Source organism: Sphaeramia orbicularis, chromosome 21 (assembly GCF_902148855.1).
Source record: "Sphaeramia orbicularis chromosome 21, fSphaOr1.1, whole genome shotgun sequence".
Taxonomy (NCBI): domain Eukaryota; kingdom Metazoa; phylum Chordata; class Actinopteri; order Kurtiformes; family Apogonidae; genus Sphaeramia; species Sphaeramia orbicularis.
In genome coordinates, this window is record NC_043977.1 from 8,124,744 (window position 1) to 8,263,236 (window position 138,493).

Below are 138,493 nucleotides of genomic sequence, written 5' to 3' on the forward strand. Positions count from 1 at the left end.
TGACATCCTTGCTTTAACTTCATCTTCAGTCATGTTTAAATTTGAATTTTGTGGATTTTTTAGTCACATACTTCTTTTGGACAGAATCTGCAGCCTCTCCACATCCTGATTGGCTCTGATAAGGTTGGCGTTGAGCTGGTCTCGGCCTCTAGTCAGGTCTGATATCTGGTCTCTGCTGGTCTGGAGCTGCCCGTTCAGGTCTGATATCTGGTCTCTGCTGGTCTGGAGCTGCCCGTTCAGGTCTGATATCTGGTCTCTGCTGGTCTGGAGCTGCCCGTTCAGGTCTGATATCTGGTCTTTGCTGGTCTGGAGCTGCCGTTCAGGTCTGATATCTGGTCTTTGCTGGTCTGGAGCTGCCCGTTCAGGTCTGATATCTGGTCTCTGCTGGTCTGGAGCTGCCCGTTCAGGTCTGATATCTGGTCTCTTGCTGGTCTGGAGCTGCCCGTTCAGGTCTGATATCTGGTCTTTGCTGGTCTGGAGCTGCCCGTTCAGGTCTGATATCTGGTCTCTGCTGGTCTGGAGCTGCCCGTTCAGGTCTGATATCTGGTCGTCACTGGTCTGGACATGGTCTGTCACATTGGCTTTTACTGAGGTCAGTTCTGCAGCTGAGATGTGTACTGTAACAATATAAAAAAAAAAGTTGTTTCCATCCACTACTAACCCTCAAAGACCTAAACAGCCACCATCAACCAAAACCATCTACTGATCTAAACTGTTTAATATCTGTCGATCCACTAATCCTATCAATACATGCAAATAATTGGTGTAAAATAGTTTGTGTCTTTTCATAGTCATCGGATATGACCCATTTGGATGTTCAGAGGCTCTGTAGTTACCATGGAAACACTGTCATGTTCTACAAGATTGATTCACCAGTAAAACCCATGGAGTTAATTAAATGGCAGTTTTGAATCCATTTTCACTTTAAAAATGTGGTGTTTCTCCACATTCCAGCTACTGTTTGCTTCATAATGAAAGTCCCAAAAACTGGTAGACTTGGAGTCTTTAATGTGTAGATATGCACAAACAAAGCTCAACTCAATCAATCAAATGCTTATGCTTTGTTGTATTTTACATCTATAACACAATCAACTTAAACAAGTTTGATTGATGTCACTAGAGTCATTTGTTTATAAGTCAAAGCTGTCAAACTTGTTTTAGTTCAGGGGCCACATACTGACCAATATGATCTACAGTAAAACAAAAACAGAACAACCTATAAATAATGACGCCAAAAAAACCCAAAAACATATGTGTGTGTGTGTGTGTGTGTGTGTGTGTGTGTGTGTGTGTGTGTGTGTGTGTATATATGTCAGGGTAGAGACTGCGATCTGGTAGGATCGGCGATTCTACCAGTAGAGACTCCGATCGTAGTCTCTTCTGGTAGAAACTCCAATCCGAACCCTAACCCTTCTACTGGCAGGATCGGAGTTTCTACCAGTAGAGACTACGATCGGAGTCTCTACTGGTAGAATCGCCGATCCTACCAGATCGCAGTCTCTACCCTTACATACATATATACATATATATATACATATATACATATATATATATATACATATATACATATATATATATATATATATATATACATATATACATATATATATATATATATACATATATATATATATATATACATATACATATATATATATATATATATATATATATATACATATATATATATATATATATATACATATATACATATATATACATATATATATATATATATATATATACATATATACATATATACATATATATACATATATACATATATATACATATATATATATATATATATATATATATATATATATATATATATATATATATATATATATATATATATATATATATATATACATAATACATACACACACACACATGCCCTGCTCCATGAATGTCTTGTTCCAGTAGCCAATTTCACATCAGGTTCAGCGTTGTACCTCATCCACAGTACAAAGATGCTACGGCAAGGGGGAGGAGCCAGGACGAAAGGCCAGCTTGGGGGTGGTTTCACCATCGCCCCCAAATATTGAGACTGGGTACGAAGCCCCAAAGACAGACAGACTGAATGCAAGGGCAGCTGACCTGAGAGAGAGAATCATGAAGTCCTGGTGGAGCTCAACTACCTTCTGCTTGCCAAGGCTAAACACAGTACCAGACCAGTCTGTACTGGAAGACTTGAGCACCGCACTCCTAACTATCCCTACCAATACCATCACTGAGACCAATCAGCTGATGTATGCAGCAGCAACAGTCATCCTAAAGATGCTTGGCTACAAGATGAACAGCATAAGTAGTAGCCAGAAGGAGTGAATTGCCCCATGGAGGAGAAGGCTAGAGGCAAAGATTGTGGCGGCACAGAGAGAAGTCAGCCTTCTAACAGAACTAAGCAGAGGTGTGAATCTAAGGAAAGAGCTGCCCAGGAAATATAACAAACTGTCCACAGCTGAGAAACTGGAGACTGCTAAGCAAAGGCTCACAGCCCTAGCTACCCACCTACAGAGGTATACAAGAGAAGTAGAGGCAAGGAGAAGAAACAATGTGTTCTCCACCAACCCAGCTAAGGTCTACTCTCAATGGCAGGGTAACAAGGTGACAACAGACCCACCCAGGGCTGAGACTGAGCAATACCGGAAGAGTATCTGGGAGAAAGAGGCAGCACATAACACTAACACCCAATGGCTGATAGACTTACAGGCAGAGTACAGCCAACTTCCAGAACAAGATCCAGTAGTCATCACCCTAGCAGACACCCAAACAAGAGTGTCCAAAATGAAGAGCTGGACAGCACCAGGGCCCAACATGATTCACGCCTACTGGCTTAAGAAGCTGACTGCACTCCATGAACGCCTAGCAGCACAGATGAACCAGCTGCTAAAGCTGGGAAACCACCCAGAGTGGCTGACCCAGGGCCGGTGTAACAGCTGATTTTTACCCCCCAGCTGATTTTTACCCCGGGGTAAAAACCAACTAGTTGGTTCATACCCCCTCTGGTTGGTTTTTACTACCCCCCCAACATACAACCACTTTAAATATACAACAAGAAAACAAGGTTATATTTCATTTTTTCATTGCAAGCGCTCTATATGAAATATGACTCTCTTTGATTTTAATAAGTAAAAAAAAGAATGCGAAATGACGTGGCTTTTTGTGAAATATTTTATTTGAACTTTAATTCGATGTAATGGAAATGAGTTGGCTTTGTTTGCATAATAGTTTGTGCAAAATGTGAACACATAAAAAATTTACCAAAATTAAAATTATGCGAATGCAAATAAAAATTTTTGCTCACTTCATAACAACACATATTCCTCAAATCCAGTGATACATGGAGTACACAGATTCTTCAAAACAAACAAAATTTCTTGATCGAGTCTCATTCGAGTAAGGTGCTATCTGATCACAACAACACCTTTACGTATTCACCGGTATTCACCGGACAGTGTATATATATATATATATATACTGTCCGGTGAAGATTATCCAATTTTACCTATATATAGGTAAATTGGATAATCTTCACTCATTCCATCATGGACGACGATCTGTATACTCAGCTTCTTAACTTCTTCTCGGCTACTGATCGGCGATATCCTGACGCCATCTATGACCTACCACCCCAACAACGTGCCAATGCCAAAGCCAACTTCCGCCACACTGCCAAGCCCTACCACGTGGCCAATGGCATCCTGATGTTTGATGACAAAGAGGTAAGCTCAGACATTCTTATTAGAATTTAAACTGTTGTGAGTTAAAACACTTAGCATTACGCTACGAGCCTGCGTGTCTGTTCGTCTGTCTGTCTGTAGATATTTTGTCCGAGCGATAACTTAGAAAGTATTTGACCGATCCATTTCAAATTTAGAATATGAGTTACTTAACTAAAAACAAAGGCTGAGTTTGTTATTCAGCTTTGCAGCTCATCAAGTATGCGCATAATTAAAAATTTTCCCACACACCTATTTTTCACAATTTTGGCTCTTAAACGCTCAATTTTTAAGCTAGGTTCATCAAATTTGCACCAAATATGTGGCTTAAAGACCTGTACATCTGTATCAAATATAATGTTGACGTTGAATTTCAAGGTCATTTCTGGGAAAATGTCTTAAAATCGAGAATTTTCTTAATTCCTTGCATTGGGATATAACTCATCACGTATTTAAGCTAGAAATTTCAAAATTACAGGAAACATGCACCTAGTCAACCTCGAATTTTTTGTTGAAAATGGTGTTGATTGACCTTGACCTTCAATGTGAATGTAAATCAATATAGCATAATAAGGCAATAAAACAAGGAGCAATAAATATAGGGATGCAATACATTGCTAAACTATTTCAAAACATATCTAGGAAGGCATATGTAAAATTTCCCTAAAATATTGCTTTAATCACATCCAACCCATAAACAATCTATATTTTCCTCACAAAATCCAAACGATAGACTTTTAGACTGCTTTTCATATATTTTCATTTACGTGGCAGTTTCTAGAGGGAGGGGTAAGAACCAACTAGTTGATTTTTACCTCCGGGGGTAGAAACCAACCAAAGGGGTAAGAACCAACTAGTTGGTTTTTACCCCCGGGGGTAAGAACCAACTAGTTGGTTTTTACCCCCGGGGGTAAGAACCAACTAGTTGGTTTTTACCCCCGGGGGTAAGAACCAACTAGTTGATTTTTACCCCGGGGTAAGAATGGGAGGGGGGTAAAAACTGACTGCTACACCTGACAGTCCTCATAATGAAGGACCCCCAAAAGGGAACAATACCATCCAACGACCGGCCTATAACCTGCCTCAGCACCACATGGAAGCTCCTAACAGGCATCATAGCAGCTAAGATGTGTAGGCACATGGAGCAATACATGAGCAGAGCACAGAAAGGAATAGGCAATAACACCAGAGGAGCCAAACACCAGCTACTGGTTGACAGGGAAATTGCCCGAGACTGTAAGACGAGGGACACCAACCTGTGCACTGCCTGGATTGACTACAAGAAAGCCTATGACTCAATGCCACACACATGGATGCTGGAGTGCCTAAAGCTGGAGAACATCAACAGGACACTAAGAGTGTTCATCCAGAACTTGATGAGGCTATGGAACATGACTCTGGAGGAAAACTCAAAACCAATTGCGCAGGTGAGCATCAGATGCGGTGTATATCAAGGAGATGATCTGTCCCCCCTGCTGTTCTGCATAGGCCTAAACCCCCTCAGCCAGATCATCTCAAAGAGTGGCTTTGGGTACCGGTTCTGAAGTGGAACAACCATCAGCCACCTCCTCTATATGGATGACATCAAGCTGTATGCCAAGAATGAGCATGACATTGACTCCCTGATCCACCTCACTTGGATCTACAGCAAAGACATTGGGATGTCATTCGGACTAGATAAATGTGGGCGGATGATATCTAGAAGAGGACAGGTGATCACAACTGAAGGGGTTGAGCTACCTGAAGGGAACGTTACAGATGTGCAGGAAAGCTACAAATACCTGGGGATCCCACAGGCAAATGGTAATCATGAGGAGGCAGCTCAGAGGTCAGAGGTCACAGCCAAATACCTCCAGAGGGTAAGGCAGGTCCTGAAAAGTCAGCTGAACGGCAAAAATAAGATCCAAGCCATTAACACTTACGCCCTGCCAGTGATCAGATACCCCGCTGGCAAAATATCCTGGATATCCACTGGAAGAGATACAAGCCACTGATATCAAGACAAGAAAACTCCTTACCATGCATGGAGGGTTTCATCATAAGTCCAGCGTCCTGAGGCTGTACACAAAGTGAAAGGAAGGGGGCCGAGGACTAGTGTCAGAACTACTGTCCAGGAGGAAACGGCAAACCTCCAGGAATATGTCAAGAAAATGGCCCCCAGTGACCAAGTGATAAGTGAATGCCTCAGGCAACAAAAGCCCAGTAAGGACGAGGAGCCCGAGGGGCAATCATGGAAGGACACGCCCTTGTGTGGCATGTACCACCGACAAACTGAAGAAGTGGCTGATATCGAGAAAACATACCAGTGGATGGAAAAGGTCTACCACACCAGACAAGACCCCAGGTGAAGGTCTACCACACCAGACAAGACCCCAGGTGTCGGTCTACCACACCAGACAAGACCCCAGGTGTAGGTCTACCACACCAGACTAGATCCCAGGTGTCGGTCTACCACACCAGACTAGACCCCAGGTGTAGGTCTACCACACCAGACTAGACCCCAGGTGTAGGCTGTGTGAAGAAGCGCCTGAGACAGTCCAGCTCATCACAGCAGGGTGTAAGATGCTGGCAGGTAAGGCATACATGGAACGGCATAACCAGGTAGAGGACATAGTGTACAGGAACATCTGTACCCAGTATGGACTGGAGGTCCCAGGGTCCAGACGGGAGACACCCCCGAAGGTGACAGAGAACAAACAGGCCAAGATCCTGTGGGACTTCCAGATCCAGACCGACAAGATGGTGATGGCCAATCAGCCTGACATAGTGGAGGTGGATAAACATCAGAAGACAGTGGTAGAGATAGATGGAGCAATCCCAAGTGATAGCAACATCAGAAAGAAAGAGTATGAGAAGCTTGAGAAATACCAAGGGCTGAAAGAGGAGATAGAGAAAATGTGGGGTGTGAAGGCAACAGTGGTACCAGTAGTGATGGGGGGGGCGCTAGGGGCAGTGACCCCCCAAGCTGAGAGGATGGAACCAGCAGAAGGAGATGCCGCCCAGGTGGGTGAGAAGAAGAATTTATATATATATACATATGTATGTATTTGTATTTGTGTGTGTGTGCGTGTGTGTGTAATAGCAACAATGGGATATTTATAATATAATTCATGAGCAAACTTTAATCAGTTTTTGCTAGGTGGCTGCCTTGGTCCCTGTTTTTGTCTGTTTGTATGCACTGTGTGCTGTTACTTGTTTTTCTTTTTGTATGTCTTTCTTCAGTTATGGTATTATGTTGTCTGTAAGCTGTTTGGCTTTTTTTTTTTTTTTTTTTTTTTTACTTGCCGATGGGACTTGAGATATAATCAGCCATATTTACATATAAGTGTTCATTAACACAAATTGTCCCATTTTAAAAAATAAATCATTCATTCATTCATTCATTCATTCATATATAATGCAAATAATAAAAATATTATCCTCTGAATAAAATGTGAATAACCTGAACAAATATGAACTGAAAAAAGGACACAAGTGCACACACACAGCAGCTTTTATGATACTTGTACAGCTAGAATAATAAAGTAATTCCGAGCATCCGGTTTCACTGAAATATTTTCTCCAGGGTTATGGGTGCATATTTACATAAGTCAATAGAGTCAATAAATATTTGGTCAGTGATGGATGTTTGGGTCTTTAAGGGTGAAGTGAACAACAATGCTATTACATTGTTGTAATAACATTGTGGATTTTTTTTTCATTTGGTGCAGTTACTTTTGTACAAAACAGTATCCAAATGGTTAGATTCTGTTCGACTAAAACAAACAAAAAGGCAAAAAAAACAACTGTGTATATGGAAGGAAGGTGTGATTTTATGTTGATAGCATCTGCAAAAACTACTAAACTACCTTTATACATGAGACTTATTCAGGATATGACTTTACTTCAGTCATAAAGAGATGAAACTCTACGTTTTACACCAATGATTTACATGTATTGATAGAATTAGAGGACCACCAGGTATAGATACTTTAGGCCATTGGCTGTTTAGGTCTTTGGAGTTAAATAGAATACATCATCAGACCTAAAATAATAATAAAACCAGTTGTAAAAGTCCAAAAAGAACACATATTAGACTGAATCTATGTAAATAAAGTCCTGTTCTTTGTGCAGTGTTTGATCCAGACTCACCGTAGACCCCAAGGCCAATGAGTCCAAACATCAGGAAACCACAGAAGAACCCCAGAAAGACAACAGCTCCACGTAAGCCCCTGTTTGAGACCTGAGGAGCTGAGGAGAGGAAACAGACCAGAGAATAAAACAACAGTAACACTGAGACCAGTCTGGAAAACACTTCTATGAATCCAGGATCTATACTAGGGGTGGGCAATCCTGGTCCTTGAAGGCCGGTATCCTGCATGTTTTAGATGCGTCCCTCTTCCAACACACCTGGTTCATATGATAAGCCTATCATCAAGCCCTGTAGAAGCCCTCTTCCAGCACACCTTCAGGTGTGCTGGAAGAGGGCTTCAGGTGTGCCAGCACACCAGGTGTTTCCAGCACACCTGAAGGTGTGCTGGAAAAGAGAAACATCTAAAACATGCAGGATACCGGCCCTCGAGGACCAGGATTGCCCACCCCTGATCTATACTCTCACCTGAAGATCCTGTGTTGACAGGTTGGACCTCAAGGGTCATGCACTGTTCCTCCATCCTGGGTTTGTAAATTCAGTTCTGCAGTGATGGGCAAGTTACATGTGAATGTCCAAACACTTCAGCTGTGTCAACTCTAGAGGAACTCATGAGTGTTTCAAATACTGAACTGTCTGTTGCATTATGGGATTTAGTTGAGGTTTCCGCATATTTTCAGCTGTTAGTGGTTTGGTTTTTCTAGACCAGAGAGCAGTGAATACGTGTGTCATGAGTCACTATTGGTATTTGGGTTGTAAAAGCAGTATTTTGAAAACATCCAAACATCCTGTATCATACATACATGTCTGATGTTTTTAACAAATCAAACCGTTTGGAAATTGGCCACTGTTGGTCTCATCCATATGTTGGCGAGGTTTTATATCACAAAACTGAGAATTTAACATTTTCCGGTGTATATTTTCTAAACTGTAGTTTGTGTATGTTTGTGTGCTCAGGGTAAAAATAGATTTTGTTAAATGAAAGTGTCTCATCCCATTTTACTCGTGTCTATTACACCGGTCTGTTTAAAATAATATCCATGTTAGGGCCTGATTTACAAAAGGTAGTAAAAATGTGTCAAACTTGACCACGCATACAAAAACCCGCAGAAGCTGATCTACTCACAGGACGCACCAAGGGTTGCGTCTCTCAAATGGGCAAAACGGCTCACGCAACCCATTTAGCATGTTTGCCTTGATGAATATGCAATATAGATGTTTCTGCCAGAACGCACAAAATTATAGGGAGTAGATGCAAATATTTATTTAGCGCAAAATGTGATTTACCAAACCTGAAACTGATCGCAGTGCCTTATTTTGTGTCTGTATTTAGCATCTGAGAGGTAGGTTTTAACTGGCATAGCTTCATGTAAAACTGGCTGCAGTTGTTGTGGCGAGGAGGCGACATAGGCCCATCCAAAGGGCAACGTCGAGAACCAATGTTTCCTGCTTGTGTCAACATTTTTGGAATGACAGAAGAAAAAATAATTGAGATGTATCACCCAGGCGTGCCTGCAGATCTGAATTCGGGGGGTCCGTGCCCTACCGCAAGACTAGTACACACAAACCATACAGCCATAAAACTGAAAATGAAACTTAAGACGCTTGTAAGACGGAGGTCAATAAATCGTAAGACGGGGGGCTTAATACAATGGGGAGTATAATACATAAGTGCGGGGGGGTGGGGGGTGGGGGTTGTAAGAGCAGGGGGAGGGATGTACACCTGCAGGGGCCAATGTTATGTCCTACCCACAATGCCATTGTAGAACTTCTAGATGAACTAGGGGATGATTTGGGTCCAGAATCTTAAAGATAAAACATGCTTTGAGTTATGTCACACTTTTTTCACAACATAATTCCATATATGTTCATTTATAGTTTTGATGCCTTCAGGGAGAATCTACAACGTAAACAGTCATGAAAATAAAGAAAAACCAGGTGAGTCCAAACTTCGGACTACCTCCTACCCACAATGCCATTGTAGAACTTCTAGATGAACGAGGGGATGATTTGGGTCCAGTCATAAGGAGGAGTCATGCAATACCTTCTGTGACTAAACTCCTCCATCGTTACATTTCCTTGCGTCTGGATCATTCCAGCGCACTGTTCCATTAGTGCTGGTGTATCCCAGAGCAGTTTTTCCAGCGTACTGTCTCCATGACAACAACCAGTAGTGCACGCAAAATCCTCATTTAAATAATGCGGTCTCCAAGACTTTGAACCTGTTGTCATTTACACAGGAAATCTGAGTCGATCACCCCTGACACACAAATTGATAACGGCACATTTTTTCGTGCAAGCAAGCAAATTTGCACATGTTATTTGTGATCTTTGTAAATCAGGCCCTTAGTTTGAACAGTGAACAGGACATAAGTCACATAATCTTAAACTGAACTTCTTCATCATATTCCTGTTTTTCAGTGATCACCACACGCTGCTTTTACCAGGAATCAATTTAAGGTGAGATTCAAAAGAACATCTTTGATTCTGAAGGAAACATGATATTTTATCACAGCTGACTATTGGTGAAGATACAAACTAATTCTATAAAATAATATCAATAATAGAAAAAAAAATGAGTGACTAGATAAATATTTTGAGGTCCAACCAAATAGTGCTTCAGTCGTCTCACAACCAGTGAGTTTGGAATCACCTGAGGACAATCTGATTCAGTCTGTAATACAATTATAACTTGAACAAAACAATGACCTGAAACACGAGAGCAGAGGAACTGAGGGATTCATTCCTCTTTAACATTAAGAAGAAAAAAAGAAGTGGCAAAACAGTCCTCTTATCTCACAGTGAAATAACTTTGTGTTCTGCAGTAACAAGTTCCTTGATCTTTAAATGACTACCCTCCATGTTACTGAATAACTTAATAAGCACAGGGTCAAAGCTTAACAGAGGTGGAGGAGGGATTTCATTGAACCCTCAGTGACTGTGACCACCTTCTGTGACCAACTTTTCAATGATTAAACCTACCAATATGCTTTAAAAAGTAAGGAATAGTGGAGTTTCTCAGCTTTCTAGGGGTTCCACATGTGTATTACCTGGGCCCACTGACGATCTGTGGTGAATGTGTTTAAGTATTAGTATCGATTCATTATTATTTCTTCATTTTAGTCAATAAACGGATGTAACTTAAGAAAGGTTAGATGCAGATCATGGTCTGAAATTGCGTAAAAATGTACAAAACTGTGAAATTTCTCTTGCCTGGCCAGCCAGCACTCTGGGCGTTCAGCACCCCCAAAAACTCTGATTCTAGAATCTCCCCTGCCAGATAATCACACATTTTGAAGTTATTTAATTCAAACACAGAGAAGATTTGACACATTGTGGGTCTACCAATGGTTCAGTCTGTCAGGGATGTAATGATGTTCTTTCCTATCTCCAGGTCCATCTAATGTGGTGTTCTCAGCTTCACTGGTCACCACTACTGACTTGACGTACCGTTTACCACTTACGTTACACTGATCTTTAAGAGAGTGGTAACTAATGTTGGCAATAGATACAACTCCAGCACAGGTATGACCCCCCCCCCCCCCCCACACACACACACACACACACACACACACACACACACACTTATGTCTTCACACTTATGAGTAACGGAAAATTTAAGTTTGACAAAAATAGTGATTTGATTCATATCATGACACATATTGATATCGTCTGACATGAAAAAAATTATTGTGATGTGATTTTTTTTCTCGATATCACCCAGCCCTATGTTATAATGCACCTATAGGCTGTAAAGCAGGGCTGTTCAACTATATTTTCCATAACCATCACATTTTCAACATTTTTAACTGTTAGCCTGTTGTGTTAAATTTTAACATATCACACCATCACAGTCACAGTAACTGTTAGTTTTTAGTGCAAGTAAGAAATGTAAACATTACATTTAAAGCAATTTATGACCATCCATATTGTTTTGGTCTCTGACCAAGACTAATCAAATTTTGTTAAATTTTCAATTTTCACCATCAACTTTGCATCTCTTCTCCATTGAATGCACCATGTTTTCATGTTGTTTCATGTTGTAGCCAGTCTCTTTTGCCTTCCCTAAACAGTGGCAGGGCTGCAAAATGGCGTTAAGTGTCACTAACAGCCATTTTTACTGTTCAGCACAGGGGTCTCCAGCCTTTTATCCTCTGAGCTACTTTTACATACTGAAGCTGCCGGAGAGCTACTCAAATTTAGCAACATGTATTTACATAGCTATTTTTCATGCATACACATATTTGTATAATATAAAACTAAATTCCCTTATCCTGTCAAAACATATCAATTAAAAACAGAACACCTTTGTGCACATAAATCCAGCATCACCCTATCACTTCTACAGACTCATCACACTGGACTGAAACCCAGAGGCACCTGTTCAGGTCCAACTGCAGCTGTCTGAGCACATGCACAGATAGCACACACACCAAACTGGGCATCAGTAATAGCAGATAAAGTCTCCGTCTTATGTATATGGTCCCTGTCAGAATAATGATTCCACCACCGCAGTCACAGACTCTTTAATTCTACCTCCATCAGTGAGGAGCTGTTTGTGCTTGTCCAGGATGTGAACCACTTTGAATGATGCCTCGGTTTAAAGGAGTGATATTATGCATTTTCCAACATTTCCCTGTGGTCTACATAAACTCTGCTCTGCTTGGGTCTGAATTCTTCATTAATTCACCTCCACAGGTCCATCTTCAACCCTTTTTCTGAGTAATGACACAAGAAAGGTGGTTTGGAGCGCTGGCCCTTTAAATGCAACCACTTGTGTTCGTTAATACAGCCAACAGCTGAACATCAGCACAAAGTTTGGACATATTTTCAGTTTTTACTGCAGCCACTGCTGCAAACAAACAATTATGGCGTACTCGGAGAAATGTTCGTTGGAAATCTGGACCTTATATGTGCAAATGTCATGATGTAACTAGTTATAGACGTAACAAATTAAGAAGGAATTAAAACAGGCTGTAGAAATCCACTCGATTTTTGCCAAAATGAATATAAAGACAGCTTTGTAGCACCTGGAGGGTTCAAATTCAAACTGTATGAAATATTAGGGTCCAAATACACAAATAAATGTGTTGTTATATTATTGACCCATGATGAGATACTGGAAAGGGCCTGGTGAGCCACCAGCAGCTCACGAGTGACGTGTTGGAGACACCTGGTTTAGCGGCTGTTAAACTATTTATTTACTTTTTGTGGGTAGAGGGGCTGCGGGCTGGTTCTGGCCCACGAGCCGCCTGTTGAATAGCCCTGCTGTAAAGTCATAGCCATAATGATTTACATTTTACATGAATCACAACTCCTTATGCAAATGTTTAGAATCAATTATGAGCATACCTATATAATGAGCTTTAATGTGCATATATGTATAAGTCTTCAGACATATTTACAGTGTTCTACAAGTATCAGAGCACATTAACACAATATTTTAAACTCAAATATTTTTTACTTTATTCCTGTAGGTATGACTTTCTTCTTGCACCATGATTTTTTTTCTTCAAATATGTGGTGTTCTTCCCTCAGTGTGGTCCTAATCCTCCATTTTACATTCTGAGTTTGTTAATCCCACTCCCCTCTCTTTCCTCCTGTCCACTGACCATCCTTTAGTGACCCATCATGTTCTCATTACATGTGTAATATCATTGTCCAGTGGATACATTATTGTCTGAAGTTGTAATTGTCTGTATTGGATTTTAGATTTGGGTTTGAGTATTTTCTGTTCTTTGTCTGCAGGCATCTTCACAGCCCCCACAAAGGGCGTCTACTACTTCTCTTTCACCGGCTGCGTGGGAAGATCAGGTACATTGGATGCAACATTGGTGAAGAACAGCGAACTCATCTCTGAGATCCACGACAGACGGGGATCAACCGGCTGTAGCTCTAACAGCGTGACGGTGCAGCTGGAGGTCGGCGACACTATCTTCATCCGTCTCTGGAATCGCCACAGCATCTTCGACCAGGGCAAACTCAGCACCTTCACCGGGTTCCTCCTCTTCGCCGTGTAGACCCACATGTCTGCAGAGTCCACAAACACAGAAGTGAAATGTTTTTTAATGGATGTGTACAAGGTGTTTAATACATTTCATCAAGGGAGTAGGTTTGATTTTGACATTGGTGGGGACACAAAAGTGCTCCAAGGCAGCACTCCTGAAAGTTAATATTTTTTTGCCTTTGCGATCATAATTTCACATCACGTAGAGCTGATCAAATGAGCAAACAATCATAGTCAGAAAAACATTCTGTAATTAACATGTTTATAATGCATATCTGAATATCTAAAGACAATACAAGCATTTAATGCATTCTGCAAAGTTATTCTCATGACTAACATATCCATCATTATTTAACCTCACCTGTGAATTTACAGCCTTTCCTCCTCTGCCTCATCCCTCCTCTCTACTGTCTGTCACCTGACATAAATATGTTGATGCATGACATATGAACAGATTATGAATACAATAATCATAGAGTTTGATGGTACAGTTACTGCCTGAGCAAAAAAAGGCTTTTACTTTCAATTATTATTATTATTCCCCAAAAATATGGATAAAATCACATGAGCATCAAGAATCTGACATTTTATTGTATTTTCCCCACAAATTTTCTTTGTGTTTTTTAAACAGTTGTCTTCCATTCAAATATGTGAAAATAAGTAAAAAATAACTTTAAAAAAGTGTATCTGTTTGGCATTAAATAGTGTCTTTTATTCAGTATCTGTATTGTTGAGCCTCTACAGTTCTATGCCCTTGAACTTACACTTTGACTCCTAAAGAAGTGTCTTATGTTTAGTTTTCTTTTCTTTGACATTCTTCAAATCCTAATTACAAAGTACACTCGCACATAGGGCCAGTTCTAGCCATTTTGGCACCCTAGGCGAGATATGAATTTGGCGCCCCCGCTTAAAAAACACACACATGCTCACAAACACACACACACACGGAGGGGCACGAAGAGGAGATACATGAAGCATGAGAGGCGATGCATAAAGCAGCCAGCAGTAAACCACATAGAAGCATATATAAACCAGCCAACCATCAGTAAACCACAAAGAAACATAAATAAATCAGACAGAAACATATATAAACCATATAGAAACATATAGAAACCAGCCAACTAGCAGTAAACCATATAGAAACATATGGAAACCAGATAGAAACATATGTAAACTAGCCAACCAACAGTAAACCAGATATAAACATGTATAACCCAGTTCAGCAGTAAACCACACACTTTAGCAGATATCGCATATCTTAATCATCTACAGTTCCATTGATTGCCAGCTTTGCTTCATTTCAGTTCAGCTAGCTGTAGCTAGTAACATCAAATATTTTTTAACATTAAACTCAAATCAGCATGGGATGTGAAAAATTAGATAATTCTGGGGTGGTTTAAGACAAAACTCATAACACACAGGCCCTTGTGAAATGACTATATGCTGTACTCGTTCCAACAGCTTGGTTAAGAAACAGTTAGTTACACTGAAAACTGTAAACATATACTTGAACCTGTTAACTATTTCTCAGTCTGGTAGACGATGGAAACCTGCTTTGTTTCTCATTTCGTAATTAACTTAAAATTACCATTTATACTGAGGTACCGTACAAGTAAGTGTAACTAAAGAATATTAACCGTCTGGCTGCAAACTGCCTCGAAGGGGTATTATGGTGTTCCCGAGCCATCTACTGATGTCTTCTGATATTACTCTTACATGGAAAAGATATGAGCACAATGTTTGTTGTTGTTGTAATTATAGTTTTTTTAATGCTTATTATTACCTACTTTTAATAATTATTATTATTGTAATAACTAATACAGTATCTGATGTGCTATCTCCTTCTTCTGTTTCTCTATTCTTGTTATTAATTTCTTCTATTTTTTCTTATTCGTTTGGTAATTATTCTGCAAATACAGTGTTGTGCTGCTGCTAGAACCTTATTTTCCTTAAAGGCCCTGCCCAAGCCCTGATCAGTAAACTTCTATCTACACTGAACTAATGTAATCCAATCAATCAAAAAAAAAAAAAAAAAAAAAAAAAAGGCTGAAAAAATATAGAGGTTTAACTTGGTTATTTACATAATGTATACATCTACTTTTTAACTGTTTATTTAGACTTCTACATATTCTTGGTGAATTTTACCAGTGTTTTCATGTATTTTAACCCTTAACACTAACTTGAATAGACTGCTAAAAGGGATGCATGGGGATTTTTTTTATCAGTCTATTCTGATATTTATATATTTTCTTCACAGTCCTTTACATTTAACAGGGTTTCATCACAGGGCTCAAGATCGCCTGTTGGATCGGTTTGACTGATGGTGAACATGAAGGAACCTGGAAATGGGTTGATGGATCTGCAGTCACTCTGTCGTAAGGACAAATGTTCACCACTTTGGTTAATCTCAACATAATTTCTTGGTATTTCTATGGTAAAATTCAAGTTCATTAATATGACACCTGCCTCACTTCTTACTAGAAATGAACCAAACTAGGAACATTTGTCCTGTTCTACCGTTCCTCGTCCAGATTCTGGGATGGAAAACAGCCTGACAATGGTAATGGCATTCCAGCTTATGGTGAAGAGGACTGTGCACACACCTTTTCATCAGGAGAGTGGAATGATTGGAATTGTAACCAAAACTTTCAATGGTCTGTGAGAAATAGCTGCACTGTGTAATGAGTTTTACACTGATGACTTTGAAAAGACTGTGAAGTATATTGAGCTTCACAACATTTGCTGAAATCACAAAACTGAAATGCAAAATCTATTAATATAAAATAATGTTAAGGAATGAACATAAATATCACAGCTTAAAGAGGAAAGTCAAAAATCATCACAAACCTCCCAGGTTGTGTGGATTTTAACAGACTCACTCTTTGGAACAGGCCATTAATGTATGCCTCGAACTAAAATGGCCATTGTAGATGAAGGTTTAATTCAAAGCTTGTGTCACTGATGAGAAAATCCTGTTACCAATGACAAACGAGGGCTCGGTTCTTTCAAGACACTGCTTCTTCATAAAAATGCTTCACATCTTGCATCACACTGAGGGTGTCTTGAGTGTTTGTAGGGAGGTGTCAGTCAGTTAAATAGAGGAAGTAGCTGGAGATATAGCTGGTGGTGTAGGAGAACCAGTAATGTGGATTATTTTCCCCATTGTAGCCTTTGCTTTTCAATAAAAATAAATAAAAATGCAAATGTTCTTCTTTTATTACAGTTTCAATGATAAACAAACTGATAAACTGTGTGAGTGTTCATATATGTATTAATGCACATTTCATAGAAATATCCATTGTATATTGTTACTATATACAAATATAATTCATATTTTAGCTCATGTCATGTTTGATAAGTCAGCATTGCCTGTCCTTCTGTCATTTGCCCAAAAGATGGCAGTATTGAACAATGCTTAATGAGGCCTCTGGTCATGAACTCTTTGGTGAAGCAACGGGCTGGACAGAGTCTGTGATTCATTTGACCATCACCACATCTCACATGAAACACCAGCATCAACACCACAGAACTACAGATAACAACACAAGTACTCATGCTGAGTACAAGAATTCTAAAATACCATTTACAATTATTCATTCATTTTCTGAACCCTCTTTATCCTCACTAGGGTGACGGGGGTCGCTTGGAGCCTATCCCAGCTACATAGGGGCGAAGGCGGGGTACACCCTGGACAAGTCGCCAGTTCATCACATGGCTGAACATATAGAGACAAACAATCACTCTCACATTCACACCTATGGGCAATTTAGATTAACGATGGTGGGAGGAAGCCAGAGTACCCGGAGAGAACCCACGCAGACACGGGGAGAACATGCAAACTCCACACAGAAAGGTCCCACCCCCTGTCGACTGGTGTTGGAATCAAACCCAGGACCTTCTTGCTGTGAGGCACGAGTGCTAACCACTGCACCACCCTGTCGCCCCCATTTACAATTAATCGTTTCATTTTATAAGGAAAATTTCATATTCATAAACATAAATTTAAGTTTAAAAATTATGTGCAAGTCCATAATTTGTTGACATTTTTTGCACCTGGTACACTCACAAAAAGCAATAAAATTTAAAGGTATGTACCAAAGATTCTTTAACCCTTTCATGCACGAATTATGAGAACCTTAATTATATTTTTTTCCTGAGTGTTTTTATTCCTCTTTAGGCATGAAAAAAACAATGTGATTGAATTTTTTCTTCTGAAAAATATAATTAATTAATTAATTAATTAATTAATTAAAAATAATTGAAAAATATTTTTAAAATACATACAAAAAATAATGAAAAAAAAAAAATTCTTATGAACCTATTTTTCATGAAGTTGCAAAACTGTCCACTCAGCTGGACACCACATGTTTAATTTTTGACGCACAGAAACATGTATTTATTGATAAATTGTGTGAAAACTATGAGGAGGGCTTGTGATTCTGGGAGTTTTTGCTCAGGAGAGATCTACATAATGTTACCAATTCATGTCAGAAAAGATATGTATTGTGTTAAAACTTTAATAAAGATATGTGTTAAAAAAAAAAAAAAAAAAAAAAAAAAAGGAACAGAATCCATGAATACACAAGAGAACAGCTGTCGAATAGTTGTCCACTGTAGTGACCAGTATGCATGAAAGGGTTAAATTCTTTAAATTGTAACGAACTGTAGAGTTCATTAAAATGCAGGATCAGTGTCACTGCAGATCTAAGAACAGGACATTTTAAGCTAAAGTTATTTTTAACCGTTGTTCAGCTAATTAGCCGCGCGTGCTACTAGCATTAACCTTTTTGCATATTACCAAACATATTGTCGACTCTTTAACTCACCGAATGCAGTCAGCGGTTCAATCCAAAGAGCTGAGGTTTTTCTGTCTTCTAAAATATTATGACATATTTTCGTCAAATTTCTGAAAACTCTTCCTTCTCCCTCTTGCTCAAGCAGGTCTCGTGCACTTTAGTACAGACGCACAGAAGGGGTGGAGCTTTCTGTCATAACCTTTGACCCCCACCTACAGGATTTATCTGGAATACTTTTTTTTTTTTTTTTTTTTTGAATGAACAAGTAACTACAATATAAACAGTAAAATTAACACTTTCATATTATGTTTCTGAATGGTGACTAAATATTTATACACAGTAACCAGAAATATTAGTTATACACAAAACACACAAACAGGACACACAAAGGGGTGTTGATTGGTGGAAATCAAAGCCATGCTGACTGGAGCTTCAGGGCCAGCGAATAGTGAAGCCTGACTGGTTTACAGGACCAGAGCACTGGTCCAGTCAGTCAGCTGGAGGCCAGAGATGGACGTCAGAGTGGACACCGATCACACAGGAGCGCTCACACAGTGCATTTTCCATATTCATAAGCACAGATAAAAAGTGCTTCTCCATCTCTAGGAACCTTCCATGGTCCTCACATCCTTCATAGACCAGACCAGAATAGTTATTTGAGATCCATTCCCTCATGAATGGATCAGTCAGATCAGATCAGGAAAGGACCAGTAACACACTGACTCACATGAGAATAGGATTTAACAGAAAACTAAGAACAGCAACAGGAGGAGAAGCAGCATTTATATGAAAAAGATTTCATTTAATTTATCATTTACACATGTGCATTACAATGTACAGATCACAGTGGATCTACAAAGACACAGAACATTCAGTAACAGGCAGAAAATTAATAAAATTGCACTTAGTTTTCTTAACTCATCTCATGTTGTTCATATTTTTTCAGGTTATTCACATTTTTTGTGAAAGCACTGTTGGTAAATTTAAATGTTTTCATGGAATTGTACTTTTTTACACTAAAACAAAGAGAAAAATTTGGAGGTGTCATTATTTATAGGTTATTATAATAGTATTTTCCTGGTCTGACCCACTTGAGATCATATTGGTCTGAATGTGGAACCTGAACTAAAATGAGTTTGACATCATTAATTGAAATTATCTTCAGGGTCATTTTTACTTTTCACAAATTCATCCCATGGGTCTAGATCAGGGCTCACCAACACGGTGCCCACGGGCACCAGGTCGCCCGCAGGGACCACGCGAGTCGCCCGCAGGCCTGTTCTAAAAGTAGAACTAGTTCAGGGTTCTCCAACACGTTGCTCGTGATCTACCGGTGGTTCGCCAAGGGTCACTAATACAAGAACACAAAGTTGATTCGTCATTTGGTAGAACAGGTCTAAATTTCCACCCAATCAAAACTACAAGTGTCCTGTCCCCCCCCTCCCGAGATGAAACGGTCAACTAGCTGTCAATCAAACTTTAGCGCTGCTTTGCTGCCTGTCATTGGAGAGGGGCGGGGCCCAGGATGAGCCAGATGCCAGGCAGGTAGTGGGTTCAGCCCCCAGCGATGTCGGCCAAATATAGTCAGGGAATTATTTTCACCAACGATGAGGCAGGGACTTCTGTTTGACTAATGTGAAAGACGAGTGTGTGTGTCTGATCTGTGGTGCGTTTTGGAAGTCAGTAAAAGATGCAACGTGGAGCGGAACTTCACCAAAGTTCACAGCAACTTTTCTGGAGATTCCCCAGTGGGAATCAGCCTCCGTGAAGAGAAGGTAAAAGAGCTGAAAACTAAAGTCCAAAAACAACAGTCCATGTTCACTAAACTGACCAAGGCCAGCGCTTCAGCAGAGGCATCAGTAAAGTGGGTCACATCCTGGACCAGCGCAAACATATGTGCACTATCTGCGCATGCGCTCAGACAGCTGGAGTCGGACCTGAACAGGTGCCTCTGCGTTTGACTCCAGTGTGATGACTGTAGAAGTGACGGGGATGGTGGATTTATGTACACAAAGTTCTGGTTTTAATTAATATGTTTTGACAGCATATGTGAATTTAGAAAAGGTCAAATCCTTCAGAAATACAGCAGCACATGCTGGTGAAGTTTTATTGTGTGAGTGACAACATTCCTTTTCACAGTTTCAAAGTATTAAAAATGCACATACAGGTGTGTATTATTTGTTTTTAGTAATTCTATAAAAATATGCAGGATTGTTCCATTTCATAATATTTGACATAGTATTAAAATATTTAGGAATACAGCAGCAAATGGTTGTATTTGTTTTTTTCTACTTTTGATTTTCTTAAAGTAAAATAATAGTTTCATATTAACACTTTTTAAGTATTGTAAATGTTAAAACAAAGATATATAAATAAATAAATAAAATAAATGAAGAGCACAATGTTACAAACGTATGATACAAAATATGTGTATGTATGAAGAATAGCTATGTAAATAAATGTTGCTAAATTAGAGTAGCCCTCCGGCAACTTCATTAGGTAAAAGTAGCCCACAGAAGAGAAAAGGTTGGTGACCCCTGGTCTAGATTGAACCCATTGGTGGGTCAGTTTTGACCTGGTATTACACCGGTTTTGGTGTAATACATGATGTTTTCCATAGAGCTGGAACCCTCCCCAGCTCAGACTCAAGCTACAGATCTTAGAGGTTCACACAGTTGTCCATCACAGTCCTTCAGCAGAGACAAGAGCAGAGCTGCCTCCAATACACCTCAGTCTGATTTCATGTCTTAATTTTACTTTTATTTGGCTTCATTTTAGGGGATAAATAAAGTCCATCTGTATCTTTAAAATGACTTTTGCCACAAACCACAAAACACAAACCTAAGGCACTGCAAAATGCACATATAGTGGTTCTGTAGCCTCTATTTTTTGCAATGCAAAAGACAGCAGCAACACATCTTACATTACTATGCAAATGCAATGCAAAAACAAACAGAGTAACATGACAGCTACATGCTAAATTGTTCATGGTGTTTAACTGAAGGGCTGGCGGTTGTCACCAGTGTCACTCACACTGGTGTGTGAATGTGTGTGAATATTCAGAGGTGGTCGGAGGGGCTGTTCGGCACAAAGTGGCAGCCACACTTCCGTTGGCCTGCTCTAGGGCAGCTGTGGATACAAATGTACTTTAACACCACCAGAGTGTGAATGTGAGAGTGAATGAATAATGGATCAATAATGTAAAGTGCTTTGGGTGCCTGGAAAAGAACTATAGAAGTCCATTCCATTATTATTATTATTATTATTATTATTATTATTATTATTATTATTATTATTATTATTATTATTATTATATAGAGAGTGTGACCAAAACATCATGAAAGACCATGACATGCATCTGCCACTAGAATCCAACTGTAACCCTATTGCTGATCCATCTTGTCTTCTGGACTTACAGTTCTTTTATCTTGAATCTTGGCCTTTCTTTATCCACCATATTGTAAAATAGAAAAGAACAGAGTGTATAAAAGCAGTGAACATATCCACAGAGACATTATCCATTGTTTTCTTGCTTCCATTTGACTGTCATTATCTTGGATTTTTGGGGCCAGAATTGATCAGATTTGCTCAACAGGGAAGAACTAAATTAAGAAAAAGCTTCTTCATGACTCATAAACCAATTATAAACAAGAATAATCTATTTGGGATGTTACATCATTTTGCCTTTAAACGTATACACTTCAATGTTAAAATGAACACTTTTGTGTAGCAAGGCTGAAACAGTAAATAGTGAACAACCTTTTTGCCTGAATCAGAATAATTTCTCATTTCTTTTCATGTTTTGCAGCAACAGAAATCCACTGAGAACAGGTGACTGGACTGTGAAAAGCAGGCATCATCATATTTAACATCTTTTTCTTCTTTTCCATTTGCAGCTGATTTGAAGAATGGAGAAAAGCCAAATCTTATTAGTTTTCTTATATTTTGTCTCCTTGAATTGTTTTATATTAATATGATACAAGGTTAGTTGACACCTTGAATGCAAATGTGTGTTAGAAATGTCCTTATGTTAATACTTTGTGTACATTTTTGAGCCTGTACCTTTTTTGATACATTAATCTGGACTTGGACAGGAAAAAAGAATGAGCGCTTTTGCCATCTTTGTCAATAAATACAAAGCCTAAAGCAAGTGAATCAGTGTTAAAATAACATAACGTGTGTAAGTTTTATTCCCCCTCGGCCGAATATAGTGTAAGATTCTGTTGAAAGTTACTGCCCTATAATTTAGACTAGACTGTCTTTGTGTAAAACTTATTTCATACACATTTTTATGTGAAAGTACACTAAGTACTCTAAAATACTAGTATATTATGACTGCACAATGCTGTTTGACCTTCAAAAAGTAGGTCAAGGTCACCTATTTTCAATATTCTTCTGCTCCATGCCAAGATGCATCTACAGTATAAATTTGGTGCAGATATCGCAATGCATTCTTCAGATAATGCGATTATGTCTTTGAACGGACAGACAAACAAACAGACGGACAGACGACAAAACATTGACAACACCCCTCAGCCAAAGGGTAAAAACTGTTCCAACTTCACTTAAAGGTTCAATATACAGTATAAGGGTGTATTCACACCAGGAAAGTCCGATAGTTCACTTGCTTTGGTCCAGACCAAATTTTTTTTTTTTTTTTTTTAATTTGGTGCGGTTCGTATTCACACTGTACATTTTTGTAAGTGGACCAAAATCTGTAAACAAAACCACGTGTGCTGAGGTCGTTCATCCATTGGACAGAAATGAGCAGTGTCCATTAAAGCGCTCAGTCCAAAGTGAAAGGACAGAATCACGGAAATTTTGAGTGCTGTTTTTGTTATCGTCATAGTGGTTTTTACAGATGCAGACGTCTGCACAAGTGTTTGAGCAGCAAGAGCGTTTGATGCAACGTCAGGTTTACAGTATTGTAGAATTCATTTCTCAACTAGAAGCACTCGGAGAGCGCAGACCTCCGCCAAGGCTGATCAGTGCCCCCCCCCCCCCATGGCCCCCCCACCCCTGATCACCACCAAAATTTAATCATTTCTTCCTTATCCCATTTCCAACAAACCCTGAAAATTTCATCCAAATCTGTCCATAACTTTTTGAGTTATGTTGCACACTAACGGACAGACAAACAAACAAACAAACAGACAAACAAACAAACAAACAAACAAACAAACAAACAGACAAACAAACAAACAGACAAACAAACAAACCCTGGCAAAAACATAACCTCCTTGGCGGAGGTAATGACGAAGACACAGGGCAAGACAGCTATGGAGGACAGCGCTCATGTGTGCACATCATGTTGTGACTGTTGGTCTGATTCACACAGACAGAACAGGTCTGAAGTGTGAATTCTACTAGTATATGAAAAGACTGTTCTCCAAAAGCATTAGTGCTCCGTACTGCTGACCTATGCGTATTTATCCTATATCACCGTTGAGTTTAGCCAGGGACAGAATTCCTTAACGCAGGTAAAGTTTGCTGGGGGTGATGAAGTCATTTATTATTTTTTATTTCAAGCACAACAGACAGATCTAACCGTCATCCTAATCATTCTCTCGCTGAACAAGCTGAAAACGTCGGAGTTTTTCTGTGTCCTTTCTAGCAGCTGTGTTATATGCACATCTGCCCAGATGTCCAAAAGGCACCGTGTCCCTTCCGAGCTCCAAGTTTGACCACGGCTCATTTTCAGCTCCGTAGCCTATCCTCACTCTGAGCGCTTCTCTGGTAAAACTCTGTTGTCCATAATGCTCGACGCACGACAGGAGCTCGTTAGGTACAAAAAACCCAACTGTGTCGGATCGGGTCCGGCCTGCTTTCACACCTCAGACGAACCGCACCAGGGTTCGTATGGAACCGCACCGAGACCACCTCTTCAACTGGGTCTCGGTTCGCTTGTTTGGTCCGGAACAGAGTTCGGGGGTTTTTATTCACACCAGCCAAAAAGGTCCGAACCAAGGGAGCAAACGAACTCTGGTCCGTTTTAAACGGACCAAACAAGGCAGGTGTGAATACACCCTAAGACTTGTGTTCATGTGCTCATATGATGTTGGACTCTGCTGTTAGCCAAGTTTGTCTTGCTGTTATCTTACTATATTTCTAAGCTTACATTACCTAGCATTGTTCTGTGGCTGCTGTAGAAGAGCAGAAGAGTTTTCCAGAGTTCTCCTTAACCATTCCTAAGCTATGACTTATTACTAGTAGTTGAAACTTTATGAAAATGGTGCTGGGTTGTTATCGTGGATATGTGCAAGCTGGGGCGCCGCTATGAATTGTAGGCCCCATGACAGGTAAACGCTGTGGTCCCTTCATAAAATTCAGTATGTTGTCGATCTGTCGGAGCGGGGATGGGGGGGTGGAATGTACGTGGGGTAGGGGCAGGAGGTATATACGCAGGGGTCCCATCTAAACATACTGTAACTTACGCTGGCGTGGAAGGAAAGTGAAACTTCACATGCTTTCAGCGTCCGACTCCCGACCTCTGTTCCTCTATTATTCAGTGAATCTTACACAAAATTTTCACAACTTCTAACCTGTATCCATTGGACCCCCCCATTGCTCTATGGGCCCCCTGCTAACAACCCCCCCCAACGCTGCCCCAGTGTGCGAGAGCTGAGTCAGTTACAAACATGGGCATATAGAACCTTTCATATGGGTCGAATCCTACTATAATGGACGATTCTGTGTCCGACGCGTGTCCCGATGTTGCACCACGGAAGGGCGTACGGGTGCAATGCCACTGTTTCACCACGGGAGGGCGCTATTGTACAATGGCACCACAGGTGCAATGTTGCTAGTTAGAATAACATGGCGTTTACACTTTACAAAAACACATCTTGTCGACGACTGTTCCCAGTTCACTCCAATACTCCACTGGTTTTTTAATGAACTGTGGTTGAATATTCATGTTACCTCGTTATCTATGGTCCCTGACATTTATTGATTCATTTAAACAACCTGTTTCTATACAATGTTATTAATTTCACATTCTATTGATTTTTGGATTGTTTTTGTTTTGTTTGAATTGTTGACTGGAATAAGATTAGATAAAATGTACTGAACTGATCAATAATAGCATCAATAAAATATTCTACAAACCTGAGAGTGGAAAATTTGTTTTATTACTTCTATAACAATTATGCCAATTATGTCTAATGTCACTAGTTTGTGTCAAGAGTTACTGTAGCTGCTATATTCAAATTGACAACCTCCACTTAATTTAGGATCTGTGTCACAGCAACAACACATTTTTTTTCTTTAATTGTAAATGAATTTAGGCAGAAAGGGGCTAAAATGCATCAGTCAAAGTGTACAAATATGTTTCCTATGACATTTTCTTTCAATTCAAATTGTTTAACCTCAAGCAATACATGCAAACAAGGATGCAAAACATCCACCTTCCACCACAGTAATGCAACAATTGTTATTCAGTATTTTTAGCACCACGTCACATGTCGTTAGGATAATAAACATCTGAAACCTGTAAGAGTTTGGTCATTTACACAGAACTCTGATGATCCTGCAGAGCTGAGGACCTTAATGAAACCACTAACATGGAGATGGAGGAAGTCTATGAAAACGCTGAAGCTGTCAAAGCCTCCAGCTCAAGATCTTCAGAAAATCTCATAGGTGAGAGAATAGACCCCGGGTTTATAAATGTGTTTTTCCAGACTGGTCTCAGTGTTACTGTTGTTTTATTCTCTGGTCTGTTTCCTGTCCTCAGCTCCTCAGGTCTCAAACAGATGGTTACATGGAGCTGTTGTCTTTCTGGGGTTCTTCTGTGGTTTCCTGTTGGTTGGACTCATTGTCCTTGGGGTCCATTGTGAGTCTGGATCAGACACTGCACAATTCTTATTATTTTAGGCCTGATGACGTATTATATTTAAGCCTCAAAAACTTGAACATCTACTGATGTAAACTGTTTAATACCTGTTGATCCACTAATCCTGTGTTTTTCAACCTTGGGGTCGGGACCTCACGTGGGGTCACCTGGAATTCAAATGGGGTTGCCTGAAATTTCTAGAAATAGATTAAAAAAAAAAATTACTAATAAAAAATACATGGTGAGTTGACAGAGACAATCCCAATCCATAACACACATGACCAACTGTGAAGCTGAAACTGCAGCACTGTGGTTCTGTTTATCTGTCAAATGTTCTTTGTGGTCAGTTTCAGATGCTGCAGCTCTTTCATAATTCATAGTTTGAGTTCTTGTTTGTTCAGTATTAATTGTCCTCCTTGTAAATCACAGCTGGACTGACTGTACATATCCTGACCAAGGAAAATAAAATTCTCCCTTTGTGCAGTAATCTACACCTGGATTTACTGCCTCTGTCCATAATAATAGACATTATATAGACTAAATATCCACTAAAATTAATGTTTACTTACAGCATAGTATAGCAAACTATTACATGATCAAAAACAAATTCATTTAGCAAAAAAAAAAAAAAAAGTCTTTGTTTTGAATGTCTGGGGTCGCCAGAAATTTGTGATGTTAAAATGGGGTCACGAGCCAAAAAAGGTTGGAAACCACTGCACTAATCCTATCAATACATGTAAATAATTGGTGTAAAATACAGTTTGTAGCCATCAGATATCACCCATTTGAACGTTCAGTTAAGGAAATATTTGACTGAAAAAGTATCTTTCTCTGTTTTGATATAATAACCTTTGAATTTACTCTGAGCTTTTAAGAACATCTATATGATCAGTGAATGAAATATAAGAAATTACCTGGTTGTCAGTAAAAAAAAATTAAATGCAGAGGATAAGATTGTAATAAATGGCTGTAAATCACTTAGGAAAAGCTAAATAGACAAAAAAAAGTTGTAGATCTGTTAGGATTAATAGTGATGTAGTTCTCCAGACCGCTCTTGGTCTCAAGACCAATTTTTTGTGGTCTCGGTCTTGTCTTGGTCTTGACTCTCTTTGGTCTCGATGGGATTTGTACAAAAACCACATCATCACAGAATAGTATCACTATTTATTACACACCCTCTTCAAGACATAAGGACAATATAATAGAAAAGATAATATGAATTTGATTTAAATAGTCATGACACTTTACAGCAGTGCCTTTTGCTCTACAATTGATTTGAGTAATCATGTCGTATCGATTCCAACTCTAGTCTGTTTTCGGTCTCGGCCTCAATAAGGCTTGGTGCTGGTCTCGCCTCATAGTCTTGGTCTTGGTCTAGATACCCTTTGGTCTCAGTAGTGTCTTGGTCTTGGTCTAGTTAGTCTTGACTACCACACTAAGGGTTAATCTAATCAACATAAATTCAGTATCTGCAGCAACAAGCACATCTTTTATTTAATCCTGCACTGAAAAAGCTCTACATTCTGCAAAATTATCAAAGTATCATCAGCAAAATGTGTTTGATGTAGTCACGGTGCAGTAAACAGTCCATATTCAAAACTCATTTTAATGACTTTATAAACTGTAGCCGGTTTAATCTACAGGAAAGCATCATACTCTTGAAGGGAGAAAAGTCTGTTTTGCATATATAACAATGCATTTTCCAGTGAATCTAAGAGTTTATTAAACTTAAGAAGGAGAAGTTTAATCTCAGTCTTGTAGTTTGTAATATTTAGAATCTAAAGATTTAGAAATGCATAGTTTTCCTGAACAGAAATGAGATGGTAAAACTGTAAAAGGATCTAAAACTGATGTAGGAGATGCATGAAACCTGCATAAATTGTTCATTCACCAAAAACCTGGAGGACCAGATCCACAACAGACCATGAAATGGGTGCAAATGAGTCCAAAATATTGTGTATAATTAACAAAGCACTAACAAAGGGTTGAATTCACGACATACTATGCTGCCATGAAGATAGCAGCAAAGATATGCCTGTCCATTTGCATAGATGCAAATTAGGAAATGCCACATTTGGAGAAGAATTGGCCTCTTTTTATGCAAAGGGGTGTCGATGCAAAAACATCTAATTACATCTAATCACACAATACCGGTGTAACACTGGAAAAATCTAAATTTTACCAAGTGCATTTTTCTCATTTCTAGTTCAAATATCTCATCACACTTAAAATAAGACAGAATCACCTAAAGAGGAACTTTTCAGTGAGATGGAAAAGCTTGTTTTAGACAAAAGATCTGGAAAATCTTATTTCAAGAAATCTTACCAAGATAATTTTCACTTGTTCCATTGGCAGATTTTTTTTTTTTTTTTTTTTGCTTGAGTCAAGCAAAAAAAATAAAATAAAAAAAAGTCTTGAATTAAGCAAAAAAAATCTGCCAATGGAACAAGAGAACATTATTTATTTATTTATTTAATTTTTATTTATTTCGAACATGCAAAGAAACAAAATTAAACAAAACAAAGTAAAACATTTAAATGGACAGAATCTTTCTTCAGCCACATACAAGTCTGAATTTTGCATATGGTCGAAAAGGAATAGGAAGAAGTATAAACTTATCTAATCCAACCCCTCAGTGCTTTTACACCTTTATCACTAATGGAAGAACCAAACAATACAATTTTCCTAATTTTAGCATTTAACCACAACTAATACATAATGCAGTAATTGAATTATACACAACAGTATGTTCATGTCAGTACAGCCATACAAACAGACTCAACAGTTTTCTTCAATAATTACAGCAGATTCATCAGTACAACATCATCCATAAACAAACAGGCCTCATTGTCATTATTAAATACTGTACCTCAAGAATCAATTCTTTATATCGTTTTTTAAACTAAATTATGTTAGATATTTGTTTTATCTCCTCTAACAATTTGTTCCACAATTTTCCTCCACAGATGGCGATAGAGAAACTTTTTAACATAGTGTGCACTTTATGAATCTTGAAATTTCACTTTCCCCGTAAATCATAGACTCCCTCTCTTTCACAAAACATTTCTTGAATATTTCCCAGCAGGAAGTTTTTCTTTGCTTCATACATTATTTGAATAGTTTTGAATTCCACAAGGTCAACGTTATGATCTGAGTATGAGGACTGAACCCAAATGCAAGACCCAGAAGCAGACGTAAAAGTTTACAGTGTTTATTAAACACAGGTTTAACTGACAAGTCTTGGATAGTGAAAGAATACAGATTCTTGAGGTCACAGAGTTCAGGGTTCTTCACCAGGTTTGTGAGGCGGACCGGAGACGGACCTTCACAGCCCAGACCGAAAACACACGTCGGGTATCCGACTAGGAGAGAGCAGAGGGATGTCAGTAAACAGACCAGGTCATACACGGTGAGGCAAACGGATAGGCAGCAGTACATTGGGATAAGACTAGCTCATGTACCAGTAAAACAGGCAAAAGGTCGAACACACGTTGAAGCAACAGCAGCTGAGGAACAGACAGGGGTCGGGCGAAAGGCAGAGGTCTTGAGAAACAATCCAGGTCAAAAAAACAGGCAGACAGACAAACAGGATCCAAAAACCGCTGGTAAGTAACACACTAGACGATACAAACTGGCACAGGACAGGGGAAAACACAGGGCTTAAATACACAAGAGGGAGGGAAGACAATGAGACACAGGTGGAACAAATCAGGGCGGGGACAGGTAATCACACACAGGTGGAAATGATTAGGGAAAGGAAGCAAAGACAACGGACATGACACATGAGGAGAACTTAACAAAACAAAACAGGAAGTGACAGACAAAACACACAAGACAGACAAAACCAGACTAATGTCTGGTGGCAGATGTGACAGTCAATGAGTTTTAAAGTTTTGACTGTAAAAATAGTGGATTTGTGAGTTCACGTAAGATTTCTTGAAATCAGATTTTCCAGATCTTTTGTCTAAAAACAAGTTCTTCTATCTCACTGAAAAGTTCCTCTTTAGGTGATTCTGTCTTATTTTAAGTGTGATGAGATATTTGGACTAGAAATGAGAAAAATGCACTTGGTAAAATTTAGATTTTTGCAGTGGAGTAACCCCAAACAGTGTGACTGGAGCTGAAACCGTCTTCAGTCACATATTGGATGGATCATGTTCGTGTTTGTGTTGTATGTTCAGTACTTCAATATGATGATCAGACTGCTTTATTACATATATACTATTTTATTTTCTGCTGTTCTCCAGTGTAACAGTTGCAGAAACACATTAATGCCTGTCAGATCTTGGCTGTTCTTTTAACCTTTAACCCTTCGGTCCTCCTCAGGTATTTTTACATATCACTAGTTTTCTTCAAAATAAAATGTTGACATTAGAGAATGTACACTTATATAGTGTAATGGCAATGAGATTAATAAATGTGCTTATAATGAAAGTCAATGGGGCCTTTTTGTCTGTGTGGATAACCAGGGGGATTATCTGACACTACAGAAAAAATACTCATGCAATCAAATCAATTTTGTTCCTAATCTTTGACACATCCAATGTTCTGATTACATCCAATGTTCCATCCTCCTACTATTTATTATATGGAAAATATTGGATTTTTTGCATGTGTTTTGTTTTTAAAATAATAAATCATTCAGAATTCAAATAGTTAAACTTGTATTTAAAGGTTTAAAGCCTGCAAAAAATGTTGAATGTTTGGTAGTTGTGAGCAGGGCTGAAGTTGTTTAAAAGATTTAATTAAAAAAATATATTGATGTATGATGATTTTATACTAGTTTTTTTTTTGTGTGTGTGTGTGTGCATTTTTGCCATGAAGGTAACAAGAGGGTAGTGAATTTGAGGAGGGCATAAGGGTTAAGACCTACTACCATTTTTGTGAAGACTTCCAAATAAAGTTTTCTGTCCATTCAATGTTTCCAAAGTCACTCACCACCTTTTATTATATTATCTTGTGCATTTTGCATTTTTTCAGCCAAAATGAGGTATTTAACTCTATTTACTGAACAAGTTGATGTTTATAAAAGCTCAGAGCAAATTCAAAGATTGTTCTATCAAAACTATTAAATACAAAAGGACCTTTTTTTGACTATTATTGTTTTGACTTCTTTGTCCTTCGGGACTAGTCTAAGAAGCAGTATTTGTGATGTGTTTTTATATTTTTATCCGTCTTATAATGTGTATTTATATTCTAATTAATGTATGTATTTATGTGTATGTGCACGTCTATCTATCTGTCCCTCCCTCCCTCCCTCCATCTATCTATCTATCTATCTATCTATCTATCTATCTATCTATCTATCTATCTATCTATCTATCTATCTATCTATCTATCTATCTATCTATCTATCTATCTATCTATCTATCTATCTATCTATCTATCTATCTATCTATCTATCTATCTATCTATCTATCTATCTATCTATCCTACTCATCCATCCATCCATCCATCCATCCATCCATCATGTCTAGGTTGTAATTATTCTTAAGATAAGTGGCAGAATGTAAATTCTGAGTTTGTGAATATTTTTCTAGTTACTGGGGGAAAAATCAAAGGTAAATACAATGCACAGGTGTATTTATTTGTGTCTCAGTTACCAGACAGTCCTCTAAATTGACTGAGGAGAGAGACCAGCTTAACGAAACACTCATCGAAACGACTGGCGGACTTCACGAGCTTTCTATAGGTGAGTCCAACCCTAAACAGCTGTAAACTAGAAAAGCACTCACAGAGCGCAGACCTCCGCCAAGGCAGATCTGCCCCCCCGATCACCACCAAAATTTAATCACTGATTCCTTGTGCCAGTATCAACATTTCCTGTAAATTTCATGAAAATCCGTCCATAACTTTTTGAGTTATCTTGCTAACAAACAAACAAACTAGAAGCACTCGGAGAGCGCAGACCTCCGCCAAGGCTGATCAGTGGGCCCCCCCGTGGGCCCCCCCACCCCCGATCACCCCCAAAAGTTAATCATTTCTTCCTTATCCCATTTCCAACAAACCCTGAAAATTTCATCAAAATCTGTCCATAACTTTTTGAGTTATGTTGCACACTAATGGACAGACAAACAAACAGACAAACAAACCCTGGCAAAAACATAACCTCCATGGCGGAGGTACAAACCCACACAACACACAGTCAAATGCATGTCGGTCACACACTACCACACTAAACTGATCAGCTGAGACTTCATTTGAACTAAACATGTCAAGTAAAATTGACACTTATTCTCTGAATGTATGATATTTTTACTGCTTTTGCTGAAAAAAACTAAACACATCAAATCAACTGGACCTGTCCTGGATGCTGCTTTGGAACCAAATCATTACGATCATCTATTTCAATTAATTATTATTATTATTATTTCTAATTCTTGTAACTCAGTCTCGTCCCACGTTGCACGAACTTTTTCTTGAATGTGTCACAGTTTGAATGCAAGGAATGGATGTACAGTATAAGTGGAACATGTTGGGTTCACACTGTGAACAATGAAATATAAAACAAAGTATATTTATTACCGCTGGGTTATTTTTACATTTTTGACATTATTGGATATATATTTTCTTATGTAATGGAAATATGGACACTCCTTATAATATGTAGTACTATATTACTACACTGAGCATTAAGCATTAAATTAATAGTGCTTGTTTGAAATCATTAGACCACACTGGAAAAAATCAAAATTTTACGAGGTGTATTTTTCTTATTTCTTGTCAAAATATCTCATCACACTTAAAATAAGACATAATCACCTAAAGAGTAACTTTTCAGTGAGATATTAGAACTTATTTTTAGATAATAGTTTTTGAAAATCTTATTTCAAGAAATCTTACCAAGATAAATTTTACTTGTTCCATTGGCAGATTCTTTTTTTTGCTTAATTTGAGATTTTTTTATTTATTCATTTATTTTTTGCTTAACTCAAGCAAAAAAGATTTGTCAATGGAGCAGAAAAAAATTATCCTGTAAAATTTCTTGAAATAAGATTTTCAAGATGTATAGTCTAAAAATAAGTTCTTCTGTCTCACTGAAAAGTTACTCTGTAGGTGATTCTGTCTTATTTTAAGTGTGATGAGATATTTGAACAAGAAATGAGAAAAATGCACTTGGTAAAATTTAGATTTTTCATGTGTATAATGAGAAAATAACATCATGTCTCGTATCTTCAGTGACAAAAACTTAAACAATGTCTGTTACTCCAACTTTTTTCCATTTCAAATCCTTTTAGCATTTATGTTTAGTGTTGAATGACTTTGTAAATTACACCATAGTCTTCATCAACTCCATCTTCCATCTGTATCTTCCATTAACATTATCTGTGGTTCATGTTTTACTGTTAGGAGGTTCAACAGTGAGGCTGGTCAACTCCACCACCAACTGCTCCGGCAGAGTGGAGGTTTTCCACAGTGGACAGTGGGGAACGGTGTGTGACGATGAGTGGGACCTGTCTGATGCTGAGGTGGTGTGTCGACAGCTGGGCTGTGGTTTGGCCCTGTCGGCTCCAAGACGTGCACAATTTGGACGAGGTTCAGGTGTGATTTGGTTAGATAACGTCATGTGCACAGGTACAGAGTCAAACCTCACTGAGTGTCGACACCAAGGGTTTGGAAATCACGACTGTGGACATCAAGAGGATGCAGGTGTCGTCTGTGAAGGTAAACACGTGTACAAATGGAAAAAATAACTGAGGCATGACATTGTGTCTACTGTAAAAAAAAATACATCATTTCTTTTGAGAAAAATAGAAAAGTGTCAAATGACATAAATAAATGAATAGTTCATCTGCTGCCCTCAACATGCTTAGACAAGATCACATAGTCTGGATTCTGTGGATCCCATCACACTGCAACATGCATAGCAGTGAAACTATATACTGGCAAAGACAGGATCCAGACTAGAGCAGGAAAACAAAGCAACTTCTTTTCAGGAAGCAAAAACAATCATCAATACTAAGCAACACAACAAGTGGAATTTTCAGCACCATCAACAAAACTAACACGACCCATAATACCTGCTGACACGACCTGAGCAGGTAATTATCTTCCAACTGCGTACTGTTCACAACACGCTCAATCATCACCAATGCAACAAACTTAAGACTGGCCAGACGGACCAGCGCCCATGCCAGACTGGCAGTCAGACACTGTCCCAAATATCATGACCTAAGGCCAAAACTGGGGACAGAGGAGACCACTCTAAAACACAAACTCTACGGTGCGTTGGAGGACCTTCGACAGATGACAACTTCCATCACAGAGACTGAAGTGTCCATTTAGAGCGAAACATCTGGTTGAACTTATGGTTCTTGCTTTATTAATGGACATCACAGTCCATCTTTCATCTGTATCTTCCATTAACATTATGTGTGGTTCATGTTTTACTGTTAGGTCGTTCAACGGTGAGGCTGGTCAACTCCACCACCCGCTGCTCCGGCAGAGTGGAGGTTTTCCACAGCGGACAGTGGGGGACGGTGTGTGACAATGACTGGGACCTGTCTGATGCTGAGGTGGTGTGTCGACAACTGGACTGTCGTGAGGCGCTGTCGGCTCCAGGAGATGCACATTTTGGACAGGGTTCAGGTGTGATTTGGTTAGATAACGTCATGTGCACAGGTACAGAGTCAAACCTCACTGAGTGTCGCTACCGAGGGTTTGGAATTCACAACTGTGGACATCAGGACGATGCAGGTGTCGTGTGTGAAGGTAAAATCATGTGTATAATGAGAAAATAACATCATGTCTCCTGTCTTCAGTGACAAAAACCTAAACTGTTTTTTTACACCAACTTTTTCAATCAGTAATTGGTTTAGCATTTATGTTTAGTGTTGAATGACTTTTTAAATTACACCATAGTCTTCATCAAGTCCATCTTCCATCTGTATCTTCCATTAACATTATCTGTGGTTCATGTTTTACTGTTAGGAGGTTCAACAGTGAGGCTGGTAGGCTCCACCACCCGCTGCTCCGGCAGAGTGGAGGTTTTCCACAGTGAGCGGTGGGGAACGGTGTGTGACGATGAGTGGCACCTGTCTGATGCTGAGGTGGTGTGTCGACAGCTGGGCTGTGGTTTGGCCCTGTCGGCTCCAAGACGTGCACAATTTGGACGAGGTTCAGGTGTGATTTGGTTAGATAACGTCATGTGCACAGGTACAGAGTCAAACCTCACTGAGTGTCGACACCAAGGGTTTGGAAATCACGACTGTGGACATCAAGAGGATGCAGGTGTCGTCTGTGAAGGTAAACACATGTGTACAAATGGAAAAAATAATTGAGGCATGACATTGTGTCTACTGTAAAAAAAATACATCATTTCTTTTGAGAAAAATAGAAAAGTGTCAAATGACATAAATAAATGAATAGTTCATCTGCTGCCCTCAACATGCTTAGACAAGATCACATAGTCTGGATTCTGTGGATCCCATCACACTGCAACATGCATAGCAGTGAAACTATATACTGGCAAAGACAGGATCCAGACTAGAGCAGGAAAACAAAGCAACTTCTTTTCAGGAAGCAAAAACAATCATCAATACTAAGCAACACAACAAGTGGAATTTTCAGCACCATCAACAAAACTAACACGACCCATAATACCTGCTGACACGACCTGAGCAGGTAATTATCTTCCAACTGCGTACTGTTCACAACACGCTCAATCATCACCAGTGCAACAAACTTAAGACTGGCCAGACGGACCAGCACCCATGCCAGACTGGCAGTCAGACACTGTCCCAAATATCATGACCTAAGGCCAAAACTGGGGACAGAGGAGACCACTCTAAAACACAAACTCTACGGTGCGTTGGAGGACCTTCGACAGATGACAACTTCCATCACAGAGACTGGAGTGTCCATTTAGAGCGAAACATCTGGTTGAACTTATGGTTCTTGCTTTATTAATGGACATCACAGTCCATCTTTCATCTGTATCTTCCATTAACATTATGTGTGGTTCATGTTTTACTGTTAGGTCGTTCAACGGTGAGGCTGGTCAACTCCACCACCCGCTGCTCCGGCAGAGTGGAGGTTTTCCACAGTGGACAGTGGGGGACGGTGTGTGACAATGACTGGGACCTGTCTGATGCTGAGGTGGTGTGTCGACAACTGGACTGTCGTGAGGCGCTGTCGGCTCCAGGAGATGCACATTTTGGACAGGGTTCAGGTGTGATTTGGTTAGATAACGTCATGTGCACAGGTACAGAGTCAAACCTCACTGAGTGTCGCTACCGAGGGTTTGGAATTCACAACTGTGGACATCAGGACGATGCAGGTGTCGTGTGTGAAGGTAAAATCATGTGTATAATGAGAAAATAACATCATGTCTCCTGTCTTCAGTGACAAAAACCTAAACTGTTTTTTTACACCAACTTTTTCAATCAGTAATTGGTTTAGCATTTATGTTTAGTGTTGAATGACTTTTTAAATTACACCATAGTCTTCATCAAGTCCATCTTCCATCTGTATCTTCCATTAACATTATCTGTGGTTCATGTTTTACTGTTAGGAGGTTCAACAGTGAGGCTGGTAGGCTCCACCACCCGCTGCTCCGGCAGAGTGGAGGTTTTCCACAGTGGACAGTGGGGAACGGTGTGTGACGATGAGTGGCACCTGTCTGATGCTGAGGTGGTATGTCGACAGCTGGGCTGTGGCAGGGCCCTGTCAGCTCCAAGACATGCACATTTTGGACAGGGTTCAGGTGTGATTTGGTTAGATAACGTCATGTGCACAGGTACAGAGTCAAACCTCATGGAGTGTCAACACCAAGGGTTTGGAATTCACGACTGTGATCATCAAGAGGATGCAGGTGTCGTCTGTGAAGGTAAACACAAATCACCAGAAATAAGTGGAAAACATGTTTGATGTGGAGAATTAGGTTTACTTTTTCAGAATTGTTTTCCCATCTTGATAGAAAAATGACTGTGTGTCAGTTGTGTTCTTATTACTGGGTAGTCTTACATAAATGGCCTAATCTGTTATGGTTTTTATGCCTCGGTCAACTCTGGCCAGAGGGGTATTGGGATCATTTTGTTGTCTGTTTGTCTGTCCATTCAACAATGTAATCGCATTATCTGAAGAATGCTTTGAGATATCCGCACCAAATCTAGACTGTGGATGGATGTTAGTATAGAGCAGAAGCCTCTGAAAATAGGTGACCTATAGGGCCTATAAGGCAGGAACTGTCAACACAATCTGACACCATATTTGGCTGAGGAGTATTAAAAGTGTGCAGCAGGTTATGTTTGTATGTGCTGTAATGTGATTGTTCTTTGTATCAAGAACAGGTAATTCTCATCTTACAATGTCATTGTGTACGCTAAACATCATCCTGTGTGTGAACTGTTAAGTTTTCTTATCATGTGTGTAATGGGTGCAGTAATTGACTGACACAGGAACTTTTAGGTGTAGAAGTGTCTTCCTTTTGAATGGTTAGCAGAGATCTCTCCTCACACCTCACAAAATTCACTGCAGTATTCCTCTGTTTTTGTACTGAGATGTTCAACACTTTTTCTGAATGTTTGTTACCTGGTCATCTATGATTCCTGATGTTTATGGATCAATTTCATTTCATTTCACGTGTTTATTTCAAACCTGCTACCACATTTATACACTTAACAGATGACAAATGGACAACACATGGTTTGAAAAGGGGATGGAAGAAGGATTGCTTTTAAAAGTCCAACCCCTCACACCACACAACCCATCACATTTCACTACACCAACGAAGAACAATACAGAACATTATAGAACAATATAGAACAAAACAGAACATTACAATATCACATCCTCACAAGACAGGGACATAAACAGGCCTGGACACACTCTGACCCCATACCCACTCCCTCTAATGGCACCCACACTGTTTAGAGCACAGGTGTCAAACATGTGGCCCAGGGGCCAAAACCGGCCCCTCAAAGGTTCCAATCCGGCCCATGGGATGAATTTGCAAAGTGCAAGTTAGGGCATCAAACTCAAAAATAATACCATAATAACCTACAAATAATGACAACACCATTGTTTTCTCTTTGATTTAGTGCAAAAAACATTAAATTATGAAAATGTTTACATTAACAAACTATCCTTTAACAAAAAAATGTGAATAACCTGAAATGACTGAAGTAAATTAAGTGCAATTTTAACAATATTCTGCCTGTTACTGAATGTTTTGTGCCTTTGTAGATCTGATCTGTAATGCATATGTATAAATGATAAGTCAAGGCAGAATATTGACAAAATTGTACTTATATTTCTTTACAAATTTCATTTTGTTCAGGTTATTCACATCCTTTTTGTTTGGATAGTTTGTAAATGTAAATATTGGCATAACTGGATTTGGATTTTTGTGCTAAAACAATATGGAGTTGACATTATTTATTGGCTATCATGCTATTATTGTACTGGTTCAGCCCACTTCAGATTAAATTAGGTTGAATGTGACCCCCGGAAGAAAATGAGTTTGACACCACTGGTTTAGAGCATCAGTGTCACTGTATCTCCTCCAAGTACTTCTTCATTATTTGTTTTTTAAACATTCTTTTAAACTGAAAAATATTTGCACACTCTTTTAATCTGCTAAACCATTCCACAGTACTACTCCCCTTACTGAGATGCACATTGATTTTAAGGTAGTTCTTACCTTTGGTTGGCACCATTTATTATTACCTCTGAGATTGAATTTATGTTGAGAATCTCTGTCCTCAAATAATTTTTGAATATTACCTGGAAGACGTTTTGTTGATGCCCTAAACAGGAGTTGTGCTGTTTTGTAATTCACCAAATCTATTCATTTGAAGTCTACTGACTGGAGAAAAAGTGGGTTGGTGTGGTCATTATAATGAGCTTTATGAACCCTTCTAAGAGCTTTTTGTTGAAGGCAAATCAATGGCAACAGCCTGTTTCAGTAACAGTGGTATTAGTTTCATGATTTTTGTATCATTTTTGTTTTTGAAATGTTGACTGGAATAACTGATCAATAACAGCATCAATAAATAATCTACATACCTGAGATTGAAAAAAAAAAGCAAAATTATTTAATTATTTAATTATTATTAAATCAAAATTATTCAATTACCACAATTATGCCTTGCTTCATAGCTTTTGTATGAGCTATATTCAAATGATCTCCACTTAATTTAGCATCGATAGGATTGATAGTTGGCTTAAGTGGTAGAAGAAGTCCTCAGATCTTTGAAGATACTACAAAAACACAGGTAAAATATTCCGCTACATGAAAAGTTCTACATTAAAATCATCCTTAAGTAAACATGAATTATCAGCTGCTAAGAATAATAATAGTAGTTAAGTGCAACCGATTCCTTGACCCTCAATAGTGTTTAGAATAAAATAATAATGTTTAACTGTATTTAGTTATGGATAGAATCTAAATAAATAGTAACATGAATTTAATTACATTCTTAAACTCTTTCCATCTTTTTCTATCTGCATTATTTACTCGTGTTGTAAATGTAAACGTATACTTTCCCTGTTTGATATTATAACTCACAGAAAGCCCATGTGCAGCCGGATGGCAGCTGTTCAACAGCAGCTGTTACTTCTTTTCACGTGTGACTGGATCCTGGGAAACCGGCAGAAGAGACTGCAGAATCAACGGAACAGATCTGGTGATCGTAAACAGCACAGAAGAACAGGTATTACAAAAGTAAACCTAGAACGGAATCATTAAGCCTTAGTTGAATTCTTACAGCTGATGTCAAGCCCCAAACAAAACTCAAAGATATGTTTTTTGACAAATGTCCATCAAAGAAATCTCAAATATGGAATTAACTTCTTCCCTCAGAGTCAGTGGCTCATCTTGGCTTTAGAGGGAGTGCAGTTCTGTCTGAAACTGAACTTTGCTTTGGTTCTGTTTCCCTCTGACATCCCCATAGAGTTCTGTGATGGTAATTCAGAGGGAAATTGGTGCAAAAACAGAAACAAATCAGAAAATAACATTAACCTGTTAAACTCTAGGCCGCTTGTTTCCAGTCAGAATCATTTCAATGTAACACAAATCAATGGATTAACCAATAACTGATCATTTTTTTCGCAACTGTATGTAACAGGATCTGGGCCTGTCCCCCGTCACCTTTCCTCAACTCCCAGCCCCGTTTGTCTATTTATTTATTTATTCATTTATTTATTTGTTTAATTACAGGACAGTGTGTATTGGCATTAGTTACAAAGAACAAGATGTGTGCACCAGATTTAGCAGAGAAGCTAATTTCCATCTGTTGTCCTGGACAAACGACTAACACAACAAACATCACTTAGATTACCAAACCATAATATACTGGAAGAAAACTGTTAAACATGACAGATATAGAAAAGTCTGCTCAGATTGAACGGCTTCATCCAAACACAAAAAATACATTCAATACATACAATACATTCTAAAAATACACTAACTTTACTAGAGCAAGAATAAGATAGAAAGGATAGAATGAGAAGAAGAGACAGAAGAAAAAGAAAAAAAGAGCAAGAAGAATAAATAAATAAATAAATAAATAAATAAATAAATAAATAAGCTAATTGTGCAATTGCAAACCAGACATAGAAAAAAGTGCAAGTAAAAACTATTGGGCTAAAATCTTCAGTAGAACTAACCCAGACAGTTTATCTAATGCATGTGTGCACAGATGAGTCCAGTCCAGTCCAGTAGGACAGGACTGGATTTGTTTGTTTGATTTGTTGGTGGATGCAGCAGTAGGGGTGGGCTGCCCGATTCTTTGTCTCGGTTTCTCCTGTTTTGTCATAAGTAGGAAGGTTTGACTGTATTTTGGTTACTCTTTCTTTTGCAGGTCAGCCTTGGTTCCTCAGATAGTTGACTTATGTTTGTTAAGATAAAGCTGCAGCTATGCTTAATTTATGCATCACATTTATTCATGTGATTTGTAAATAAATCATAGGTCTGTTTAAGTGCACAAAGCTGCATCCTGGGGGTTTCTCTGTGGCTTGGGAGTGAGGGAAGGTGTCCACTTATTCATGTCATGTCCTGGGGTCTCCTAGCCGGAGCGTAACACCCACATGACGTCCTTCAGAAAGTCGTTCATTCCATCCCTGGCTGTTTGACGCCCCCGGTGTTTACACTGAAATAAGAAGATTTACTTTGATTTTCCCATGTAATAAAGAACATGTATCATTTGTTTCAATAAATTTGTTATAGGAATATGGATTTTATTACCAATATTTAACGCCTAGTTACTTTTCACCCACCCTATAGATCTGGTAGCTGACACTAATATTCCTTTGGAGTTAAACTTATTCTCTGGTTAATTCTCAAATTTCACATTTTGACCCCAGACTGTATCTTAGAAACTTCAGCCAACCAGCATTTTCAACTTGATTTTTCTTTATCAGTGACTCACACGTGGTAAAATTTCACTTCTTTTATTCTGGAAGCATTTTACTTGTAGACCAGTGGCATGAGCAATGACATACTTTGCCTGTGGGTGCTTCTATGAAACTGGTCCTAAAAACAGGACATGGGGCTAAAAATTCAAACCAGATGTAGAGTAACGTTATAAAGCAAGTGTGGAAGTACTTTGGGTCTATTTTAAAAATAAGTACTGAGATAAAACAGAAACTATTTTTCAGATAAAACACATTTTTATATTATTTTTACATTATTTTTAATAAAAAAAAACAAACAAAAAACGCATGTAACATGGTCAAAAGGACACAAAAATTATGCTCTACTATTTTTTTGAATATCTCTTTATTCTCTCACAGGTACATTTTGGGAATCGAAGTAAATATTCAAGGCAGAGTGTTTCACAAAAATGGCCCCTGTTGCAAAATCATTCACGATTTGTATGCGTTTAACTGGGCAGGTTCTGTATGTAACACCAGTGGACACGAATGGTTACGTACAAAACCTGGGATGAGACTGAGATTGATGAAAAACCCGCAGGTCTGGATTAGAAAAACCACTGGGATCGACGCTTTTAACAGTGTCTTTATTTAGAGTTGATATAAGACCATTTACAGACAAGTTTTCAGATCTAATGCACTGACACCTATAGGTAGCTTTTACTGTCCATATTTGGGTCCTATTTTTGGCCCCAATATTATATTAAAAATTCATTAATTATGGGATGGCTCAGAGCAAGAGTATAATTTATTTTGCATTTATCTGAGGTCATCATCAGGTCCATCCTGGAGGGAAATATGCCTACATTTACCTTTTATTATTGGGTGTTAAAAGCTGGTTCCAAAATGAACCCAGTTTCATAGAAGCACCCCTGTATGTACACCTTTTTTTTTTTTTATTGCATCCACAACAGAACTTCATCTCACGGTTCAACAAGAACTCTTGGATTGGTCTGAGTGATCTTGAAGAGGAAGGAACCTGGAAATGGGTGGATGGATCTCCATTAACTCAGCAGTAAGGAAGAAAAGTTCCCCTCTTTGGTTCAATTCAGACATTATTAGAGGGATGTTTCCCAATAGTGTTTCTGTGTGTTTTATTTAGGTACTGGAGTCAAGGGGAGCCGAACCATGTCCATGATGAGGACTGTGTGCACATGCATTCCTCAACAGGCCTGTGGGCTGATGTGAGCTGTGATAACAGCCTGTACTGGATCTGCGAGAAAATGGGAATGGATTAGAGATATCGATAATAGAGCCAGAATCGCTTCATTCTTATCAAATCCCATCCATACAAATAACTTCAGTGAAATCCTTTCCTCACATGTAGTAAAATTAAAAAAAAAAAAAAATCGGTTATTGTCCGAGCTAGGGTTGGGTGAAAAACGTTATCAATCCAATATCCATAATGATCACTATAAATGTCACATCGCTGTGTCTTAATGGCAAAGTTTTGGTCCTGAGTGACAATTTATGGAAACACATTATTATTTGTAGTTTTACATTATTTGTCAAAAAAACACCAACACCACACCATGTAAAAATAAGACAGAAGGGACATAAAAGGGTCAGATATTGCCTCTGATGTCGTGATTTAATGCTAATTTTGCTGATTTCTGTGCATTTTAAGATGTTAAAAATCAGTTATTCCTGATGCTAAACTCTTCTATCATACAATGTTCATCAACAAAATAGACATGAATAAAACTGAGCAACAGTAAAACATTTTTGATATTGTAGTTAGTTTAGAAAGTGTGTACAAACTAAACCCTAAAAACAGAAGGAACTGCATTACGATAATTATATTTATTGCACGATTGTAATGATTTGAATGTTATCACCTAACCCTAGTCCGAGCATCATCTAAATAGGATAACGTGTTTTTGATTATTATTTCTCTTGGTTTATTGTGTGTACTACTACATTTGTGTAGACATTACATGTGGTTGTTGGGTGGTGGGATTGACTACTACAAGTGTGTTATACTTTTGTGACGTAATTGGAGATTGTGGTGGAAGGAAATAAACAAACTGATGTTTGGACACCACTTTGCAGAGTGTGATGTGGTCAGTCTGTAAAGTCAATGGGATATCTGTGTCTTATATGCAGCTTAAATGGGCTATATGCAGTATTTCTCTTATCAACTATAAAGAAAGTAACACAAATTCATCATTAGAAAAGAAGGGATAAAAATAAAAGGCATTGTTTTCACCAGTGGGCGCAGCTCTGAATGAAAAGAATGGAGTTCGATGGTGAAATGGCAGTGTTTCTTCTTCATGGGTGAGTTTGATTCGAAGGCTTATGAAGGTGTAAAGTTTAAATGCAAATTGCATAAAATAAGAGAATATTTGTTCGTGTATGGTTTCTTGCATGAGGAACTTTAATGCTGCAGTGGTTCCTTTTACAGGTTCACAGAGAAAATACATCATCCACACATGAAGCATTTTACCAAGGCATGCATGTTTCATTTTAAATTTACAGATTTAGGATTCCAGTTTATAACCAACAAAAGGACAAAACTGAACAGAATAATCAACAAAATGACCAAAGTCATTGATAAAATGAATAAAATAATCAACAAATTGAACAAAAATGAAAATACTCAACAAAATAAGCTAAATAATCAACAAATTGAACCAAATACCAAAATGAACAAAAAATGAGGAAAATTATAAACAAAATGAAGAAAATAAGTAACAAAATGAACAAAGTAACCTACAAAATGAACTAAATAATCAACAAATTGAACAAAAATAATAATAATAATAATAAAAAAGTGAAGAATAACCAACAAAATAATCAATAAAATGAACAACCCCAGAGCCTGCAGTGATAAGTGCAGTGAATCTGAACATATTCCATAAGAACTGATGGAGCTTTAAAATGAGTGTCTCCAGTGTCATACATCATCACAGCTGAAGGCGTTCCAATGAAATACTGTGAGTGATTTGACTTTTGGTCAGATTCTAAACATTGCAGCTATTTCTCACAGATCCAACGTCTCAGGGTGTTACAGGACAGATCATTCCATTTACCCTTCGCCGGTTTTTCTGCACAGTCCTCTTCACCGAGATTCACACCGTTACTCCCCATACCATTGTTCGGTTCCCCTTTATCCCAGAACCTGCAAAAATAATCAACAAAATTACCAGAATTATCAAGAAAATGAACAAACGTAACAAAATTATTAACAAAATGAACAGAAATGAACAAAGTAATCCATGAACTCAACAAAATAGGCAGTAAAAATTACAAAATAAGCAAAATGAGCAAAAACAAAGAAAATAAAAGAACAAACTAGTCAACTAATTGAACAAAATGAACAAAATAATCAATACAATTGACAGCCTGCACAGATGCAAAAAGCTTTAAACACTGGTGAGAAATGCTTGAAATTCAGCGTATCCCATAATAACTGATGGAGATATGAAATGAGTAAACTCAAATGGTACCAAACACATGGTCAAATATGACGCTGCATGAATTTAATTAAAGTAAATCACATTTTTTTCCCCTTACGTCAGTGTGACTGGAGATCCATCGACCCATTTCCAAGTTCCCTCATTGACACGATCAGTCAAACCGATCCAATAATAATCTTTGAACCCTTGGATGAACTCCTGTTGGAGTGAAAGAAATAGATCATTATCTATTCATGAAAAATCCAACTGAAAGAAATATTTTTCTGACAGAAAAGACTACTGCTTATTTAAGGGCGTAAAAATGACCTGAGGGTGTGATCAGTATTTATTGAATCATAACTGTGTAGATAAAAATACAGCAGGAACAAAAATGGAAAACATAATCACCAAAATGAAGAAAATAATCAACAAAAAGAACAAAATAATCAAGAAAATGAGTACAAATGACCAAAATAATGAAAAAAAGAGAACAAAAATGATCTAAATAATCAACAAAATGGCCAAAAAAATCAACAAAACGAACAGAATAATCAAGAAAATCAGCGAAAATGACCAAAACAATGAAAAAACTGAGAAGAAACTGACCAAAATAATCAACAAAAAGAACAGAATAATCCAAAATTAACAAAATAATCCATAAAATGAAGAAACATATCAAAATATCAGAAAAAAAGAAAAATTGACAGAATGACCAAAAAAAAGAAAAATTGATGAAATGACCAAAATAATCAACAAAGAGAACCAAATAAGTAATAAAATGAGTAAAAATGACCAAAATAATGATAGAATTAAAAAAATTTTTTAAAAAAAGTACAAAATAATCGCCACAATGAACAAAAACTAAACAAATAACCAGATCTGATTAAACTCATATCAGATGTTTCTAATGTCAGGAAGCTAAACCCTGCCCCCCCCCCGCCCACCACACACACACACACACACACACACTCACTCTCATGTGAAGAAAAGACAATGGGAAATAAATGTGTATGTTTACACAGATGAAGGTGTGTTTGATATCTCCACCTGTTCCTCTGTGCTGTCTATCACCACCAGATCTGCGTCTCTGTTTTTGCAGTCGTTTCTTCCTGCTTCCCAGGGTCCAGCTGTACTGGAAAAGAAGTAACAGCTGCAAAAGGACATCCTCCATCCTGCAGGACACGTTGTCTTCTGCTCTGCAAGACATGAAACCAAAACCAAATATTTCCATTGTACAAAAGAGCTGACATGAAACCACCAGAAAAATCTGAAGACAAAAACACATTTCTACCAAACTTTCATCATCGTATTCATATGAAATGTTTGACATGTTTGACGTTCCTGTCCTAGAAGGTCTTAGAAGGTTAGCTGCTATTACATTTATGGGCAGAAGGTGACAGTAGTTATAAAAGTACAACAGCACCTAGCATTAGTGGTTAGCATTAGCCCTCACCTGCTGATGAAGGATAGTTTGTGAATGTAAACATTTTCATCATGTAATTCTACTTTTTTCACATTAAAGTAAGGAAAATAAACTTTGAAGTTGTCGTGATTTACAGATTAAAATCCTATTACACTGTTGTCCATAAAGTTGGAATAAAATATGTTTTACCTCTTTTCATAAAATGAAATGTGATTTAGTCTTGATTGTAACTGGGACTCAGTTTGTAATCATTGTACTGGGTCAAAGATTATTACTGATGTGAAGAAATAGGAACAAGAAGAGAAATGTGTCTTAAAAACTTATTCCAACTTTACAGGCAACAGTGCAGTTATAGATTGCAATAAATATCATTGTACGATGCATTTTTAGGGTTCGTTTCATTTATTCATATGACGTTGTCACTAAAACACTTGCAAATTGTTTGTTTTTACTGAGTTTTACTCAACATTTAATTTTATTTTTAATCATTATTATTGTTATAATTATTATAAATGTTTATCTCTATATATTTATAATGTTCTGACCACAAATAATCATTTTAATCTGGTTTCTTCATCTCTAATTAAAAAAAAGTGGTCTGAAAACAAAATTATTCCAACTTTATGGGTAACAGTGAATTTTTACTGATGCACTCAAGATTAAAATACCCCTGAAATTAGTTTGACTGATTGTCAGTAACTTCAGTGTAATTTTTGTATTTCACAAATGAATTTATTCCTTAGGCTGCATTGGATCTTTTGGCCGGCCAGCTTTGGTCTTTGGGCTGTATGTTTCATCTTCAGTCTTGTTTTAAATTGAGTTTTATAGATTTTTTTAGTCACTCACTTTTGGGCAGAGTCTGCAGCCTCTCCACTTCCTGGTTGGCTCTGATGAGGCTGGTGTTGAGCTGGTCTCGGTCTCTAATCAGGTCTGATATCTGGTCTCTGCTGGTCTGGAGCTGCCCGTTCAGGTCTGACATCTGGTCTTTGCTGGTCTGTAGATGGTCCGTCATGTTGGCTTTGATTGAGGTCAGTTCTGCAGCTGAGATGTTTACTGCAACAATATAAAAAAAACTACTAACCCTCAAAGACCTAAACAGCTGCTATCGACCAAAACCATCTACTGATCCAAACAGTTTAATACCAGTTGATCCACTAATCCTATCAATACATGTAAATAATTGGTGTAAAATACAGTTCTTCATCTTTTCATGGTCATCAGATATGACCCATTTGGACGTTCAGATCCTCCGTAGTTACCGTGGAAACACCATCACCTTCTACAACATTGATTCACCAGTAAAACCCATGAGTTCAATTGCATCCATGTGTCTCCCCCTACTTCCCCTCTCCCCCAGTCTCTCTCTCTCTCTCTCTCTTTTTCTCCTCCTTTACTCTCTCTCTTTAACCCCAACTGGTCCTGTCAGTCGTCCATCCTCCAGGACTCTGGGTCTGCTCCAGGTTTCTGCTGTTAAAAGGACGTTTTTCTTCACCACTGTCACCGAGCGTTTGCTCCTGGAGGATTCTGTTGGGTTTCTGTAAAGAGTCTGGTTTTGACCAGCTCTATATATGGAGTAAGTGTCAGGAGATAACTTCTGTTATGACTTGGCGCTATATAAATAAATTTGATTGATTGATTTGATTGATCATTGATTGATTGATTTGAGTTAAATAAATGGCAGTTTTGCATCAGTTTTCACTCTAAAAATGTGGTGTTTCTCCACATTCCAGCTACTGTTTGCTTCATAATGAAAGTCCCAAAAACCGCCCATCCAGCATGTCCATGTGGGCCCCAGAAGGGTTCCATTTGGGCTGCATATAAGGGTCCCATGTGGGTTTGTCCACAGTTTCCATGGTGACCCCACATGTGTTTGCCCAGATCAGAATCAGAATTTCTTTATTGTCATTGTACCAAGTACAACGAAACTGAGGCAAAGCTCTCAGGTTCAGTGCAAGAATTTACAGACAGACAACAAATATCAGTAAAAGGCACAGTTATTTATATTAAAAAATAAAAAGTATTGCGAACTAAGATATTTGTAAAACATAGAATTTAAGTAGTTTGAATAACACGAGAAGTAGTGCAAATGACAAGAAAGATAAATACAGTGGGATAAATAGTGTGAAGAATAAATAATATGAGATATTCACATCTCTGATTCTTATCTGGGCAAACACATGTGGGGTCACCATGGAAACTGTGGACAAATGCAAATGGGACCCTTATATGCAGCCCAGATGGAACCCTTCTGGGCCCACATGGACACACTGGCTGTGAGTCTTTAATGAGTAGAAATGCACAAACGGAGATCAACACAGTCAATCAAATGCTTATGCTTTTGTTGTATTTCACATCTATAACACAATCTGCTTAAACAGGTTTGACTGATGTCACTAGGGTTTGTTACTGATGTTCTCTTGGATGTTCTCTTGGACAGCGTCTCTGAACTCCATAAGAGGCTGTGTGCACAGCTCAGAAACTGTAACTACACTGACCTTCACTGATGGTGGATGTTTAGTCTTAACAGTGCTATTAACTTTACGTTTGGCACACTTGCTTCTGTTCAAATATATGGAAACAATAAGGTTATTTTTCCCCTAAAACAAACAAAAAAAAAGCAAAAAATCAACTGTTTATCTGGATGGAATGTGTGATTGTACATTATTAAGCGTTGATAAATATTTAAGATCAGTAAATGCTTTTGGTTGACAGTGGATGTTTGGGTCTTTAAGGGGGAAGTGAACAATCCTATACATTTATATTTGGTGCAGCTACTTTTGTGCAAAACAATATCCAAACAGCTAGGTTCTGATCCACTAAAACAAACAAAAAGGCAAAAAAAAACAAACAAAAAAAAACCTGCTTATATGGAAGGACGGTGTGATTTTACATTGATAGCATCTGCAAAAACTACTAAACCACCTTTGTACATGAGATTTATTCAGGATATGACTTTACTTCAGTCATAAAGAGATGACACTCTGCGTTTTACACCAATGATTTACATGTATTGATAGAATTAGAGGACCATCAGGTATAGATACTTTAGGCCATTGGCTGTTTAGGTCTTTGGAGTTAAATATAATACATCACCAGACCTAAAATAATAATAAAACCAGTTGTAAAAGTCCAAAAAGAACCCATGTGAGACTGAATCTATGTGAATAAAGTCCTGTTCTTTGTGCAGTGTTTGATCCAGACTCACTGTAGACCCCGAGGCCGATGAGTCCAAACATCAGGGAACCACAGAAGAACCCCAGAAAGACAACAGCTCTACGTAAGCCCCTGTTTGAGACCTGAGGAGCTGAGGAGAGGAAACAGACCAGAGAATAAAACAGTAACACTGAGAGCAGTCTGGAAAACACTTCTATGAATCCAGGATCTATACTCTCACCTGAAGATCCCGTGTTGACATGTTTAACCTCCTCAATGTTCATGTACAGATCCTCCATCCTGGGTTTGTAAATTCAGTTCTGCAGCGATGGCCAGGTTACATGGGAGTGTCCTAACACTTCAGCTGTTTCATCTATAGAGGAAGTTATGAGTGTTTAAAATACTGAATTATCTGTTGCATTATGGGATTTAGTTGAGGTTTCTGCATATTTTCAGCTGCTTGTGGTTTGGCATTTTTAGACCTGAGAGCAGTGAATACGTGTCATGAGTCACTAATGCTTAGTTAACAGTAAAGTATATCCTACAGTCTGCTTACAGGAAGGGTGTTAGTGCGGATTTTTTTTAATTTAACCTTTATTTAACCAGGAAAAAAGATCCCATTGAGATTAAGAACCTCTGTTCCAAGGGAGTCCTGGCCAAGAGGCAGCAACACACAGTTACAACATACAATAATTTACAGGACAAGTCAAACTATGAAAAACAAGTGCAAATAATTGAGTTATTCTCTAGCACTTTGAGTTTGGATTTAAAAGTATTCAAGGAGGTCAATTCAATCCGTTTCCAGTCTTTTAGCAACACATTCCATGTGCAAGGAGCAGAGTAGACAAATGCCTTACTGCATGTGCTCTACTACCTACCAACACCTGGAAACGACTGGTAGCTCTGTTTGAATCATGTTTTTTTTTCCCTCTAGTGTTTTTAATACATTACAGCCACATATTTTATCACATAAGTTACTGATTTTTAAGTTGCACAACACCACGGTCGCCTGGATTTTAGACTCTTTTGTTAAGACTGGAAGTACGAAGTCTGAACCCAGATGCAAGACCCACAGACAAAAATACAATGTAATTGTGTTTATTAAACACAGTCAGAAAATACAGTTCACACAAAAGGATTATGGGTGAGTCTTCAGTGAAACTGCTTGGTGGATTCGTCACGGCGTCCGAACCCGAATGAGTAAGCCCATGGCCCGGGTCGGGAGCACACGAGGGGAACCCGACTAGGGGAAAACAGAGGAGAGTCAGGAGACAGACCAGGTCATGCACAGAGAGGCTAGCAGACAGGCAACAGGACACTGGGAAAAGGCAAAGTCACATACCGTTAATCCAGGCAAAAAGGTCGAACACAGGAGTGGACACTGAGGCTGAAGCACAGACAGGGGACAGGCAAAAACTCTGGTGTCAAGGAAACAATCTGGGTCAAAAACAGACAGGCAGGCAGACAAACAGGATCCGAAGAAACGCTGGTAAGTAGACACACAAGGAGAATTCGAACTGGCAACAAACATACAGAAACACAGGGCTTATATACACAGGAGGGAGGGAAGACAATGAGACATAGGTGGAACAAATCAGGGCGGGGACAGGTAATCAGACACAGGTGACACAATCAGGGAAGGGAAGTAAAAACACCAGACATGACACAAGAGGAGAACTTAACAAAATAAAACAGGAAATGACAGACAAGACAGACAAAACAGGCAGAAGTCCGGGGACTGATATGACATCTTTTAACCATCCTCAATTTGTGAGACTCGGTGACAGATGTTCTGAAATGATCTAGATTAAAACTGGAGTTCCGCAGGCCACTGTTTTACCCCCCTCCTTATTCACACTGTACACGGCTGACTATAGGCACAGTTCTGCTTTTTGTCATCTGCAAAAATGTCCTCATTTCTCAGGGTGATGACTGGGCTTACAGAGAGGAGATTGGCTTTTTTGTTAATTGCTGTGTTTCTCATTTTACAGCTCAGTGTGGAGAAAACTACAATGGTCAACAAGGGCCAAACACATTGCAACGACCCAATGCATCTCAGTTCGAGAAAACTGCGCAAATTCACAAACTCAAACACAGTCTAAACGAGGTACAAAAAGAGGAACGAGGTGCACATGAAAAAATGCACCACAAGAAACAAAAACACATGCATCATCACAAAGAAACGATGCAAAGCACAAAACTATTCAAACCAAGAAAACATCTGCAAACAAAAAACGCTGCATAACCGGTCAGTCCAACAGAAGTGCTCCAGACCTGTAGGGGGCGCTGTCAGCAGAACAGCTCAATGCACAGACACACAGGATGGAGAGAACAGCTGACTGAGTGTTTCAAACTACAGTGGGAACTGATTGAAGTTACGGCGTAGAGCTGTCATGTGACTTTTATTTGATTCCATTTGACAGTAGTCTGTTGTCTATAAACTCTGCCCCCTACAGGTTTGGAGCACTTCTGTTGGACTGACCGGTTATGCAGCGTTTGTCGTTTGCAGATATTTTCTTGGTTTGCATCGTTTCTCTATTTGCAGAGCATTTGATGGTTATGCATTTGTTTTTGTTTCTTGCAGTGCAGTTTTTCATTTGCTCCACGTTCCTCTTTTTGTACCTCGTGTAGACTTTGTTTGAGTCGGTGAATTTGCATCGTTTCTGTACTTGCAGCTGTTTTCTCTTAACTGAGGGCCTTTGCATTGTGTTTGGCCCTTGTCAGCCACCGTAGAAAACACACAATCTAATTGTAAGAGAGAAAATGGAATAAGTAACTTGACTTCCATACATTTCTGGAAGGAAATGTAACCTGTGTGCTTGCCTCTTGCCAGATCGGTGGACTTGTGGTTAGGTGCGACATAAAAGCAAGAAATATCTGCCATTCACTTCATCTGTGAATGTGTGGACTGACGCCACCACAGACTTTCTGTAGACCTGTATTCAGATGAGAAGCCCCTCCCACAGCCTGTGTCAGTCCTGTTAAAGCAGTGTTTAAATAGGCTCCTTTAATTGAATAGTTCCATGTGTCTGTGTATGTGATCCCAGGTCAGCGCATTCATTTCATAGAGAGAATTTATGGGAAGTTTTTCAGCGTCATTATTACCTCCGCCAAGCAGGTTCTGTTTTTGCTGGCATTCGTTTGTCTGTCTGTCTGTCTGTCTGTCTGTGTACAAGATAACTCAAAAAGTTATGGATGGATTTGGATGAAAATTTCAGGAAATGTTGATATTGGCACAAGGAACAAATGATGAAATTTTGGTGGTGATCGGGGGTGGGGTTGGGGGGAGACTGATCTGCCTTGGCGGAGGTCTGCGCTCTCTGAGTGCTTTTCCAGTATTAGTAGTTTTTTATATTTATTTTTATTGCATTCATTATTTATTATTTCAATTTATTTGTACTTTTAGTGTATCTGTATTAGTGTACCTTTTTTGTGTGGAGCCTTAATTATCTTAATTGTCTGCAGCTGTGCCACACAGACCACATGTGCTGTTACCATGACAACAAGCACTGCAGGCACTGAGGACACAGAGACAAGCACACTCATTTATGACTGAGACACTGTGAAACAGCTCCCGAACAGCTGCTAATTATGGGAAAACTGTAAATGATAGGTGAAAACTAACAGGATCATGAGCGTCAGACAGACCTGGGGAACACACAGATGTATGTTTTTTGTCTGTACTGTGAGAAATGACCGAGTTGTGCCATTTCACTTTAAAAAGAGCTTAGGTCTTCAAACATGGGTTCATATGGAGCTCAGGAACTGTGGCTACATTTCTGGAAAAGATCATTCACCCCCTATGTATCGTTTGGCCAGGAGGGTGAGTTGTTCAGAAAATTTTCAGGTGAATTTTCGCTGTTCCTCCACTCTAACTGATGACATCACACACTCTAACAGATGAGATTTTCAGTCAACCTAAGGGTTTTTGAAGACTCGCCAAATGAAAGGCGTAAACCCCATCCTCAAACCACAGATATTTTTGGAGAGATGACAAAAATGCATGCGTTTTACAGTTTAACTGAAGTCTATTCTGCAGTAAACATAAGCACAGTAGGAGTGAAGACATATGTTTATTGTGATGTTATGCAGACATGGTTTTGGTGTGTTCTTAGATAAAGGAAAGTGTACACTTACAGTAATGTTAAGCTGATATTCTGTTATCAGGGAGTCTGCCTAGGGGGCGCTGTTCTGGGAGTTCTGAGAGTTAAGGTGGGTGAGAGGAGTTGTCTGTAGCTACTGTGCGTTGGAACTCACTAAAAAGTTCTGAGAAAGACCCTGTACCTGTTTTGACTGATTTATTCCTTCACACACACCCATGCTGCTTACATAATCATTAATTATAGAAAGAAAAAACAAACGGTCACTCCAGTGGTCATCAAAGGTCAGCCTATTGAAACTGTGGAAACATGCAAGTACCTAGGAGTACATGTGGACAGTAAACTGAAGTGAAAGAGGAACAGTAGGCTGGGTTTAAAAAGGCTCGGTCCAGATTGTTTTTCCCAACAAAGCTCAGATGTTTTGATGTGGGCAGGAGGTTCCTAAGGGCATTGTGGCCAGTGTGTTGTTTTATGCTGTACTGTGTTGGGGCTAGGGTTAGGGTTAGGGTTAAGAGCATCACTGATAAAAAATTGAGCTGGAAATGCCGTATTGATCTTGTCTGTAAAAAAAAAAATAATAATAATAATACATAATAATTCCATATATGTTCATTTATAGTTTTGATGCCTTCAGGGAGAATCTACAACGTAAACAGTCATGAAAAAAAAGAAAAACCAGGTGAGTCCAAACTTCGGACTACCTCCTACCCACAATGCCATTGTAGAACTTCTAGATGAACGAGGGGATGATTTGGGTCCAGTCATAAGGAGGAGTCATGCAATACCTTCTATGACTAAACTCCTCCATCGTTACATTTCCTTGCATCTGGATCATTCCAGTGCACTGTTCCATTAGTGCTGGTGTATCCCAGAGCAGTTTTTCCAGCGTACTGTCTCCATGACAACAACCAGGAGCGCACACAAAATCCTCATTTAAATAAGGCGGTCTCCAAGACTTTGCACCTGTTGTCATTTACACAGGAGATCTGAGTCGATCACCCATGACACGCAAATTGATAGCGGCGCATTTTTAGCGCAAGCAAGCAAATTTGCACATGTTATTTGTGATCTTAGTAAATCAGGCCCTTAGGTTGAACAGTGAACAGGACATAAGTCACATAATCTTAAACTGAACTTCTTCATCATATTCCTGTTTTTCAGTGATCACCACACGCTGCTTTTACCAGGAATCAATTAAAGGTGAGATTCAACAGAACGTTTTTGATTCTGCAGGAAACATGATATTTTACCACAGCTGACTGTTAGTGAAGATACAAACTAATTCTATAAAATATTAATAATGAAAAAAAAAAGTAACAAGTGACTGGATAAATATTCAACAGAGGTCCAACTAACGGTGCTTCAGTCGTCTCACAACCAGTGAGTTTGGAATCACCTGAGGACAATCTGATTCAGTCTGTAACAGAATTATAGAAACTTGAAAGCAGAGGAGCTGAGGGCTCCCTTCCTCTTTTATAATAATAATTTTTAAAAAACAAAGAAGAAGTGGTGTGACAGTCTTCTTATCTCACAGTGAAATAACTTCTTGTTCTGCTTTTATAAGTTCCTGGATCTTTAAATGTCTACCCTCCATGTTACAGAACCACGTCTCCCTTTAAGAATAAGCACAGGGTCAAAGGTTAACAGGTGGAGGAGGAATTTCATTGAACCCTCAGTGACTGTGACCACCTTCTGTGACCAACTTTTCAATGATTAAACCTACCAATATGCTTTAAAAAGTAAGGAAAAGGGGACTTTCTCAGCTTTTCAGGGATACTGCGGTGTCCTGAAAACCAGTATTTTAATCAAAAGTATTCAACCTGTATTCATTTGCATGCCAGAAGTTATTTTTAGTGTAATGGGAAGATTGTACCAGAGTAACTGACTTTTTTCTCGGGAGCACCACCACAAAAAAGAACACACCCATGGAAAGTTTTGAAAACGTGGAGAAAAAAAAAAAAAAAAACCTGAATGGAAATTTTGAACATTCTGGGAAATAATTTACATATTCTGGGGAAAAAGTTACATATTTATATATCATAAACTAATACTGGGAAATAGTTGCATATGCATACACTACCAGTCCAAAGTTTGGACTCACCTGTTTTTTCTTTATTTTCATGACTGTTTACACTGGAGATTCTCACTGAAGGCATCAAAACTATAAATGAACACATATGGAATTAAGTGTGACATAACTCAAAGCATGTTTTAATTTTTAGATTCTTCAAAATAACCACATTTTGCTTTTATTTCTGCTTTGCACATTCTTGTCATTCTCTCGATGAGCCTCATGAGGTAGTCACCTGAAATGTTTTCCAAGAGTCTGGAAGGAGTTCCCAGTGATGCTGAGCACTTGTTGGTCCATCTGAGGTCCATTTTCATGTCATTTAAATGAGGAGGTGAGTCCAAACGTTGGACTGGTAGTGTATATGCTGTCCAATCCAGACAGACACCAGTAAAAACTTACCCTATCCGGGATGAAGCCAAGAAGAGAGTCTTCTGATCCAACTAGAATAATGTTCAAAATTTGTCTTAAAAAAAAAAAGAAAAGGAAAAAAAGGAAAAAGAAATATTTTGTCATATAAAAAGTGGGAAAAAAATCCACTTGTTTCTGCAGATATCAACTCAGTGTTTATTTTGTGTATGAATAAACACTTTATGCGGCTCGAATTCTGCTCGATGTCTGAGTTTGTCTTTGACTCCACTATCTAGATGGGAGTACAGAGACATAAATTCAACATTCCAGAGCACAGTGTGGAAAAACGTCATAGAGACCAGAGATGTCCACCACCTGCGGCCGTAAAACTTCCACAACAATACCACATGTGTATTACCTGGGCCCACTGACGATCTATGGTGAATGTGTTTAAGCATTAGTGCTGATTCATTATTATTACTTCATTTCAAGATAAGATAAGATAAACTTTATCGATTCCCCCACGGGGGAAATTCAACTGTACAGCAGCACAAGACAATAAACATCAAATACAATAGAAAATAAAGAGAAGATAAAAATAAAAAATAAAATAAATTTGTTAAAGTGACTAATTTGTTAAAGTGACTGAGTGACACAAATTTTGATGTATAGGTGGAGAATTTTGGACCCAAAATGTGGAACAGGGAGCAGAGGTAGATTTAAAGAACAAAAACAGGACTGGCTGGATGAAAACAGGATTTTACAAAGGCATGCATGTTTTATTTTGAATTTACAGATTTAGGATTCTAGTTTATAACCAACAAAATGACAAAACTGAATAAAATTGACAAGTTGTTCTGGTTTTGTTTGGTTTTGCTGTTTGCCCCAACTTGAATAAAGGCACAAACGTCTGCTGGAGGTTTGGGCAACTGGACTTCACTTGAAAGATAAAGATTCCCAGGATGACTTTTTCCTCTTTTTTTTTTTTTTTTTTTTAAATTAAAGCTCAGAGGCACAGGTTGTTTGGTGCACATGCACTGAACGCAGTCACATTCTTTAGTCTTTAGGTGGAAAACCTTTCAACAATAAACAACACAGAAACAAACAACAATTAATTGACCAACAAATGCAAAATGCTATAAATACAAAATCACCATCATATAGAAAAATAGATATTTACATGTAGATAAAATACAGTACAAAAATTGTTTAATTTAAATTGATAAACAGGAAGTGTATATTTAACATGTCTGAATAAACAGAATAAGTAGAAGTAGAAAATCCAATTAGTTGCACTCAATTAACATTATTTAAACCCAACAAACTCACTACTATGACTATAATTAACTGACATAGTTAAACAACTGGAATCCTGTGCCCAGGCGAATTACTTTTACGATACATGATTATTTTTAATATAAAACACAAATAACCCAACTGTTTAACAAAAACCACCCACCGCTGCAGTTACAAACAGGCAGCTTTAAGTTTAACCCTTCAATCACCATTTTGCGCTCCGGTGCGCTCACACACAACCTTTCACCAATCAAGAAATTTAACAAAAGGAACAAAACACTCAACAAAATAAACAAAATAATCAAGAAATGAACAAAAACAATAAAAAAGTGAAGAATAACCAACAAAATCATCAATAAAATGACCAACCCCAGAACCTGCAGTGATAAGAACAGCGATATTGAACATATTCCATAATAACTGGTGTAGCTTTAAAAGGAGTATCTCCAATGTCATACACCATCACAGCTAAAGGCGTTCTAATAAAATCCTGTGTGTGACTTTTGGTCAGATTCTAAACACTGCAGCTATTTCTCACAGATCCAACGCATCGGGACGCCACAGTGCCGATCATTCCATTTACCCTTCGCAGTTTTTTGTCCACAGTCCTCCTCATACAAATGCATACCATTACGCGCCTTACCGTTGTTCGGTTCCCCCGGATTCCAGAACCTGCAAAATAATTAACAAAATGAACAAATGTAACAAAATTATCAACAATATTCATAAAATTGAACGAAATGAGAGACAATATGCACATTAAATGATGAAAAAAATCAATAAAATGAAAAAACAAAAAACAACAAAATAACAAAATGAGTGAAAATAACCAACTTGATCAACAAACTGAATAAAAATGAACAAACCAATGGACAAAACGAACAATAATTTTAAATTTTTTTTTCACAAAATTAACAAAAACAAAGAACATAATTAACAAAATGAACAAAACTAATCATTTAACTGAACAAAATAATCCACAAAACGAACAAAACAAGCAAAACACTAAGAAAATAAGTGAAAATGACCAAATTAATCAACAAAATGAACAAAAAAGAATGAAACAATTGACAAAATGAACAATAATAAAGTAATTCACAAAATAAACAAAAAACAAACAAAATGAACCAACTAATCAAATAATTGAACGAAAATGAACTCAATAATAGACAAAATGAACAGAGTGATCAACAAATTGAACAAAAACTGACATAATAATTCACAAAATGAATAATAATACAGAAAATAATCAACAAAATGAACAGCCTGCACAGATAAGAACAGCTTTTAACACTGGTGAGAAATGCCTGAAATTCAACGTATCCCATAATAACTGATGGAGAAATGAAATGAGTAAACTCCAGGGATACCAAACAAATGGTCAAATATGACGCTGCATGAATTTAACCAAAATAAAAAACATTTTTTTCCTTACTTCAGTGTGACTGAAGATCCATCGACCCATTTCCAGGTTCCCTCGCTGACAAGATCGTTCAAACCGATCCAATATTCCTGTTTGAACCCTTGGATGAACTCCTGTTGGAGTAGAAAAATAGATCATTATTCATTAATAAAAAAATCCAACTAAAAGTATTTCTCCGACAGAACATACTACTGTTTATTTAAAGGTGTAAAAATGACCTGGTGGCATGATCAGTATTTACTGTAAAATAACTGTGAGGGAGAATGCACTGATAAATCCATTGATAACAAAACAAAATGAACAAAAAAGAATGAAATAATCAACAAAATAAAAATAGAAAAATCAAGAAATTGAACAAATATTAACAAAATATTAATTTCAACCCTGTAAAACCAACACAGATGAAGGTGTGTTTGATATCTCCACCTGTTCCTCTGTGCTGTCTATCACCACCAGATCTGCGTCTCTGTTTTTGCAGTCGTTTCTTCCTGTTTCCCAGGGTCCAGTTGAACTGGAAAAGAAGTAACACCTGCAAAAGGACATCCTCCAACCTGCAGGACATGTTTTCTCTGTAAGACATGACACCAGAATAAAATATTAGAAGAACATCCTGGAACAACCAGACTCAGGAACTCGTTCTTTCTCTCCTCCATCAGGCTCCTTTACAGCTGACAGGAGTCTACAATTACGCATTGTCTGTTTTATCTTGTACTATGTCCTTGGGTATCCTAAAAGGCGCTTATAAACAACATTTCTTATTATTATCAGCCATACTGACTGTTAACAGTGTTTACACCTCAACTGTGATACTGTTTATGCACCTTTTATATATATTTATATATATATACTGTAATTTTAATCTGGTTTCTTCATCTCAGTCAAAATGAAAAAACAAAAAAACCCAGAAAAACTCAACAATAAAAACAGCAAAAAGAAAAAAAAAAGGTATATGTCTGAAAACAAATTTATTTCAACTCTATGGGTAACAGTGAATTTTTACTGACTCTGAGCTGTAATGAGTTTTCACTTCAAAAAGCTCAAAATTCATCCTGTTGGGTGGGACTGGACTCTACAGAAGCGTATTGCATTCACACAAAAACATAAATTTGGCTCCGTTTTTCTGAATTAACAAGATAATTATCTCGTAATTACAAGAAAAAATAAGTTACAAAAAAATCGGCTCTGTTTTTCTGAATTAATAAGATACTGTTTTCTGAAAAACTGTAAATTGGGCTGTGTTTATCTGTGTCAGTGGGACAGTAGTGCTTCTGTCCAAGCAGAAGTTCTCTGTTGTTGGAAGTGTCTGATCCAGGATGGAGCTCCTTCTACCTGTGCTGCTGCTGAAAACCCTTCAGGGGAGCGTGAAGTTGGTTCCATTTTTGTAACCGGTTCCGTTTAAAGATCATGGAACTAGTTTTGTTCACAGAACACAGAACCAAGCTGTGCTCCGACCTCCAAGCCCCGCTGAGCGCCCTCAGGGACCGGCGCTCAGAGCCTGTAGTCCGTCTTCCTGCAGGGCACGACGCAGCGATGTGGGAGTTGGAGTTGGTATTAATGAAGTCAAATAAAATGACATTCACCAGCATTACAGAAAATATAAAGAGCAGAAGAGTGCAAATGTGTTTTAATGTATTTGTCGGACCTGATGGAGAGCTTTACTCAGAACTAGATCTGTGGAGGAGCGGCTTGGTGTCCCGGTCCACTGCGGTTTAGAGCCCCTCCCAGACCCACAGGAGGCGGGGCTTTGAGGGCACTCAGCGGGGCTTGGAGGTCGGACCACAGCTTGGTTCTGAGTTCTGTTAACGAAACTAGTTCCATGATCTTTAAACGGAACTGGTTCCATAAACGAAACCGGTTACAAAAACGGAACCAACTTCACGCTCCCCCGAAGGGTTTTCAGCAGCAGCACAGGTAGAAGGAGCTCCTGCCTGGATCAGACACTTCCAACAACGGAGAACTTCTGCTTGGACAGAAGCACCACTGTCCCACTGACGCAGATAAACACAGCCCAGTTTACAGTTTTTCAGAAAACACTATCTTGTTAATTCAGAAAAACAGCCGAATGTATTGTTTTATGTGAATGCAATACACTTCCATAGGACTCTGACATCCTTGCTTTAACTTCATCTTCAGTCATGTTTAAATTTGAATTTTGTGGATTTTTTAGTCACATACTTCTTTTGGACAGAATCTGCAGCCTCTCCACATCCTGATTGGCTCTGATAAGGTTGGCGTTGAGCTGGTCTCGGCCTCTAGTCAGGTCTGATATCTGGTCTCTGCTGGTCTGGAGCTGCCCGTTCAGGTCTGATATCTGGTCTCTGCTGGTCTGGAGCTGCCCGTTCAGGTCTGATATCTGGTCTCTGCTGGTCTGGAGCTGCCCGTTCAGGTCTGATATCTGGTCTTTGCTGGTCTGGAGCTGCCCGTTCAGGTCTGATATCTGGTCTTTGCTGGTCTGGAGCTGCCCGTTCAGGTCTGATATCTGGTCTCTGCTGGTCTGGAGCTGCCCGTTCAGGTCTGATATCTGGTCTCTGCTGGTCTGGAGCTGCCCGTTCAGGTCTGATATCTGGTCTTTGCTGGTCTGGAGCTGCCCGTTCAGGTCTGATATCTGGTCTCTGCTGGTCTGGAGCTGCCCGTTCAGGTCTGATATCTGGTCGTCACTGGTCTGGACATGGTCTGTCACATTGGCTTTTACTGAGGTCAGTTCTGCAGCTGAGATGTGTACTGTAACAATATAAAAAAAAAAGTTGTTTCCATCCACTACTAACCCTCAAAGACCTAAACAGCCACCATCAACCAAAACCATCTACTGATCTAAACTGTTTAATATCTGTCGATCCACTAATCCTATCAATACATGCAAATAATTGGTGTAAAATAGTTTGTGTCTTTTCATAGTCATCGGATATGACCCATTTGGATGTTCAGAGGCTCTGTAGTTACCATGGAAACACTGTCATGTTCTACAAGATTGATTCACCAGTAAAACCCATGGAGTTAATTAAATGGCAGTTTTGAATCCATTTTCACTTTAAAAATGTGGTGTTTCTCCACATTCCAGCTACTGTTTGCTTCATAATGAAAGTCCCAAAAACTGGTAGACTTGGAGTCTTTAATGTGTAGAGATGCACAAACAAAGCTCAACTCAATCAATCAAATGCTTATGCTTTGTTGTATTTTACATCTATAACACAATCAACTTAAACAAGTTTGATTGATGTCACTAGAGTCATTTGTTTATAAGTCAAAGCTGTCAAACTTGTTTTAGTTCAGGGGCCACATACTGACCAATATGATCTACAGTAAAACAAAAACAGAACAACCTATAAATAATGACGCCAAAAAAACCCAAAAACATATGTGTGTGTGTGTGTGTGTGTGTGTGTGTGTATATATGTCAGGGTAGAGACTGCGATCTGGTAGGATCGGCGATTCTACCAGTAGAGACTCCGATCGTAGTCTCTTCTGGTAGAAACTCCAATCCGAACCCTAACCCTTCTACTGGCAGGATCGGAGTTTCTACCAGTAGAGACTACGATCGGAGTCTCTACTGGTAGAATCGCCGATCCTACCAGATCGCAGTCTCTACCCTTACATACATATATATATATATATATATATATATATATATATATATATATATATATATACACATATATATATATACATATATATATATATATATATATATATATATATATATATATATATATATATATATACATACACACACACACATGCCCTGCTCCATGAATGTCTTGTTCCAGTAGCCAATTTCACATCAGGTTCAGCGTTGTACCTCATCCACAGTACAAAGATGCTACGGCAAGGGGGAGGAGCCAGGACGAAAGGCCAGCTTGGGGGTGGTTTCACCATCGCCCCCAAATATTGAGACTGGGTACGAAGCCCCAAAGACAGACAGACTGAATGCAAGGGCAGCTGACCTGAGAGAGAGAATCATGAAGTCCTGGGGGAGCTCAACTACCTTCTGCTTGCCAAGGCTAAACACAGTACCAGACCAGTCTGTACTGGAAGACTTGAGCACCGCACTCCTAACTATCCCTACCAATACCATCACTGAGACCAATCAGCTGATGTATGCAGCAGCAACAGTCATCCTAAAGATGCTTGGCTACAAGATGAACAGCATAAGTAGTAGCCAGAAGGAGTGAATTGCCCCATGGAGGAGAAGGCTAGAGGCAAAGATTGTGGCGGCACAGAGAGAAGTCAGCCTTCTAACAGAACTAAGCAGAGGTGTGAATCTAAGGAAAGAGCTGCCCAGGAAATATAACAAACTGTCCACAGCTGAGAAACTGGAGACTGCTAAGCAAAGGCTCACAGCCCTAGCTACCCACCTACAGAGGTATACAAGAGAAGTAGAGGCAAGGAGAAGAAACAATGTGTTCTCCACCAACCCAGCTAAGGTCTACTCTCAATGGCAGGGTAACAAGGTGACAACAGACCCACCCAGGGCTGAGACTGAGCAATACCGGAAGAGTATCTGGGAGAAAGAGGCAGCACATAACACTAACACCCAATGGCTGATAGACTTACAGGCAGAGTACAGCCAACTTCCAGAACAAGATCCAGTAGTCATCACCCTAGCAGACACCCAAACAAGAGTGTCCAAAATGAAGAGCTGGACAGCACCAGGGCCCAACATGATTCACGCCTACTGGCTTAAGAAGCTGACTGCACTCCATGAACGCCTAGCAGCACAGATGAACCAGCTGCTAAAGCTGGGAAACCACCCAGAGTGGCTGACCCAGGGCCGGTGTAACAGCTGATTTTTACCCCCCAGCTGATTTTTACCCCGGGGTAAAAACCAACTAGTTGGTTCATACCCCCTCTGGTTGGTTTTTACTCCCCCCCAACATACAACCACTTTAAATATACAACAAGAAAACAAGGTTATATTTCATTTTTTCATTGCAAGCGCTCTATATGAAATATGACTCTCTTTGATTTTAATAAGTAAAAAAAAGAATGCGAAATGACGTGGCTTTTTGTGAAATATTTTATTTGAACTTTAATTCGATGTAATGGAAATGAGTTGGCTTTGTTTGCATAATAGTTTGTGCAAAATGTGAACACATAAAAAATTTACCAAAATTAAAATTATGCGAATGCAAATAAAAATTTTTGCTCACTTCATAACAACACATATTCCTCAAATCCAGTGATACATGGAGTACACAGATTCTTCAAAACAAACAAAATTTCTTGATCGAGTCTCATTCGAGTAAGGTGCTATCTGATCACAACAACACCTTTACGTATTCACCGGTATTCACCGGACAGTGTATATATATATATATATATATATATATATACTGTCCGGTGAAGATTATCCAATTTTACCTATATATAGGTAAATTGGATAATCTTCACTCATTCCATCATGGACGACGATCTGTATACTCAGCTTCTTAACTTCTTCTCGGCTACTGATCGGCAATATCCTGACGCCATCTATGACCTACCACCCCAACAACGTGCCAATGCCAAAGCCAACTTCCGCCACACTGCCAAGCCCTACCACGTGGCCAATGGCATCCTGATGTTTGATGACAAAGAGGTAAGCTCAGACATTCTTATTAGAATTTAAACTGTTGTGAGTTAAAACACTTAGCATTACGCTACGAGCCTGCGTGTCTGTTCGTCTGTCTGTCTGTAGATATTTTGTCCGAGCGATAACTTAGAAAGTATTTGACCGATCCATTTCAAATTTAGAATATGAGTTACTTAACTAAAAACAAAGGCTGAGTTTGTTATTCAGCTTTGCAGCTCATCAAGTATGCGCATAATTAAAAATTTTCCCACACACCTATTTTTCACAATTTTGGCTCTTAAACGCTCAATTTTTAAGCTAGGTTCATCAAATTTGCACCAAATATGTGGCTTAAAGACCTGTACATCTGTATCAAATATAATGTTGACGTTGAATTTCAAGGTCATTTCTGGGAAAATGTCTTAAAATCGAGAATTTTCTTAATTCCTTGCATTGGGATATAACTCATCACGTATTTAAGCTAGAAATTTCAAAATTACAGGAAACATGCACCTAGTCAACCTCGAATTTTGTGTTGAAAATGGTGTTGATTGACCTTGACCTTCAATGTGAATGTAAATCAATATAGCATAATAAGGCAATAAAACAAGGAGCAATAAATATAGGGATGCAATACATTGCTAAACTATTTCAAAACATATCTAGGAAGGCATATGTAAAATTTCCCTAAAACATTGCTTTAATCACATCCAACCCATAAACAATCTATATTTTCCTCACAAAATCCAAACGATAGACTTTTAGACTGCTTTTCATATATTTTCATTTACGTGGCAGTTTCTAGAGGGAGGGGTAAGAACCAACTAGTTGATTTTTACCTCCGGGGGTAGAAACCAACCAAAGGGGTAAGAACCAACTAGTTGGTTTTTACCCCCGGGGGTAAGAACCAACTAGTTGGTTTTTACCCCCGGGGGTAAGAACCAACTAGTTGATTTTTACCCCGGGGTAAGAATGGGAGGGGGGTAAAAACTGACTGCTACACCTGACAGTCCTCATAATGAAGGACCCCCAAAAGGGAACAATACCATCCAACGACCGGCCTATAACCTGCCTCAGCACCACATGGAAGCTCCTAACAGGCATCATAGCAGCTAAGATGTGTAGGCACATGGAGCAATACATGAGCAGAGCACAGAAAGGAATAGGCAATAACACCAGAGGAGCCAAACACCAGCTACTGGTTGACAGGGAAATTGCCCGAGACTGTAAGACGAGGGACACCAACCTGTGCACTGCCTGGATTGACTACAAGAAAGCCTATGACTCAATGCCACACACATGGATGCTGGAGTGCCTAAAGCTGGAGAACATCAACAGGACACTAAGAGTGTTCATCCAGAACTTGATGAGGCTATGGAACATGACTCTGGAGGAAAACTCAAAACCAATTGCGCAGGTGAGCATCAGATGCGGTGTATATCAAGGAGATGATCTGTCCCCCCTGCTGTTCTGCATAGGCTTAAACCCCCTCAGCCAGATCATCTCAAAGAGTGGCTTTGGGTACCGGTTCTGAAGTGGAACAACCATCAGCCACCTCCTCTATATGGATGACATCAAGCTGTATGCCAAGAATGAGCATGACATTGACTCCCTGATCCACCTCACTTGGATCTACAGCAAAGACATTGGGATGTCATTCGGACTAGATAAATGTGGGCGGATGATATCTAGAAGAGGACAGGTGATCACAACTGAAGGGGTTGAGCTACCTGAAGGGAACGTTACAGATGTGCAGGAAAGCTACAAATACCTGGGGATCCCACAGGCAAATGGTAATCATGAGGAGGCAGCTCAGAGGTCAGAGGTCACAGCCAAATACCTCCAGAGGGTAAGGCAGGTCCTGAAAAGTCAGCTGAACGGCAAAAATAAGATCCAAGCCATTAACACTTATGCCCTGCCAGTGATCAGATACCCCGCTGGCAAAATATCCTGGATATCCACTGGAAGAGATACAAGCCACTGATATCAAGACAAGAAAACTCCTTACCATGCATGGAGGGTTTCATCATAAGTCCAGCGTCCTGAGGCTGTACACAAAGTGAAAGGAAGGGGGCCGAGGACTAGTGTCAGAACTACTGTCCAGGAGGAAACGGCAAACCTCCAGGAATATGTCAAGAAAATGGCCCCCAGTGACCAAGTGATAAGTGAATGCCTCAGGCAACAAAAGCCCAGTAAGGACGAGGAGCCCGAGGGGCAATCATGGAAGGACACGCCCTTGTGTGGCATGTACCACCGACAAACTGAAGAAGTGGCTGATATCGAGAAAACATACCAGTGGATGGAAAAGGTCTACCACACCAGACAAGACCCCAGGTGAAGGTCTACCACACCAGACAAGACCCCAGGTGTCGGTCTACCACACCAGACAAGACCCCAGGTGTAGGTCTACCACACCAGACTAGATCCCAGGTGTCGGTCTACCACACCAGACTAGACCCCAGGTGTAGGTCTACCACACCAGACTAGACCCCAGGTGTAGGTCTACCACACCAGACTAGACCCCAGGTGTAGGCTGTGTGAAGAAGCGCCTGAGACAGTCCAGCTCATCACAGCAGGGTGTAAGATGCTGGCAGGTAAGGCATACATGGAACGGCATAACCAGGTAGAGGACATAGTGTACAGGAACATCTGTACCCAGTATGGACTGGAGGTCCCAGGGTCCAGACGGGAGACACCCCCGAAGGTGACAGAGAACAAACAGGCCAAGATCCTGTGGGACTTCCAGATCCAGACCGACAAGATGGTGATGGCCAATCAGCCTGACATAGTGGAGGTGGATAAACATCAGAAGACAGTGGTAGAGATAGATGGAGCAATCCCAAGTGATAGCAACATCAGAAAGAAAGAGTATGAGAAGCTTGAGAAATACCAAGGGCTGAAAGAGGAGATAGAGAAAATGTGGGGTGTGAAGGCAACAGTGGTACCAGTAGTGATGGGGGGGGCGCTAGGGGCAGTGACCCCCCAAGCTGAGAGGATGGAACCAGCAGAAGGAGATGCCGCCCAGGTGGGTGAGAAGAAGAATTTATATATATATACATATGTATGTATTTGTATTTGTGTGTGTGTGCGTGTGTGTGTAATAGCAACAATGGGATATTTATAATATAATTCATGAGCAAACTTTAATCAGTTTTTGCTAGGTGGCTGCCTTGGTCCCTGTTTTTGTCTGTTTGTATGCACTGTGTGCTGTTACTTGTTTTTCTTTTTGTATGTCTTTCTTCAGTTATGGTATTATGTTGTCTGTAAGCTGTTTGGCTTTTTTTTTTTTTTTTTTTTTACTTGCCGATGGGACTTGAGATATAATCAGCCATATTTACATATAAGTGTTCATTAACACAAATTGTCCCATTTTAAAAAATAAATCATTCATTCATTCATTCATTCATTCATATATAATGCAAATAATAAAAATATTATCCTCTGAATAAAATGTGAATAACCTGAACAAATATGAACTGAAAAAAGGACACAAGTGCACACACACAGCAGCTTTTATGATACTTGTACAGCTAGAATAATAAAGTAATTCCGAGCATCCGGTTTCACTGAAATATTTTCTCCAGGGTTATGGGTGCATATTTACATAAGTCAATAGAGTCAATAAATATTTGGTCAGTGATGGATGTTTGGGTCTTTAAGGGTGAAGTGAACAACAATGCTATTACATTGTTGTAATAACATTGTGGATTTTTTTTTCATTTGGTGCAGTTACTTTTGTACAAAACAGTATCCAAATGGTTAGATTCTGTTCGACTAAAACAAACAAAAAGGCAAAAAAAACAACTGTGTATATGGAAGGAAGGTGTGATTTTATGTTGATAGCATCTGCAAAAACTACTAAACTACCTTTATACATGAGACTTATTCAGGATATGACTTTACTTCAGTCATAAAGAGATGAAACTCTACGTTTTACACCAATGATTTACATGTATTGATAGAATTAGAGGACCACCAGGTATAGATACTTTAGGCCATTGGCTGTTTAGGTCTTTGGAGTTAAATAGAATACATCATCAGACCTAAAATAATAATAAAACCAGTTGTAAAAGTCCAAAAAGAACACATATTAGACTGAATCTATGTAAATAAAGTCCTGTTCTTTGTGCAGTGTTTGATCCAGACTCACCGTAGACCCCAAGGCCAATGAGTCCAAACATCAGGAAACCACAGAAGAACCCCAGAAAGACAACAGCTCCACGTAAGCCCCTGTTTGAGACCTGAGGAGCTGAGGAGAGGAAACAGACCAGAGAATAAAACAACAGTAACACTGAGACCAGCCTGGAAAACACTTCTATGAATCCAGGATCTATACTAGGGGTGGGCAATCCTGGTCCTTGAAGGCCGGTATCCTGCATGTTTTAGATGCGTCCCTCTTCCAACACACCTGGTTCATATGATAAGCCTATCATCAAGCCCTGCAGAAGCCCTCTTCCAGCACACCTGAAGGTGTGCTGGAAGAGGGCTTCAGGTGTGCCAGCACACCAGGTGTTTCCAGCACACCTGAAGGTGTGCTGGAAAAGAGAAACATCTAAAACATGCAGGATACCGGCCCTCGAGGACCAGGATTGCCCACCCCTGATCTATACTCTCACCTGAAGATCCTGTGTTGACAGGTTGGACCTCAAGGGTCATGCACTGTTCCTCCATCCTGGGTTTGTAAATTCAGTTCTGCAGTGATGGGCAAGTTACATGTGAATGTCCAAACACTTCAGCTGTGTCAACTCTAGAGGAACTCATGAGTGTTTCAAATACTGAACTGTCTGTTGCATTATGGGATTTAGTTGAGGTTTCCGCATATTTTCAGCTGTTAGTGGTTTGGTTTTTCTAGACCAGAGAGCAGTGAATACGTGTGTCATGAGTCACTATTGGTATTTGGGTTGTAAAAGCAGTATTTGAAAACATCCAAACATCCTGTATCATACATACATGTCTGATGTTTTTAACAAATCAAACCGTTTGGAAATTGGCCACTGTTGGTCTCATCCATATGTTGGCGAGGTTTTATATCACAAAACTGAGAATTTAACATTTTCCGGTGTATATTTTCTAAACTGTAGTTTGTGTATGTTTGTGTGCTCAGGGTAAAAATAGATTTTGTTAAATGAAAGTGTCTCATCCCATTTTACTCGTGTCTATTACACCGGTCTGTTTAAAATAATATCCATGTTAGGGCCTGATTTACAAAAGGTAGTAAAAATGTGTCAAACTTGACCACGCATACAAAAACCCGCAGAAGCTGATCTACTCACAGGACGCACCAAGGGTTGCGTCTCTCAAATGGGCAAAACGGCTCACGCAACCCATTTAGCATGTTTGCCTTGATGAATATGCAATATAGATGTTTCTGCCAGAACGCACAAAATTATAGGGAGTAGATGCAAATATTTATTTAGCGCAAAATGTGATTTACCAAACCTGAAACTGATCGCAGTGCCTTATTTTGTGTCTGTATTTAGCATCTGAGAGGTAGGTTTTAACTGGCATAGCTTCATGTAAAACTGGCTGCAGTTGTTGTGGCGAGGAGGCGACATAGGCCCATCCAAAGGGCAACGTCGAGAACCAATGTTTCCTGCTTGTGTCAACATTTTTGGAATGACAGAAGAAAAAATAATTGAGATGTATCACCCAGGCGTGCCTGCAGATCTGAATTCGGGGGGTCCGTGCCCTACCGCAAGACTAGTACACACAAACCATACAGCCATAAAACTGAAAATGAAACTTAAGACGCTTGTAAGACGGAGGTCAATAAATCGTAAGACGGGGGGCTTAATACAATGGGGAGTATAATACATAAGTGCGGGGGGGTGGGGGGGGGGGGGTTGTAAGAGCAGGGGGAGGGATGTACACCTGCAGGGGCCAATGTTATGTCCTACCCACAATGCCATTGTAGAACTTCTAGATGAACGAGGGGATGATTTGGGTCCAGTCATAAGGAGGAGTCATGCAATACCTTCTGTGACTAAACTCCTCCATCGTTACATTTCCTTGCGTCTAGATCATTCCAGCGCACTGTTCCATTAGTGCTGGTGTATCCCAGAGCAGTTTTTCCAGCGTACTGTCTCCATGACAACAACCAGTAGTGCACGCAAAATCCTCATTTAAATAATGCGGTCTCCAAGACTTTGAACCTGTTGTCATTTACACAGGAAATCTGAGTCGATCACCCCTGACACACAAATTGATAACGGCACATTTTTTCGTGCAAGCAAGCAAATTTGCACATGTTATTTGTGATCTTTGTAAATCAGGCCCTTAGTTTGAACAGTGAACAGGACATAAGTCACATAATCTTAAACTGAACTTCTTCATCATATTCCTGTTTTTCAGTGATCACCACACGCTGCTTTTACCAGGAATCAATTTAAGGTGAGATTCAAAAGAACATCTTTGATTCTGAAGGAAACATGATATTTTATCACAGCTGACTATTGGTGAAGATACAAACTAATTCTATAAAATAATATCAATAATAGAAAAAAAAATGAGTGACTAGATAAATATTTTGAGGTCCAACCAAATAGTGCTTCAGTCGTCTCACAACCAGTGAGTTTGGAATCACCTGAGGACAATCTGATTCAGTCTGTAATACAATTATAACTTGAACAAAACAATGACCTGAAACACGAGAGCAGAGGAACTGAGGGATTCATTCCTCTTTAACATTAAGAAGAAAAAAAGAAGTGGCAAAACAGTCCTCTTATCTCACAGTGAAATAACTTTGTGTTCTGCAGTAACAAGTTCCTTGATCTTTAAATGACTACCCTCCATGTTACTGAATAACTTAATAAGCACAGGGTCAAAGGTTAACAGAGGTGGAGGAGGGATTTCATTGAACCCTCAGTGACTGTGACCACCTTCTGTGACCAACTTTTCAATGATTAAACCTACCAATATGCTTTAAAAAGTAAGGAATAGTGGAGTTTCTCAGCTTTCTAGGGGTTCCACATGTGTATTACCTGGGCCCACTGACGATCTGTGGTGAATGTGTTTAAGTATTAGTATCGATTCATTATTATTTCTTCATTTTAGTCAATAAACGGATGTAACTTAAGAAAGGTTAGATGCAGATCATGGTCTGAAATTGCGTAAAAATGTACAAAACTGTGAAATTTCTCTTGCCTGGCCAGCCAGCACTCTGGGCGTTCAGCACCCCCAAAAACTCTGATTCTAGAATCTCCCCTGCCAGATAATCACACATTTTGAAGTTATTTAATTCAAACACAGAGAAGATTTGACACATTGTGGGTCTACCAATGGTTCAGTCTGTCAGGGATGTAATGATGTTCTTTCCTATCTCCAGGTCCATCTAATGTGGTGTTCTCAGCTTCACTGGTCACCACTTCTGACTTGACGTACCGTTTACCACTTACGTTACACTGATCTTTAAGAGAGTGGTAACTAATGTTGGCAATAGATACAACTCCAGCACAGGTATGACACCCCCCCCCCCCCCCCCCCCCCACACACACACACACACACACACACACACTTATGTCTTCACACTTATGAGTAACGGAAAATTTAAGTTTGACAAAAATAGTGATTTGATTCATATCATGACACATATTGATATCGTCTGACATGAAAAAAATTATTGTGATGTGATTTTTTTTCTCGATATCACCCAGCCCTATGTTATAATGCACCTATAGGCTGTAAAGCAGGGCTGTTCAACTATATTTTCCATAACCATCACATTTTCAACATTTTTAACTGTTAGCCTGTTGTGTTAAATTTTAACATATCACACCATCACAGTCACAGTAACTGTTAGTTTTTAGTGCAAGTAAGAAATGTAAACATTACATTTAAAGCAATTTATGACCATCCATATTGTTTTGGTCTCTGACCAAGACTAATCAAATTTTGTTAAATTTTCAATTTTCACCATCAACTTTGCATCTCTTCTCCATTGAATGCACCATGTTTTCATGTTGTTTCATGTTGTAGCCAGTCTCTTTTGCCTTCCCTAAACAGTGGCAGGGCTGCAAAATGGTGTTAAGTGTCACTCATAGCCATTTTTACTGTTCAGCACAGGGGTCTCCAGCCTTTTATCCTCTGAGCTACTTTTACATACTGAAGCTGCCGGAGAGCTACTCAAATTTAGCAACATGTATTTACATAGCTATTTTTCATGCATACACATATTTGTATAATATAAAACTAAATTCCCTTATCCTGTCAAAACATATCAATTAAAAACAGAACACCTTTGTGCACATAAATCCAGCATCACCCTATCACTTCTACAGACTCATCACACTGGACTGAAACCCAGAGGCACCTGTTCAGGTCCAACTGCAGCTGTCTGAGCACATGCACAGATAGCACACACACCAAACTGGGCATCAATAATGGTGGATAAAGTCTCCGTCTTATGTATATGGTCCCTGTCAGAATAATGATTCCACCACCGCAGTCACAGACTCTTTCATTCTACCTCCATCAGTGAGGAGCTGTTTGTGCTTGTCCAGGATGTGAACCACTTTGAATGATGCCTCGGTTTAAAGGAGTGATATTATGCATTTTCCAACATTTCCCTGTGGTCTACATAAACTCTGCTCTGCTTGGGTCTGAATTCTTCATTAATTCACCTCCACAGGTCCATCTTCAACCCTTTTTCTGAGTAATGACACAAGAAAGGTGGTTTGGAGCGCTGGCCCTTTAAATGCAACCACTTGTGTTCGTTAATACAGCCAACAACTGAACATCAGCACAAAGTTTGGACATATTTTCAGTTTTTACTGCAGCCACTGCTGCAAACAAACAATTATGGCGTACTCGGAGAAATGTTCGTTGGAAATCTGGACCTTATATGTGCAAATGTCATGATGTAACTAGTTATAGACGTAACAAATTAAGAAGGAATTAAAACAGGCTGTAGAAATCCACTCGATTTTTGCCAAAATGAATATAAAGACAGCTTTGTAGCACCTGGAGGGTTCAAATTCAAACTGTATGAAATATTAGGGTCCAAATACACAAATAAATGTGTTGTTATATTATTGACCCATGATGAGATACTGGAAAGGGCCTGGTGAGCCACCAGCAGCTCACGAGTGACGTGTTGGAGACACCTGGTTTAGCGGCTGTTAAACTATTTATTTACTTTTTGTGGGTAGAGGGGCTGCGGGCTGGTTCTGGCCCACGAGCCGCCTGTTGAATAGCCCTGCTGTAAAGTCATAGCCATAATGATTTACATTTTACATGAATCACAACTCCTTATGCAAATGTTTAGAATCAATTATGAGCATACCTATATAATGAGCTTTAATATGCATATATGTATAAGTCTTCAGACATATTTACAGTGTTCTACAAGTATCAGAGCACATTAACACAATATTTTAAACTCAAATATTTTTTACTTTATTCCTGTAGGTATGACTTTCTTCTTGCACCATGATTTTTTTTCTTCAAATATGTGGTGTTCTTCCCTCAGTGTGGTCCTAATCCTCCATTTTACATTCTGAGTTTGTTAATCCCACTCCCCTCTCTTTCCTCCTGTCCACTGACCATCCTTTAATGACCCATCATGTTCTCATTACATGTGTAATATCATTGTCCAGTGGATACATTATTGTCTGAAGTTGTAATTGTCTGTATTGGATTTTAGATTTGGGTTTGAGTATTTTCTGTTCTTTGTCTGCAGGCATCTTCACAGCCCCCACAAAGGGCGTCTACTACTTCTCTTTCACCGGCTGCGTGGGAAGATCAGGTACATTGGATGCAACATTGGTGAAGAACAGCGAACTCATCTCTGAGATCCACGACAGACGGGGATCAACCGGCTGTAGCTCTAACAGCGTGACGGTGCAGCTGGAGGTCGGCGACACTATCTTCATCCGTCTCTGGAATCGCCACAGCATCTTTGACCAGAGCAAACTCAGCACCTTCACCGGGTTCCTCCTCTTCGCCGTGTAGACCCACATGTCTGCAGAGTCCACAAACACAGAAGTGAAATGTTTTTTAATGGATGTGTACAAGGTGTTTAATACATTTCATCAAGGGAGTAGGTTTGATTTTGACATTGGTGGGGACACAAAAGTGCTCCAAGGCAGCACTCCTGAAAGTTAATATTTTTTTGCCTTTGCGATCATAATTTCACATCACGTAGAGCTGATCAAATGAGCAAACAATCATAGTCAGAAAAACATTCTGTAATTAACATGTTTATAATGCATATCTGAATATCTAAAGACAATACAAGCATTTAATGCATTCTGCAAAGTTATTCTCATGACTAACATATCCATCATTATTTAACCTCACCTGTGAATTTACAGCCTTTCCTCCTCTGCCTCATCCCTCCTCTCTACTGTCTGTCACCTGACATAAATATGTTGATGCATGACATATGAACAGATTATGAATACAATAATCATAGAGTTTGATGGTACAGTTACTGCCTGAGCAAAAAAAGGCTTTTACTTTCAATTATTATTATTATTCCCCAAAAATATGGATAAAATCACATGAGCATCAAGAATCTGACATTTTATTGTATTTTCCCCACAAATTTTCTTTGTGTTTTTTAAACAGTTGTCTTCCATTCAAATATGTGAAAATAAGTAAAAAATAACTTTAAAAAAGTGTATCTGTTTGGCATTAAATAGTGTCTTTTATTCAGTATCTGTATTGTTGAGCCTCTACAGTTCTATGCCCTTGAACTTACACTTTGACTCCAGAAGAAGTGTCTTATGTTTAGTTTTCTTTTCTTTGACATTCTTCAAATCCTAATTACAAAGTACACTCGCACATAGGGCCAGTTCTAGCCATTTTGGCACCCTAGGCGAGATATGAATTTGGCGCCCCCGCTTAAAAAACACACACATGCTCACAAACACACACACACACGGAGGGCACGAAGAGGAGATACATGAAGCATGAGAGGCGATGCATAAAGCAGCCAGCAGTAAACCACACAGAAGCATATATAAACCAGCCAACCATCAGTAAACCACAAAGAAACATAAATAAATCAGACAGAAACATATATAAACCATATAGAAACATATAGAAACCAGCCAACTAGCAGTAAACCATATAGAAACATATGGAAACCAGATAGAAACATATGTAAACTAGCCAACCAACAGTAAACCAGATATAAACATGTATAACCCAGTTCAGCAGTAAACCACACACTTTAGCAGATATCGCATATCTTAATCATCTACAGTTCCATTGATTGCCAGCTTTGCTTCATTTCAGTTCAGCTAGCTGTAGCTAGTAACATCAAATATTTTTTAACATTAAACTCAAATCAGCATGGGATGTGAAAAATTAGATAATTCTGGGGTGGTTTAAGACAAAACTCATAACACACAGGCCCTTGTGAAATGACTATATGCTGTACTCGTTCCAACAGCTTGGTTAAGAAACAGTTAGTTACACTGAAAACTGTAAACATATACTTGAACCTGTTAACTATTTCTCAGTCTGGTAGACGATGGAAACCTGCTTTGTTTCTCATTTCGTAATTAACTTAAAATTACCATTTATACTGAGGTACCGTACAAGTAAGTGTAACTAAAGAATATTAACCGTCTGGCTGCAAACTGCCTCGAAGGGGTATTATGGTGTTCCCAAGCCATCTACTGATGTCTTCTGATATTACTCTTACATGGAAAAGATATGAGCACAATGTTTGTTGTTGTTGTAATTATAGTTTTTTTAATGCTTATTATTACCTACTTTTAATAATTATTATTATTGTAATAACTAATACAGTATCTGATGTGCTATCTCCTTCTTCTGTTTCTCTATTCTTGTTATTAATTTCTTCTATTTTTTTCTTATTAGTTTGGTAATTATTCTGCAAATACAGTGTTGTGCTGCTGCTAGAACCTTATTTTCCTTAAAGGCCCTGCCCAAGCCTAGATCAGTAAACTTCTATCTACACTGAACTAATGTAATCCAATCAATCAAAAAAAAAACAAACAAAAAAAAAAAGGCTGAAAAAATATAGAGGTTTAACTTGGTTATTTACATAATGTATACATCTACTTTTTAACTGTTTATTTAGACTTCTACATATTCTTGGTGAATTTTACCAGTGTTTTCATGTATTTTAACCCTTAACACTAACTTGAATAGACTGCTAAAAGGGATGCATGGGGATTTTTTTTATCAGTCTATTCTGATATTTATATATTTTCTTCACAGTCCTTTACATTTAACAGGGTTTCATCACAGGGCTCAAGATCGCCTGTTGGATCGGTTTGACTGATGGTGAACATGAAGGAACCTGGAAATGGGTTGATGGATCTGCAGTCACTCTGTCGTAAGGACAAATGTTCACCACTTTGGTTAATCTCAACATAATTTCTTGGTATTTCTATGGTAAAATTCAAGTTCATTACTATGACACCTGCCTCACTTCTTACTAGAAATGAACCAAACTAGGAACATTTGTCCTGTTCTACCGTTCCTCGTCCAGATTCTGGGATGGAAAACAGCCTGACAATGGTAATGGCATTCCAGCTTATGGTGAAGAGGACTGTGCACACACCTTTTCATCAGGAGAGTGGAATGATTGGAATTGTAACCAAAACTTTCAATGGTCTGTGAGAAATAGCTGCACTGTGTAATGAGTTTTACACTGATGACTTTGAAAATACTGTGAAGTATATTGAGCTTCACAACATTTGCTGAAATCACAAAACTGAAATGCAAAATCTATTAATATAAAATAATGTTAAGGAATGAACATAAATATCACAGCTTAAAGAGGAAAGTCAAAAATCATCACAAACCTCCCAGGTTGTGTGGATTTTAACAGACTCACTCTTTGGAACATGCCATTAATGTATGCCTCGAACTAAAATGGCCATTGTAGATGAAGGTTTAATTCAAAGCTTGTGTCACTGATGAGAAAATCCTGTTACCAATGACAAACGAGGGCTCGGTTCTTTCAAGACACTGCTTCTTCATAAAAATGCTTCACATCTTGCATCACACTGAGGGTGTCTTGAGTGTTTGTAGGGAGGTGTCAGTCAGTTAAATAGAGGAAGTAGCTGGAGATATAGCTGGTGGTGTAGGAGAACCAGTAATGTGGATTATTTTCCCCATTGTAGCCTTTGCTTTTCAATAAAAATAAATAAAAATGCAAATGTTCTTCTTTTATTACAGTTTCAATGATAAACAAACTGATAAACTGTGTGAGTGTTCATATATGTATTAATGCACATTTCATAGAAATATCCATTGTATATTGTTACTATATACACGTATAATTCATATTTTAGCTCATGTCATGTTTGATAAGTCAGCATTGCCTGTCCTTCTGTCATTTGCCCAAAAGATGGCAGTATTGAACAATGCTTAATGAGGCCTCTGGTCATGAACTCTTTGGTGAAGCAACGGGCTGGACAGAGTCTGTGATTCATTTGACCATCACCACATCTCACATGAAACACCAGCATCAACACCACAGAACTACAGATAACAACACAAGTACTCATGCTGAGTACAAGAATTCTAAAATACCATTTACAATTATTCATTCATTTTCTGAACCCTCTTTATCCTCACTAGGGTGACGGGGGTCGCTTGGAGCCTATCCCAGCTACATAGGGGCGAAGGCGGGGTACACCCTGGACAAGTCGCCAGTTCATCACATGGCTGAACATATAGAGACAAACAATCACTCTCACATTCACACCTATGGGCAATTTAGATTAACGATGGTGGGAGGAAGCCAGAGTACCCGGAGAGAACCCACGCAGACACGGGGAGAACATGCAAACTCCACACAGAAAGGTCCCACCCCCTGTCGACTGGTGTTGGAATCAAACCCAGGACCTTCTTGCTGTGAGGCACGAGTGCTAACCACTGCACCACCCTGTCGCCCCCATTTACAATTAATCGTTTCATTTTATAAGGAAAATTTCATATTCATAAACATAAATTTAAGTTTAAAAATTATGTGCAAGTCCATAATTTGTTGACATTTTTTGCACCTGGTACACTCACAAAAAGCAATAAAATTTAAAGGTATGTACCAAAGATTCTTTAACCCTTTCATGCACGAATTATGAGAACCTTAATTATATTTTTTTCCTGAGTGTTTTTATTCCTCTTTAGGCATGAAAAAAACAATGTGATTGAATTTTTTCTTCTGAAAAATATAATTAATTAATTAATTAATTAATTAATTAATTAATTAATTAATTAATTAAAAATAATTGAAAAATATTTTTAAAATACATACAAAAAATAATGAAAAAAAAAAATTCTTATGAACCTATTTTTCATGAAGTTGCAAAACTGTCCACTCAGCTGGACACCACATGTTTAATTTTTGACGCACAGAAACATGTATTTATTGATAAATTGTGTGAAAACTATGAGGAGGGCTTGTGATTCTGGGAGTTTTTGCTCAGGAGAGATCTACATAATGTTACCAATTCATGTCAGAAAAGATATGTATTGTGTTAAAACTTTAATAAAGATATGTGTTAAAAAAAAAAAAAAAAAAAAAAAAAAAAAAGGAACAGAATCCATGAATACACAAGAGAACAGCTGTCGAATAGTTGTCCACTGTAGTGACCAGTATGCATGAAAGGGTTAAATTCTTTAAATTGTAACGAACTGTAGAGTTCATTAAAATGCAGGATCAGTGTCACTGCAGATCTAAGAACAGGACATTTTAAGCTAAAGTTATTTTTAACCGTTGTTCAGCTAATTAGCCGCGCGTGCTACTAGCATTAACCTTTTTGCATATTACCAAACATATTGTCGACACTTAAACTCACCGAATGCAGTCAGCGGTTCAATCCAAAGAGCTGAGGTTTTTCTGTCTTCTAAAATATTATGACATATTTTCGTCAAATTTCTGAAAACTCTTCCTTCTCCCTCTTGCTCAAGCAGGTCTCGTGCACTTTAGTACAGACGCACAGAAGGGGTGGAGCTTTCTGTCATAACCTTTGACCCCCACCTACAGGATTTATCTGGAATACTTTTTTTTTTTTTTTTGAATGAACAAGTAACTACAATATAAACAGTAAAATTAACACTTTCATATTATGTTTCTGAATGGTAACTAAATATTTATACACAGTAACCAGAAATATTAGTTATACACAAAACACACAAACAGGACACACAAAGGGGTGTTGATTGGTGGAAATCAAAGCCATGCTGACTGGAGCTTCAGGGCCAGCGAATGGTGAAGCCTGACTGGTTTACAGGACCAGAGCACTGGTCCAGTCAGTCAGCTGGAGGCCAGAGATGGACGTCAGAGTGGACACCGATCACACAGGAGCGCTCACACAGTGCATTTTCCATATTCATAAGCACAGATAAAAAGTGCTTCTCCATCTCTAGGAACCTTCCATGGTCCTCACATCCTTCATAGACCAGACCAGAATAGTTATTTGAGATCCATTCCCTCATGAATGGATCAGTCAGATCAGATCAGGAAAGGACCAGTAACACACTGACTCACATGAGAATAGGATTTAACTGTTAGGACAGATTGTACGAGTACTGGACCCAGATGCAAGACCCTCAGACAGGAGTACAATTAAAGTGGATTTATTAGAAATAATCAGAGTAACAGGTTCACACAGAATGGTAATGAATGTATCTTCAGCTGGACTGAGATGGGGAATCGTCTCGGCTTCGGATCTAAAGTGAACCTCGTTACGGCCCAGGTCGGGAGCACACGAGGGGAACCCGACTAGGAGAGAGCACAGGAGAATCAGTGGACAGACCAGGTCATACACGGGCAGACTATCAGACAGGCAAACGTACATAGGGGCAGGCAGGCTCACGTACCAGTAGTCCAGGCAGGGGTCAAACCAGGAAAAGGCACCAGGGCGGAGGAACAGACAGGGGTCAGGCGTAATCTCAGGTGTGATGGACAAACCAGGTCGAAGACAGACAAGCAGGCAGACGAGGAACAGGCAGAGTCGGAGGTCGATAGGCAAAACAGGTCACAACAGGCAGGCAGGATCAAAAAAACGCTGGTAAGTTATCACACCGAGGGTTGAAAACGAACTGGCAACGAACAGGGGGAAACACAGGGTTTAAATACACAAGAGGGCGGGAAGACAATTGGACACAGGTGGAGACAATCAGGGAGGAGGCAGGTAATCAGGGCAAAGGTGAACACAAAGAGGAAGTAAAGACACCAGACAAGACACATGAGGGAAACTAACAAAATAAAACAGGAAACACACAAAACAAGAAAAGTCCAGGGACTGATATGACAGAACCCCCCCCTCAAGGGACGGCTCCAGACGGCCCAGGAACCTCAGGGTGGCGATGGTGGAAATCCCTGATGAGCTCCGGGTCCAGGATGAAGGACGCAGGGACCCAGGACCGCTCTTCTGGTCCGTACCCCTCCCAATCCACCAGGTACTGGAATCCTCTTCCACGGCGGCGGGCCGCTAGGAGACGTCGTACTGAGTACACCGGGTCACCATTGATGAGCCGAGGCGGCGGTGGGGGTGGAGTGGGGGGTACCAGCCGGCTCTCCCTCGCAGGCTTGACTTGACTTACATGAAACGTGGGATGGATCTTCATGGTTCGGGGCAGCCTTAAACGGACTGAAACAGGATTAATAACCTTAGATATGGGAAATGGCCCAACAAACCTGGGCGCCAGCTTGCGGTTCTCCACCCTTAATGGGAGATGACGTGTGGATAGCCATACCCGCTGGTCTTGCTGATAGGCCGGCGCCGGGGTCCTGCGACGGTCCGCCATGGTCTTATAGTAGCCGACCGACTTTAATAAAGCCTGTCTGGCCCGCATCCAGGTCCTCCTACAACGTCTGATGAGGGCCTGGGCAGAAGGAACACTGACCTCTCTCTCCGAAGATGCAAACAGGGGCGGTTGATATCCATACACGATATGGAACGGAGACAAACCAGATGAGGCACAGGGTAGCGAGTTATGTGCGAACTCAACCCAAACCAGCTGACGGCTCCAGGAGGCCGGATTATGAGAAGCCAGCACACGCAGACCGGTCTCCAAGATCTGGTTGACCCTCTCAGTTTGACCATTGCTCTGTGGGTGATATCCAGAGGAGAGACTGACAGATGCCCCTATGAGGGCACAAAAAGCCCGCCAGAAGCGGGCCACAAACTGTGGGCCCCTATCAGACACCACATCCTTAGGGAAGCCATGTAGTCTACACACATTGAATAACAGGGCCTCAGCCGTTTCCTTAGCAGAAGGGAGTTTAGGCATGGCGACAAAATGAACCATCTTAGAAAACCTATCCACAATGGTGAGTACAGTGGTGTTACCGTCTGAGGGGGGTAGACCTGTCACGAAGTCCAGGGAGATATCCGACCACGGCCTCTTAGGAACTGGTAGGGGATGTAGCTGACCAGCAGGAGCTGCGTGGGATGGCTTACAGGATGCACAGGTGGGACACGCGGCCACATATTCCGCCACCTCTTTATCCATCCCGGACCACCAGAACCGCTGTTTAATGATGAACGTCGTGCGTCTAACACCTGGGTGGCATGCCATCCTGGACGTGTGAGCCCACTGGATCACCTGCGGACGGAGACAAACAGGGACAAACAGCCGCCCCGGCGGTACCCCCTCCGGGACGTCACAGTCTTTAAGGGCCTCATTAACAGACTTCTCAATGGCCCACTGAAAAGCCCCCACTACACAGGACTCCGGTAAAATAGTCTCAGGTTCCATGACAGAGTTAGTGGCAGAAAACATTCTGGACAGGGCGTCCGGTTTGCCATTCTTAGAGCCCGGCCGATAGGACAGGGAAAAATTAAAACGGGTGAAAAAAAGAGCCCACCTGGCCTGCCTGGAGTTGAGCCGTTTAGCAGAACGCAGGTATTCCAGGTTTTTATGGTCAGTCCAAACCAGGAACGGGACCTCTGTGCCCTCCAACCAGTGCCTCCATTCCTCTAGCGCCACCTTGATAGCCAACAGCTCTCGGTTCCCGATGTCGTAGTTCCTTTCTGCTTGAGACAGCCTCCGTGACAGGAAGGCACAGGGGTGAAGTTTATTGTCCTTCTGGGATTTCTGTGAGATGACCGCTCCCACCCCCACATCAGAAGCATCCACCTCCACCACAAACTGCAGGGCCGGATCAGGGACGGACAGGATCGGTGCTGATGTGAAAGCCTCCTTAAGGCGACCAAACGCCTCCTCGGCTTCGGGGCTCCAACTGAAAACAGTCTTCGGAGAGGTGAGGCAGTGCAAGGGGGCAGCCACATTGCTAAATCCCCGAATGAACTTACGATAAAAGTTAGCAAATCCCAGAAACCTCTGTACCTCTTTACGAGATGTGGGTGTGGGCCAGTCCCTGACGGCGCTGACCTTCTCTGGGTCCATCTGGACACTCCCCTCACCAATGATGAACCCAAGAAAGGAGACAGAGGACCGGTGGAATTCACACTTCTCGGCCTTAACATACAGTTGGTTCTCGAGTAGCCTCTTCAGAACTTGACGGACATGCTGGACGTGAGACCTCTCATCGGGGGAGAAAATCAAAATGTCATCCAGATAGACAAAAACGAACAAGTTAAGCATATCACGGAGGACGTCATTCACTAGGGCCTGAAAGACAGCGGGAGCATTAGTCAAACCAAAAGGCATTACCAGGTATTCATAGTGTCCGCTGGGAGTGTTAAATGCAGTCTTCCACTCGTCTCCCTCTCTTATTCTCACCAGGTGATATGCGTTTCTGAGGTCCAGCTTGGTGAAGATCCGGGCTCCATGCAGGAGCTCAAAAGCAGATGACATCAGAGGTAATGGGTAACGGTTACGGATAGTAATCTCGTTAAGTCCTCTGTAATCAATACAGGGTCTAAGGGTCTTATCCTTTTTATCCACGAAGAAAAAACCCGCCCCAGCAGGGGACGAGGATGGTCTGATTAACCCTGCAGCCAGTGACTCATCAATATACTTTTGCATTGCGGCGGTTTCCGGACCCGACAGGGAATATAACCTCCCTCTAGGGGGACAGGTTCCAGGCCGGAGGTCTATGGCGCAGTCGTAGGGTCTGTGTGGGGGTAAGGAAGTAGCCCGGGTCTTACTAAACACCAGTTTCAAGTCATGATAATGTTCTGGAACTTTACTGAGGGCCGGGAAATCCGCCTCGTCCACCTTAAAGGACTGGACAGAGGCCACCGTGGTGTGGGGAACCTGGGCTACTGGCTCAGACTGAATACCTCCCACTAGACAAGAGGCGCACCCCTCCCCCCATGCCCGGACCTTCCCTGTGCTCCAGTCCATACAGGGGTTGTGACGCTGGAGCCAGGGGAAACCTAAAATAAGGGGGTGAGCCTCAGACTGGTACACATGGAAGGACAGAGATTCAGAGTGACCGTCAGGGAACCGGACAGTAACAGGTTGGGTGCGCTGGGTGATACGGCAAATTAGCCTGTCATCTAGAGCTTTAGCCTCCAGTGGTCTTTCAAGGGGCGTCAGACCGAGTCCCAGCTTCAGAGCGAGGCTGATGTCCATAAGATTGGCGTCTGAACCGGAGTCTATTAACACGGGGTGCTGTAATGACAGGGAGGTAGAACTGAGAAGAATCATAGGTTGCAAACGGGAAGAATCTGAAACACACACAGTTCGACTAATTAATCTGTCCTCACCAGTGGTCGACTTGTTCTTACTGGGGCAGTTAGCGACCCGATGACCCTCTTGACCACAGTAGAGGCAGAGCCCTGCCACAAGACGGCGCCGATGTTCCTCCGCAGAGAGACGGGTGCGACCCAGCTGCATAGTCTCCTCCTTAGGACCGTCTCCTGCCTCCGTGACCGGGAATGGTAGACTTGCCGTCGGATTGCCTTCAGTCACCTGGGACGACGGACGGAACCGTGCAGGCTCCGCGTTCCAGAAGGTCATCTGGTCGGAGGTCTGGATGGCAGATTCGATGACCTCATCCAGGGTCCTTAGCTCCTGACGGAGCGCCATCTCGCGTCCGATGGATCGAGTGAGTCCTGACTGAAAGGCAGTTATTAAGGCTTTCTCGTTCCACTCAGACTCCACCGCCAGAGAACGGAACTCACATACGTACTGTCTAATGGACCGCTCCCCCTGCCTCAGTCTCATAAGCTGTAAGGCAGCCTGCGGTCCTCGAACGGGGTGATCATACACACGTTTAAGTTCAGCACATAATCTGGAATAGGAACGAGCCACTGGGGATTCCTTTTCCAACAAGGCATTGAAATAACTCAGGGGAGGACCCTCCAATAAACTAGCCACGTATGCTATTTTAGCAGAGTCATTGGAAAAACGCCGTGGCTGAGCCTCTATGATTAACTGAATCTGAGAGAAAAAATTCCTACAAGTCTCTGGGTTACCTGAGTACTTGTTCGGCGGAGGGATATTAGGTTCGTCCAGGGCTCGGGCAGACGAAGCAGGAGGCACAGACTCAACAGACTGAACCGGTACCGCAGTCTGTGTTAGGGAGGACTGGGCGAGCTGGGCGGAGAGCTGGTTCATCTTGTCGAGGAGACTGTGTAAAACCTGCTCGTGCCCCCCTAAACGCTGCCCCTGTAACCGGATAGCCTCCCGGACCTGGTCAAGGTCTGCTGGGTCCATATCTGGCCAGTTCGTACTGTTAGGACAGATTGTACGAGTACTGGACCCAGATGCAAGACCCTCAGACAGGAGTACAATTAAAGTGGATTTATTAGAAATAATCAGAGTAACAGGTTCACACAGAATGGTAATGAATGTATCTTCAGCTGGACTGAGATGGGGAATCGTCTCGGCTTCGGATCTAAAGTGAACCTCGTTACGGCCCAGGTCGGGAGCACACGAGGGGAACCCGACTAGGAGAGAGCACAGGAGAATCAGTGGACAGACCAGGTCACACACGGGCAGACTATCAGACAGGCAAACGTACATAGGGGCAGGCAGGCTCACGTACCAGTAGTCCAGGCAGGGGTCAAACCAGGAAAAGGCACCAGGGCGGAGGAACAGACAGGGGTCAGGCGTAACCTCAGGTGTGATGGACAAACCAGGTCGAAGACAGACAAGCAGGCAGACGAGGAACAGGCAGAGTCGGAGGTCGATAGGCAAAACAGGTCACAACAGGCAGGCAGGATCAAAAAACGCTGGTAAGTTATCACACCGAGGGTTGAAAACGAACTGGCAACGAACAGGGGGAAACACAGGGTTTAAATACACAAGAGGGCGGGAAGACAATTGGACACAGGTGGAGACAATCAGGGAGGAGGCAGGTAATCAGGGCAAAGGTGAACACAAAGAGGAAGTAAAGACACCAGACAAGACACATGAGGGAAACTAACAAAATAAAACAGGAAACACACAAAACAAGAAAAAGTCCAGGGACTGATATGACATTAACAGAAAACTAAGAACAGCAACAGGAGGAGAAGCAGCATTTATATGAAAAAGATTTCATTTAATTTATCATTTACACATGTGCATTACAATGTACAGATCACAGTGGATCTACAAAGACACAGAACATTCAGTAACAGGCAGAAAATTAATAAAATTGCACTTAGTTTTCTTAACTCATCTCATGTTGTTCATATTTTTTCAGGTTATTCACATTTTTTGTGAAAGCACTGTTGGTAAATTTAAATGTTTTCATGGAATTTTACTTTTTTACACTAAAACAAAGAGAAAAATTTGGAGGTGTCATTATTTATAGGTTATTATAATAGTATTTTCCTGGTCTGACCCACTTGAGATCATATTGGTCTGAATGTGGAACCTGAACTAAAATGAGTTTGACATCATTAATTGAAATTATCTTCAGGGTCATTTTTACTTTTCACAAATTCATCCCATGGGTCTAGATCAGGGCTCACCAACACGGTGCCCGCGGGCACCAGGTCGCCCGCAGGGACCACGCGAGTCGCCCGCAGGCCTGTTCTAAAAGTAGAACTAGTTCAGGGTTCTCCAACACGTTGCTCGTGATCTACCGGTGGTTCGCCAAGGGTCACTAATACAAGAACACAAAGTCGATTCGTCATTTGGTAGAACAGGTCTAAATTTCCACCCAATCAAAATTACAAGTGTCCTGTCCCCCCCCCCCCCCCCCTCCCGAGATGAAACGGTCAACTAGCTGTCAATCAAACTTTAGCGCTGCTTTGCTGCCTGTCATTGCAGAGGGGCGGGGCCCAGGATGAGCCAGATGCCAGGCAGGTAGTGGGTTCAGCCCCCAGCGATGTCGGCCAAATATAGTCAGGGAATTATTTTCACCAACGATGAGGCAGGGACTTCTGTTTGACTAATGTGAAAGACGAGTGTGTGTGTGTGTGTGTGTGTGTGTGTGTGTCTGATCTGTGGTGCGTTTTGGAAGTCAGTAAAAGATGCAACGTGGAGCGGAACTTCACCAAAGTTCACAGCAACTTTTCTGGAGATTCCCCAGTGGGAATCAGCCTCCGTGAAGAGAAGGTAAAAGAGCTGAAAACTAAAGTCCAAAAACAACAGTCCATGTTCACTAAACTGACCAAGGCCAGCGCTTCAGCAGAGGCATCAGTAAAGTGGGTCACATCCTGGACCAGCGCAAACATATGTGCACTATCTGCGCATGCGCTCAGACAGCTGGAGTCGGACCTGAACAGGTGCCTCTGCGTTTGACTCCAGTGTGATGACTGTAGAAGTGACGGGGATGGTGGATTTATGTACACAAAGTTCTGGTTTTAATTAATATGTTTTGACAGCATATGTGAATTTAGAAAAGGTCAAATCCTTCAGAAATACAGCAGCACATGCTGGTGAAGTTTTATTGTGTGAGTGACAACATTCCTTTTCACAATTTCAAAGTATTAAAAATGCACATACAGGTGTGTATTATTTGTTTTTAGTAATTCTATAAAAATATGCAGGATTGTTCCATTTCATAATTTTTGACATAGTATTAAAATATTTAGGAATACAGCAGCAAATGGTTGTATTTGTTTTTTTCTACTTTTGATTTTCTTAAAGTAAAATAATAGTTTCATATTAACACTTTTTAAGTATTGTAAATGTTAAAACAAAGATATATAAATAAATAAATAAATAAATAAATAAATAAATAAATAAATAAATAAATAAATAAATGAAGAGCACAATGTTACAAACGTATGATACAAAATATGTGTATGTATGAAGAATAGCTATGTAAATAAATGTTGCTAAATTAGAGTAGCCCTCCGGCAACTTCATTAGGTAAAAGTAGCCCACAGAAGAGAAAAGGTTGGTGACCCCTGGTCTAGATTGAACCCATTGGTGGGTCAGTTTTGACCTGGTATTACACCCGTTTTGGTGTAATACATGATGTTTTCCATAGAGCTGGAACCCTCCCCAGCTCAGACTCAAGCTACAGATCTTAGAGGTTCACACAGTTGTCCATCACAGTCCTTCAGCAGAGACAAGAGCAGAGCTGCCTCCAATACACCTCAGTCTGATTTCATGTCTTAATTTTACTTTTATTTGGCTTCATTTTAGGGGATAAATAAAGTCCATCTGTATCTTTAAAATGACTTTTGCCACAAACCACAAAACACAAACCTAAGGCACTGCAAAATGCACATATAGTGGTTCTGTAGCCTCTATTTTTTGCAATGCAAAAGACAGCAGCAACACATCTTACATTACTATGCAAATGCAATGCAAAAACAAACAGAGTAACATGACAGCTACATGCTAAATTGTTCATGGTGTTTAACTGAAGGGCTGGCGGTTGTCACCAGTGTCACTCACACTAGTGTGTGAATGTGTGTGAATATTCAGAGGTGGTCGGAGGGGCTGTTCGGCACAAAGTGGCAGCCACACTTCCGTTGGCCTGCTCTAGGGCAGCTGTGGATACAAATGTACTTTAACACCACCAGAGTGTGAATGTGAGAGTGAATGAATAATGGATCAATAATGTAAAGTGCTTTGGGTGCCTGGAAAAGAACTATAGAAGTCCATTCCATTATTATTATTATTATTATTATTATTATTATTATTATTATTATATAGAGAGTGTGACCAAAACATCATGAAAGACCATGACATGCATCTGCCACTAGAATCCAACTGTAACCCTATTGCTGATCCATCTTGTCTTCTGGACTTACAGTTCTTTTATCTTGAATCTTGGCTTTTCTTTATCCACCATATTGTAAAATAGAAAAGAATAGAGTGTATAAAAGCAGTGAACATATCCACAGAGACATTATCCATTGTTTTCTTGCTTCCATTTGACTGTCATTATCTTGGATTTTTGGGGCCAGAATTGATCAGATTTGCTCAACAGGGAAGAACTAAATTAAGAAAAAGCTTCTTCATGACTCATAAACCAATTATAAACAAGAATAATCTATTTGGGATGTTACATCATTTTGCCTTTAAACGTATACACTTCAATGTTAAAATGAACACTTTTGTGTAGCAAGGCTGAAACAGTAAATAGTGAACAACCTTTTTGCCTGAATCAGAATAATTTCTCATTTCTTTTCATGTTTTGCAGCAACAGAAATCCACTGAGAACAGGTGACTGGACTGTGAAAAGCAGGCATCATCATATTTAACATCTTTTTCTTCTTTTCCATTTGCAGCTGATTTGAAGAATGGAGAAAAGCCAAATCTTATTAGTTTTCTTATATTTTGTCTCCTTGAATTGTTTTATATTAATATGATACAAGGTTAGTTGACACCTTGAATGCAAATGTGTGTTAGAAATGTCCTTATGTTAATACTTTGTGTACATTTTTGAGCCTGTACCTTTTTTGATACATTAATCTGGACTTGGACAGGAAAAAAGAATGAGCGCTTTTGCCATCTTTGTCAATAAATACAAAGCCTAAAGCAAGTGAATCAGTGTTAAAATAACATAACGTGTGTAAGTTTTATTCCCCCTCGGCCGAATATAGTGTAAGATTCTGTTGAAAGTTACTGCCCTATAATTTAGACTAGACTGTCTTTGTGTAAAACTTATTTCATACACATTTTTATGTGAAAGTACTCTAAGTACTCTAAATACTAGTATATTATGACTGCACAATGCTGTTTGACCTTCAAAAAGTAGGTCAAGGTCACCTATTTTCAATATTCTTCTGCTCCATGCCAAGATGCATCTACAGTATAAATTTGGTGCAGATATCGCAATGCATTCTTCAGATAATGCGATTATGTCTTTGAACGGACAGACAAACAAACAGACGGACAGACGACAAAACATTGACAACACCCCTCAGCCAAAGGGTAAAAACTGTTCCAACTTCACTTAAAGGTTCAATATACAGTATAAGGGTGTATTCACACCAGGAAAGTCCGATAGTTCACTTGCTTTGGTCCAGACCAAATTTTTTTTTTTTTTTTTTTTAATTTGGTGCGGTTCGTATTCACACTGTACATTTTTGTAAGTGGACCAAAATCTGTAAACAAAACCACGTGTGCTGAGGTCGTTCATCCATTGGACAGAAATGAGCAGTGTCCATTAAAGCGCTCAGTCCAAAGTGAAAGGACAGAATCACGGAAATTTTGAGTGCTGTTTTTGTTATCGTCATAGTGGTTTTTACAGATGCAGACGTCTGCACAAGTGTTTGAGCAGCAAGAGCGTTTGATGCAATGTCAGGTTTACAGTATTGTAGAATTCATTTCTCAACTAGAAGCACTCGGAGAGCGCAGACCTCCGCCAAGGCTGATCAGTGCCCCCCCCCCCCCCCCCCCCCCCATGGGCCCCCCACCCCTGATCACCACCAAAATTTAATCATTTCTTCCTTATCCCATTTCCAACAAACCCTGAAAATTTCATCCAAATCTGTCCATAACTTTTTGAGTTATGTTGCACACTAACGGACAGACAAACAAACAAACAAACAGACAAACAAACAAACAAACAAACAAACAAACAAACAGACAAACAAACAAACAGACAAACAAACAAACCCTGGCAAAAACATAACCTCCTTGGCGGAGGTAATGACGAAGACACAGGGCAAGACAGCTATGGAGGACAGCGCTCATGTGTGCACATCATGTTGTGACTGTTGGTCTGATTCACACAGACAGAACAGGTCTGAAGTGTGAATTCTACTAGTATATGAAAAGACTGTTCTCCAAAAGCATTAGTGCTCCGTACTGCTGACCTATGCGTATTTATCCTATATCACCGTTGAGTTTAGCCAGGGACAGAATTCCTTAACGCAGGTAAAGTTTGCTGGGGGTGATGAAGTCATTTATTATTTTTTATTTCAAGCACGACAGACAGATCTAACCGTCATCCTAATCATTCTCTCGCTGAACAAGCTGAAAACGTCGGAGTTTTTCTGTGTCCTTTCTAGCAGCTGTGTTATATGCACATCTGCCCAGATGTCCAAAAGGCACCGTGTCCCTTCCGAGCTCCAAGTTTGACCACGGCTCATTTTCAGCTCCGTAGCCTATCCTCACTCTGAGCGCTTCTCTGGTAAAACTCTGTTGTCCATAATGCTCGACGCACGACAGGAGCTCGTTAGGTACAAAAAACCCAACTGTGTCGGATCGGGTCCGGCCTGCTTTCACACCTCAGACGAACCGCACCAGGGTTCGTATGGAACCGCACCGAGACCACCTCTTCAACTGGGTCTCGGTTCGCTTGTTTGGTCCGGAACAGAGTTCGGGGGTTTTTATTCACACCAGCCAAAAAGGTCCGAACCAAGGGAGCAAACGAACTCTGGTCCGTTTTAAAACGGACCAAATAAGGCAGGTGTGAATACACCCTAAGACTTGTGTTCATGTGCTCATATGATGTTGGACTCTGCTGTTAGCCAAGTTTGTCTTGCTGTTATCTTACTATATTTCTAAGCTTACATTACCTAGCATTGTTCTGTGGCTGCTGTAGAAGAGCAGAAGAGTTTTCCAGAGTTCTCCTTAACCATTCCTAAGCTATGACTTATTACTAGTAGTTGAAACTTTATGAAAATGGTGCTGGGTTGTTATCGTGGATATGTGCAAGCTGGGGCGCCGCTATGAATTGTAGGCCCCATGACAGGTAAACGCTGTGGTCCCTTCATAAAATTCAGTATGTTGTCGATCTGTTGGAGCGGGGATGGGGGGGTGGAATGTACGTGGGGTAGGGGCAGGAGGTATATACGCAGGGGTCCCATCTAAACATACTGTAACTTACGCTGGCGTGGAAGGAAAGTGAAACTTCACATGCTTTCAGCGTCCGACTCCCGACCTCTGTTCCTCTATTATTCAGTGAATCTTACACAAAATTTTCACAACTTCTAACCTGTATCCATTGGACCCCCCCATTGCTCTATGGGCCCCCTGCTAACAACCCCCCCCAACGCTGCCCCAGTGTGCGAGAGCTGAGTCAGTTACAAACATGGGCATATAGAACCTTTCATATGGGTCGAATCATACTATAATGGACGATTCTGTGTCCGACGCGTGTCCCGATGTTGCACCACGGAAGGGTGTACGGGTGCAATGCCACTGTTTCACCACGGGAGGGCGCTATTGTACAATGGCACCACAGGTGCAATGTTGCTAGTTAGAATGACATGGCGTTTACACTTTACAAAAACACATCTTGTCGACGACTGTTCCCAGTTCACTCCAATACTCCACTGGTTTTTTAATGAACTGTGGTTGAATATTCATGTTACCTCGTTATCTATGGTCCCTGACATTTATTGATTCATTTAAACAACCTGTTTCTATACAATGTTATTAATTTCACATTCTATTGATTTTTGGATTGTTTTTGTTTTGTTTGAATTGTTGACTGGAATAAGATTAGATAAAATGTACTGAACTGATCAATAATAGCATCAATAAAATATTCTACAAACCTGAGACTGGAAAATTTGTTTTATTACTTCTATAACAATTATGCCAATTATGTCTAATGTCACTAGTTTGTGTCAACAGTTACTGTAGCTGCTATATTCAAATTGACAACCTCCACTTAATTTAGGATCTGTGTCACAGCAACAACACATTTTTTTTCTTTAATTGTAAATGAATTTAGGCAGAAAGGGGCTAAAATGCATCAGTCAAAGTGTACAAATATGTTTCCTATGACATTTTCTTTCAATTCAAATTGTTTAACCTCAAGCAGTACATGCAAACAAGGATGCAAAACATCCACCTTCCGCCACAGTAATGCAACAATTGTTATTCAGTATTTTTAGCACCACGTCACATGTCGTTAGGATAATAAACATCTGAAACCTGTAAGAGTTTGGTCATTTACACAGAACTCTGATGATCCTGCAGAGCTGAGGACCTTAATGAAACCACTAACATGGAGATGGAGGAAGTCTATGAAAACGCTGAAGCTGTCAAAGCCTCCAGCTCAAGATCTTCAGAAAATCTCATAGGTGAGAGAATAGACCCCGGGTTTATAAATGTGTTTTTCCAGACTGGTCTCAGTGTTACTGTTGTTTTATTCTCTGGTCTGTTTCCTGTCCTCAGCTCCTCAGGTCTCAAACAGATGGTTACATGGAGCTGTTGTCTTTCTGGGGTTCTTCTGTGGTTTCCTGTTGGTTGGACTCATTGTCCTTGGGGTCCATTGTGAGTCTGGATCAGACACTGCACAATTCTTATTATTTTAGGCCTGATGACGTATTATATTTAAGCCTCAAAAACTTGAACATCTACTGATGTAAACTATTTAATACCTGTTGATCCACTAATCCTGTGTTTTTCAACCTTGGGGTCGGGACCTCACGTGGGGTCACCTGGAATTCAAATGGGGTTGCCTGAAATTTCTAGAAATAGATAAAAAAAAAAAAATTACTAATAAAAAATACATGGTGAGTTGACAGAGACAATCCCAATCCATAACACACATGACCAACTGTGAAGCTGAAACTGCAGCACTGTGGTTCTGTTTATCTGTCAAATGTTCTTTGTGGTCAGTTTCAGATGCTGCAGCTCTTTCATAATTCATAGTTTGAGTTCTTGTTTGTTCAGTATTAATTGTCCTCCTTGTAAATCACAGCTGGACTGACTGTACATATCCTGACCAAGGAAAATAAAATTCTCCCTTTGTGCAGTAATCTACACCTGGATTTACTGCCTCTGTCCATAATAATAGACATTATATAGACTAAATGTCCACTAAAATTAATGTTTACTTACAGCATAGTATAGCAAACTATTACATGATCAAAAACAAATTCATTTAGCAAAAAAAAAAAAAAAGTCTTTGTTTTGAATGTCTGGGGTCGCCAGAAATTTGTGATGTTAAAATGGGGTCACGAGCCAAAAAAGGTTGGAAACCACTGCACTAATCCTATCAATACATGTAAATAATTGGTGTAAAATACAGTTTGTAGCCATCAGATATCACCCATTTGAACGTTCAGTTAAGGAAATATTTGACTGAAAAAGTCTCTTTCTCTGTTTTGATATAATAACCTTTGAATTTACTCTGAGCTTTTAAGAACATCTATATGATCAGTGAATGAAATATAAGAAATTACCTGGTTGTCAGTAAAAAAAAATTAAATGCAGAGGATAAGATTGTAATAAATGGCTGTAAATCACTTAGGAAAAGCTAAATAGACAAAAAAAAGTTGTAGATCTGTTAGGATTAATAGTGATGTAGTTCTCCAGACCGCTCTTGGTCTCAAGACCAATTTTTTGTGGTCTCGGTCTTGTCTTGGTCTTGACTCTCTTTGGTCTCGATGGGATTTGTACAAAAACCACATCATCACAGAATAGTATCACTATTTATTACACACCCTCTTCAAGACATAAGGACAATATAATAGAAAAGATAATATGAATTTGATTTAAATAGTCATGACACTTTACAGCAGTGCCTTTTGCTCTACAATTGATTTGAGTAATCATGTCGTATCGATTCCAACTCTAGTCTGTTTTCGGTCTCGGCCTCAATAAGGCTTGGTGCTGGTCTCGCCTCATAGTCTTGGTCTTGGTCTGGATACCCTTTGGTCTCAGTAGTGTCTTGGTCTTGGTCTAGTTAGTCTTGACTACCACACTAAGGGTTAATCTAATCAACATAAATTCAGTATCTGCAGCAACAAGCACATCTTTTATTTAATCCTGCACTGAAAAAGCTCTACATTCTGCAAAATTATCAAAGTATCATCAGCAAAATGTGTTTGATGTAGTCACGGTGCAGTAAACAGTCCATATTCAAAACTCATTTTAATGACTTTATAAACTGTAGCCGGTTTAATCTACAGGAAAGCATCATACTCTTGAAGGGAGAAAAGTCTGTTTTGCATATATAACAATGCATTTTCCAGTGAATCTAAGAGTTTATTAAACTTAAGAAGGAGAAGTTTAATCTCAGTCTTGTAGTTTGTAATATTAGAATCTAAAGATTTAGAAATGCATAGTTTTCCTGAACAGAAATGAGATGGTAAAACTGTAAAAGGATCTAAAACTGATGTAGGAGATGCATGAAACCTGCATAAATTGTTCATTCACCAAAAACCTGGAGGACCAGATCCACAACAGACCATGAAATGGGTGCAAATGAGTCCAAAATATTGTGTATAATTAACAAAGCACTAACAAAGGGTTGAATTCACGACATACTATGCTGCCATGAAGATAGCAGCAAAGATATGCCTGTCCATTTGCATAGATGCAAATTAGGAAATGCCACATTTGGAGAAGAATTGGCCTCTTTTTATGCAAAGGGGTGTCGATGCAAAAACATCTAATTACATCTAATCACACAATACCGGTGTAACAGTGGAAAAATCTAAATTTTACCAAGTGCATTTTTCTCATTTCTAGTTCAAATATCTCATCACACTTAAAATAAGACAGAATCACCTAAAGAGGAACTTTTCAGTGAGATGGAAAAGCTTGTTTTAGACAAAAGATCTGGAAATCTTATTTCAAGAAATCTTACCAAGATAATTTTCACTTGTTCCATTGGCAGATTTTTTTTTTTTTTTTTTTGCTTGACTCAAGCAAAAAAATAAAATAAAAAAAAGTCTTGAATTAAGCAAAAAAAATCTGCCAATGGAACAAGAGAACATTATTTATTTATTTATTTAATTTTTATTTATTTCGAACATGCAAAGAAACAAAATTAAACAAAACAAAGTAAAACATTTAAATGGACAGAATCTTTCTTCAGCCACATACAAGTCTGAATTTTGCATATGGTCGAAAAGGAATAGGAAGAAGTATAAACTTATCTAATCCAACCCCTCAGTGCTTTTACACCTTTATCACTAATGGAAGAACCAAACAATACAATTTTCCTAATTTTAGCATTTAACCACAACTAATACATAATGCAGTAATTGAATTATACACAACAGTATGTTCATGTCAGTACAGCCATACAAACAGACTCAACAGTTTTCTTCAATAATTACAGCAGATTTATCAGTACAACATCATCCATAAACAAACAGGCCTCATTGTCATTATTAAATACTGTACCTCTCAAGAATCAATTCTTTATATCGTTTTTTAAACTAAATTATGTTAGATATTTGTTTTATCTCCTCTAACAATTTGTTCCACAATTTTCCTCCACAGATGGCGATAGAGAAACTTTTTAACATAGTGTGCACTTTATGAATCTTGAAATTTCACTTTCCCCGTAATCATAGACTCCCTCTCTTTCACAAACATTTCTTGAATATTTCCCAGCAGGAAGTTTTTCTTTGCTTCATACATTATTTGAATAGTTTTGAATTCCACAAGGTCAACGTTATGATCTGAGTATGAGGACTGAACCCAAATGCAAGACCCAGAAGCAGACGTAAAAGTTTACAGTGTTTATTAAACACAGGTTTAACTGACAAGTCTTGGATAGTGAAAGAATACAGATTCTTGAGGTCACAGAGTTCAGGGTTCTTCACCAGGTTTGTGAGGCGGACCGGAGACGGACCTTCACAGCCCAGACCGAAAACACACGTCGGGTATCCGACTAGGAGAGAGCAGAGGGATGTCAGTAAACAGACCAGGTCATACACGGTGAGGCAAACGGATAGGCAGCAGTACATTGGGATAAGACTAGCTCACGTACCAGTAAAACAGGCAAAAGGTCGAACACACGTTGAAGCAACAGCAGCTGAGGAACAGACAGGGGTCGGGCGAAAGGCAGAGGTCTTGAGAAACAATCCAGGTCAAAAAAAACAGGCAGACAGACAAACAGGATCCAAAAACCGCTGGTAAGTAACACACTAGACGATACAAACTGGCACAGGACAGGGGAAAACACAGGGCTTAAATACACAAGAGGGAGGGAAGACAATGAGACACAGGTGGAACAAATCAGGGCGGGGACAGGTAATCACACACAGGTGGAAATGATTAGGGAAAGGAAGCAAAGACAACGGACATGACACATGAGGAGAACTTAACAAAACAAAACAGGAAGTGACAGACAAAACACACAAGACAGACAAAACCAGACTAATGTCTGGTGGCAGATGTGACAGTCAATGAGTTTTAAAGTTTTGACTGTAAAAATAGTGGATTTGTGAGTTCACGTAAGATTTCTTGAAATCAGATTTTCCAGATCTTTTGTCTAAAAACAAGTTCTTCTATCTCACTGAAAAGTTCCTCTTTAGGTGATTCTGTCTTATTTTAAGTGTGATGAGATATTTGGACTAGAAATGAGAAAAATACACTTGGTAAAATTTAGATTTTTGCAGTGGAGTAACCCCAAACAGTGTGACTGGAGCTGAAACCGTTTTCAGTCACATATTGGATGGATCATGTTCGTGTTTGTGTTGTATGTTCAGTACTTCAATATGATGATCAGACTGCTTTATTACATATATACTATTTTATTTTCTGCTGTTCTCCAGTGTAACAGTTGCAGAAACACATTAATGCCTGTCAGATCTTGGCTGTTCTTTTAACCTTTAACCCTTCGGTCCTCCTCAGGTATTTTTACATATCACTAGTTTTCTTCAAAATAAAATGTTGACATTAGAGAATGTACACTTATATAGTGTAATGGCAATGAGATTAATAAATGTGCTTATAATGAAAGTCAATGGGGCCTTTTTGTCTGTGTGGATAACCAGGGGGATTATCTGACACTACAGAAAAAATACTCATGCAATCAAATCAATTTTGTTCCTAATCTTTGACACATCCAATGTTCTGATTACATCCAATGTTCCATCCTCCTACTATTTATTATATGGAAAATATTGGATTTTTTGCATGTGTTTTGTTTTTAAAATAATAAATCATTCAGAATTCAAATAGTTAAACTTGTATTTAAAGGTTTAAAGCCTGCAAAAAATGTTGAATGTTTGGTAGTTGTGAGCAGGGCTGAAGTTGTTTAAAAGATTTAATTAAAAAAATATATTGATGTATGATGATTTTATACTAGTTTTTTTGTGTGTGTGTGTGTGTGTGTGTGTGCATTTTTGCCATGAAGGTAACAAGAGGGTAGTGAATTTGAGGAGGGCATAAGGGTTAAGACCTACTACCATTTTTGTGATGACTTCCAAATAAAGTTTTCTGTCCGTTCAATGTTTCCTAAGTCACTCACCACCTTTTATTATATTATCTTGTGCATTTTGCATTTTTTCAGCCAAAATGAGGTATTTAACTCTATTTACTGAACAAGTTGATGTTTATAAAAGCTCAGAGCAAATTCAAAGATTGTTCTATCAAAACTATTAAATACAAAAGGACCTTTTTTTGACTATTATTGTTTTGACTTCTTTGTCCTTTGTGACTAGTCTAAGAAGCAGTATTTGTGATGTGTTTTTATATTTTTATCCGTCTTATAATGTGTATTTATATTCTAATTAATGTATGTATTTATGTGTATGTGCACGTCTATCTATCTGTCCCTCCCTCCCTCCCTCCCTCCCTCTATCTATCTATCTATCTATCTATCTATCTATCTATCTATCTATCTATCTATCTATCTATCTATCTATCTATCTATCTATCTATCTATCTATCTATCTATCTATCTATCTATCTATCTATCTATCTATCTATCTATCTATCTATCTATCTATCTATCTATCTATCCTACTCATCCATCCATCCATCCATCCATCCATCCATCATGTCTAGGTTGTAATTATTCTTAAGATAAGTGGCAGAATGTAAATTCTGAGTTTGTGAATATTTTTCTAGTTACTGGGGGAAAAATCAAAGGTAAATACAATGCACAGGTGTATTTATTTGTGTCTCAGTTACCAGACAGTCCTCTAAATTGACTGAGGAGAGAGACCAGCTTAACGAAACACTCATCGAAACGACTGGCGGACTTCACGAGCTTTCTATAGGTGAGTCCAACCCTAAACAGCTGTAAACTAGAAAAGCACTCACAGAGCGCAGACCTCCGCCAAGGCAGATCTGCCCCCCCAATCACCACCAAAATTTAATCACTGATTCCTTGTGCCAGTATCAACATTTCCTGTAAATTTCATGAAAATCCGTCCATAACTTTTTGAGTTATCTTGCTAACAAACAAACAAACTAGAAGCACTCGGAGAGCGCAGACCTCCGCCAAGGCTGATCAGTGGGCCCCCCCGTGGGCCCCCCCACCCCCGATCACCCCCAAAAGTTAATCATTTCTTCCTTATCCCATTTCCAACAAACCCTGAAAATTTCATCAAAATCTGTCCATAACTTTTTGAGTTATGTTGCACACTAATGGACAGACAAACAAACAGACAAACAAACCCTGGCAAAAACATAACCTCCATGGCGGAGGTACAAACCCACACAACACACAGTCCAATGCATGTCGGTCACCCACTACCACACTAAACTGATCAGCTGAGACTTCATTTGAACTAAACATGTCAAGTAAAATTGACACTTATTCTCTGAATGTATGATATTTTTACTGCTTTTGCTGAAAAAAACTAAACACATCAAATCAACTGGACCTGTCCTGGATGCTGCTTTGGAACCAAATCATTACGATCATCTATTTCAATTAATTATTATTATTATTATTTCTAATTATTGTAACTCAGTCTCGTCCCACGTTGCACGAACTTTTTCTTGAATGTGTCACAGTTTGAATGCAAGGAATGGATGTACAGTATAAGTGGAACATGTTGGGTTCACACTGTGAACAATGAAATATAAAACAAAGTATATTTATTACCGCTGGGTTATTTTTACATTTTTGACATTATTGGATATATATTTTCTTATGTAATGGAAATATGGACACTCCTTATAATATGTAGTACTATATTACTACACTGAGCATTAAGCATTAAATTAATAGTGCTTGTTTGAAATCATTAGACCACACTGGAAAAAATCCAAATTTTACGAGGTGTATTTTTCTTATTTCTTGTCAAAATATCTCATCACACTTAAAATAAGACATAATCACCTAAAGAGTAACTTTTCAGTGAGATATTAGAACTTATTTTTAGATAATAGTTTTTGAAAATCTTATTTCAAGAAATCTTACCAAGATAAATTTTACTTGTTCCATTGGCAGATTCTTTTTTTTGCTTAATTTGAGATTTTTTTATTTATTCATTTATTTTTTGCTTAACTCAAGCAAAAAAGATTTGTCAATGGAGCAGAAAAAAATTATCCTGTAAAATTTCTTGAAATAAGATTTTCAAGATGTATAGTCTAAAAATAAGTTCTTCTGTCTCACTGAAAAGTTACTCTGTAGGTGATTCTGTCTTATTTTAAGTGTGATGAGATATTTGAACTAGAAATGACAAAAATGCACTTGGTAAAATTTAGATTTTTCATGTGTATAATGAGAAAATAACATCATGTCTCGTATCTTCAGTGACAAAAACTTAAACAATGTCTGTTACTCCAACTTTTTTCCATGTCAAATCCTTTTAGTATTTATGTTTAGTGTTGAATGACTTTGTAAATTACACCATAGTCTTCATCAACTCCATCTTCCATCTGTATCTTCCATTAACATTATCTGTGGTTCATGTTTTACTGTTAGGAGGTTCAACAGTGAGGCTGGTCAACTCCACCACCAACTGCTCCGGCAGAGTGGAGGTTTTCCACAGTGGACAGTGGGGAACGGTGTGTGATGATGACTGGGACCTGTCTGATGCTGAGGTGGTGTGTCGACAGCTGGGCTGTGGTTTGGCCCTGTCGGCTCCAAGACGTGCACAATTTGGACGAGGTTCAGGTGTGATTTGGTTAGATAACGTCATGTGCACAGGTACAGAGTCAAACCTCATGGAGTGTCAACACCAAGGGTTTGGAAATCACGACTGTGGACATCAAGAGGATGCAGGTGTCGTCTGTGAAGGTAAACACATGTGTACAAATGGAAAAAATAACTGAGGCATGACATTGTGTCTACTGTAAAAAAAAATACATCATTTCTTTTGAGAAAAATAGAAAAGTGTCAAATGACATAAATAAATGAATAGTTCATCTGCTGCCCTCAACATGCTTAGACAAGATCACATAGTCTGGATTCTGTGGATCCCATCACACTGCAACATGCATAGCAGTGAAACTATATACTGGCAAAGACAGGATCCAGACTAGAGCAGGAAAACAAAGCAATTTCTTTTCAGGAAGCAAAAACAATCATCAATACTAAGCAACACAACAAGTGGAATTTTCAGCACCATCAACAAAACTAACACGACCCATAATACCTGCTGACACGACCTGAGCAGGTAATTATCTTCCAACTGCGTACTGTTCACAACACGCTCAATCATCACCAATGCAACAAACTTAAGACTGGCCAGACGGACCAGCGCCCATGCCAGACTGGCAGTCAGACACTGTCCCAAATATCATGACCTAAGGCCAAAACTGGGGACAGAGGAGACCACTCTAAAACACAAACTCTACGGTGCGTTGGAGGACCTTCGACAGATGACAACTTCCATCACAGAGACTGGAGTGTCCATTTAGAGCGAAACATCTGGTTGAACTTATGGTTCTTGCTTTATTAATGGACATCACAGTCCATCTTTCATCTGTATCTTCCATTAACATTATGTGTGGTTCATGTTTTACTGTTAGGTCGTTCAACGGTGAGGCTGGTAGGCTCCACCACCCGCTGCTCCGGCAGAGTGGAGGTTTTCCACAGTGGACAGTGGGGGACGGTGTGTGACAATGACTGGGACCTGTCTGATGCTGAGGTGGTGTGTCGACAACTGGACTGTCGTGAGGCGCTGTCGGCTCCAGGAGATGCACATTTTGGACAGGGTTCAGGTGTGATTTGGTTAGATAATGTCCTGTGCACAGGTACAGAGTCAAACCTCACTGAGTGTCGCTACCGAGGGTTTGGAATTCACAACTGTGGACATCAGGACGATGCAGGTGTCGTGTGTGAAGGTAAAATCATGTGTATAATGAGAAAATAACATCATGTCTCCTGTCTTCAGTGACAAAAACCTAAACTGTTTTTTTACACCAACTTTTTCAATCAGTAATTGGTTTAGCATTTATGTTTAGTGTTGAATGACTTTTTAAATTACACCATAGTCTTCATCAAGTCCATCTTCCATCTGTATCTTCCATTAACATTATCTGTGGTTCATGTTTTACTGTTAGGAGGTTCAACAGTGAGGCTGGTAGGCTCCACCACCCGCTGCTCCGGCAGAGTGGAGGTTTTCCACAGTGAGCGGTGGGGAACGGTGTGTGACGATGAGTGGCACCTGTCTGATGCTGAGGTGGTGTGTCGACAGCTGGGCTGTGGCAGGGCCCTGTCGGCTCCAAGACATGCACATTTTGGACGAGGTTCAGGTGTGATTTGGTTAGATAACGTCATGTGCACAGGTACAGAGTCAAACCTCACTGAGTGTCGACACCAAGGGTTTGGAATTCACAACTGTGGACATCAAGAGGATGCAGGTGTCGTCTGTGAAGGTAAACACATGTGTACAAATGGAAAAAATAATTGAGGCATGACATTGTGTCTACTGTAAAAAAAAATACATCATTTCTTTTGAGAAAAATAGAAAAGTGTCAAATGACATAAATAAATGAATAGTTCATCTGCTGCCCTCAACATGCTTAGACAAGATCACATAGTCTGGATTCTGTGGATCCCATCACACTGCAACATGCATAGCAGTGAAACTATATACTGGCAAAGACAGGATCCAGACTAGAGCAGGAAAACAAAGCAACTTCTTTTCAGGAAGCAAAAACAATCATCAATACTAAGCAACACAACAAGTGGAATTTTCAGCACCATCAACAAAACTAACACGACCCATAATACCTGCTGACACGACCTGAGCAGGTAATTATCTTCCAACTGCGTACTGTTCACAACACGCTCAATCATCACCCACACAACAAACTTAAGACTGGCCAGACGGACCAGCACCCATGCCAGACTGGCAGTCAGACACTGTCCCAAATATCATGACCTAAGGCCAAAACTGGGGACAGAGGAGACCACTCTAAAACACAAACTCTACGGTGCGTTGGAGGACCTTCGACAGATGACAACTTCCATCACAGAGACTGGAGTGTCCATTTAGAGCGAAACATCTGGTTGAACTTATGGTTCTTGCTTTATTAATGGACATCACAGTCCATCTTTCATCTGTATTTTCCATTAACATTATGTGTGGTTCATGTTTTACTGTTAGGTCGTTCAACGGTGAGGCTGGTAGGCTCCACCACCCGCTGCTCCGGCAGAGTGGAGGTTTTCCACAGTGGACAGTGGGGGACGGTGTGTGACAATGACTGGGACCTGTCTGATGCTGAGGTGGTGTGTCGACAACTGGACTGTCGTGAGGCGCTGTCGGCTCCAGGAGATGCACATTTTGGACAGGGTTCAGGTGTGATTTGGTTAGATAACGTCATGTGCACAGGTACAGAGTCAAACCTCACTGAGTGTCGCTACCGAGGGTTTGGAATTCACAACTGTGGACATCAGGACGATGCAGGTGTCGTGTGTGAAGGTAAAATCATGTGTATAATGAGAAAATAACATCATGTCTCCTGTCTTCAGTGACAAAAACCTAAACTGTTTTTTTACACCAACTTTTTCAATCAGTAATTGGTTTAGCATTTATGTTTAGTGTTGAATGACTTTTTAAATTACACCATAGTCTTCATCAAGTCCATCTTCCATCTGTATCTTCCATTAACATTATCTGTGGTTCATGTTTTACTGTTAGGAGGTTCAACAGTGAGGCTGGTAGGCTCCACCACCCGCTGCTCCGGCAGAGTGGAGGTTTTCCACAGTGGACAGTGGGGAACGGTGTGTGACGATGAGTGGCACCTGTCTGATGCTGAGGTGGTATGTCGACAGCTGGGCTGTGGCAGGGCCCTGTCGGCTCCAAGACATGCACATTTTGGACAGGGTTCAGGTGTGATTTGGTTAGATAACGTCATGTGCACAGGTACAGAGTCAAACCTCATGGAGTGTCGACACCAAGGGTTTGGAATTGACAACTGTTATGAAGAGGATGCAGGTGTCGTCTGTGAAGGTAAACAGAAATCACCAGAAATAAGTGGAAAACATGTTTGATGTGGAGAATTAGGTTTACTTTTTCAGAATTGTTTTCCCATCTTGATAGAAAAATGACTGTGTGCCAGTTGTGTTCTTATTACTGGGTAGTCTTACATAAATGGCCTAATCTGTTATGGTTTTTATGCCTCGGTCAACTCTGGCCAGAGGGGTATTGGGATCGTTTTGTTGTCTGTTTGTCTGTCCATTCAACAATGTAATCGCATTATCTGAAGAATGCTTTGAGATATCCGCACCAAATCTAGACTGTGGATGGATGTTAGTATAGAGCAGAAGCCTCTGAAAATAGGTGACCTATAGGGCCTATAAGGCAGGAACTGTCAACACAATCTGACACTATATTTGGCTGAGGAGTATTAAAAGTGTGCAGCAGGTTATGTTTGTATGTGCTGTAATGTGATTGTTCTTTGTATCAAGAACAGGTAATTCTCATCTTACAATGTCATTGTGTACGCTAAACATCATCCTGTGTGTGAACTGTTAAGTTTTGTTATCATGTGTGTAATGGGTGCAGTAATTGACTGACACAGGAACTTTTAGGTGTAGAAGTGTCTTCCTTTTGAATGGTTAGCAGAGATCTCTCCTCACACCTCACACAATTCACTGCAGTATTCCTCTGTTTTTGCACTGAGATGTTCAACACTCTTTCTGAATGTTTGTTACCTGGTCATCTATGATTCCTGATGTTTATGGATCAATTTCATTTCATTTCACATGTTTATTTCAAACCTGCTACCACATTTATACACTTAACAGACGACAACTGGACAACACATGGTTTGAAAAGGGGATGGAAGAAGGATTGCTTTTAAAAGTCCAACCCCTCACACCACACAACCCATCACAACATTTCACTACACCAACACAGAACAATACAGAACATTTTGGAACAATACAGAACATTACAATATCACATCCTCACAAGACAGGAACATAAACAGGCCTGGACACACTCTGACCCCATACCCACTCCCTCTAATGGCACCCACACTGTTTAGAGCACAGATGTCAAACATGTGGCCCAGGGGCCAAAACCGGCCCCTCAAAGGTTCCAATCCGGCCCATGGGATGAATTTGCAAAGTGCAAGTTAGGGCATCAAACTCAAAAATAATACCATAATAACCTACAAATAATGACAACACCATTGTTTTCTCTTTGATTTAGTGCAAAAAACATTAAATTATGAAAATGTTTACATTAACAAACTATCCTTTAACAAAAAAATGTGAATAACCTGAAATGACTGAAGTAAATTAAGTGCAATTTTAACAATATTCTGCCTGTTACTGAATGTTTTGTGCCTTTGTAGATCTGATCTGTAATGCATATGTATAAATGATAAGTCAAGGCAGAATATTGACAAAATTGTACTTATATTTCTTTACAAATTTCATTTTGTTCAGGTTATTCACATCCTTTTTGTTTGGATAGTTTGTAAATGTAAATATTGGCATAACTGGATTTGGATTTTTGTGCTAAAACAATATGGAGTTGACATTATTTATTGGCTATCATGCTATTATTGTACTGGTTCAGCCCACTTCAGATTAAATTAGGTTGAATGTGACCCCCGGAAGAAAATGAGTTTGACACCACTGGTTTAGAGCATCAGTGTCACTGTATCTCCTCCAAGTATTTCTTCATTATTTGTTTTTTAAACATTCTTTTAAACTGAAAAATATTTGCACACTCTTTTAATCTGCTAAACCATTCCACAGTACTACTCCCCTTACTGAGATGCACATTGATTTTAAGGTAGTTCTTACCTTTGGTTGGCACCATTTATTATTACCTCTGAGATTGAATTTATGTTGAGAATCTCTGTCCTCAAATAATTTTTGAATATTACCTGGAAGACGTTTTGTTGATGCCCTAAACAGGAGTTGTGCTGTTTTGTAATTCACCAAATCTATTCATTTGAAGTCTACTGACTGGAGAAAAAGTGGGTTGGTGTGGTCATTATAATGAGCTTTATGAACCCTTCTAAGAGCTTTTTGTTGAAGGCAAATCAATGGCAACAGCCTGTTTCAGTAACAGTGGTATTAGTTTCATGATTTTTGTATCATTTTTGTTTTTGAAATGTTGACTGGAATAACTGATCAATAACAGCATCAATAAATAATCTACATACCTGAGATTGAAAAAAAAAAGCAAAATTATTTAATTATTTAATTATTATTAAATCAAAATTATTCAATTACCACAATTATGCCTTGCTTCATAGCTTTTGTATGAGCTATATTCAAATGATCTCCACTTAATTTAGCATCGATAGCATTGATAGTTGGCTTAAGTGGTAGAAGAAGTCCTCAGATCTTTGAAGATACTACAAAAACACAGGTAAAATATTCCGCTACATGAAAAGTTCTACATTAAAATCATCCTTAAGTAAACATGAATTATCAGCTGCTAAGAATAATAATAGTAGTTAAGTGCAACCGATTCCTTGACCCTCAATAGTGTTTAGAATAAAATAATAATGTTTAACTGTATTTAGTTATGGATAGAATCTAAATAAATAGTAACATGAATTTAATTACATTCTTAAACTCTTTCCATCTTTTTCTATCTGCATTATTTACTCGTGTTGTAAATGTAAACGTATACTTTGCCTGTTTGATATTATAACTCACAGAAAGCCCATGTGCAGCCGGATGGCAGCTGTTCAACAGCAGCTGTTACTTCTTTTCACGTGTGACTGGATCCTGGGAAACCGGCAGAAGAGACTGCAGAATCAACGGAACAGATCTGGTGATCGTAAACAGCACAGAAGAACAGGTATTACAAAAGTAAACCTAGAACGGAATCATTAAGCCTTAGTTGAATTCTTACAGCTGATGTCAAGCCCCAAACAAAACTCAAAGATATGTTTTTTGACAAATGTCCATCAAAGAAATCTCAAATATGGAATTAACTTCTTCCCTCAGAGTCAGTGGCTCATCTTGGCTTTAGAGGGAGTGCAGTTCTGTCTGAAACTGAACTTTGCTTTGGTTCTGTTTCCCTCTGACATCCCCATAGAGTTCTGTGATGGTAATTCAGAGGGAAATTGGTGCAAAAACAGAAACAAATCAGAAAATAACATTAACCTGTTAAACTCTAGGCCGCTTGTTTCCAGTCAGAATCATTTCAATGTAACACAAATCAATGGATTAACCAATAACTGATCATTTTTTTCGCAACTGTATGTAACAGGATCTGGGCCTGTCCCCCGTCACCTTTCCTCAACTCCCAGCCCCGTTTGTCTATTTATTTATTTATTCATTTATTTATTTGTTTAATTACAGGACAGTGTGTATTGGCATTAGTTACAAAGAACAAGATGTGTGCACCAGATTTAGCAGAGAAGCTAATTTCCATCTGTTGTCCTGGACAAACGACTAACACAACAAACATCACTTAGATTACCAAACCATAATATACTGGAAGAAAACTGTTAAACATGACAGATATAGAAAAGTCTGCTCAGATTGAACGGCTTCATCCAAACACAAAAAATACATTCAATACATACAATACATTCTAAAAATACACTAACTTTACTAGAGCAAGAATAAGATAGAAAGGATAGAATGAGAAGAAGAGACAGAAGAAAAAGAAAAAAAGAGCAAAAAGAATAAATAAATAAATAAATAAATAAGCTAATTGTGCAATTGCAAACCAGACATAGAAAAAAGTGCAAGTAAAAACTATTGGGCTAAAATCTTCAGTAGAACTAACCCAGACAGTTTATCTAATGCATGTGTGCACAGATGAGTCCAGTCCAGTCCAGTAGGACAGGACTGGATTTGTTTGTTTGATTTGTTGGTGGATGCAGCAGTAGGGGTGGGCTGCCCGATTCTTTGTCTCGGTTTCTCCTGTTTTGTCATAAGTAGGAAGGTTTGACTGTATTTGGTTACTCTTTCTTTTGCAGGTCAGCCTTGGTTCCTCAGATAGTTGACTTATGTTTGTTAAGATAAAGCTGCAGCTATGCTTAATTTATGCATCACATTTATTCATGTGATTTGTAAATAAATCATAGGTCTGTTTAAGTGCACAAAGCTGCATCCTGGGGGTTTCTCTGTGGCTTGGGAGTGAGGGAAGGTGTCCACTTATTCATGTCATGTCCTGGGGACTCCTAGCCGGAGCGTAACACCCACATGACGTCCGTCAGAAAGTCGTTCATTCCATCCCTGGCTGTTTGACGCCCCCGGTGTTTACACTGAAATAAGAAGATTTACTTTGATTTTCCCATGTAATAAAGAACATGTATCATTTGTTTCAATAAATTTGTTATAGGAATATGGATTTTATTACCAATATTTAACGCCTAGTTACTTTTCACCCACCCTATAGATCTGGTAGCTCTGACACTAATATTCCTTTGGAGTTAAACTTATTCTCTGGTTAATTCTCAAATTTCACATTTTGACCCCAGACTGTATCTTAGAAACTTCAGCCAACCAGCATTTTCAACTTGATTTTTCTTTATCAGTGACTCACACGTGGTAAAATTTCACTTCTTTTATTCTGGAAGCATTTTACTTGTAGACCAGTGGCATGAGCAATGACATACTTTGCCTGTGGGTGCTTCTATGAAACTGGTCCTAAAAACAGGACATGGGGCTAAAAATTCAAACCAGATGTAGAGTAACGTTATAAAGCAAGTGTGGAAGTACTTTGGGTCTATTTTAAAAATAAGTACTGAGATAAAACAGAAACTATTTTTCAGATAAAACACATTTTTATATTATTTTTTACATTATTTTTAATTTAAAAACAAACAAAAAAAAAAAACGCATGTAACACGGTCAAAAGGACACAAAAATTATGCTCTACTATTTTTTTGAATATCTCTTTATTCTCTCGCAGGTACATTTTGGGAATCGAAGTAAATATTCAAGGCAGAGTGTTTCACAAAAATGGCCCCTGTTGCAAAATCATTCACGATTTGTATGCGTTTAACTGGGCAGGTTCTGTATGTAACACCAGTGGACACGAATGGTTACGTACAAAACCTGGGATGAGACTGAGTTTGATGAAAAACCCGCAGGTCTGGATTAGAAAAACCACTGGGATCGACGCTTTTAACAGTGTCTTTATTTATAGTCAATATAAGACCATTTACAGACATGTTTTCAGATCTAATGCACTGACACCTATAGGTAGCTTTTACTGTCCATATTTGGGTCCTATTTTTGGCCCCAATATTATATTAAAAATTCATTAATTATGGGATGGCTCAGAGCAAGAGTATAATTTGTTTTGCATTTATCTGAGGTCATCATTAGGTCCATCCTGGAGGGAAATATGCCTACATTTACCTTTTATTATTGGGTGTAAAAAGCTGGTTCCAAAATGAACCCAGTTTCATAGAAGCACCCCTGTATGTACACCTTTTTTTTTTTTTATTGCATCTACAACAGAACTTCATCTCACGGTTCAACAAGAACTCTTGGATTGGTCTGAGTGACCTTGAAGAGGAAGGAACCTGGAAATGGGTGGATGGATCTCCATTAACTCAGCAGTAAGGAAGAAAAGTTCCCCTCTTTGGTTCAATTCAGACATTATTAGAGGGATGTTTCCCAATAGTGTTTCTGTGTGTTTTATTTAGGTACTGGAGTCAAGGGGAGCCGAACCATGTCCATGATGAGGACTGTGTGCACATGCATTCCTCAACAGGCCTGTGGGCTGATGTGAGCTGTGATAACAGCCTGTACTGGATCTGTGAGAAAATGGGAATGGATTAGAGATATCGATAACAGAACCAGAATCGCTTCATTCTTATCAAATCCCATCCATACAAATAACTTCAGTGAAATCATTTTCTCACATGTAGTAATATTAAAAAAAAAGAATCAGTTATTGTCCGAGCTAGGGTTGGGTGAAAAACGTTATCAATCCAATATCCATAATGATCCCTATAAATGTCACATCGCTGTGTCTTAATGGCAAAGTTTTGGTCCTGAGTGACAATTTATGGAAACACATTATTATTTGTAGTTTTACATTATTTGTCAAAAAAACACCAACACCACACCATGTAAAAATAAGACAGAAGGGACATAAAAGGGTCAGATATTGCCTCTGATGTTGTGATTTAATGCTAATTTTGCTGATTTCTGTGCATTTTAAGATGTTAAAAATCAGTTATTCCTGATGCTAAACTCTTCTATCATACAATGTTCATCAACAATATAGACATGAATAAAACTGAGCAACAGTAAAACATTTTTGATATTGTAGTTAGTTTAGAAAGTGTGTACAAACTAAACCCTAAAAACAGAAGGAACTGCATTACGATAATTATATTTATTGCACGATTGTAATGATTTGAATGTTATCACCTAACCCTAGTCCGAGCATCATCTAAATAGGATAACATGTTTTTGATTATTATTTCTCTTGGTTTATTGTGTGTACTACTACATTTGTGTAGACATTACATGTGGTTGTTGGGTGGTGGGATTGACTACTACAAGTGTGTTATACTTTTGTGACGTAATTGGAGATTGTGGTGGAAGGAAATAAACAAACTGATGTTTGGACACCACTTTGCAGAGTGTGATGTGGTCAGTCTGTAAAGTCAATGGGATATCTGTGTCTTATATGCAGCTTAAATGGGCTATATGCAGTATTTCTCTTATCAACTATAAAGAAAGTAACACAAATTCATCATTAGAAAAGAAGGGATAAAAATAAAAGGCATTGTTTTCACCAGTGGGCGCAGCTCTGAATGAAAAGAATGGAGTTCGATGGTGAAATGGCAGTGTTTCTTCTTCATGGGTGAGTTTGATTCGAAGGCTTATGAAGGTGTAAAGTTTAAATGCAAATTGCATAAAATAAGAGAATATTTGTTCGAGTATGGTTTCTTGCATGAGGAACTTTAATGCTGCAGTGGTTCCTTTTACAGGTTCACAGAGAAAATACATCATCCACACATGAAGCATTTTACCAAGGCATGCATGTTTCATTTTAAATTTACAGATTTAGGATTCCAGTTTATAACCAACAAAAGGACAAAACTGAAAAGAATAATCAACAAAATGACCAAAGTCATTGATAAAATGAATAAAATAATCAACAAATTGAACAAAAATGAAAATACTCAACAAAATAAGCTAAATAATCAACAAATTGAACCAAATACCAAAATGAACAAAAAATGAAGAAAATTATAAACAAAATGAAGAAAATAAGTAACAAAATGAACAAAGTAACCTACAAAATGAACTAAACAATCAACAAAATGAACTAAATAATCAACAAATTGAACAAAAATAATAATAATAATAATAAAAAAGTGAAGAATAACCAACAAAATAATCAATAAAATGAACAACCCCAGAGCCTGCAGTGATAAGTGCAGTGAATCTGAACATATTCCATAAGAACTGATGGAGCTTTAAAATGAGTGTCTCCAGTGTCATACACCATCACAGCTGAAGGCGTTCCAATGAAATACTGTGAGTGATTTGACTTTTGGTCAGATTCTAAACATTGCAGCTATTTCTCACAGATCCAACGTCTCAGGGTGTTACAGGACAGATCATTCCATTTACCCTTCACCGGTTTTTCTGCACAGTCCTCTTCACCGAGATTCACACCGTTACTCCCCATACCATTGTTCGGTTCCCCTTTATCCCAGAACCTGCAAAAATAATCAACAAAATTACCAGAATTATCAAGAAAATGGACAAACGTAACAAAATTATTAACAAAATGAACAGAAATGAACAAAGTAATCCATGAACTCAACAAAATAGGCAGTAAAAATTACAAAATAAGCAAAATGAGCAAAAACAAAGAAAAAAAAGAACAAACTAGTCAACTAATTGAACAAAAATGAACAAAATAATCAATACAATTGACAGCCTGCACAGATGCGAACAGCTTTAAACACTGGTGAGAAATGCTTGAAATTCAGCGTATCCCATAATAACTGATTTTAACTGATGGAGATATGAAATGAGTAAACTCAAATGGTACCAAACACATGGTCAAATATGACGCTGCATGAATTTAATTAAAGTAAATCACATTTTTTTCCCCTTACGTCAGTGTGACTGGAGATCCATCGACCCATTTCCAAGTTCCCTCATTGACACGATCAGTCAAACCGATCCAATAATAATCTTTGAACCCTTGGATGAACTCCTGTTGGAGTGAAAGAAATAGATCATTATCTATTCATGAAAAATCCAACTGAAAGAAATATTTTTCTGACAGAAAAGACTACTGTTTATTTAAGGGTGTAAAAATGACCTGAGGGTGTGATCAGTATTTATTGAATCATAACTGTGTAGATAAAAATACAGCAGGAACAAAAATGGAAAACATAATCACCAAAATGAAGAAAATAATCAACAAAAAGAACAAAATAATCAAGAAAATGAGTACAAATGACCAAAATAATGGAAAAAAAAGAACAAAAATGATCTAAATAATCAACAAAATGGCCAAAAAAAAATTAACAAAACAAACAGAATAAGCAAGAAAATCAGTAAAAATGACCAAAACAATGAAAAAACTGAGAAGAAACTGACCAAAATAATCAACTAAAAGAACTGTATAACCAAAAACAAGAACAAATGAAAAATTTACAAAATAATCAATAAAATGAAGAAACATATCAAAATATTGGAAAACAAAGAAAAATTAACAGAATGACCTAAAAAAAAATGATGAAATGACCAAAATAATCAACAAAAAGACTCAGATAAGCAGTAAAATGAGTAAAAATTACCAAACTAATGATAAAATTTAGAAAATAAACAAAATGCCGTAAATAATGAACAAATACTAAAAAATAACCAGATTTGATTTAACTCATATCAGATGTCCGCGCCCCCCCCCCCCCCCCCCCCCCCCCCCCCACCCACACACACACACACTCACTCTCATGTGAAGAAAAGACGATGGGAAATAAATGTGTATGTTTACACAGATGAAGGTGTGTTTGATATCTCCACCTGTTCCTCTGTGCTGTCTATCACCACCAGATCTGCGTCTCTGTTTTTGCAGTCGTTTCTTCCTGCTTCCCAGGGTCCAGCTGTACTGGAAAAGAAGTAACAGCTGCAAAAGGACATCCTCCATCCTGCAGGACACGTTGTCTTCTGCTCTGCAAGACATGAAACCAAAACCAAATATTTCCATTGTACAAAAGAGCTGACATGAAACCACCAGAAAAATCTGAAGACAAAAACACATTTCTACCAAACTTTCATCATCGTATTCATATGAAATGTTTGACATGTTTGACGTTCCTGTCCTAGAAGGTCTTAGAAGGTTAGCTGCTATTACATTTATGGGCAGAAGGTGACAGTAGTTATAAAAGTACAACAGCACCTAGCATTAGTGGTTAGCATTAGCCCTCACCTGCTGATGAAGGATAGTTTGTGAATGTAAACATTTTCATCATGTAATTCTACTTTTTTCACATTAAAGTAAGGAAAATAAACTTTGAAGTTGTCGTGATTTACAGATTAAAATCCTATTACACTGTTGTCCATAAAGTTGGAATAAAATATGTTTTACCTCTTTTCATAAAATGAAATGTGATTTAGTTTTGATTGTAACTGGGACTCAGTTTGTAATCATTGTACTGGGTCAAAGATTATTACTGATGTGAAGAAATAGGAACAAGAAGAGAAATGTGTCTTAAAAACTTATTCCAACTTTACAGGCAACAGTGCAGTTATAGATTGCAATAAATATCATTGTACGATGCATTTTTAGGGTTCGTTTCATTTATTCATATGACGTTGTCACTAAAACACTTGCAAATTGTTTGTTTTTACTTAGTTTTACTCAACATTTAATTTTATTTTTAATCATTATTATTGTTATAATTATTATAAATGTTTATCTCTATATATTTATAATGTTCTGACCACAAATAATCATTTTAATCTGGTTTCTTCATCTCTAATTAAAAAAAAGTGGTCTGAAAACAAAATTATTCCAACTTTATGGCTAACAGTGAATTTTTACTGATGCACTCAAGATTAAAATACCCCTGAAATTAGTTTGACTGATTGTCAGTAACTTCAGTGTAATTTTTGTATTTCACAAATGAATTTATTCCTTAGGCTGCATTGGATCTTTTGGCCGGCCAGCTTTGGTCTTTGGGCTGTATGTTTCATCTTCAGTCTTGTTTTAAATTGAGTTTTATAGATTTTTTTAGTCACTCACTTTTGGGCAGAGTCTGCAGCCTCTCCACTTCCTGGTTGGCTCTGATGAGGCTGGTGTTGAGCTGGTCTCGGTCTCTAATCAGGTCTGATATCTGGTCTCTGCTGGTCTGGAGCTGCCCGTTCAGGTCTGACATCTGGTCTTTGCTGGTCTGTAGATGGTCCGTCATGTTGGCTTTGATTGAGGTCAGTTCTGCAGCTGAGATGTTTACTGCAACAATATAAAAAAAACTACTAACCCTCAAAGACCTAAACAGCTGCTATCGACCAAAACCATCTACTGATCCAAACAGTTTAATACCAGTTGATCCACTAATCCTATCAATACATGTAAATAATTGGTGTAAAATACAGTTCTTCATCTTTTCATGGTCATCAGATATGACCCATTTGGACGTTCAGATCCTCCGTAGTTACCGTGGAAACACCATCACCTTCTACAACATTGATTCACCAGTAAAACCCATGAGTTCAATTGCATCCATGTGTCTCCCCCTACTTCCCCTCTCCCCCAGTCTCTCTCTCTCTCTCTCTCTTTTTCTCCTCCTTTACTCTCTCTCTTTAACCCCAACTGGTCCTGTCAGTCGTCCATCCTCCAGGACTCTGGGTCTGCTCCAGGTTTCTGCTGTTAAAAGGACGTTTTTCTTCACCACTGTCACCGAGCGTTTGCTCCTGGAGGATTCTGTTGGGTTTCTGTAAAGAGTCTGGTTTTGACCAGCTCTATATATGGAGTAAGTGTCAGGAGATAACTTCTGTTATGACTTGGCGCTATATAAATAAATTTGATTGATTGATTTGATTGATCATTGATTGATTGATTTGAGTTAAATAAATGGCAGTTTTGCATCAGTTTTCACTCTAAAAATGTGGTGTTTCTCCACATTCCAGCTACTGTTTGCTTCATAATGAAAGTCCCAAAAACCACCCATCCAGCATGTCCATGTGGGCCCCAGAAGGGTTCCATTTGGGCTGCATATAAGGGTCCCATGTGGGTTTGTCCACAGTTTCCATGGTGACCCCACATGTGTTTGCCCAGATCAGAATCAGAATTTCTTTATTGTCATTGTACCAAGTACAACGAAACTGAGGCAAAGCTCTCAGGTTCAGTGCAAGAATTTACAGACAGACAACAAATATCAGTAAAAGGCACAGTTATTTATATTAAAAAATAAAAAGTATTGCGAACTAAGATATTTGTAAAACATAGAATTTAAGTAGTTTGAATAACACGAGAAGTAGTGCAAATGACAAGAAAGATAAATACAGTGGGATAAATAGTGTGAAGAATAAATAATATGAGATATTCACATCTCTGATTCTTATCTGGGCAAACACATGTGGGGTCACCATGGAAACTGTGGACAAATGCAAATGGGACCCTTATATGCAGCCCAGATGGAACCCTTCTGGGCCCACATGGACACACTGGCTGTGAGTCTTTAATGAGTAGAAATGCACAAACGGAGATCAACACAGTCAATCAAATGCTTATGCTTTTGTTGTATTTCACATCTATAACACAATCTGCTTAAACAGGTTTGACTGATGTCACTAGGGTTTGTTACTGATGTTCTCTTGGATGTTCTCTTGGACAGCGTCTCTGAACTCCATAAGAGGCTGTGTGCACAGCTCAGAAACTGTAACTACACTGACCTTCACTGATGGTGGATGTTTAGTCTTAACAGTGCTATTAACTTTACGTTTGGCACACTTGCTTCTGTTCAAATATATGGAAACAATAAGGTTATTTTTCCCCTAAAACAAACAAAAAAAAAGCAAAAAATCAACTGTTTATCTGGATGGAATGTGTGATTGTACATTATTAAGCGTTGATAAATATTTAAGATCAGTAAATGCTTTTGGTTGACAGTGGATGTTTGGGTCTTTAAGGGGGAAGTGAACAATCCTATACATTTATATTTGGTGCAGCTACTTTTGTGCAAAACAATATCCAAACAGCTAGGTTCTGATCCACTAAAACAAACAAAAAGGCAAAAAAAACAAACAAAAAAAAACCTGCTTATATGGAAGGACGGTGTGATTTTACATTGATAGCATCTGCAAAAACTACTAAACCACCTTTGTACATGAGATTTATTCAGGATATGACTTTACTTCAGTCATAAAGAGATGACACTCTGCGTTTTACACCAATGATTTACATGTATTGATAGAATTAGAGGACCATCAGGTATAGATACTTTAGGCCATTGGCTGTTTAGGTCTTTGGAGTTAAATATAATACATCACCAGACCTAAAATAATAATAAAACCAGTTGTAAAAGTCCAAAAAGAACCCATGTGAGACTGAATCTATGTGAATAAAGTCCTGTTCTTTGTGCAGTGTTTGATCCAGACTCACTGTAGACCCCGAGGCCGATGAGTCCAAACATCAGGGAACCACAGAAGAACCCCAGAAAGACAACAGCTCTACGTAAGCCCCTGTTTGAGACCTGAGGAGCTGAGGAGAGGAAACAGACCAGAGAATAAAACAGTAACACTGAGAGCAGTCTGGAAAACACTTCTATGAATCCAGGATCTATACTCTCACCTGAAGATCCCGTGTTGACATGTTTAACCTCCTCAATGTTCATGTACAGATCCTCCATCCTGGGTTTGTAAATTCAGTTCTGCAGCGATGGCCAGGTTACATGGGAGTGTCCTAACACTTCAGCTGTTTCATCTATAGAGGAAGTTATGAGTGTTTAAAATACTGAATTATCTGTTGCATTATGGGATTTAGTTGAGGTTTCTGCATATTTTCAGCTGCTTGTGGTTTGGCATTTTTAGACCTGAGAGCAGTGAATACGTGTCATGAGTCACTAATGCTTAGTTAACAGTAAAGTGAATATCCTACAGTCTGCTTACAGGAAGGGTGTTAGTGCGGATTTTTTTTAATTTAACCTTTATTTAACCAGGAAAAAAGATCCCATTGAGATTAAGAACCTCTGTTCCAAGGGAGTCCTGGCCAAGAGGCAGCAACACACAGTTACAACATACAATAATTTACAGGACAAGTCAAACTATGAAAAACAAGTGCAAATAATTGAGTTATTCTCTAGCACTTTGAGTTTGGATTTAAAAGTATTCAAGGAGGTCAATTCAATCCGTTTCCAGTCTTTTAGCAACACATTCCATGTGCAAGGAGCAGAGTAGACAAATGCCTTACTGCATGTGCTCTACTACCTACCAACACCTGGAAACGACTGGTAGCTCTGTTTGAATCATGTTTTTTTTCCCTCTAGTGTTTTTAATACATTACAGCCACATATTTTATCACATAAGTTACTGATTTTTAAGTTGCACAACACCACGGTCGCCTGGATTTTAGACTCTTTTGTTAAGACTGGAAGTACGAAGTCTGAACCCAGATGCAAGACCCACAGACAAAAATACAATGTAATTGTGTTTATTAAACACAGTCAGAAAATACAGTTCACACAAAAGGATTATGGGTGAGTCTTCAGTGAAACTGCTTGGTGGATTCGTCACGGCGTCCGAACCCGAATGAGTAAGCCCATGGCCCGGGTCGGGAGCACACGAGGGGAACCCGACTAGGGGAAAACAGAGGAGAGTCAGGAGACAGACCAGGTCATGCACAGAGAGGCTAGCAGACAGGCAACAGGACACTGGGAAAAGGCAAAGTCACATACCGTTAATCCAGGCAAAAAGGTCGAACACAGGAGTGGACACTGAGGCTGAAGCACAGACAGGGGACAGGCAAAAACTCTGGTGTCAAGGAAACAATCTGGGTCAAAAACAGACAGGCAGGCAGACAAACAGGATCCGAAGAAACGCTGGTAAGTAGACACACAAGGAGAATTCGAACTGGCAACAAACATACAGAAACACAGGGCTTATATACACAGGAGGGAGGGAAGACAATGAGACACAGGTGGAACAAATCAGGGCGGGGACAGGTAATCAGACACAGGTGACACAATCAGGGAAGGGAAGTAAAAACACCAGACATGACACAAGAGGAGAACTTAACAAAATAAAACAGGAAATGACAGACAAGACAGACAAAACAGGCAGAAGTCCGGGGACTGATATGACATCTTTTAACCATCCTCAATTTGTGAGACTCGGTGACAGATGTTCTGAAATGATCTAGATTAAAACTGGAGTTCCGCAGGCCACTGTTTTACCCCCCTCCTTATTCACACTGTACACGGCTGAGGCACAGTTCTGCTTTTTGTCATCTGCAAAAATGTCCTCATTTCTCAGGGTGATGACTGGGCTTACAGAGAGGAGATTGGCTTTTTTGTTAATTGCTGTGTTTCTCATTTTACAGCTCAGTGTGGAGAAAACTACAATGGTCAACAAGGGCCAAACACATTGCAACGACCCAATGCATCTCAGTTCGAGAAAACTGCGCAAATTCACAAACTCAAACACAGTCTAAACGAGGTACAAAAAGAGGAACGAGGTGCACATGAAAAAATGCACCACAAGAAACAAAAACACATGCATCATCACAAAGAAACGATGCAAAGCACAAAACTATTCAAACCAAGAAAACATCTGCAAACAAAAAACGCTGCATAACCGGTCAGTCCAACAGAAGTGCTCCAGACCTGTAGGGGGCGCTGTCAGCAGAACAGCTCAATGCACAGACACACAGGATGGAGAGAACAGCTGACTGAGTGTTTCAAACTACAGTGGGAACTGATTGAAGTTACGGCGTAGAGCTGTCATGTGACTTTTATTTGATTCCATTTGACAGTAGTCTGTTGTCTATAAACTCTGCCCCTACAGGTTTGGAGCACTTCTGTTGGACTGACCGGTTATGCAGCGTTTGTCGTTTGCAGATATTTTCTTGGTTTGCATCGTTTCTCTATTTGCAGAGCATTTGATGGTTATGCATTTGTTTTTGTTTCTTGCAGTGCAGTTTTTCATTTGCTCCACGTTCCTCTTTTTGTACCTCGTGTAGACTTTGTTTGAGTCGGTGAATTTGCATCGTTTCTGTACTTGCAGCTGTTTTCTCTTAACTGAGGGCCTTTGCATTGTGTTTGGCCCTTGTCAGCCACCGTAGAAAACACACAATCTAATTGTAAGAGAGAAAATGGAATAAGTAACTTGACTTCCATACATTTCTGGAAGGAAATGTAACCTGTGTGCTTGCCTCTTGCCAGATCGGTGGACTTGTGGTTAGGTGCGACATAAAAGCAAGAAATATCTGCCATTCACTTCATCTGTGAATGTGTGGACTGACGCCACCACAGACTTTCTGTAGACCTGTATTCAGATGAGAAGCCCCTCCCACAGCCTGTGTCAGTCCTGTTAAAGCAGTGTTTAAATAGGCTCCTTTAATTGAATAGTTCCATGTGTCTGTGTATGTGATCCCAGGTCAGCGCATTCATTTCATAGAGAGAATTTATGGGAAGTTTTTCAGCGTCATTATTACCTCCGCCAAGGAGGTTCTGTTTTTGCTGGCATTCGTTTGTCTGTCTGTCTGTCTGTCTGTCTGTCTGTGTACAAGATAACTCAAAAAGTTATGGATGGATTTGGATGAAAATTTCAGGAAATGTTGATATTGGCACAAGGAACAAATGATGAAATTTTGGTGGTGATCGGGGGTGGGGTTGGGGGGAGACTGATCTGCCTTGGCGGAGGTCTGCGCTCTCTGAGTGCTTTTCCAGTATTAGTAGTTTTTTATATTTATTTTATTGCATTCATTATTTATTATTTCAATTTATTTGTACTTTTAGTGTATCTGTATTAGTGTACCTTTTTTGTGTGGAGCCTTAATTATCTTAATTGTCTGCAGCTGTGCCACACAGACCACATGTGCTGTTACCATGACAACAAGCACTGCAGGCACTGAGGACACAGAGACAAGCACACTCATTTATGACTGAGACACTGTGAAACAGCTCCCGAACAGCTGCTAATTATGGGAAAACTGTAAATGATAGGTGAAAACTAACAGGATCATGAGCGTCAGACAGACCTGGGGAACACACAGATGTATGTTTTTTGTCTGTACTGTGAGAAATGACCGAGTTGTGCCATTTCACTTTAAAAAGAGCTTAGGTCTTCAAACATGGGTTCATATGGAGCTCAGGAACTGTGGCTACATTTCTGGAAAAGATCATTCACCCCCTATGTATCGTTTGGCCAGGAGGGTGAGTTGTTCAGAAAATTTTCAGGTGAATTTTCGCTGTTCCTCCACTCTAACTGATGACATCACACACTCTAACAGATGAGATTTTCAGTCAACCTAAGGGTTTTTGAAGACTCGCCAAATGAAAGGCGTAAACCCCATCCTCAAACCACAGATATTTTTGGAGAGATGACAAAAATGCATGCGTTTTACAGTTTAACTGAAGTCTATTCTGCAGTAAACATAAGCACAGTAGGAGTGAAGACATATGTTTATTGTGATGTTATGCAGACATGGTTTTGGTGTGTTCTTAGATAAAGGAAAGTGTACACTTACAGTAATGTTAAGCTGATATTCTGTTATCAGGGAGTCTGCCTAGGGGGCGCTGTTCTGGGAGTTCTGAGAGTTAAGGTGGGTGAGAGGAGTTGTCTGTAGCTACTGTGCGTTGGAACTCACTAAAAAGTTCTGAGAAAGACCCTGTGCCTGTTTTGACTGATTTATTCCTTCACACACACCCATGCTGCTTACATAATCATTAATTATAGAAAGAAAAAACAAACGGTCACTCCAGTGGTCATCAAAGGTCAGCCTATTGAAACTGTGGAAACATGCAAGTACCTAGGAGTACATGTGGACAGTAAACTGAAGTGAAAGAGGAACAGTAGGCTGGGTTTAAAAAGGCTCGGTCCAGATTGTTTTTCCCAACAAAGCTCAGATGTTTTGATGTGGGCAGGAGGTTCCTAAGGGCGCTGTGGCCAGTGTGTTGTTTTATGCTGTACTGTGTTGGGGCTAGGGTTAGGGTTAGGGTTAAGAGCATCACTGATAAAAAATTGAGCTGGAAATGCCGTATTGATCTTGTCTGTAAAAAAAAAAATAATAATAATAATACATAATAATTCCATATATGTTCATTTATAGTTTTGATGCCTTCAGGGAGAATCTACAACGTAAACAGTCATGAAAAAAAAGAAAAACCAGGTGAGTCCAAACTTCGGACTACCTCCTACCCACAATGCCATTGTAGAACTTCTAGATGAACGAGGGGATGATTTGGGTCCAGTCATAAGGAGGAGTCATGCAATACCTTCTATGACTAAACTCCTCCATCGTTACATTTCCTTGCATCTGGATCATTCCAGTGCACTGTTCCATTAGTGCTGGTGTATCCCAGAGCAGTTTTTCCAGCGTACTGTCTCCATGACAACAACCAGGAGCGCACACAAAATCCTCATTTAAATAAGGCGGTCTCCAAGACTTTGCACCTGTTGTCATTTACACAGGAGATCTGAGTCGATCACCCATGACACGCAAATTGATAGCGGCGCATTTTTAGCGCAAGCAAGCAAATTTGCACATGTTATTTGTGATCTTAGTAAATCAGGCCCTTAGGTTGAACAGTGAACAGGACATAAGTCACATAATCTTAAACTGAACTTCTTCATCATATTCCTGTTTTTCAGTGATCACCACACGCTGCTTTTACCAGGAATCAATTAAAGGTGAGATTCAACAGAACGTTTTTGATTCTGCAGGAAACATGATATTTTACCACAGCTGACTGTTAGTGAAGATACAAACTAATTCTATAAAATATTAATAATGAAAAAAAAAAGTAACAAGTGACTGGATAAATATTCAACAGAGGTCCAACTAACGGTGCTTCAGTCGTCTCACAACCAGTGAGTTTGGAATCACCTGAGGACAATCTGATTCAGTCTGTAACAGAATTATAGAAACTTGAAAGCAGAGGAGCTGAGGGCTCCCTTCCTCTTTTATAATAATAATTTTTAAAAAACAAAGAAGAAGTGGTGTGACAGTCTTCTTATCTCACAGTGAAATAACTTCTTGTTCTGCTTTTATAAGTTCCTGGATCTTTAAATGTCTACCCTCCATGTTACAGAACCACGTCTCCCTTTAAGAATAAGCACAGGGTCAAAGGTTAACAGGTGGAGGAGGAATTTCATTGAACCCTCAGTGACTGTGACCACCTTCTGTGACCAACTTTTCAATGATTAAACCTACCAATATGCTTTAAAAAGTAAGGAAAAGGGGACTTTCTCAGCTTTCCAGGGATACTGCGGTGTCCTGAAAACCAGTATTTTAATCAAAAGTATTCAACCTGTATTCATTTGCATGCCAGAAGTTATTTTTAGTGTAATGGGAAGATTGTACCAGAGTAACTGACTTTTTTCTCGGGAGCACCACCACAAAAAAGAACACACCCATGGAAAGTTTTGAAAACGTGGAGAAAAAAAAAAAAAAAAAACCTGAATGGAAATTTTGAACATTCTGGGAAATAATTTACATATTCTGGGGAAAAAGTTACATATTTATATATCATAAACTAATACTGGGAAATAGTTGCATATGCATACACTACCAGTCCAAAGTTTGGACTCACCTGTTTTTTCTTTATTTTCATGACTGTTTACACTGGAGATTCTCACTGAAGGCATCAAAACTATAAATGAACACATATGGAATTAAGTGTGACATAACTCAAAGCATGTTTTAATTTTTAGATTCTTCAAATAACCACATTTTGCTTTTATTTCTGCTTTGCACATTCTTGTCATTCTCTCGATGAGCCTCATGAGGTAGTCACCTGAAATGTTTTCCAAGAGTCTGGAAGGAGTTCCCAGTGATGCTGAGCACTTGTTGGTCCATCTGAGGTCCATTTTCATGTCATTTAAATGAGGAGGTGAGTCCAAACGTTGGACTGGTAGTGTATATGCTGTCCAATCCAGACAGACACCAGTAAAAACTTACCCTATCCGGGATGAAGCCAAGAAGGGGGTCTTCTGATCCAACTAGAATAATGTTCAAAATTTGTCTTAAAAAAAAAAAGAAAAGGAAAAAAAAGGAAAAAGAAATATTTTGTCATATAAAAAGTGGGAAAAAATCCACTTGTTTCTGCAGATATCAACTCAGTGTTTATTTTGTGTATGAATAAACACTTTATGCGGCTCGAATTCTGCTCGATGTCTGAGTTTGTCTTTGACTCCACTATCTAGATGGGAGTACAGAGACATAAATTCAACATTCCAGAGCACAGTGTGGAAAAACGTCATAGAGACCAGAGATGTCCACCACCTGCGGCCGTAAAACTTCCACAACAATACCACATGTGTATTACCTGGGCCCACTGACGATCTATGGTGAATGTGTTTAAGCATTAGTGCTGACTCATTATTATTACTTCATTTCAAGATAAGATAAGATAAACTTTATCGATTCCCCCACGGGGGAAATTCAACTGTACAGCAGCACAAGACAATAAACATCAAATACAATAGAAAATAAAGAGAAGATAAAAATAAAAAATAAAATAAATTTGTTAAAGTGACTAATTTGTTAAAGTGACTGAGTGACACAAATTTTGATGTATAGGTGGAGAATTTTGGACCCAAATGTGGAACAGGGAGCAGAGGTAGATTTAAAGAACAAAAACAGGACTGGCTGGATGAAAACAGGATTTTACACAGGCATGCATGTTTTATTTTGAATTTACAGATTTAGGATTCTAGTTTATAACCAACAAAATGACAAAACTGAATAAAATTGACAAGTTGTTCTGGTTTTGTTTGGTTTTGCTGTTTGCCCCAACTTGAATAAAGGCACAAACGTCTGCTGGAGGTTTGGGCAACTGGACTTCACTTGAAAGATAAAGATTCCCAGGATGACTTTTTCCTCTTTTTTTTTTTTTTTTTTTTTAATTAAAGCTCAGAGGCACAGGTTGTTTGGTGCACATGCACTGAACGCAGTCACATTCTTTAGTCTTTAGGTGGAAAACCTTTCAACAATAAACAACACAGAAACAAACAACAATTAATTGACCAACAAATGCAAATGCTATAAATACAAAATCACCATCATATAGAAAAATAGATATTTACATGTAGATAAAATACAGTACAAAAATTGTTTAATTTAAATTGATAAACAGGAAGTATATATTTAACATGTCTGAATAAACAGAATAAGTAGAAGTAGAAAATCCAATTAGTTGCACTCAATTAACATTATTTAAACCCAACAAACTCACTACTATGACTATAATTAACTGACATAGTTAAACAACTGGAATCCTGTGCCCAGGCGAATTACTTTTACGATACATGATTATTTTTAATATAAAACACAAATAACCCAACTGTTTAACAAAAACCACCCACCGCTGCAGTTACAAACAGGCAGCTTTAAGTTTAACCCTTCAATCACCATTTTGCGCTCCGGTGCGCTCACACACAACCTTTCACCAATCAAGAAATTTAACAAAAAGGAACAAAACACTCAACAAAATAAACAAAATAATCAAGAAATGAACAAAAACAATAAAAAAGTGAAGAATAACCAACAAAATCATCAATAAAATGACCAACCCCAGAACCTGCAGTGATAAGAACAGCGATATTGAACATATTCCATAATAACTGGTGTAGCTTTAAAAGGAGTATCTCCAATGTCATACACCATCACAGCTAAAGGCGTTCTAATAAAATCCTGTGTGTGACTTTTGGTCAGATTCTAAACACTGCAGCTATTTCTCACAGATCCAACGCATCGGGACGCCACAGTGCCGATCATTCCATTTACCCTTCGCAGTTTTTTGTCCACAGTCCTCCTCATACAAATGCATACCATTACGCGCCTTACCGTTGTTCGGTTCCCCCGGATTCCAGAACCTGCAAAATAATTAACAAAATGAACAAATGTAACAAAATTATCAACAATATTCATAAAATTGAACGAAATGAGAGACAATATGCACATTAAATGATGAAAAAAATCAATAAAATGAAAAAACAAAAAACAACAAAATAACAAAATGAGTGAAAATAACCAACTTGATCAACAAACTGAATAAAAATGAACAAACCAATGGACAAAACGAACAATAATTTTAAATTTTTTTTTCACAAAATTAACAAAAACAAAGAACATAATTAACAAAATGAACAAAACTAATCATTTAACTGAACAAAATAATCCACAAAACGAACAAAACAAGCAAAACACTAAGAAAATAAGTGAAAATGACCAAATTAATCAACAAATGAACAAAAAGAATGAAACAATTGACAAAATGAACAATAATAAAGTAATTCACAAAATAAACAAAAAACAAACAAAATGAACCAACTAATCAAATAATTGAACGAAAATGAACTCAATAATAGACAAAATGAACAGAGTGATCAACAAATTGAACAAAAACTGACATAATAATTCACAAAATGAATAATAATACAGAAAATAATCAACAAAATGAACAGCCTGCACAGATAAGAACAGCTTTTAACACTGGTGAGAAATGCCTGAAATTCAACGTATCCCATAATAACTGATGGAGAAATGAAATGAGTAAACTCCAGGGATACCAAACAAATGGTCAAATATGACGCTGCATGAATTTAACCAAAATAAAAAACATTTTTTTCCTTACTTCAGTGTGACTGAAGATCCATCGACCCATTTCCAGGTTCCCTCGCTGACAAGATCGTTCAAACCGATCCAATATTCCTGTTTGAACCCTTGGATGAACTCCTGTTGGAGTAGAAAAATAGATCATTATTCATTAATAAAAAAATCCAACTAAAAGTATTTCTCCGACAGAACATACTACTGTTTATTTAAAGGTGTAAAAATGACCTGGTGGCATGATCAGTATTTACTGTAAAATAACTGTGAGGGAGAATGCACTGATAAATCCATTGATAACAAAACAAAATGAACAAAAAAGAATGAAATAATCAACAAAATAAAAATAGAAAAATCAAGAAATTGAACAAATATTAACAAAATATTAATTTCAACCCTGTAAAACCAACACAGATGAAGGTGTGTTTGATATCTCCACCTGTTCCTCTGTGCTGTCTATCACCACCAGATCTGCGTCTCTGTTTTTGCAGTCGTTTCTTCCTGCTTCCCAGGGTCCAGCTGTACTGGAAAAGAAGTAACAGCTGCAAAAGGACATCCTCCATCCTGCAGGACACGTTGTCTTCTGCTCTGCAAGACATGAAACCAAAACCAAATATTTCCATTGTACAAAAGAGCTGACATGAAACCACCAGAAAAATCTGAAGACAAAAACACATTTCTACCAAACTTTCATCATCGTATTCATATGAAATGTTTGACATGTTTGACGTTCCTGTCCTAGAAGGTCTTAGAAGGTTAGCTGCTATTACATTTATGGGCAGAAGGTGACAGTAGTTATAAAAGTACAACAGCACCTAGCATTAGTGGTTAGCATTAGCCCTCACCTGCTGATGAAGGATAGTTTGTGAATGTAAACATTTTCATCATGTAATTCTACTTTTTTCACATTAAAGTAAGGAAAATAAACTTTGAAGTTGTCGTGATTTACAGATTAAAATCCTATTACACTGTTGTCCATAAAGTTGGAATAAAATATGTTTTACCTCTTTTCATAAAATGAAATGTGATTTAGTCTTGATTGTAACTGGGACTCAGTTTGTAATCATTGTACTGGGTCAAAGATTATTACTGATGTGAAGAAATAGGAACAAGAAGAGAAATGTGTCTTAAAAACTTATTCCAACTTTACAGGCAACAGTGCAGTTACAGATTGCAATAAATATCATTGTACTATGCATTTTTAGGGTTCGTTTCATTTATTCATATGACGTCACCAAAACACTTGCAAATTGTTTGTTTTTACTTAGTTTTACTCAACATTTAATTTTATTTTTAATCATTATTATTGTTATAATTATTATAAATGTTTATCTCTATATATTTATAATGTTCTGACCACAAATAATCATTTTAATCTGGTTTCTTCATCTCTAATTAAAAAAAAGAGGTCTGAAAACAAAATTATTCCAACTTTATGGGTAACAGTGAATTTTTACTGATGCACTCAAGATTAAAATACCCCTGAAATTAGTTTGACTGATTGTCAGTAACTTCAGTGTAATTTTTGTATTTCACAAATGAATTTATTCCTTAGGCTGCATTGGATCTTTTGGCCGGCCAGCTTTGGTCTTTGGGCTGTATGTTTCATCTTCAGTCTTGTTTTAAATTGAGTTTTATAGATTTTTTTAGTCACTCACTTTTGGGCAGAGTCTGCAGCCTCTCCACTTCCTGGTTGGCTCTGATGAGGCTGGTGTTGAGCTGGTCTCGGTCTCTAATCAGGTCTGATATCTGGTCTCTGCTGGTCTGGAGCTGCCGTTCAGGTCTGACATCTGGTCTTTGCTGGTCTGTAGATGGTCCGTCATGTTGGCTTTGATTGAGGTCAGTTCTGCAGCTGAGATGTTTACTGCAACAATATAAAAAAAACTACTAACCCTCAAAGACCTAAACAGCTGCTATCGACCAAAACCATCTACTGATCCAAACAGTTTAATACCAGTTGATCCACTAATCCTATCAATACATGTAAATAATTGGTGTAAAATACAGTTCTTCATCTTTTCATGGTCATCAGATATGACCCATTTGGACGTTCAGATCCTCCGTAGTTACCGTGGAAACACCATCACCTTCTACAACATTGATTCACCAGTAAAACCCATGAGTTCAATTGCATCCATGTGTCTCCCCCTACTTCCCCTCTCCCCCAGTCTCTCTCTCTCTCTCTCTCTTTTTCTCCTCCTTTACTCTCTCTCTTTAACCCCAACTGGTCCTGTCAGTCGTTCATCCTCCAGGACTCTGGGTCTGCTCCAGGTTTCTGCTGTTAAAAGGACGTTTTTTCTTCACCACTGTCACCGAGCGTTTGCTCCTGGAGGATTCTGTTGGGTTTCTGTAAAGAGTCTGGTTTTGACCAGCTCTATATATGGAGTAAGTGTCAGGAGATAACTTCTGTTATGACTTGGCGCTATATAAATAAATTTGATTGATTGATTTGATTGATCATTGATTGATTGATTTGAGTTAAATAAATGGCAGTTTTGCATCAGTTTTCACTCTAAAAATGTGGTGTTTCTCCACATTCCAGCTACTGTTTGCTTCATAATGAAAGTCCCAAAACCACCCATCCAGCATGTCCATGTGGGCCCCAGAAGGGTTCCATTTGGGCTGCATATAAGGGTCCCATGTGGGTTTGTCCACAGTTTCCATGGTGACCCCACATGTGTTTGCCCAGATCAGAATCAGAATTTCTTTATTGTCATTGTACCAAGTACAACGAAACTGAGGCAAAGCTCTCAGGTTCAGTGCAAGAATTTACAGACAGACAACAAATATCAGTAAAAGGCACAGTTATTTATATTAAAAAATAAAAAGTATTGCGAACTAAGATATTTGTAAAACATAGAATTTAAGTAGTTTGAATAACACGAGAAGTAGTGCAAATGACAAGAAAGATAAATACAGTGGGATAAATAGTGTGAAGAATAAATAATATGAGATATTCACATCTCTGATTCTTATCTGGGCAAACACATGTGGGGTCACCATGGAAACTGTGGACAAATGCAAATGGGACCCTTATATGCAGCCCAGATGGAACCCTTCTGGGCCCACATGGACACACTGGCTGTGAGTCTTTAATGAGTAGAAATGCACAAACGGAGATCAACACAGTCAATCAAATGCTTATGCTTTTGTTGTATTTCACATCTATAACACAATCTGCTTAAACAGGTTTGACTGATGTCACTAGGGTTTGTTACTGATGTTCTCTTGGATGTTCTCTTGGACAGCGTCTCTGAACTCCATAAGAGGCTGTGTGCACAGCTCAGAAACTGTAACTACACTGACCTTCACTGATGGTGGATGTTTAGTCTTAACAGTGCTATTAACTTTACGTTTGGCACACTTGCTTCTGTTCAAATATATGAAAACAATAAGGTTATTTTTCCCCTAAAACAAACAAACAAACAAAAAAAGCAAAAAATCAACTGTTTATCTGGATGGAATGTGTGATTATACATTATTAAGCGTTGATAAATATTTAAGATCAGTAAATGCTTTTGGTTGACAGTGGATGTTTGGGTCTTTAAGGGGGAAGTGAACAATCCTATACATTTATATTTGGTGCAGCTACTTTTGTGCAAAACAATATCCAAACAGCTAGGTTCTGATCCACTAAAACAAACAAAAAGGCAAAAAAAACAAACAAAAAAAAACCTGCTTATATGGAAGGACGGTGTGATTTTACATTGATAGCATCTGCAAAAACTACTAAACCACCTTTGTACATGAGATTTATTCAGGATATGACTTTACTTCAGTCATAAAGAGATGACACTCTGCGTTTTACACCAATGATTTACATGTATTGATAGAATTAGAGGACCATCAGGTATAGATACTTTAGGCCATTGGCTGTTTAGGTCTTTGGAGTTAAATATAATACATCACCAGACCTAAAATAATAATAAAACCAGTTGTAAAAGTCCAAAAAGAACCCATGTGAGACTGAATCTATGTGAATAAAGTCCTGTTCTTTGTGCAGTGTTTGATCCAGACTCACTGTAGACCCCGAGGCCGATGAGTCCAAACATCAGGGAACCACAGAAGAACCCCAGAAAGACAACAGCTCTACGTAAGCCCCTGTTTGAGACCTGAGGAGCTGAGGACAGGAAACAGACCAGAGAATAAAACAGTAATACTGAGACCAGTCTGGAAAACACTTCTATGAATCCAGGATCTATACTCTCACCTGAAGATCCCGTGTTGACACGTTTAACCTCCTCAATGTTCATGTACAGATCCTCCATCCTGGGTTTGTAAATTCAGTTCTGCAGCGATGGCCAGGTTACATGGGAGTGTCCTAACACTTCAGCTGTTTCATCTATAGAGGAAGTTATGAGTGTTTAAAATACTGAATTATCTGTTGCATTATGGGATTTAGTTGAGGTTTCTGCATATTTTCAGCTGCTTGTGGTTTGGTATTTCTAGACATGAGAGCAGTGAATACGTGTCATGAGTCACTAATGCTTAGTTAACAGTAAAGTGAATATCCTACAGTCTGCTTACAGGAAGGGTGTTAGTGCGGATTTTTTTTAATTTAACCTTTATTTAACCAGGAAAAAAGATCCCATTGAGAATAAGAACCTCTGTTCCAAGGGAGTCCTGGCCAAGAGGCAGCAACACACAGTTACAACATACAATAATTTACAGGACAAGTCAAACTATGAAAAACAAGTGCAAATAATTGAGTTATTCTCTAGCACTTTGAGTTTGGATTTAAAAGCATTCAAGGAGGTCAATTCAATCCGTTTCCAGTCTTTTAGCAACACATTCCATGTGCAAGGAGCAGAGTAGACAAATGCCTTACTGCATGTGCTCTACTACCTACCAACACCTGGAAACAACTGGTAGCTCTGTTTGAATCATGTTTTGTTTTCCTCTAGTGTTTTTAATACATTACAGCCACATATTTTATCACATAAGTTACTGATTTTTAAGTTGCACAACACCACGGTCGCCTGGATTTTAGACTCTTTTGTTAAGACTGGAAGTACGAAGTCTGAACCCAGATGCAAGACCCACAGACAAAAATACAATGTAATTGTGTTTATTAAACACAGTCAGAAAATACAGTTCACACAAAAGGATTATGGGTGAGTCTTCAGTGAAACTGCTTGGTGGATTCGTCACGGCGTCCGAACCCGAATGAGTAAGCCCATGGCCCGGGTCGGGAGCACACGAGGGGAACCCGACTAGGGGAAAACAGAGGAGAGTCAGGAGACAGACCAGGTCATGCACAGAGAGGCTAGCAGACAGGCAACAGGACACTGGGAAAAGGCAAAGTCACATACCGTTAATCCAGGCAAAAAGGTCGAACACAGGAGTGGACACTGAGGCTGAAGCACAGACAGGGGACAGGCAAAAACTCTGGTGTCAAGGAAACAATCTGGGTCAAAAACAGACAGGCAGGCAGACAAACAGGATCCGAAGAAACGCTGGTAAGTAGACACACAAGGAGAATTCGAACTGGCAACAAACATACAGAAACACAGGGCTTATATACACAGGAGGGAGGGAAGACAATGAGACACAGGTGGAACAAATCAGGGCGGGGACAGGTAATCAGACACAGGTGACACAATCAGGGAAGGGAAGTAAAAACACCAGACATGACACAAGAGGAGAACTTAACAAAATAAAACAGGAAATGACAGACAAGACAGACAAAACAGGCAGAAGTCCGGGGACTGATATGACATCTTTTAACCATCCTCAATTTGTGAGACTCGGTGACAGATGTTCTGAAATGATCTAGATTAAAACTGGAGTTCCGCAGGCCACTGTTTTACCCCCCTCCTTATTCACACTGTACACGGCTGACTATAGGCACAGTTCTGCTTTTTGTCATCTGCAAAAATGTCCTCATTTCTCAGGGTGATGACTGGGCTTACAGAGAGGAGATTGGCTTTTTTGTTAATTGCTGTGTTTCTCATTTTACAGCTCAGTGTGGAGAAAACTACAATGGTCAACAAGGGCCAAACACATTGCAACGACCCAATGCATCTCAGTTCGAGAAAACTGTGCAAATTCACAAACTCAAACACAGTCTAAACGAGGTACAAAAAGAGGAACGAGGTGCACATGAAAAAATGCACCACAAGAAACAAAAACACATGCATCATCACAAAGAAACGATGCAAAGCACAAAACTATTCAAACCAAGAAAACATCTGCAAACAAAAAACGCTGCATAACCGGTCAGTCCAACAGAAGTGCTCCAGACCTGTAGGGGGCGCTGTCAGCAGAACAGCTCAGTGCACAGACACACAGGATGGAGAGAACAGCTGACTGAGTGTTTCAAACTACAGTGGGAACTGATTAAAGTTACGGCGTAGAGCTGTCATGTGACTTTTATTTGATTCCATTTGACAGTAGTCTGTTGTCTATAAACTCTGCCCCCTACAGGTTTGGAGCACTTCTGTTGGACTGACCGGTTATGCAGCGTTTGTCGTTTGCAGATATTTTCTTGGTTTGCATCGTTTCTCTATTTGCAGAGCATTTGATGGTTATGCATTTGTTTTTGTTTCTTGCAGTGCAGTTTTTCATTGGCTCCACGTTCCTCTTTTTGTACCTCGTGTAGACTTTGAGTTGGTAAATATGCATCGTTTCTGTACTTGCAGCTGTTTTCTCTTAACTGAGGGCCTTTGCATTGTGTTTGGCCCTTGTCAGCCACCGTAGAAAACACACAATCTAATTGTAAGAGAGAAATGGAATAAGTAACTTGACTTCCATACATTTCTGGAAGGAAATGTAACCTGTGTGCTTGCCTCTTGCCAGATCGGTGGACTTGTGGTTAGGTGCGACGTAAAAGCAAGAAATATCTGCCATTCACTTCATCTGTGAATGTGTGGACTGACGCCACCACAGACTTTCTGTAGACCTGTATTCAGATGAGAAGCCCCTCCCACAGCCTGTGTCAGTCCTGTTAAAGCAGTGTTTAAATAGGCTCCTTTAATTGAATAGTTCCATGTGTCTGTGTATGTGATCCCAGGTCAGCGCATTCATTTCATAGAGAGAATTTATGGGAAGTTTTTCAGCGTCATTATTACCTCCGCCAAGGAGGTTCTGTTTTTGCTGGCATTCGTTTGTCTGTCTGTCTGTCTGTGTACAAGATAACTCAAAAAGTTATGGATGGATTTGGATGAAAATTTCAGGAAATGTTGATATTGGCACAAGGAACAAATGATGAAATTTTGGTGGTGATCGGGGGTGGGGTTGGGGGGAGACTGATCTGCCTTGGCGGAGGTCTGCGCTCTCCGAGTGCTTTTCCAGTATTAGTAGTTTTTTATATTTATTTTTATTGCATTCATTATTTATTATTTCAATTTATTTGTACTTTTACTGTATCTGTATTAGTGTACCTTTTTTGAATGGAACCTTAATTATATTAATTGTCTGCAGCTGTGCCACACAGACCACATGTGCTGTTACCATGACAACAAGCACTGCAGGCACTGAGGACACAGAGACAAGCACACTCATTTATGACTGAGACACTGAAACAGCTCCCGAACAGCTGCTAATTATGGGAAAACTGTAAATGATAGTTGAAAACTAACAGGATCATGAGCGTCAGACAGACCTGGGGAACACACAGATGTATGTTTTTTGTCTGTACTGTGAGAAATGACCGAGTTGTGCCATTTCACTTTAAAAAGAGCTTAGGTCTTCAAACATGGGTTCATATGAAGCCCAGGAACTGTGGCTACATTTCTGGAAAAGATCATTCACCCCCTATGTATCGTTTGGCCAGGAGGGTGAGTTGTTCAGAAAATTTTCAGGTGAATTTTCGCTGCTCCTCCACTCTAACTGATGACATCACACACTCTAACAGATGAGATTTTCAGTCAACCTAAGGGTTTTTGAAGACTCGCCAAATGAAAGGCGTAAACCCCATCCTCAAACCACAGATATTTTTGGAGAGATGACAAAAATGCATGCGTTTTACAGTTTAACTGAAGTCTATTCTGCAGTAAACATAAGCACAGTAGGAGTGAAGACATATGTTTATTGTGATGTTATGCAGACATGGTTTTGGTGTGTTCTTAGATAAAGGAAAGTGTACACTTACAGTAATGTTAAGCTGATATTCTGTTATCAGGCAGTCTGCCTAGGGGCGCTGTTCTGGGAGTTCTGAGAGTTAAGGTGGGTGAGAGGAGGTGTCCGTAGCTACTGTGCGTTGGAACTCACTAAAAAGTTCTGAGAAAGACCCTGTACCTGTTTTGACTGATTTATTCCTTCACACACACCCATGCTGCTTACATAATCATTAATTATAGAAAGAAAAAACAAACAGTCACTCCAGTGGTCATCAAAGGTCAGCCTATTGAAACTGTGGAAACATGCAAGTACCTAGGAGTACATGTGGACAGTAAACTGAAGTGAAAGAGGAACAGTAGGCTGGGTTTAAAAGGCTCGGTCCAGATTGTTTTTCCCAACAAAGCTCAGATGTTTTGATGTGGGCAGGAGGTTCCTAAGGGCGCTGTGGCCAGTGTGTTGTTTTATGCTGTACTGTGTTGGGGCTAGGGTTAGGGTTAGGGTTAAGAGCATCACTGATAAAAAATTGAGCTGGAAATGCCGTATTGATCTTGTCTGTAAAAAAAAAAAAAAATAATAATAATACATAATAATTCCATATATGTTCATTACAGTTTTGATGCCTTCAGGGAGAATCTACAACGTAAACAGTCATGAAAAAAAAGAAAAACCAGGTGAGTCCAAACTTCGGACTACCTCCTACCCACAATGCCATTGTAGAACTTCTAGATGAACAAGGGGATGATTTGGGTCCAGTCATAAGGAGGAGTCATGCAATACCTTCTATGACTAAACTCCTCCATCGTTACATTTCCTTGCATCTGGATCATTCCAGTGCACTGTTCCATTAGTGCTGGTGTATCCCAGAGCAGTTTTTCCAGCGTACTGTCTCCATGACAACAACCAGGAGCGCACACAAAATCCTCATTTAAATAAGGCGGTCTCCAAGACTTTGCACCTGTTGTCATTTACACAGGAGATCTGAGTCGATCACCCATGACACGCAAATTGATAGCGGCGCATTTTTAGCGCAAGCAAGCAAATTTGCACATGTTATTTGTGATCTTAGTAAATCAGGCCCTTAGGTTGAACAGTGAACAGGACATAAGTCACATAATCTTAAACTGAACTTCTTCATCATATTCCTGTTTTTCAGTGATCACCACACGCTGCTTTTACCAGGAATCAATTAAAGGTGAGATTCAACAGAACGTTTTTGATTCTGCAGGAAACATGATATTTTACCACAGCTGACTGTTGGTGAAGATACAAACTAATTCTATAAAATATTAATAATGAAAAAAAAAGTAACAAGTGACTGGATAAATATTCAACAGAGGTCCAACTAACGGTGCTTCAGTCGTCTCACAACCAGTGAGTTTGGAATCACCTGAGGACAATCTGATTCAGTCTGTAACAGAATTATAGAAACTTGAAAGCAGAGGAGCTGAGGCTCCCTTCCTCTTTTATAATAATAATTTTTAAAAAACAAAGAAGAAGTGGTGTGACAGTCTTCTTATCTCACAGTGAAATAACTTCTTGTTCTGCTTTTATAAGTTCCTGGATCTTTAAATGTCTACCCTCCATGTTACAGAACCACGTCTCCCTTTAAGAATAAGCACAGGGTCAAAGGTTAACAGGTGGAGGAGGAATGTCATTGAACCCTCAGTGACTGTGACCACCTTCTGGTGACCAACTTTTCAATGATTAAACCTACCAATATGCTTTAAAAAGTAAGGAAAAGGGGACTTTCTCAGCTTTTCAGGGATTACTGCGGTGTCCTGAAAACCAGTATTTTAATCAAAAGTATTCAACCTGTATTCATTTGCATGCCAGAAGTTATTTTTAGTGTAATGGGAAGATTGTACCAGAGTAACTGACTTTTTTCTCGGGCAAGCCACCACAAAAAAGAACACACCCATGGAAAGTTTTGAAAACGTGGAGAAAAAAAAAAAAAAAAACCTGAATGGAAATTTTGAACATTCTGGGAAATAATTTACATATTCTGGGGAAAAAGTTACATATTTATATATCATAAACTAATACTGGGAAATAGTTGCATATGCATACACTACCAGTCCAAAGTTTGGACTCACCTGTTTTTTCTTATTTTCATGCTGTTTACACTGGAGATTCTCACTGAAGGCATCAAAAACTATAAATGAACACATATGGAATTAAGTGTGACATAACTCAAAGCATGTTTTATTTTTTAGATTCTTCAAAATAACCACATTTTGCTTTTATTTCTGCTTTGCACATCCTTGTCATTCTCTCGATGAGCCTCATGAGGTAGTCACCTGAAATGTTTTCCAAGAGTCTGGAAGGAGTTCCCAGTGATGCTGAGCACTTGTTGGTCCATCTGAGGTCCATTTTAATGTCATTTAAATGAGGAGGTGAGTCCAAACGTTGGACTGGTAGTGTATATGCTGTCCAATCCAGACAGACACCAGTAAAAACTTACCCTATCCGGGATGAAGCCAAGAAGGGAGTCTTCTGATCCAACTAGAATAATGTTCAAAATTTGTCTTAAAAAAAAAAAGAAAAGGAAAAAAAAGGAAAAAGAAATATTTTGTCATATAAAAAGTGGGAAAAAAATCCACTTGTTTCTGCAGATATCAACTCAGTGTTTATTTTGTGTATGAATAAACACTTTATGCGGCTCGAATTCTGCTTGATGTCTGAGATGTCTGTAGATGGGAGTACAGAGACATAAATTCAACATTCCAGAGCACAGTGTGGAAAAACGTCATAGAGACCAGAGATGTCCACCACCTGCGGCCGTAAAACCTTCCACAACAATACCACATGTGTATTACCTGGGCCCACTGACGATCTATGGTGAATGTGTTTAAGCATTAGTGCTGATTCATTATTATTACTTCATTTCAAGATAAGATAAGATAAACTTATCGATTCCCCCACGGGGGAAATTCAACTGTACAGCAGCACAAGACAATAAACATCAAATACAATAGAAAATAAAGAGAAGATAAAAATAAAAAATAAAATAAATTTGTTAAAGTGACTAATTTGTTAAAGTGACTGAGTGACACAAATTTTAATGTATAGGTGGAGAATTTTGGACCCAAAATGTGGAACAGGGAGCAGAGGTAGATTTAAAGAACAAAAACAGGACTGACTGGATGAAAACAGGATTTTACACAGGCATGCATGTTTTATTTTGAATTTACAGATTAGGATTCTAGTTATAACCAACAAAATGACAAAACTGAATAAAATTGACAAGTTGTTCTGGTTTTGTTTGGTTTTGCTGTTTGCCCCAACTTGAATAAAGGCACAAACGTCTGCTGGAGGTTTGGGCAACTGGACTTCACTTGAAAGATAAAGATTCCAGGATGACTTTTTCCTCTTTTTTTTTTTTTTTTTTTTTTAATTAAAGCTCAGAGGCACAGGTTGTTGGTGCACATGCACTGAACGCAAGTCACATTCTTTAGTCTTTAGGTGGAAAACCTTTCAACAATAAACAACACAGAAACAAACAACAATTAATTGACCAACAAATGCAAAATGCTATAAATACAAAAATCACCATCATATAGAAAAATAGATATTTACATGTAGATAAAATACAGTACAAAATTGTTTAATTTAAATTGATAAACAGGAAGTATATATTTAACATGTCTGAATAAACAGAATAAGTAGAAGTAGAAAATCCAATTAGTTGCACTCAATTAACATTATTTAAACCCAACAAACTCACTACTAGGACTATAATTAACTGACATAGTTACACAACTGGAATCCTGTGCCCAGGCAAATTACTTTTACGATACATGATTATATTTAATATAAAAACACAAATAACCCAACTGTTTAACAAAAACCACCCACCGCTGCAGTTACAAACAGGCAGCTTTAAGTTTAACCCTTCAATCACCATTTTGGGCTCCGGTGCGCTCACACACAACCTTTCACCAATCAAGAAATTTAACAAAAGGAACAAAACACTCAACCAAAATAAACAAAATAATCAAGAAATGAACAAAAACAATAAAAAAGTGAAGAATAACCAACAAATCATCAATAAAATGACCAACCCCCGAAACCTGCAGTGATAAGAACAGCGATATTGAACATATTCCATAATAACTGGTGTAGCTTTAAAGGAGTATCTCCAATGTCATACACCATCACAGCTTAAAGGCGTTCTAATAAATCCTGTGTGTGACTTTTGGTCAGATTCTAAACACTGCAGCTATTTCTCACAGATCCAACGCATCGGGACGCCACAGTGCCGATCATTCCCATTTACCCTTCGCAGTTTTTTGTCCACAGTCCTCCTCATACAAATGCATACCATTACGCGCCTTACCGTTGTTCGGTTCCCCCGGATTCCAGAACCTGCAAAATAATTAACAAAATGAACAAATGTAACAAAATTATCAACAATATTCATAAAATTGAACGAAATGAGAGACAATATGCACATTAAATGATGAAAAAAATCAATAAATGAAAAAACAAAAACAACAAAATAACAAATGAGTGAAAATAACCAACTTGATCAACAAACTGAATAAAAATGAACAAACCATGGACAAACGAACAATAATTTTAAATTTTTTTTTCACAAATTAACAAAAACAAAGAACATAATTAACAAAAGAACAAAACTAATCATTTAACTGAACAAAATAATCCACCAAAACGAACAAAACAAGCAAAACACTAAGAAAATAAGTGAAAATGACCAAATTAATCAACAAAAATGAAACAAAAAGATGATGACACACAATTGACACTGA

General features: G+C 39.1%; 5 protein-coding genes across 5 annotated transcripts; 2 read left to right on the top strand and 3 right to left on the bottom strand.

The window, feature by feature from the left end:
- Positions 1–11,318: 11,318 nt before the first annotated feature.
- LOC115412809 (complement C1q-like protein 4) lies at positions 11,319–13,871 on the top strand (the record flags this gene model as incomplete). Its single annotated transcript, XM_030125470.1, has 2 exons — positions 11,319–11,376; positions 13,600–13,871. Coding segments are annotated over 2 exons (330 nt in total), but the record flags the coding sequence as incomplete, so codon positions are not given.
- A 12,289-nt stretch (positions 13,872–26,160) lies between these two features.
- Positions 26,161–109,983, top strand: LOC115412810 (deleted in malignant brain tumors 1 protein-like). The gene is made up of 16 exons (XM_030125471.1): positions 26,161–26,292; positions 26,387–26,485; positions 32,085–32,177; positions 33,836–34,150; positions 34,883–35,197; positions 35,417–35,731; positions 36,465–36,779; positions 36,999–37,313; positions 100,448–100,762; positions 101,497–101,811; positions 102,031–102,345; positions 103,080–103,394; positions 103,614–103,925; positions 106,603–106,745; positions 109,370–109,470; positions 109,558–109,983. The coding sequence occupies exons 1-16, from the start codon at positions 26,217–26,219 to the stop codon at positions 109,691–109,693; spliced, it is 3,795 nt and encodes a 1,264-aa protein (XP_029981331.1). The 5' UTR covers positions 26,161–26,216; the 3' UTR covers positions 109,694–109,983.
- LOC115412607 (CD209 antigen-like protein C) lies at positions 44,774–50,198 on the bottom strand. The gene is made up of 6 exons (XM_030125202.1): positions 50,076–50,198; positions 49,887–49,985; positions 47,528–47,734; positions 46,306–46,454; positions 45,377–45,477; positions 44,774–44,981 (listed from the first exon to the last, which is right to left on the bottom strand). Exons 1-6 carry the CDS (start codon positions 50,131–50,133, stop codon positions 44,837–44,839), a joined length of 759 nt encoding a protein of 252 aa, XP_029981062.1. The 5' UTR covers positions 50,134–50,198; the 3' UTR covers positions 44,774–44,836.
- A 1,308-nt stretch (positions 109,984–111,291) lies between the features above and the next one.
- LOC115412606 (CD209 antigen-like protein C) lies at positions 111,292–116,807 on the bottom strand. The gene is made up of 6 exons (XM_030125201.1): positions 116,685–116,807; positions 116,496–116,594; positions 114,138–114,344; positions 112,916–113,064; positions 112,000–112,100; positions 111,292–111,594 (listed from the first exon to the last, which is right to left on the bottom strand). The coding sequence occupies exons 1-6, from the start codon at positions 116,740–116,742 to the stop codon at positions 111,450–111,452; spliced, it is 759 nt and encodes a 252-aa protein (XP_029981061.1). The 5' UTR covers positions 116,743–116,807; the 3' UTR covers positions 111,292–111,449.
- Positions 116,808–124,219: 7,412 nt separating this feature from the next.
- On the bottom strand, positions 124,220–129,931 carry LOC115412811 (CD209 antigen-like protein C). Its single transcript, XM_030125472.1, has 6 exons — positions 129,874–129,931; positions 129,685–129,783; positions 127,322–127,468; positions 126,103–126,251; positions 125,689–125,789; positions 124,220–124,927 (listed from the first exon to the last, which is right to left on the bottom strand). Exons 1-6 carry the CDS (start codon positions 129,929–129,931, stop codon positions 124,783–124,785), a joined length of 699 nt encoding a protein of 232 aa, XP_029981332.1. The 3' UTR covers positions 124,220–124,782.
- Positions 129,932–138,493: the final 8,562 nt, after the last annotated feature.

Coding starts and splice junctions, on each gene's coding strand:
- LOC115412606 (XM_030125201.1), bottom strand. CDS start 116,742: ATGGAGGATCTGTACATGAACATTGAGGAGGTTAAACATGTCAACACG. Junction 113,065..114,137: donor GCTGCAGACTCTGCCCAAAA/GTGAGTGACTAA, acceptor CATGTCTTGCAG/AGCAGAAGACAACGTGTCCT. Junction 111,595..111,999: donor GGATCTCCAGTCACACTGAC/GTAAGGGGAAAA, acceptor TTATTTTTGCAG/GTTCTGGGATAAAGGGGAAC.
- LOC115412607 (XM_030125202.1), bottom strand. CDS start 50,133: ATGGAGGATCTGTACATGAACATTGAGGAGGTTAAACATGTCAACACG. Junction 46,455..47,527: donor GCTGCAGACTCTGCCCAAAA/GTGAGTGACTAA, acceptor CATGTCTTGCAG/AGCAGAAGACAACGTGTCCT. Junction 44,982..45,376: donor GGATCTCCAGTCACACTGAC/GTAAGGGGAAAA, acceptor TTATTTTTGCAG/GTTCTGGGATAAAGGGGAAC.
- LOC115412810 (XM_030125471.1), top strand. CDS start 26,217: ATGGAGATGGAGGAAGTCTATGAAAACGCTGAAGCTGTCAAAGCCTCC. Junction 34,151..34,882: donor TGCAGGTGTCGTCTGTGAAG/GTAAACACGTGT, acceptor TTTTACTGTTAG/GTCGTTCAACGGTGAGGCTG. Junction 35,732..36,464: donor TGCAGGTGTCGTCTGTGAAG/GTAAACACATGT, acceptor TTTTACTGTTAG/GTCGTTCAACGGTGAGGCTG.
- LOC115412811 (XM_030125472.1), bottom strand. CDS start 129,931: ATGGAGGATCTGTACATGAACATTGAGGAGGTTAAACGTGTCAACACG. Junction 127,469..129,684: donor CATCGGCCTCGGGGTCTACA/GTGAGTCTGGAT, acceptor GACCATCTACAG/ACCAGCAAAGACCAGATGTC. Junction 126,252..127,321: donor GCTGCAGACTCTGCCCAAAA/GTGAGTGACTAA, acceptor CATGTCTTGCAG/AGCAGAAGACAACGTGTCCT.